The sequence below is a fragment of the Argiope bruennichi genome, chromosome 7 (assembly GCF_947563725.1).
Source record: "Argiope bruennichi chromosome 7, qqArgBrue1.1, whole genome shotgun sequence".
NCBI lineage: Eukaryota > Metazoa > Arthropoda > Arachnida > Araneae > Araneidae > Argiope > Argiope bruennichi.
In genome coordinates, this window is record NC_079157.1 from 78,991,208 (window position 1) to 79,135,386 (window position 144,179).

Sequence of the window (144,179 nt, forward strand, 5' to 3'; positions counted from 1 at the left end):
ACGAACATTAGATCAGTATGTACATAGGTTCTTATGTGGACACAGATTTCGAAACTGGAATCTTCGTAAACAAAAAAAATAAATAGGGAAGCTAGCATGTAACGAGACATATGGTGACTTGTCTTGTCTCTTGCTAGCTATCTTAAAAATTAATCCTGCATTTATATAAATATATAATTTTTCCGGTCTTTATGCATACATTGTGACATTAGATTCCATTACAAATATTACCTGCTTTTCAGGCCGTTATGAACTCATTTTTGTTGCATAAGATTGATGGCAACCTATATATATGAGATAAAAAGAGGAAGGGGCACTCGAATGAAGTGAACAATCTAGGCACAGATATTCTTGTGAAAATATATATTTTAAGACAATTTTATCGAAATTTTAACTACCTTTCTTATTAAGTGAAAAAATTTGAAATGAGCACAGATTTTGTCAATAAATTCAAAATAGTTATTGCTGGAGAGCAATCTTTAGATAATCTAAAAATGAAGGAAATTATCTTTCCAATCATGATAATATGAAGTAAAAGAGTGTATTAACAAGTTTCTGATTTATTCGCATTTCTGTTATAAAAAAGCGACTCTATACTTATTTGAATGAAAAACGGACAAAGAAACAAAACAGAGAAAGAAAGCTAAAACAGGCTAATTCCTAACATTGATCCGCTTCATTAAGGCAAGCTTCCGATAAGAAAATAGACAAAAGCGGCTTACTGTTGCCAGCAAATTTTCCGAATTATTATCTTGTTTTACAAAATTTTCATTACATTTTTTTAATACGTTGCCTGTAACTAGCCCCATCATTATCATCACCATAAAAAAACTTAATTCAATGTTAAAAAATCTTTTTATTCCTTCCATAAATTTTCATTCCTATGAAAATGCTTGGAATATCTAAATTTCATTCTTTAAAAGTTAATCGATATCGAAATATTTCATTCTTTTTTAAGTTGATAGATACATTCTCAGAAAAAGAAAGTTTTTGATAAATTCAAGAAACATAAAAGTAACAAAGATTAATTTATTATATAAAAAAAGCAAAGAAATAATTATTTAAAATATACGTTAAAAGCTTATTATAAAAATATAAACATTTTTTTCCTGCAGTTTGAGAAATTACTTTTAAAATTAATGCTTTTTCTTTATTATTATAACTTGAAGAAATTTTCTGAATAAATTATAATTTAAATTTCTGGGATCTCATAATTATGTTTTTCATTTCGAATTTTTTAAATAAAAAAATACGTACCTTATATGTAAATGATTAGTTCAAAGAATTACAGAGAAAAATTTAAGCACAGAATTACGTTTTTAGAAAATTTATTTATTCATTTATTTTATTCAAATTAATAAGATAATCACAAACGATTTATTTTTTCTATTTCTGTCATATGTTAAATAAAATACCGAAAACGATAAAATTAATTAATCTTTATTTAAATTTTTTTTTATTAAGCTGAAGATGGCATCATCACTATTTATAGAGATTGTGGAGAACGATTCGTCATTTGTCTGCGTTCGAAAAACGTAAGGAACCATTTATTTTTAGCTATGTTGTGAAGAATCAGAAAATAAGCTTCATTATTTTTAGTGTCTATGTACAATGTAAACGAAACATTATTGAGAAACTCAAAGCTAATTTAAAAGCAGAAAGGTTTCAAGAAACTGATTTCAAATTTTTTAGGAAAATTTCCTTTATTCCGGAGAAGTGTTCAATCAAGCAATAAAAGTTGATTTGATCTATTCAGAAACAGATAAATGTGTTCCATTTCACCTGAACTACGGTTGAATGATACTGAATTTTCTCTAGATTCTACAATCCTTGTATATTTACTCTTTTATGAGAAGAATTGAGTAAGACAAGCAGCAAATTATATTTATAAACAATGGATACTGAAGACTGCATCGATTTCGAAAATATGCAAGTTTTTAATGGAGATGAACTCCATCTTCGTCTGAATCTCCTGGATCAAAAGAATATATGCCATTCTGCCATCATGAATGGATATAAGATTCATGATGAAGAGAATACTCAAATGCGAAAATTCAAATCCAAGTACGAAAAAGACATTTACCGAGAAGATCTGGTTATATATGACAGTGAAATTCAACCATTGCAAAGTAAGTGCTTTTTTATTACCTTTTTATGTAACTATGCATATTTTAAGTCCAAATAAAAAATATGTCTATATAAGTCACGGAATATTCAATTTTTAATGAAATATTCCATTAATGAGGAAAAAAAATCATTCGGAATACTTTACAGGAAAGACGATTGGATATAGACTTATCAGTATTGGAAAGTAGTTATTCTTTGAATAGTAAGTACTCATTATAAAAATTTCGAAAATTTGTGTTAATTCTTTAGTCAAAAATTGCTCAAAAATTTTCTTCGATAATTTAGAATAAAATTGCTGCACAAAAACTGTTTTTATATGACTTCAAAATTCTAAAAATGAAGGTTTAAGTAATATCAATCTCATCTACGTATATCTTTTCTAATTTTAATAATTTCTTAAAATAATCTTAATATTATTAAAATATTGTACATTTTTAGTTACAAAATTTATTTTCCTGCAATTTGCTATGGTATTAAATAAATTCTTATTGTACAATTGTATTATTGTTATCTTATTGTATTATTGTTATTACAAATTTAAGAATAATTTGAAAAATAAAATGAAGTTGAAGAATAAGATATAAAATGATATTAAGTTACGATATTTCAGTTGCCCAAAATTACCATGTTTATAGCTGACTTATTACATTTATTTGAATTACTTGATGTTTTATGGATCAAGAAAAAATCATTCAAAACACTCTACAGAGCTTGCTGGATAGAGAATTACTAAATTTGGCACACATTTACTCATTAATATCGTTTAATTAGCAAGAGATTTTCAAAAATTTTGATTTCATTTTTATCATTGGGAAGATTTTCGACTAATGAACTGCTTAGGGTCGTTAAGCTGAATAAGGGTTTGCAAGCAGAACGATTAAAAAAAGTCATTTTTCTAATTACCAAATAAATAAATTTATATATATAAAATTAAATTGTTTTTAAGTTAATCAGTTATATATTTATAATAATATAAATAAAAATTCTATGAATCATAAGAAATTAGAATAACATTAATCTTTATCATGCATAATTTCTCAATTTCCTAAATCTTTCATTGTGTTTACTTAATTATTAGAATATTTATAACATTGGTCCTTCGATTTAGTAAACAAACGTGGATTTTTGTAAACAAACGTGGATTCCGAGTAATAAATAAATAAAAACAGACTGTTTCACAATTTCGTAATATATATAAAAAGATAAACTAAAATAAATCATTAATTTGTTAAAAGTATTTTGAAATGCTAAACGAAATTTAATATTTCGTTAAAAGAATCGACTCATAGTACGCAGTGCCTAGGGTCGCAAAATATTTAAATCCGCCACTGATTTTTAACAAAATTCTGGATATCAAAATAAAATTATAAAGGCGTGAGGCGATGATAACAATACTTTATGGAACTTAATCACTAGTTATAAAATTCCAAAGCCTTCTTTAAAAGTGAAAAATGTATTATAAAATTCTAATTTAATTTTTTCTCCTCTTTTCGTAACTTACGATTTCCTTTCAACGTCTGAATTATTTTATAAAAAAGGTTTTTTTTCCCCCTGTTTAGAATTATAACAAAAGTGTATTTTTGAGAACTTTTCACCTTTTGAAGAAACTTTCTCACTGAAAATTATAAAGCTAACCTGCGAAGTATATCAAATTCTATTTTTTTAAGACATTTGTTTTCTTTCGTTAATGAAATTGTCTATTCGAATTACCTGTAAATACATCTGGAAAACTGTTGAATTTCGCATTCAGATCTTTAGACTGGATATCTGTTATTTCCATTTGTAGATATTATGACGCCAAATGTATCTTATTGAGTTTTTAAATTTGAAAGTTCAATTTCAATTTTTGAAATTTTTATTATTTTCCTTTTTTTTAGCTTCTATGAATATAAATTGAATCGTAGTGAGTTATGAATTCAGCATTACTTTATTTCCGAAAAAAAATGAAATTTTTAAAATGATATTTAGCTAAACCATTTCTTCTCAGTATCGAATTTAAATATATAAATTAAAAGTTAGTAGTTTATTTTTTATTTGAAATGGATAGTGATTTCAAATATTATACTGTGAGTATCTGTAAACTATTGGCTAGATAAATTGCATTTAAGAAAAAAAAATCCGTTCTATATACAAATGAATATGTTCTTAATTATTCAGATTATTCTCATCAAAATGATAAAAATTTGGAATTATACAAAATCATTGTTTAGTAAAAATAATGGCCTGAACTTCGTTACTAAACTACTATTTAGAAATACTCTCAGTAACAAGTTTTTTTACCATTCAATTGATCTTTCATCACTTAAAGCAAACAAAAAGGTTTATTCTGAAATTTTTCTATTTGTATTATATTTTATTACAATAAAATATTATATTGTGGATCATAAATAAATGCATTTTCCGCAATACCATCTAAGCTATTGAAGAATTTGAACAAATTAATACTGTAATTTTAAAACCTCTTCAATATTTAAAAGCAAAAAAATTCCTATAGTTAAACTAACTTTTATCCTTATTTATATTGTAACTTTATAATGAACACAAAATATTGTTATACTTTGAGCTTTTCTTCGTCATTTTTATAATAAAATATTGTTTTTTTTTCATAATTATCTTTTCACATACAGAATTAGCAAGTGTCTGGGTCAATAAGAGAGACAGTGAGATTTCATTAATTTTCATTTAATACCAGCTGATATGCCTGACGATGGCGAAAATATTTTCATGTTTTTATTTATTGTTAACAATTTACTTTGTGTTTTTTTTCTGGTGAAACCTTCATTGATATCCTTTCTTTATAGTTTGGTATTTGTGAGCAAAATTTGTTTAAATCATAACAAGGTTACAGGCCTCTTGTATCAAATCACCTGTGGAGGGCTAAGTCATGCAAACGTCATATGCCAGATAATAAAAATATATTTTATATATACACTCAACTGAGATCCTACCTGCACATTTTATGTATTCATCATTTAAAAAATATTTACATAATCTTTTAATGTAAAACTATTGTTATATTATAACACAAAAGTCCTCTTATTATATGCAAATTTATTTTAAACTAAAAAGCGAATATCAAATGCATCAAACAATGTTTAAATCTCATAGTTTTTCGAAAAATTACAGACTTTACAAACGAATTTTAACAACGTGATTTTTCCCCATTAGTTAATAATTTTTAAAATGTAATGAAAATGGGATCAAGCAGTGCAATTTGGTGGAAAATACTTTAATACTTTAATGGGAATGACAATACTAGAAATTAAATAATCTTTTCTATTTATTTAAAAAATAATTTAAATTAATATATAAATTACTAAGTTAATTATCACGAAACCTGAAATTGCTAGACAGCATTCATCGTACACACACTATCCAATTTTCATATCATAGTAATCGTGAGATTTTGAAAAAATTATAATAAATAGTAATTGTAATTTTATAATAGACGAACTATTTATGTATTTCATTTTTATTTATATAAGTTAAGGAAGCCACTTTATATCTTTAGAAGATTTCCTTCAATTTTGATGAAAAAATTAAATTTTCATTAATTTAAAAAAATTAATTTCATAAAAATGTTGATAAGTGTCACAAAAACAAAATAAAAGCTAATTAAGTGCTTTTATAAATTTGTTAACTCTATAAAGTAAATTCCTTCGAAACATTTTAAATTGCGCTTTTTTTTGTTCATCGAAATAGTATCATTGTTAGCTACTAGAAGTACTACTTTTTAGCTCCAGGTAATATTCTCATATTTTTGCATTTATTCATGATATTTATCAGCTAATAATTTAAAGAAGCATAATCCATCAAAAGGAATTTCAGTCTTCTAGAGCTATCTTGCGGTGTTGTTAAATTTTGAGTTGACGAGCAGCCTCTGCTTCTGCTCCATGTACCGCGGAAAATTTTTATAATTTAATTAATTAAGCGTTTCTAAATAATTGAAAATGAGGTCTACCTCCTTCTTTTTAATGCAAATTAATGCTATATATCCTTTTCTTACTGTATAAAATCTCACTTTTTACTTTATTTAATTGAGGAAATGAAATATAATTTCATTCTATAAAGAGAACTTTTACTTTAACAAAATAATATTTATTACATTCAACGTGAAATCATTAAACTATACACATATTACTACTGCAATTCTGGTTATATAGATTAACCGACTTTGACGACCTGCTTTGCCTGGAATATTAATAATATTCAATTTCATTTAAGTCTAGACGTAATTTCCTGTCCACGATTCCATCAAACTATCAGATATTAAAACAATGCTATTTTTATAGTCTCACGTATATTCTTTTCATTATGCAAATGAACTTTTCTACTGGAAACCATGTTTTAGTACCATGACATCAGAAGCTTTTTAAAATGCAGTTGTCCTGCTCTTCTCTCTTTTTATATTTAGCGTTATTGCTAATTTACGTTTTATTTGTCTGGTGAACTATACACATATTAAACAGAATCCTTCTTCCTTAGCTTTCAACAATAGAAGAAAATCCAGCGATTAAATATTTTATGGAACAGGAAGACATCTTGAATTTCGGGCAACAATGTAATGTATTGTTGAAAATGAAATTTAAAAAAAAATATTTTTTCAAAAATTGCCGAAATTTAGGAAAAATTCGGTTGATTATTAAATAGGTATAATTAATAAAGACACTTTTTAAAATTTTGAAACAGCGTAGAATTCATTTTTGTGCAATAATATTCATGGACGTTATAAATGAAGAACGCTAAATTTTTTTCAAATATTTTATTAATTATTTTTTAAAAAAAATCACTTTCAGGGGTGCAGTCCCCTTTTCCAAAGTATATACTCCAAAGTGCCAAATATGGTATCTGTAAGCATGGTATGTGGAGCGCTAACATCCACAAATACACTTACATTCAATTTTATAATTAGTAGAGATTGAGGAAATAAAAAAGTTAATGGAAGTGAAATGTCAGAAAATTTATTAATAAATGCCTACATTGATCAAGACTTATTTCAAAAGGTTTGCTTTTGTATAGTAGCGTATTCAATTTTTTTTCTGAAAAATTCTTTTATAACACCTGCTGACTTTTAAACAGCGCAATTTAATACATTTACATTATACGTTCATAACTGCATTATGCAAGCATAGAACATTTAAAAGAGTTAAGCATCCAGGTTTTTGTTAGTAATTGTCTCAAATTAATCTGGGGAATTCAGGATTTGCTCACAGGTTTTACATCTCTAGGTCCGTTATAATTCACAAAATAAGTATTTTTGCTCCTATTAGAGATGAGTATTTTCCCGTCCTTGGCACAGAACGCACACATTTGTCACAATTTTATAATAAGGAAATTTATATCATGCATCTAATAAAAAAACTGAAAAGGATATTTTCGCAATTTTCAGCTTTTAGCAAATATAAAATCGCTGCGAAATTGCGATAATGCCTTTTAAGCTTTCATTTTGTGAATGAAAAGGAATTCATTTTGTTTTGCTATCATTCAAATTTCCTGCTTAGTTTGGTTTTTCAAAAAATATTATTCATTATTATACTTTATTGTAACTTGTATTGATTTTTTTCGATGATCAAAACTGATGTGGAGCAACCAATTTTGAAACACTTATTTAAAAATTCTTCCTAAATGAGAGAGAACGAATTCGCTTATTGTCACTTCACAAATGGTTGTATTATCTGGACTTTTAGCCTAAAAAGCTAAAAAGTCCTAAATTAATTAATCAAAATCAATGAATTCTTTTCTTTCTTTAATATTATACATTTATACATTGAGGTGACAAAAGTCATGGGATACCTCTTAACAACGTGTCCAAACTCCTTTTGCCGTCCACGTGTAGCATTTCGACATAGCATAGACTCTACAAATCGCTGCAGAATTGTCCCCTTTCGATGTCGGGAAATCTAGGTCTCCAAATCTTTCGCTGAAATTATCTAGAATGTTCTTAAAACAAATCTTGAACAGTTCAGGCTCGGTGATACAACTCATTGTCACCCATAAAATTTTATCGTTGTTTAGGGGCGTGAAATCTATGAATGGCTGGTTGTAAGTGGTCATCAAGTAGCTGGGCATAATGATTTTCAGTCAAAGATCGGTTCAATTAGACTAGAGGACCCAGTCCAATCCATGTAAAAACAACCTCCACCATCATGGAACAACCACCAGCTTGAATAGTGCCTTATTGATAACTCGGGTTCATGACTTTGCGGGGTCTGCGCCACACTAGAATCTCATCAACTCTTATCAACTGAAATCTGAAGCATCTGTTTTCCAATCGTCTAGGGTCCAACCGATATGGTCACGAGCCCAGGAGAGGAGTTGCAGACGAAGTCGTTCTATTAGTAAAGTCACTTGAATCGGTCTTCTGCTGTCATAGCCCATTAAAGTGAATTTTCGCCGCATTGTCCTAATAGATAAGCTCGTCGTACGTCCCGCATTAATTCCTGTTGTTATTTCATTGTTGTTGCTGTTACTTGTGTGTTAACACTGACTATTACGCACACGTCGATGGTCTCAATCATTAAGTGCAGGCGGCTGGCCACTGCTTTGTCTTTTGTGAGAGGTTATGCTTGAAATTACATATTATCGGCACAGTTTTGACATTATGGATCTCGAAATGTTCAATTCCTTAACGATTTACGAAATGGAATGTCCCATGCGTCTAGCTACAACTATCAAATGTCCATTCAGCGATGATCTTGGTTGATAGAATTATTTAAATTTCAGACAGCAGAAATCTCTTCTTGTGAAGATCTTTCCTCGATGAAGAATTAAAATGTGGAAATGCGTTTTCTGTTTAAAACTATGACAGCATAGTAATGCAAATGGGAAACATATTTCTAAGTTGTTATTCTTTGAGATTGAATATTTGAATCATCCTGGTTTGGAAATTTTATTACATATTAGATAGTTGCATAGAAGCGAATTTCGTAAAGTCATCATTATCTTATAACTTTATAAAGAAACAAATCAGCCCTTAATTGTAGTTTTGCACATTCAAAATGATTTAACAATGATTTAATAAAATATACAAATAAAGAGATTAAGCAAATAAATAAATAAAATAAAAATAAATATATTGATAAAATAAATAAACTAATATTCTTTCATTGCTTTATCATATCCTTATCTATACTTATAATAAAGCTCAATGTGTGTGTGTGTGTGTTGGCGCTCTACAGGCCAGACCATTCACCCTACAGCTACCAAATTTGGCACGTGTATACCTTGGAGGCCGGGAATGCGCACCTCGGGGTTATTTTTTCGAATTTTTAATTATAATTTTATTTATTTAAAAATTAAGCGAAATTTTGGCGTATTTCTGCTATAACTTCTGAAAATATTACCGCACAAAAAAGATTTTTACATGAAGTTAAAGATCAAAAATTTATCTTTTAAATGATACCAATGTTTTAACCTCAAAATTAAGTTTCTATTTTTAATGAATTTTTAAATGAATATTTTAACTATATTTTTCAACAATTTTTTTCGTACAAATTAAAAATAAAATTTAAGCTGCACGAGCACGTTTCGCATTCATGGGAAAAAAATTAGCTTTTTTCAAAGTGTTGCCATCACATTGATTAAAACTCCAATTAAAAATAAGTTAAATCTTTTTGGAAATGAAATCTGCAAAAATATAATTTTTGGCACTTGTCTGTAGGAAATAAAACAAATATGAAATATTATTTTTTCTAAAAAATAAATTCAAGAAAAATTATTTTATGATCTTTTGCACTCTCTATATTATTAATCCAATAAATCAGTTTTATTTGAAGGCAAGTTTTGTTTAATATGAACAGGATATCCATTCAAATCAGGGCCACACAGCTAATTTGTAAACCTTTAGTAATAGACACAGATCTGCTAAAATGGCCTAAATGGAAAATGATTATATTTTATGTAACTTGATTTAGTGAATGCTCTAATAAATAACGAATTTTTGATTTTACATAACGCTTCTGCTGTGGAAATCACGTTTAACAAAATGTTCTTGAAACACTTATATTTTAAATAAAAAGAGTTAATTTCCAATCAACTAAATCAATCACTTAAACTGACTGCTTTATGAAAATTTGAATATCACTATTCAATAGAAAAAAGGATAATTTTAGATTTTCCATCGATCGTTTCAAAGAAAATATGCCAATCAGCGCGCAGGTTTCTCAAGATTAATTGGCCTAAGATTATGAAAATGTTGAAATTTTCTAAATTTTTAACATTCAAAACTTCATAAATCAGTCTTAGTTGATCGCTGAAAATAGAAACATTCGTTCATTTATTTAAAATCTGGTGTGTACAGAATATTTCTCAGAATATGATACCTTACTGCATTAAATTTAGACTTCATAATTTTTGAAATATATTTATAGGCCGGAACAAAATATTATTATTGATTTCATTTCAATCCTTTTGAAAGCAAACTAGAAACTGAATTTTATGCTGAACTGAGAAATTTTTGTTGAATTATTCTAAAAGATATTACATAAATTATGAAAAATATTTTGTAGTTCACATAAGACTTAAATACCGAGCGATTCTGTTTGCAGTACTCATATTCAATAATAATAATAATTAATAAATAACAATAAAGATGATAAATAAAATAAAACTCTTGGTTACATTAAAAAATATCTTTATATTAATTGCAATTTCAGCATTTCCATTTTAAATTAAAATTGAAGTTTTACCGGAAATGACAACAGATTAGGAAAATATATATAGTAAACGATCTAAACAACAGTATAAGTTTGGTATGGCTATCAAAATTTGAAGATTAAAAATGTTTTGTTTGAGAAGCTATTAAGAGACCAGTTACTTAAAATATTTAATTGAAAATTGTAGCGAGCGGTAATACTGGCGAACCGGCTAGTATGATAATACAAGCAAATCATATCTTTATATGATAAGCGGGCTATTAGACTGAAAATATATTGGAGCATTGATAGAAATGATGAATTCTCCCAGCTTTGCGCTGTGAAAAAAATTCTTTAACACATATGTGAATTTACGTTTATGAAAATTAATGCACAGAATTTTTGTTCTCGAACATGTGTCTTTTTTATGAATAAAAGAATTCAAGTTGTATTATTTTATTCAAATAGGTTTATAAGAATTTTTGTATATTTATAAAGAAAACAAACACCTGCTTTTTTTAGTATTTGGAATACAACTTTTCTGCACAACTTAGAGCACTCTGTTATTCCAATGAATTTGAAGTGTAAAATGAATAATATCTAAATATGTTTTAACCTTTATTACTCAACTTACCTTTATTACTCAAATTTCATGGTTGATATTTTATTTTTAAATTAAAAAAACAACAGAGTGTTTCTAATTTTTGTCATCAGCAGTTTTTTCAATCATTTTAAAGATGTTTTTCTTTTATTCAAAATCTTCTTAAAGGCTGATTCCTTAAAGACTTTGAACACACGTAAGAATCATAGCAACAACGAATTAAATTGCGTATGACAGTAAATATTCCTAGAATAGGTATGTATTGTGCTTAAAATTGAAAATTTTATTGCTTTCTTTTACTACTGATATTAGAATTATTTAAATTGTAACGAAAAATCTAATAAAACAAAACTACAAAATTCTGGATCTTCTAAGATTTAGGTCGTCTGACTTGCACTAACAATCTGTAATCAAAACATACTGCGAAAGATATTTTTGCTTTTCAAATGACTATCTTTATCATATGGAGCAGAGTACTTATAAGATAAAAATGAGTTTATCAGAGTTTATTAAAAGATCAGATTTTATTTATTGGAGGCAATATTGTGGAAAAATTTTTAGTGCACTTAAATTTTAATTGTAAACCCATTTTAAATGGTTTATTTTTTTAAAAAAATATTTGTATTAATTTAAGACCTATTATTTATAAGGTCTAATAACCCTAAAAAAACAGTTATACTCTTAAATTGTCATGACAGGCGAGATCAATTAAGACAGAGTTAAGTCGAATTTGCTGAAATCAGATTCTAGTTCTACATAAAAATACTTTCGGATTTTAATCAATTTGAAGACATAACGTGGAAAACAGCTATTAGGAGAATAGCATGTCAAAGAAAAAAAATCTTTTATATTTATCTATAAAACATAAATATAAAATTACAAAATTACTATAAAAATGTTATACAAATTTGGATGTTGTTGACTTCATAAAAAGCAAATAAACGCGTCTCCTCGACTTTTTTCTCTAATCCAAATTTTCATTAAAGCAAGTTATTGGAATGCATTCTTCATTGTCTTCTATTTTCCCAAAAATTAGTACTGAATTGAATCTAACTTGCAACTGCTATTTGCTTTTCCATTTGATCTGGGTTTGATATGTCTTCTTCTATAGCAGCGATTTGATTCATTTTTATGATCGAATTTCAACATTTTGTTACGTGAATCCAGTATGTCATTATTATCAAACTCTAAAAGCAGTTATTTGACAAGATTGACACCTGCTAATATATGAAATGATGATATTGCTTCAGTTCAATTTCGAAAAAAAATGCGCATGTTTTTTTTTTTTTTTTTTTTTTTTTTTTTTTTTTTAATTTTGGTCCCGCCACTTATTTTAAAAGTTTGTGTAAGAAAAGAAAAAAACAATATGCATTTTGCAAAGAAATTTGCATTTTTCACCTTTTGGAACCAACATTTGACACGGAACTACAATTTTAATAATTGAATTACAAAACAAAGTTCATTTATATAAATTGTTGTGTTTTCGAGTTATGACAGTATAGACTGACAGACGATTTGGTAAACATTGTTTCGAAACTCGTTAAAAATCTGTATTTTAAATGCTAAATCTGTGTACTAAAACTTTACATATGGCACCTGCATCTAATGAAATTTTGGACTTGATTGTAGTATATTTTGATACTCATGTCGAAAACAACCCGTCTGTGAAGATTTTCATTTTCTCCGTGATTATCAAGCTTCATTCTGTCACAAAATTAATTTCAAACTGTTTGTTCTGCAAAACTTTTGTGCCAACATACACACCCTGAGGAGTCCATATTCCCTTCGGTGTAAGAGGCAGACTTGCCATCGGGCAAGGTGGCAACCTGTCTAGTTCGTCATTGCTTATACCTATTTAAGACAATTAGTGCAAATTACAGTGCTGGTTGCGTATCCTAATAGTTCCAGCAAAAGCAACTTATTTATCTTGAAAAGATATTTCACAATATACAAGAGATGGAATATCAGAATGTTAATTACGCCATTAAGGGATCAGTGAAAGACTCCAAACTTGCTCGCATGCTCACTAATAAAGGTGTTATCCCCTCTTTCCCCTACATGAAAATATGAACCTTAAGAAAGGCCATGAATGTAATATTTTGTTCCATTCAAAAGCGATTTCTACTTCTTAAAATTATGAAGAAAACCGAATATGTATTTTTGATTGCTTTCTTTCCCAACTGAAAGCTAAATATGACATAGAACTACAATTTTACTGGATCATTTAACAAATTTCATTTATATAGGTTTTGAGATTTTAAGTTATTATGTTTACATATATGCGAATGCATAGACCGGGAGACTTCCAACCGTGGAATAATTTGGTTCAAAATTTGGCTAAATATTTTTACAAAATCTTATATATATATATATATCATATTCTCTGAAACAGTGAGAGAATACACCATTTCTCTGAAAATTATCTCTAATCAGAAAACGGATTCGCATTCTGGTGCATATATATATATATATATATATATATAGTGCTCATTTGTAATGGAATGGACAGATATTCTTCTCTTGAATTCATTTTGTTAAAAATTTATTAGAAATCTACAAATTTGGTATAAAGACCACATAGCAAGGACATTTTGACAGCATTATATGCACTTGTCATTGAATTTTGAGAATTTCTAAAATTAAGACAGAAATAAATTGTTGCTATCATTTATGTTCTTCCATCCTAAAATGTTCTTTTTATATTTAAAAAGATTGTATATTTTTTGTGTTGGTTTCAATAAATAATTTTTTTGAGTATTTTGTATCCACTTCCAATTGTAATTTTTCTTTCTCACCAGAATGCGAATCCGTTTTCTGATTAGAGCTAATTTTCAGAGAAATGGTGTATTCTCTCACTGTTTCAGAGAATAATTAAGATACGATGGAAGAAATTCTGGAAGTTCTTTACTCCCCCGGAGACTGCAAGCCATTAATATTTTTATCTTTCTCATGTAATCACTATCTTCTAAGAAAAAAATATCTGCTGTTCTTTATTTATTTTTTTATCAAAACATATTTTAACGTGAAGAGGGACACATCTCCCACTCATTGATATCTCTATAACCTGTAAATACGATAATATAAACGAATGAAAAGAGAGCCTGAAAGTGTCGTAAAAATGAAGCGGAGGATAGGACTTGTGACGTCACCTCATCCTGCCAATCAGGAAAAGTATACAAGTATCGTTTGCGCCGGCGGATAAATGCTCTCGACTTCATTTCGTTTTTTATGTCAGAACGAAATCCTCTCTATTCTCCCTACAAAAGTTAAATTACTTTCAACCAGAGAAGCAGTCTGCTGAATGGTGTTGGACTTGGAAAACAGGTTTATGAGAAAGTGTGCGGCGATATGGTTCAGTAAAAGCTCTTTTTAAAATAAATAAATAAGCGAACTTAGCGATTTAAGAAGTTTTATTCCCAGGTGAGTGTTATTTGGCAGTTTCATAGCTGATCTATCTTATTTTCGAAGTAACCTTTTTTTATTTTTTTTTTCTGTAAATCGAATATTTTTGAACTTTTATTTTCAGATGTTTCGTAAAGCCAAATTATTTCAACAGTAGTATTTAGGCAGATATTATTCGTTATTTATTGCACTAAATTTTGATTTACTACTTAATTTTAACGACTAAATTTTATTAAATTATTAAGCTAGTAAATTATTAATCATGCATCAAGTAAATAAATGCAGGGTCCTCTGGTAAAATGTATTAGAATTTAAATCGTCTGTGCAAATTATGTGAATCACTTTTGCAGTTAGTTTTATCATTGAATTATCCTCGATCATTTTAATAGTAATAAAAAAAAGCTATCTAAAAGGTCTTCAGTAGTATGAATATTTTGATATTTCATTTTTGAAAAATATATTTTGTTTCTTTAAGTGAGAATTTTAAAACAAAGCCATTCTTATAATCAATATAAATAAAAGGAATATTCAGAGATTGTACACCATAATAATCCAACCCTTCAATATATTTTCTCCAAATTTTATTCACAAATACCATGAAGCCCAAAAACGATTTTAGTAAAGATTTTGTGAAAATTAATAAATAATTACCATTTAGTAATAAATAACTAATAGTACCATTTTTTTATGTAAAAATTATTTCCTTATATAGAAATGATTAATTTATCTATAGTATTTCCATTTCTATTGAATGACATCCAATTAAATCATTTTACTCATTTGCTTCCGATATTTGCCACTATGAAAAAGTATTATTATTTGAAAATAATTAACAACTTATAAAAAATTAAAAATTAGCTTCCGGAGGTTTTATAAATTGTTTGATATAAAATATATTCTTATTTTAGCCAAAAATAAAGTTACAAATGGTAAGAGAATTTAGTGAATTATGTTATTACTCTATTTAAAAATAATTTTGAATTAAAAATATTAAATGTATTTTTCAAAAGATATTACATATATTATGTACTTGTAATAAATGTATTAATTATGCATGCACTTTACACCCATTCTGAGGAATATTAATATTAAATATATTTTAATTCTCTCGCATTCAATGTTTATACGATCTTTTTATCAGAGAATATTCTCACTCTTGTCATATTATGATATATTTGTTTTGTTGAAAGTACATTAAATTTTGCACCCACCACTAGAGCGTGAAGACATTTTTAGCGAAGATTCCATGACATTCAATTAAGTAATTAATTTTTTATTAGTAAAAAGCGTAATTAAATTTTTTTTCGTCCAGAGGAACATAAATTATATATGATAATGATAAATAAAATTTTCCTTTTGTATTTGGACAGTCTCTAGTGAAATTGGATCCACTTCGACTTTGTATTTAAAACCCCTTTTTCAACTATTCGTTTCATTATTAGCTTTCATTGTTATTGTTTTCATTTTTCGATGTGTGCACTTTTTCTCATTAAAAAGCTTCCACATTAAAATTTCTCAATGAAAAAACCTAATAAAAATCAATTGCACAATTAGATTCTCATTGAAATGTATTAAATTATGCATAGCTTGAATATCCGTATACCATTTATGAAGACAATCTCTGATGCATTTTAAGTAAGAGTTAATCTGCAGCTTCTGAAGTTCAAATTTAGTATTTGATCAAGAATTATTATAAATTATTTTTATGAAAATATTTATGCAATTTAATTTCAATTCATGCTTTGATTCTCAGAGTGTCATGTGTTTTCGATATCCCTCCACTTAATGAAAGGTTGAGAAACTTTTATATTTTATTTACTTTTATTTTTGCATAAATTGCTACATGCGTAATGATAGTAAAGAATAACTGAAAAGATTTCTTATTCAAGAAGGTATTTGTGAACTTAAAACCGGTTTGGTAAAGCGAAAAATATTTCTCGTTTGAACAAAATTCTAAAATTAGATTCTATCAAAACTTATATAGTTATATTTATATCACGCAACTAAATCTATCGGGGAGAAATTTCATGTTAACTCTAATATTTTTTGATGTATTCATTTAAACTTACCTTTTTAATTACATTTTTAATTAACTATCTTTCATTTCTTAATTTATCAAGAAACATTCTGTCTTCAGTAAAAGGTAATTATAAAGAGGACAAAAAGCTTGCTAACATTTATACCTCTTTCGACAAATTTAATGTATTTTGAATTAAAAAGTAATTTTTATTTATTTTTTAAATTTTTTCTCCGTTTAACTTAGTTGTCTAATTTGTCAGCTTTTGCCAAATTAAGAAAAATTTCGTCAAATTTTTTTAAATACTTGTTTTAAATTATCGATTATTCATTTTAAACCTATGTTTATATATATATATATATATATATAACAACGCGAAAGTTTTTTTCAATATTAGTTTTGATTTCAGTTTATTTAATTAGACTATTTTTAATTCACTAATAATGAATAGTGGAAACCATGAAAATTGATGAAAATAAATATTAATGCTTTTCTCATTCAACAAAAGATGGTTTGATAATCATAAGTGAATTACTTCCACTGTGTCAATCTTTTTAAAAGTGAATTGAAGCATAGTCATCGCGATAATATTTATTAACTGAGGGTGAAGTCTGAACAATCATAACCGGTCAAGGCCCACTCCATCCCGTGAGAGGTACCTTCCTTCATTGGGATGTAGTTAACTCCATACTACTGTTCTTATTTACTTATAATTTCTCAACAACGTACTCACGGTACTTTCTCGGGGTGTAACATATATTGGTAAGAATATTTTTTGTAAGAATATTTGTGATTTCGACTTTGGGTCAAAGATAGAACATACTGCTGATATATTTAATTGTTCAGCTAAAAATGCATTATAAAGCAATGAATTTCGTTGTATCATGTTAGAATAAATATATTCTGAATATCTGAGTAATTTGGAAATCGAACTTAAAATTTTGGGCAAGAATTCTTTACAAATTGAGCAATTTCAAACAAACTGAAAGAATATAATTAGGAGAAAATTAATATACGTATGGTTTACAGTTTTCGATGTGTATGTTTAATTATGAAAATATTTAGGTCTTTTTAGAAATCTGAATTTATTTTGTAGGACAAGATGAAAATGTGATATCCAGAAGTCTTCTTGACTTAATTTTCTTCAAATCCTTTTTCATCCAAGAAGCAACCAATGACGTTAGACGGCGATAAATTTCAGGAGTTAATTCTTATTTTTCTCTTTGAAAATTTTAAAAGTGGGTTTTTCCCGATTGTGAAAGTAATGTAAAAGAAAAATATTGCTATCTCAAGTTTTGTAATATTGCATGAAGTGATGCAACTATTTTAAAAACTAGTATGACGATGACGAATATCTAAACATGCGTTTTGAGGAAGTTATATATTGAAAGGAAGTTGATTCATTTCCGAAACAAATTGCTGAGATTCATTTCGGAAAAATCATTTACTGAAATACTTATCTGATCAGCATTTCTTTTTTTTTTATATAAATATTTTCATCGGTATTCTATGCTTTAAATTAATTTAACTTTTCAAGTTTATTTTATCAATATTTGATTACCAAATGAATTTTAGCTGCTCTCATTTTTTTATGAAGAACAATAAAGGATCTATTTTTTTATCATAATTTAATTTAGAAATAAGTTTTATATCATTAAAAAATGAATGCGTAAACTAATTTTTTTCACTTTATTGAGTGTTTATTTTCAAGAAATCTCTTTTAAATTATAAATACAGATTGCTTTTTTCATATTAAGAAATGTTTAAGTCACATATAGTGTGTTAATGGATACTTCAGCATAATTTTATAAATAATTTATGGAGAGTAATTAAACTGCTCCTTTCCAATAACAAATTACATTAAAAATCTAATATTTGGCTCAGCAACGTATTTTTAAACTTCATATCTTAATAGATATTTAAACCATATTATTTTAGAAGCCTTACATCGTTCCTATCACAGTGCTATGCATTTTCCTAATTTTATATCTGTGTCTTTATACATTCAGTTATATCACAAAAAATAGCAAGAGTGACTAAAAATGGATAGGATCTTAAAAAAAAATCAATGGACACTTATAAAGTGAAACTTTAATTGTAAATGCAACAAATTTCAAAAAGTATATTGGAAGCCTATCTTAAATAGAAACCAATTCCACATGGAAAAGTAAACCATCACTTCATATTTTCATCATCTGCAATAGAAAAAAACATGGAGAAATATTAGTAGAAGCAATGAAAACGATTTGAGTTTTATCACAATAATAATATATATTGTAATAAAATATGCTTAAAATATTTTTAAAAAGTTTATTAAAAATAAGAAAAATTATGCAGCAAAATATTAGTATAATTGAGAAGATAATTTTTTAAATTTTAAGATGGATAAAAAAAAATCACTTCTGTGCTGTAAAATTTTTGAAAGTTGAAGCAAATAAACACCAAAATTTCGCTTAATTCTAAATTAAAATTTCTAAAAAATTACTCCAAGTATATACCTCCAAGTTTGTTGGCTAGGTCTAACACTAATAATAATAATAATAAATATATTCATATTTATTATTAGCAGGAATAGAGATGCTGAAAATTATTATTTTGTTCATTTATGTTTCTATTCAATTGATTAGAGCTTGGATAAAAGATATAATTTGATGATACCCATTGATTTGTTTGATAATGTCTTTTCTAAGTCATGGTCAAATGATCAGAAGAGTAATTATGCTAAATCCTCATTTTCCACCATTTAATATCATTTTAGAATGATGATAATCACAAGCAGAATCCGGTGATACACAAATCCGGTGATAACATAAGATCTTTGATAGAACTGATATTCAAATATCGATCTCTGCATCGAAATCCTGTTTGCTTTTGCCTTCTAGCCAAAAAGAAAAGTTTAATAAAACATACCATTGCAATTTGTGTTTTATTTATTATAATATACTTATAATTTTTAACTATGAGTTTTTCAATCAAATTATGTGCCTGGTATATATTAATTAGTATTTTAGGTTTTTAAAATACAAGTTTTTTTATTATACATTTATTATATATATTTGTAAAATATCTGATCAAAATTCCGAATAAATGTTTAAAATTCTTCAATCCATCCTGTCTATATTTGTAATGATTTCATTAAAAAAATAATCATTAAGCTCCGCTTTATTGTTTTCTGTTATCAGAAATTTTTACTTACAAATCACTTTAGGTTTCTGTTCAATGAGGAGCTTCAGTGAACGATATTAGTACTAAAATTCTGATTGATGATATATCACTGCCATTTTATTTTTTGGATTAAATTCGAATGTTTCGTGGTTTATTTTAGAAAAAAAAAAAAATGGCAGAGAGTCTTTCCACATTTTGGATTATCTCATTGCATATAAAACAGGTTGTTGTTTCGCATGGCACTTGCCACGGGCAACCCCGCTGTTCAAAGACAGCCGATTTAAGCCTAAGGGGGAGCGCCTCTTGTTTTTATCGTAGAGCCAACGCATCACTCATTCGCTTGCACAACTCCTTTTTACAGGAGGGCACATTCACACATCTCACAGACAGAACAGGAAGAACAACCATGCCCAAACCGGGACTCGAACCCGGGACGCTCAGGTCACGGGGAAAATGTGCTACCCCTATGCCAGGACGCCGGTGGCATAAAAAAAAAAAAAACAGGTCTTTGATTATCATTAAGGGAATGTTCTATGAAATAACTTGTTAGCAAAAAACACTTTCCTTTTTTGACCTTGAATGAACACTTTCCTTTTTTGACCATTAATCATGACTGAGAGGGCTGCTCTAACCAGAAACAAAAACAGCGGGAAGTGAGCAGTGCAAGTAGGCAGATCGCATCAAGCCTCTGTTACAGCTAAAAGACATACGTAAGATGCACGAAAAGTATAACATATCAAGCAGTTTATGTATTCAGTAAGGAATAATAAAAGTTTTTCGATAATGGCTAGAATATTTCGATGCGTGCGTTGACAAAATGTGCATTGTTTGCAACTCAAGGAGTCAGTAAAGGATTTCTAACGAGAAAAATTCTATGCAGTATTACATAATAGATATATCGCTAAAATCTGTCGACAATTTTTTATTTAGCATTCAGTTTTCTGAAATTGATGCCGTACCAGGTTTTGCAGATTTAAACTGATTAGCATAAATCATTTCCCGAGGGAAAATCGTACAGAAATGAGAACGAGAATAGCAATAATTTGATGCTATTCAATGCTCTCTTTATTAAAAAAGCTTAATACAGGAATAAAGGAAAGGGTATATCTTGGTTAATTTATTCTTAATATTTTTTAACGAGTAAAGATATTTTTCGTACGCTTTGCCAATTTCAAATAATATTAAAAACATTAGGTTGCAACATTTGGACTGTTGTAATTTTAATATCAAATTCATACTGTCATAATGATCATTTTTCAATAATTGCACGATACTCTACGATGAAGGATTGATTTAAATATCTGATGGAAATCAAGAAAAATATATCTCCAATTTTATTTTCAGTCATTTATCAATGCAGTTAAAGTACACTTGAGACTCATTAGAAATTTTTGAAATTTTTTCTGCTGAAATAATGGGAAAAGGAAGGAATATGCTAATTGGAAAGATGAATAATAAATTTGTGTTAATATTTCTGCCAGACACTATAGGCTTAAATAAGTTAATAAGTAAATTGGAATCATAACCTTATTTATAAGGCATTTAATTTTTATATAATAAAATGCTTAAGTTTTTTGTTTTGTATTATGTTTATAGTGACTTTGTAACCCTTTCTGATTGCTTCCTGCATCTCACAGCTCCACATTTTTTTTGTTGACAAATTTAAGACAAATATTTTTTTTTCTTTTTACAGCAATGATAAAATTATTTTTTAAAAAGGTTTTGAATATTTATTATTTTTTAGTCGTCATACTTTATTTCTTAAAAGTTGCCTTTGGCGGTCAGCTGGTTCGCCGAGAATACTGATTACATTAAATTTTTTCTTATATATACATAAATTCATGATCATGATCCCTTGAAATTATCAGACATTAAAGCCGTGCTATTTTAATTGTCTTACATATGCTTTGCTTATTGTGTGCATGAACCTTTTTAATGGAGATCATTCTCATGACATCATAGCACTATTAAAAACATAAATGCGTGGTTCATCTATATTCTAAATTTCACGATATTCTAATTTCAAATTTTTATTCCATCTCGAAATAAATCACATCTAGATATTAAACAAAACCAAAAATGGCAGCACATCGTACGTTTAGACAATTGATGAAAGAATGAAAACGACTTGAATTCCAGGGTACTAATTTTTATCTGCTTTTGGAAATTAGGTAGAAATTATTTTTAAAATTGCCAACATTCAGGAAAAATTTGAGTGATTATTAAACTAGTATCATTAAAAAGAGAATTTTTTTTTAATTTTGGAACAGCGTTAAATTAATTCTTGTGTGATAATATTTTTGAACGTTATTTTTAATTAATTAGCGTTCTAATAAAATTTCATAAAAATCGCTCTGAGATGCACATTCCCATTCTCCAAGGTATATATGTGCCAAATATTTTGGTTTACATTACTAATATTCCTGTTCTAAGGAGAGAAAAAAATTTAATTATATATTTTTTCTGAAATTTTTTATTTTAATTAATTTTATATAAAAATAAGGCATATAAAAACGCAAGATTCTAATAGAACTTTAGTTAAATATAAATTCTAATTACATTTATAATGTATTTTAACTTTCAAAGAACTTCCGAGAATTTATTTCCTGTGAAAGTATTGTATCTTAAATTATTTTGCATTATTGCCTAGTTACCGATGAAAAATAATATATATTTTTTATAACATTAATAAAACAATGCCGTTTTATTATATATTTTTTAGTCTTTAATGTATTATTTATAAAACAGCACTACGAGTATTATGAAATAATCTTTAAAAATTTAAAATTACTTAAACTAATTTCTAGATGGCACAATCTCCGTGAAATAGATTTTTAACTAAATTAATACATTAATTGGATTAAAAGCTCAAAAAGTGTTAAAATACACCTTATTATCGACCATTTGTACAAAATTTCAAAATTTTAGCTCATTCAGTAAATTTATTCATTAAAATTTCATTCTTAGAAATATAAATTGTACAAAATAAAGTAAAAGCGTTTAACCTACTGCATTTATACTTTTAGTGGTACTGCTGTTAAAAGTTTTAAAAACATTTTTTGTTATAGCATTTTTCCTCTGATGCCTGGTATTTCATAAGAACTTTTATGTCTGGGACTAGAGAAACCATAAAAATTGGTAAATCCCTCGATATAAAATTGGAATTATTAATATAGCTTTTAAAATTCTAAAATTTGATTCCATTTTGAAGTTGTATGAAAAATATTTTGCGGACTTTATTATTTTGAACTATTGTCAGAGGGCGAGAGCACCATCTGACCAATACCTCTTATTTAAAGTTCCGCGCCACAACAAGGAGGCATTTAGTGAAGATATGACCAGTAGAATGACGACCACAATTCTAAATTGTTAATAGACACGAATTATTATTATTTTTTTTCATTTGCTTGCACTTTTCAAGATGTGTTAGCATATGAATCAATTGCATTAAAAAAAATCTTCATTTATATAAAAATGAACTTGTAATTTTAGTACTTAAAAAATCATTTGTGACTCTGCATAGAACTGAAATTCAAAAGTTGAAGTACTTAAACTGAGATCGTTTTATAGTTGTTTAAATGATCTGCATATTCTCTAATTTGAGATTAAGGAAATTTATGATAAATGAAAGAAATTATTAGAATACGTTTTAAATACTTTGTTCTAAAGCTATATTTTGATGACTCTGGTTTATTTTTGAAGAAACATATCAGGTATAGGAAAATCTTAATGAAAAATTCTCTGTTATTTATTAATAATTAAAATTATTTTATTATCTTTTAGAAATATTTGAAGATGATATTTTGTAATTTTTTTTGTTTTTGGTTACATTTGTTTTTTAGAATTTTCTGGGGGAAATAAAATAGTTATTTCCTTTATAATTGTTTCATAAAAAATCTTTTGCAAGTCAATATTGTCAAATCTTCTGCAGTCTTTGCAAAGAATTGAGATATAATAGTAACATAAGTTTTGATTATTTTACAATTGTACTTTAAAAAGTCAATTATTTTTAATTTTTTGCTAAAATGTCTGACAATTAATAGTTATTTCTATTGTTAATTAAAAAACAGTCTATTTAATAAAGATGAATAGTTAAAGAAAATTAAACATTTTTTTTATATGATAAAGGAAAATAAACAAAGATCTTCATTATAACAATATTCAGACAATAGTCACAGTATGCATAATACTATAAAGAATGTTTTTTAATTTAAGAATTCATTTTCTGCATTTAGTTATATAATACATACGTAAGATTTTAGTTAACATGTTTTAATAAAACTTATACTAAAAATATCTATGCAAGATACAGTGTTTACACAAACTTTTCTCGAATCTTTCACAGATTTTTGGCGAATTTTAACTCATTTTTAGACATTATATATTTTTTTTAAAAAAGTTGTTTGAAAGCTGGAAAAAATTAATGCTATAAGAAAGGTTAAAAAAATTTTCGCATTTTTAAGAATTATTTCCAGACTTTTCTTGGATTTTTAAGTATTTATAAAGTTAATACTTAATTTTTTTGTATTTTCTACAAAGCAATTATTATGATAAGTTAGAAAACATTTTTATGATATTTCAATTTTAAAAATAGAAGAATTGTTTTACTTTCATGTGCGACTCATGAGTTTTAAATGACACGACTAAATTTATCATACCAGTAAAAAAAATCAGTAATGATTTTTTTTAAATATTACTCATTAAATTTGATGAACAACACGCACCTAATTATCCAACATCTGTGACCTATTTCGAACTTTCCTGTAGGAAAATTTTGTTAAACAACTGATAAAACAAATTCATCTTATAAAAACTTGTTCTGTTTATTTTCATCTTGTTTCAACGTGTAAACATCGATAACAAAGAATTTTTTTATATCATACTTATACTCATATCCGGTGTGAATAAGTCGGGATTCTCTATGATATACAAATATCATATTAATTAATTAAGTATTTTTAACTACATTAAAACATTAGAGATTTGCAAAGTGAAATTTCATCACCTTGAAAAGAGCATATTACTGCCATTTAATTTTGTGGCCAAAATATCTCAATTTGCTAGTAATTTGATATTCCAGATTCTCTCTGATTTATCTGAGGTTGGTTCCGAATACAAATGAACAGTAAGGACCTCAAAAAATGATCTTGTAAATAATTAAATCAGGAAAACGTATAATTTTAATGCATGAACTATTTATCCCTATTTAAATAATAAAACATGATTAATAACATATTAATATTAGTAAAAAAAGGAAAAGAGAATTAATATAGTTTTAATTTCTTTCCGTTATTTTCTTTCAACAATTTTACTATCCAATTTCAATTTAAATATTCATATTCTATATTCTTTACGGAAAGCAATATTAAGTTAAACAACTTTTTATGCCATTATGGATTTTAAACAGTATTTTAGTGTTTTAAGCTTTGAGAAATTATGCTTGGCAATAGAATTTATTGCTACTATTAATGAGATTATTCGGATTATTCAAACTAAGGAATTAGGATATTAATTTATCAATTATCCTTTCCATCAGAAAAGATTACATATTATATCGACAGGAAGTAAATAAAAACTCTTGAAAGGAACTTAAAAATGAATGTTTAGCATTATTCGCTGAAGGAATTATTCAAAAGACTAAAAATATAGCATATAATTTTACATGTTGAAAATGTGATAATATTTATTAGGTGGTATATTATCAGTAAACTATGACATGCACGATGATAAAAAAAATTCATTTAAAATACTCTAAATCTTTGGACTTAGAGCTATCAAATTTGGCAAGTAGTTACTTCTTGGATAATTAAATACTTACTTAAAGCGTTTTCAAAACTTTAATTGGATTTTAAATGAAAAAAGTTGAATAATATTATTATCTAAAAGCAATATTACACTATTCCGAAATTTAAAAAGTTAGATTTTTATTGATACCAATTTTATTTCAGTAAAATTTTTTCTTTTTAATTTTTATATATTGAAAAATATTTGTAAATATATTTTTAAATATATTTTACAACAACCCTTTTTATCATTCCAATATTTTATACTTACGCCCGTTGTAGCGATATTGAATACATATATTTGCGTACTCAGTATCTCTCGCATATAATTAAGAGTAAATTTTAAAAACAATGGTAGATGAATAAAATCTTAAACATTTTTATTCTATGATGTTTCAATCTGGCGATTCGAATCTCGTTTTATTACAAGTGTTGAATATATCATTATTTCTTCTGTGTCTAAAGCTTTTTTTATAGGCCTGGGAGAACAGAAAATAAATTTGATTAGATCTTTTAGTCTTTTAATAATTTCTAATCTTCGTATAAAATAACTATGAACGGGTGGCTCCCACGAACATGCCCTATTCAACAATTTTAAGAATAACGCTGAACAGTTTATTTTAAACATAGCAGTAGAAATTTAATTCCGTTTTCTAAAATATTGGAAATAAACCTTGGAATTTTGAACTCTTATATATTCTTGCTCTAGATGAATGTTATATCTTCTTATATGATCTTTTATATTCTTGCTTTTTCATTAGTAGAAAGATTTAGATATCAAAATGTGATAATTCTAAGTAATATAATTTCAAAATCGCTCAATAATGTTCATAATTAAATAATTTTTGCCATCCTTTACACGATGGAGGTTTGGTAACTACAAGTGGCTACTCTGACCCATCCGAAGGCTACTGGACTTGTTTGATGGAAAAAAAAAAGATTAGACAACACATTGTATTATATACGAATTTTTTTATTTAAGTGATAAGTTAGGAGATATTAAGAGTGAAAAGAATTGCAAAACTTTAAAATAACCACAAAAAGTGTGCGTAATTTCAAGTTTCAGTTGCAGTTTTACATAGTATTAAACATGCTCTTTGATATTTTATAGTTTGGATTTTCTTTTCATAATTAAGATTATTTAATTTACAACTTCGATCTTATAACTATTTTAAAATGGTTATTGCTTTGCTTATGACTAATTAATTTTTGAGAATAAAACTAATAATTATCTTAAAAATAAATATAAATAGATAGATAGATATAATAACAAACACAAATGCATTAAAAAGAAATATGAAAACAGAAAAAAGAATATATATATATATATATATATATATATATATATATATATATATATATGGGAGAAATTTTTCTCATCAGGAAAATAATGTGTTGTTGTCTAACTTTTTTTTTTTTTTACCAAACTCGTCCTTGTGTAAAAAATAATTTTTGTTTTTGTTATTTAATGAATATTACTGAGTGATACAAATTTGAAAGTTTTGAATAATGAAGTCTTTGAAAATATTTTGGATTGTTATATTATCATCCCTTTCAGCTATTTTAAAACGATTTCATAATTTAGTGCCTCAATTGGAAGATTACTGCTTTTTTTAATCGATTATAAAACAACTGCTGGAAAGGAAATTTTTTTGGATAATTGACTTGCAAATGTTAAAGGATGCCAGTTGTTGGAATTGCAGTATATGAAATTCGTTGATTATTTTCCCGATCTTACAATCATAATTAAATAAATGATATCGAAAATGGTACAGACTACATAAAATTAAAACACATTTGTGTAGTTTTATATTTTAGGTAAACAAAATTAAACAACATTTAAATATAGTTGATGTTGAATGTTGCACCTTTATTCGCATGCTCATAAAATTGCTGTGGAAATTGGCAAAAATTTAATTTTTAATATTTGACAAATTTTGAATGCAGATGCGACTATGTTTCCATAAAGTTACCTGAAATGAATTGATCTTTTAAATTCTTCTTGCTTGAATAAAACTTTGCCTTGAAATATTTCCACCCGTTAACTTTGATTAATCTTATCATTTTAAAAATGTGAAGACTAAAAACCAAAAATGATATCATTTGATCTTCATTATTCATTGATTTTGATAAACACTGATAAATGAAGAATGGATTGGGCAGAAACTTCAGTCAATTAAGAATAGGGGAGTAGACTGTACCAAGCGACGTTATTATTTATAGGCAATCAAATGAGGAAGTAGGCGGCAAATTGAAAAAGAAAATGGAGGATTCCAATGGATGTGAATTAGTCAACTTCAATAGGCTACATGAGATCGACAAGACCCATTCTGAAGGTAAGAGGCCAGTGTAGTTTTTACGGATGTAGAGTTAAAAAAAGAGCTATTACGAGTTTATTTTTAAGGCTTATTGCTGATATTTGTCAAAAATGTGGGTAACTGATAATAGGCACAGTAATAAATTATTTTTAAAGTCAATAACATTACAACAGACAGGCCATTTTGTATATGTAAAAGCAAGATGTCATTGATACAGTCAGATATATAGGTCATTCGATGCACTTAAGAATACGAGGGTTGAATTACGGTTAATGAATGCAATTTACTATTGGTTTTAGATAGCGATTTTTTAATTATTGGTATTCGACATAAGTGTCAAATAAAACCTGTGTACCATTTAATTATCTAAATTCTTTCATTCTTTGATATATTCATAGTAATAAGCCATTTTATTTGTTTCTGGTATGCTATGGAAAAAGTAGATGAATATAAATCGCATTTTAATATAAATAATTTAAAGAAGAAATAAAGAAGAAAACAATTTTTATGATATATAAATAATATATGTATATTTTTTCTCAATGTAAACAATTATAATCGATAGCACTGATTTTGCCAACTATTTTATCAACCATGTTTTAAAAAATAAGCATGTAAAAGACACAGCTGACTAATATTCTGGTCTTCTAATTGTAATCTAACTTCTGTACAAAATAATCACGGCATATAAAAAAACTCACTCAGATTCAATATTAGTTGGTCTAAGGATTTTTAGAGCATCGAAAACCATTTGAATTATTTATCCTTCATGTTTTTCCCAATTAAAAATGCTTCAATTTTTTCCGATTTTATTAATTTCTTTTTGTTTCAGAAGTTGATTTTTGTGTTCCATTTCTGTTTTTGCTTTGTTCAATAAGTTAAGTTTCATTACTCATGCACAATGTGATGCAGATGGTGAAGGTTTTGGTTCATACCGAATTTTCGGAATCGCCATTCTTTATCTTAGGGATAAAACTTAGTTTGATGCAAAATTGTGTAATTGTGGGCAAGAATGAATTTACTTTCAAATACTCAAATGACAGATTCTTTGCAATCAACGAAGCAAAATAACAAGAGGGAATTTTTATAGGTATGCAGAATCTCAAGCTCTTTATGAATACAAGTTTTGATACTGTGCTGCAACTGGAAGGAGAAAAAAAGCTTAAAATGCTTTTTACTGTACGTCAACGAATTTTTTCCAATGAATATGGAATTAAAGGACTATAAGAAATCTGATTGCACTATGTCTCTAAAATAGTATTTCGTGCGGAATCATTTAGAGTTCCTTCCTGAAACTTGTGGCAATGTCAGTGTTGAGAACGGCGAGAGTTTTTATCAAGATATGAAGGAATTAGGGAAATAGTCTAGTCGAATTGTGTTTTCCTGGGAAAAAATGCATAATAGCAATTCTATTGGTTTATTTTGTTGAGATAGCTCTCTGAAAGAGATCTATAAGTTTGCACTTGGCTATATTACTTGATAAGAAAATGAAAGTTTAACACAGATTTTTCGAGTTTAAAAAAAAACTATTAATGTCAAAGAAAATGTTTAAATTTTGAAAAAGATTGTAGATATTAAAAATATCACGAAGTATTTTCTTCTCGGTCAGAATTTGAAGACCGAAAAAAAGTTCTTATTCTAAAAAGGCTGCTTTATAATTTCAGTATGTATTATAATGTTCGATTTTCAAAGAAAGTGCAGAAAACTAAATCTGAATTTAACACTTTACCTCAATTATCAAGTTTGAATTCATTTCCAAAAACCATTGTACTCTCGAATTTTACTTTATTATGTTTTTTGAGAATGAGTCACAACAAAGTGAGACTTTTTTTTTAATTTAATTTTTGCCGCTTTTTTTAAAATTGGCCATTATGATGCTATTAGAATTCGTAGAGCAGCAATTTCAGACTATTTTTCTTTCCGAATTCTGACTGATAAAAAAGAACTTATAGGCATTTTTCGATTTTCCTATTTCTTTCAATAAAGTGGATTATTTCAAAATTTAATGCAAATATTACCTACAATATTCATTGGTTATTTTCTTCTTTACACCACATACTTAAAAGGATTTCCAAAAATGTCGTTCAAATTAAAAAAAAAAAGAAAAAAAAAAGAGGAAAATATTTTTTTTTTTAAATTAGCACTTTTTAAAAATGTACTTTAATTTATTATTATGTTTTATATTTCATTGTACAGGTATTTTTAATAGCAACAACTTTTAAATTAAACTTTTTTTCAGATTAATAACTTTTTATTTAAATGCGAAAAATCAGTGCTAAATTTTTATTCTCATGCACCCCTTTATTCGGATACCAGCACAGAGGTATCAATCAATAAAACAGCATAATGCATTTGTTTCTCATTTCTCAATGGTATTTTATCTCACAGCACAGGCTGCACACTCTTGGAGCCAAGCCTGCTACTGTTCGGTAATATTCAGTGACGGTTATGAGAAAATCCATAAGAGACAATTAAAACAATACATAACTGACAGCGAATAGGTATATGTACTTGTTAACATATAATTTTGCAATAAAGGCATTAAATAGTTAATATCCAGGAATGGTAACCAATATCAAATTTTTATTGTCATATTTGTATTTAAAAATCATAATTAGCAATTTGGTTCCTAAACACAAATATGACAATATGGCATTTTTAATCACGGATAAATCTTTTTCTGTTAATCGAAATTTCTTGCCCTGTATAATTAATCGAATTATCTGTGAAATTAATGTAGAATTAATGGCAACAATTTTAGGATCGAGATTTACTCGTAAACCTGTTTATCGGTATTGAAATTCCTACATAGAGTCACATTTCTTCAAGAGGTGAAACCAAATTCATATATGACGATGATGAGGGATTTGAGATAAATAATGGTGACATCTTACTAAAGTTACAATCAAAATTAAATGGAAATGAGTATTTTGAAAATGATTAATATTAAATTTAAATGGAATTTTTTAATTAAATCCACTTAGTAAATGGTATGTACATCAATGTACTCCCATAGAGTTTTCGGGTTGTTTTATTTTGGAATATCATGATTTTTTTTAGTTTTATTTTCTTCACTGAAACTTAAAATTTTGAGAAATTAAAATGGTTTTTTCATCAATATATAATAACGTTTTCAGTTTACAGAAAAATATTTATCAACAATTAACGAAAATCAGAATTTGAATTTTTTCCCTCTCATAGTTACAATAATGATCCTATGAATAAAAGATCAACAATAAATTTCTATCAGTTTCTCATGCAAAAAATTTTCCATATTTTTTTTTGTAGAATACATGTTTTATTTACGGAAATAAATAGTGTAATTATACAAACGAAAAATTTTATTCATCCTTTTTTTACCGCTCTTTAGTTTCAATGAATTAATGTTATATCGATTTATAAATATTAGGAGTTACCTTTCAAATAAAACTTTTCGATTAAAATAGAGAAAAAGAGAGAGCTGTTAAATATATGGAAATCTGCAAATTATAATTCCAAAATAGTTTTGTAACACAAAAATAAAAAGAAACACAAATTTGATTAAATTTATATCAACAAATATAACTGTGTAAGAAAACAATGCTGTTATAAAAATAAAGGTTTCATAGAATGTTTCACCCAAACTATATTCTTCGTTAACAACTTCCTTTTTCTTTCCTGTCAGTCGAGAAATATCATAAATATTTAGAGAGACGCTTCTCTTATTTCACAGATTGGGAACAAGAATCCAAACAATCGCTTAATAAGTTGCGAGGGCTGCCTTAAGGGGTTTTTCTGGGACAACTGACACTCGTATGCAATCTGATATCGACTGCGGAAAGGTTTATGCTCCCAAATCTTTCTTCATTAGTGGTATGTTGTAAGAAATCCTTGATAGAACAGAATCGATACCTTGAGGCACATATTAATCAGTATAAGGCTTTGGCCAGCCAACTAGTGTAGAACCGCTGTATCATAATTCACACATTGTTGATGACTGTAAGTAATTTTTTCGGGTTTGATTAGATATGATTTACGCATTGTAATTATCAGATTCATAAAAATAGCAAAAAGATAAAAAAAAAATCTTATTGTTTAAGACTCATTATAGTGAATGACATGATTGATATCTTTGATAAAAGTGTTATTGGAAGTATATTCTGAATTAGTGCTGATTTGTCGCCGTTCATTTCATAAAAAACAGGCCAATCGACACGGATCAGTTATTAATCAACGTATATTTTAAACGCGAGTAATAAGAAAGGTTTTAATTTGAAACCTTTCCAAGTACTATAAAAAGGTGTAAGTTCATTTAATTTTTATAGCTCATTTCATTACACTCATACTATAATGCATTTGAAAGTCAGAGAGATTGTGGCGTCTCTGATTATTTCCAAATTAATTAACAATATTATTTGAGTTTTTTATTGCATTTTATCAGTAACCAGTTCTGATATTTATATTAATAATGATTATTGCTTTCTCATTTCCTTTTAAAAGCTACGCATTAGGTAAGAAGCTTCTAAAAGTATTAAATATTATTTCTGATATGTCCTTAAATTATGTAAAAGTATATCTAATTTTTTTCTCAACTCATAAATGATGTTGCAATGTATTTTTCGTTTTTAAATTTTCCTAATTAATTAAAATTAACTTTCCTAAAATTTTGTAAGACTTTTATTCTTCAGCTCATAATGAATAGTTTTATATTTTGTATATATATATATTAAAATCTAATTTAAACTTAATAAATGTCCTAATTTATTCAGCCCATATTAACTTCATTCCAAAATATTCTCTTATTTCCTGATCCAATTCCACCTTTTTTTTTATTTAATTAATGCAATAGAAGCTCTGTAAAATTGCTGACATTGACAATTTCCCACTCTTAGAGTGAAGGGATAAAAATTTGCCGATCTAAAACATTCTTTTAAAAAATCCCTATAATTCCATCACCTAAATCGATACTTGTAAAGAAATCCCTATCAAAATCTCACAGTATATAATCATGGGGATACATTTTTTATTAGCTTTTCCTCTTTTCGCTCTTGTGTCGTTCTTTGTGCCTCGTCGCTGCTGGTTGTACATAAATTATGCCTCCCGGGATGTAATAAAAGGGAACTTAATAATTCCAAGTGTCTTCACTCTCTTCGGCCACGCTACTGCTATATATATATATATATATATATATATATATATATATATATATATATATATATATATATATATATATGTCTAAATTTGCGCTCTAGATATAAGAGAATTATAGCATACGCTTGATTACACTGCCTTGGAAAGTAAATTATTCATCATTTTATCACGGAAGATTAATACTTAACTGGTCTAATAAGCCGAGAAAAATCGCAGAAATCATAGAAAAAATTTTATTCATCTTCTTTTCAACAAATAAAATGATTACTCATATACATTAAGGGTTTGAGGGAATAATACTAAGGTAACAATCAAAATATGGATACCAAAGTAGTAACCATTATATTAAGATGTAATAATCGAAGTGCAATAATATCTTAGATTAATTTTTATTCATTTTCTTTGAAAAAATTGGTTGATTACTTTATAAATACAAAAGTTTAACTTATCTATGTATTAATATTCATAACGTATTTTAAAACAAATACAATTAAAAATTAACTTGAAGGATTGAAAAGGAAATGTAAAGAAAGAAAGAAAGAAATATCAAATTTTTTAAGAGCGTAAACATAATAGATTCAGAATGTAATCCTTAACAATAAACTTCGAAAATTAACTTCTTCAACTCTTAGCCAACAAAAACAGATAAATTATCTATAATCCGTTTGTCACGTTGTTTCTGTTGCTACAGAAAGTGCTCTTTGAATATCTCTGAACGGTTTAAGAAGACATTCTTCCAGCATCGATTTACTTATCTACGTACGTGAGTGAACTTCTATAACTTCTCCATTTAAAATAAAATCGTATCTGTTTTTAATAGAGATTGTTATAAAGCAAATTTAATACCTTCACTTATTTTCCAGATAGAGAATAGTAACAGAAAATAAGCAGCAACAAACAATAAACACTCTCTGAGAGAACTGAAATATTTCCTACCCATAAGGTTCTGAATTGTACCATATTTTTAATTCATAGAGAAATACATTTTAAAGACCTTAGACGGGAAGATGATTTTGATTTCTATTGCATTAATGCTAAGCAAAATGTTTAATAGGATTTATTCGTTGAACAGAGTATTCGACAAAAAAAAAGTTGCAACATTTAGATCTCTGGAGTTTAGAAAAATCATATTTAATAAAGAAAAGAAATAAAATTAAATTGAAGGATTTGGGAATTCGTGATTCAACTACTTTATTTGAAAAAAATTTGGGGATATCAGATAGAAAGACATAAATGTAAAGAAAAAATTCGAGCGATGTATGTATGAAATATACTTAAATATACGTCTTAAAATATAAAGGATGATGATATTCTTATTCAAATAATGTATATCAGTTTATTAAATTTTTTAATGTCACTTAAATGGATCAAATATTGGAATTATGCAATGAATTTTTATTTTGTGTAAAAAATAAAGATTATATCTACCAGAAAACAGTTAAAAATTTCAATTTAAATATTAAATTCTAAATAAAATTTGACGTTGAAAATCAAAATTAATAATCAAGTCGCACAATGTTTAATCATTAAATGCATCTACTGAAAAAATAAAATATAGCCTGACCTTTCTTGATTCAGTCCTTTTTTATCTTCATTTCGATATATAACGTCATTTTAAACAAATCAACTGTATTTATTTGTCCTCAACCGAACTCAATCATTTGCAATCTCATCAATCTCCGTTATCTCTTCGCGAATTCCATCATCGAATGGATATCTCACCTGCGCCAGGTTTGCCTTGCCGTTTTACGAGATATCTGAGAACGATATTTGACACCTGCAACTTTGATAAGCCCCATCCTCTCCAATGACATCTGCCTCACGTTTTTGCTTATCTCTCTTGCAGGATTGAAGGGCCAACTGCAATTCACAGACATGCAGTCCGATTCAGAAGAGAAAGTGTCCGAGATGCACGATGCTCTGGCTGCTCAACATGTTACCAACTATCAGTCCACAGAAATTAAGGCTGTTACACAAGGAGTACCCAAAGATAGGTAAGTACTTTCTCTTGATTGCAGATTCAAAAATAGGTTTTTCAAGTGATGGAGTATATATTCTAAATGGGAAGTAGAAGAAAGCTTCAACTATATACCAAAAGATGCAACTTATTAATTTGTAAATTCTTAAAATCCTGCTAATCTGAGTGTTCATGATCTTAGGCAAAATTTTGAAACAGAGCAGGAAAAGACTACAAAAGAAAAATATTTTCTAAAAAGATTTTTTTTTTAAATTATGAAAGACTCAGTGTGCATGTCTGTTGGTTTCAAGAATTGAATTCATTGACACTGAGTTACCAAGCTTAATGTAAATAAAATTTGGGATTTAAAAACTGCAATACGAAGCTTTTTTGATTATTAAAAATATACAATAATTAACCATATTTTAAAGAAAAAATATTTTAAAATTTAAATTAGAAATATATGTAGCATTTAGAAAGTATGCCCTTTTAGTCGTTATGCTGTTCTTTAGGGGTTTCTCTTCTATTCAGTGAAGTCATAAAAAACACTGAAATTGCTTTAGTAAAGAATTTGTAAACAGAGAAAGGCAGAAAAGCTTTTTAAAATGCATTTTGAAAACTTTTCTGCACACTTGATTGCATAAAATTTTACAGAGAAAAAAAGGAAAATTTAATTTAATTTTCTTAGCTGAGATACATATCATCACTTTGTCATTTCATTCAACAGATTGTACTAAAAAATTCAGTATCAATAATTAATATTCTTACAATCAATAATTAATATTTTTAATACAGGAAAAATGGAGTAAATCACTTGGTTTAAACAAAATACAGTACTTAACCAAATGCTTTCAATATAATCATGATGTCATTAGTGCGTATGCTCAAGGTGTGGGGTCTTTGTTAAAAGGAATGCCCATTTTTTGTAATGAAAATCAATCTGACTTAAAAATTAAATCTTACTTTAGATTAATTAGTAAAATCAAAACTTGGAAAAATAAAATCTATTATTTTAAATGAAATAATAATATTTTAAGGAACATTGAAACATCAAATAGAAAATGATTTACCTCTCTCCAAATTGTAACCTCATTACATTTGACTATCGCTTTTTCTCTTCTGCAATACATATTTTAAATTTTATATTTATAACATATAGAGAAACATCGTGATTCATCTTTTTTTTTAAAAATTTACTACCCAGTTTCGACTTTGGCGCGATTTGAATTAAGTACTTGTTAGTTGCTGCGGGTTTGTGTTCATAAACTTTTATCTTTCTTTGAAGCATCCAGGTGATTGTCGACTTTCTGTTAACAATATCGTTAAATATATGCTTAAAGAGACTAAATTAGAAATTAATAAATAAAAAATAGATAAACTTTCATAAATACAATAAATTATAATTAAATTACTTAATGTCGTAAGATTGAAATCTACTAGAATTTTTTTTTAAAAATTGAGTGAAAAATCATTTCTTAAACTTTGCCATCATAAATACAGATGTATTCTTAAAAGGGGGAACTCTTGAGTATCGTTAATTTTCCTTTCATTAAAAATGCTGACAAATTTGTTAAAAATTGTAGCAATTTTGATAAGCAATTAAAAGTTTTTACTAATGCAATAACAACAACAACAAAAAACATGATATATTTGTAAATATTCTGATTTTATTTGAAAATATATTAAAGATTTATTTGTTTTGATATCAATAAAATTTCTTGAAAAATTTACAATTTATTATAATTCAATTCCTTTTGAACTTTGAAAAAAATTAATTGTATATTTTTATGATTAACAAAAATAAGTAATTTATTTTTAACAAACCTTAACTTTTAAATAATATTATTTTAAATGCAATTTTGATAATAATTTAATTTAAAAACAAAAGAATACTTTCCGTTTTCTCGAAATTTCCAGCGAAAAGCGTTGTTTTTACCAAGTAATGTTTTCATTTTTAGCTAGAACGATACTGTCGGAATCACAGTAATGAAATATTTGACAGAAATATTTCATATTTCCAGTTATAAGAATTCCTTTTAGTCAAACAATTGAGCGATTTACCATCTGTGTCCACATAAACAAACAGCTGAGCAAACTAAACGCGCTTAAGCCATCATAGACTGTCAGTCACTTTAACAAAATGAATCAAAATTCAACTATGCAGATCGTTTTCACTGTATAAAGGAACGAATTTATAAACATGAATAAAATTTTGTTTTTCGATTATTTACCTTTATATTTTTTGTGTATTTTGTTTGATAGTTTTTAGTAGCTGATACTATTTTATTCATAAATATTGTAGATATTAAATTTTCAAAAGAGAAATTGATGATTTAAAGGGCTGTAGTTGTTGTTTATGTATTTAATATATGTCAGAAATTTCCAAAACAATCCTCAGAAATTTGAACTTTTGAAAATTGAAACTTTTCATCCAATTGATTTTGGAATCACATTATTTAATTTATAAAACTACTACCTCGAAATTTTTTTTATGATATTTTACGGTAGAATTTTACTGAAAAAGGAATGCGTCTAAATGCAACGATAGCAAATAAAAAAAATTTTAAGTCATATAATTTTTGTTTAAATAACTAAAAGATTTTTTTAATTATCATTTTATTTGTGTGCATTGTATTGCATATATAACCATTAGAATTAAATTTTACTTCAAATAAAAAATATCAAAAATTATCTTTAAAAAATGTGAAAATAATTGCAGTTGTAATAACAAATGAGGATATTTCAAGTGAAGAAGTTTACTCTTTATAAAAGAAACAATTTTAATATAACATTACTTAATATTTAATTTAATAATAATTTCATAACTTTGGGCTTTTTTTAAAGTAACTGCATTGTAAATTAATAAGAATGTTTTCACTTTAAAAAAAATGTTAAGTTTGCATAATAAGATTTAATTGATTCATTTCATTAATTAATATGAATTCAATTAATATGAAAGAAATTATTTTTCCGTCTGATTTCTAGTGGTACATTTAGGAATTAAAATTGAAATATCTCAACTTTAGCAGAGGAGGATGCAGAAGTTTTTGGATATCAATAAAAAAACAACAAATAAGAGAAGGGAATAAAACATTTAGGACTAAACTATGTCTTTGTATGCCGTAAGACTTTATTTTATATACAAAATTAAGGCTGATATTTTCAAAATTTTTTAATTAATTTCGTAGGAAATAAGAGGGAATATTAATGGAAATCGTTACTTAAAGCTTCTATAATTGTCAGCCGTCAGCATTAAATTTATTCTAAGTTTCAACCATATAATATTCTCACTCTCTCTCTCTCTCTCTCTATATATATATGGAGTATAATGCAATTTCTTTGATAATAAATAAAATGTAACACTGAATTTTAAACACTCCGTCTTGACTCAATTGTATTGAATATATTACGCTTAATGTTCATAATAGTGATTTTACTCAAAAGTTCAACGGTATATTGACTGTTTATCATTGACGATTTATTCGATATTTTTAAGAATTTACATAATTGCTTGATTAAAAAATACTTTCGGTTCGACGAAAAAATTAAATAAATTAGTTTATTTTTGTAATTCATTTTTTTTTGTGTGTAGCCTTACATATCAAATCTTCTATATCTATATCCATTCTTATATATATATTTTCCCCTGAACTTCAGTAATTATACAAATAGTCAAAGTCCTTTGTAATCTTCAGAATTCTTTTCAAAAACTAAGGAAGCTGTTTAAAATGTTACCGTACTTAGGGGAGAGTGTAGAAATTCCATTCCCTTGAGGAATTTTTATAATGGAAAATTTAGTAATGATTTCTTCACCAAACAATTTTCAATGGCCATTAAGTGCAATCATTAAAAGCGAATTGAGAGAATTTTTTTTTACCTACTTTTTTACTTTTTTTCCAAAATAATCAATGTATTAAGAAGTATATTTTCGTGATATGTGGCTTTGAGTTGAAATTTTATGAATTAGAGAATAACTATGCTGTTTCTTATGAATTATATAAACATAACACAATTTGATCTAAAATCAGCATATTTTACTAAAATAAGGAACAAATTATTAAAATCTTTTGCGTTGTAAAATGAATTCAACGAATTTAAAATTCGCATAGCTTTCTCCTCCGCAAGAATCTTTTTGAGTCTCTTTAGAGTAAATTGAATAACTAAACTCATTACTATTTTTAAAGATTAGATTCCTGCAACATTGAAAGCACAAACCTTTGTGATATCATAGTTTCCTGGAATTCTAAAGCGCAGAGCTCTTTCGTCCTTTTGTGTCCCAATACTTTCGCAAGCTTTTTTATTGCTGTTATTCGATTTATTCTCAACTGTAGATTCGACTTTTGATTAATTTGTCCTTTTCAAAAAATTCTTCTAAATTTTTTAAATAGTTTTTAACTTTATGCTTGTTTTTAAATCATCAAAATAATTTATGATTGTTGGTTTGAGCATTTTTTTAATGATGTGGACTCCTTACGAAAAATCCGTTTTAAATATATGGAGTGTAATTTCGCGGCATCTATAAAATTTACAAAATATCATTTAGGTGAAGATTTTTTCGTACAAAATAATATCACGTACCAATTTCCATATTTTTTCTACTTCCCACTCAGAATTTATTTATTCAGTAGATCTCATTTCGGGAAAGAATTCACTCAAAAATGATTTATTCTTATGATAAATGCCAGGTTTAATAATATTTGCAGATGTAAGTTGTTTTTTATAGTTTTGAAAAATAGTTTTACCTTAAAACTGGAGGCTTAAAATTATAAGGAAAATTATTTAGTTCAATACCCGCTAATATTGTAATAAAAACCAGAAATTGGAATATAAAGTGGCTTATACTGACACATATTTCTTTCACGATGCAGATAGGTGGCCCAAGACCATTGCCCGCGCTTTTTACTACCAGAAACAGCTACTCCCCGAATTGCCTATTCTGCAATTTTCTAACTCAAAGATTAATCATTATAAAAAATCAAATAAAAATTATATGGAAAGTTATTTTTTTCAATATCCGATAATATTGTAAAAAAACGAGAGATTAGAAGGTAAGGTGGCTTATACTTACACATACTGATAAGAGACGAAGTGATATTTCTATAAACTCAGATGAAAACAGAAAATAATTATTATTGAAATAAATATGAAAATTCAATTGTTATATATATATATATATATATAATTGCAAATAAAAGATAGTATGTTTTATAGGGTACCAGAATATTTATATAACTATTTGCCAAATAATGATAAAAATTTAGATACTGAGAACATCATAAGAGCAATTTTGGACCATGAACTAAACTGAAAAAAGAATGCTTTTTAAGATTAATTCAATAAAAAAATGCAAATTCCCTTTTTTTTAAAATTTTACTTAAGAACTTTCCTAGAAGAGAGAAAGTTTATATTTCTTTATATTGCTGCTTTTATTTGGAGCGTATCAATGATTAACATTTTCAGAGAAAAATCGAAGTTATTCTATATTTTTTACTTATTTAATTTTTTTGTATATCTATTACTTATTATTGTACTGACACATTACTTTAAAACGTCTCAAATGGCCTCAAAGCAATAAAATTGAAACTCAAAAGCTTCGCAGACGACATTTAACCTTTGTAAAAATTGCTTTTTAATCGAAGATTTAAAAAAGATCGATGTTACTCTAGTGGAAGTTAAGGTCAAATAGTACTGAAATCCACTCTCGTATTGTGAAATCCAAACGGCAGATTTTCCAATTAATTATACTTAGACGGAGTCTCAAGATTTACATAAGTCAGCTGCAAGCATATTGTTTTGTCCTTATTTCCCTTCTAAAATAAAGTAATTTTCTTCTTGTCTCAGACAGGGTGGACATTTTCCTTATGTATCTTTTCTGGATTTTCCGTTTGTCTCGCACTAGATAATAAAATTTTAACTTCTCAGTTCAAGTGACGAGATCTGTTTTTATATCCTGATACGCGAGAATAATTTTAATACTTTTTGCGGAGAAGCGAACAACGTAAATGTAACAATGACCTCATAAATGAAACAAAAAATAGCTTTTACCTCATCGAATGTTGTTGACGTTGTTTTGAGTATAGGCGTAACTTTTTTATAGATAATTTATTAAAACGATTAGATAAATATCTATTGAATTCAGTAATCAGACACCGTTGAAAAATTTACTTGATTCTATTGGAAGATCTTAAACCTTAATAAATTTGAAAATTAGCAGATAAAATAGAATTAAAAGTCCTATTAATAATCCTATTAAAACTATATAAACTTTTAAACTTTAATAGATTCGTAAATTAGTCATAAATTAATTAAATAAAATAATGCTACTTTGTTTTATTCTTCAAAAAAGTGCCAAATAACGAAAAAAATTAAGATGAAAATTATTCTTTTCATAAAAGAAGAATCTTTGACTATTAACTTCAGTAAACATTCGAAATATATTTCGGTTTTCCACTGCAAATAGAAACTTTACTTTTTATGCTTCGATATTTTCCCTACACCTGGTGATTCATGACTGCCTTAATTTAAAATGACAGTAAATGAAAATGTGACCCATATAAATAATAAAAAGAGGTTCATGAATCATGTTGTAATCATTCTTGCAATTTTTTCCCATTATAAATTAATTCGTATTTCACATAAGTAGATAAAAGTGATCTCAGAATATTGATCAAATCTAAATTCAGAAATTTTTATTTTCATAAAATAAATATATATTTGCAGCTTTTATAAAAATTTTATGTGTGAATTCCTATTTTTTGTTTAGAAAATTAAAACGAATATTCAGATTCAAATTTTTATTATTATATATTTTCATTATTTTTAAATAAAATTTATGTCTCACAATTAGCAACCAACATAGTGATATGTAAATTGTTTATCAGAATAAATTATAATCTAAAGCATTTTATAAAATACAAGCAATTAATAAGTTTTATTTAAAATATTTGGAGAAAAAATTTCTGTATGGATAATGCCAGAAACATTTTGTTTGAAAAGATTATATTATACTAGCCGCCTTTGGCGACCAGCCGGTTCACCAGTATTACCGCTCGCTACAATTTTCAATTAAATATTTTCAGTAACTTGTCTCTTAATAGCTTCTCAAACAAAACATTTTTAATCTTCAAATTTTGATAGTCATACCAAACTTATACTGTTGTTTAGATCGTTTACTATATATATTTTCCTAATTTGTTGTCATTTCCGGTAAAACTTCAACTTTAATTTAAAGTGGAAATGCTGAGATTTCAATTAATATAAAGATATTTTTTAATGAAATCAAGCGTTTTATTTTATTTATCATTTTTATTGTTATTTATTTATTATTATTATTATTGAATATGAGTACTGCAAACAGAATCGCTCGGTATTTAAATCTTATGTGAATTACAAAATAATTTTCATAATTTATGTAATATCACAAAGAATGATTCAACAAAAATTTCTCAGATTCAGCATAAAATTCAGTTTTTAGTTTTGCTTTCAAAAGGATTGAAATGAAATCCATAATAATATTTTGTTCCTGCCTATAAATATATTTCAAAAATTATGAAGTCTAAATTTAATGGAGTAAGGTATCATATTCTGAAAAATATTCTGGACACACCAAATTTTAAATAAATGAATGAATGTTTCTATTTTCAGCGATCAACTAAGACTGATTTATGAAGTTTTGAATTTTAAAAATTTAGAAAAACTCAACATTTTCATAATTTTAGTTCAATTAATCTTGAGAAACCTGCGCGCTGATTGGCGTATTTTCTTTGAAACGATCGATGAAAAATCTAAAATTATCCTTTTTTATTTGAATAGTGATATTCAAATTTTCATAAATCAGTCAGTTTAAGTGATTGATTTAGTTGATTGGAAATTAACTCTTTTTATTTAAAATATTAGTGTTTCAAGAACTTTTTGTTAAACGTGATTTCCACAGCAGAAGCTTTATGTAAAATCAAAAATTCGTTATTTATTATAGCATTTATTGAATCAAGTTACATAAAATGTAATCATTTTCCATTTAGACCATTTTAGAAGATTTGCGTCTATTACTAAAGGTTTGCAAATTAGCTGTGTGGCCCTGATTTGAATGGATATCCTGTTCATATTAAACAAAACTTGCCTTAAAATAAGACTGATTTATTGGATCAATAATATAGATAGTATAAAAGATCATAAAATAAATTTTCTTGAATTTACTTTTTAGAAAAAATAATATTTCATATTTGTTTCATTTCCTACAGACGCGTGCTGAAAATTATATTTTTGCAGATTTCATTTCCAAAAAGATTTAATGTATTTTTAATTGGAGTTTTAATCAATGTGATGGCAACACTTTGAATAAAGCTAATTTTTTTTCCATGAATACGAAATGTGCTCGTGCAGCTTAAATTTTATTTTTATATTGTACGAAAAAAATTGTTGAAAAATATAGTTAAATAAATTAATTAAAAATAGAAATTTAATTTTAAGGTTAAAACATTGGTATCAGTTAAAAGAGAAATTTTTGATCTTTAACTTGATGTAAAAATCTTTTTTGTGCGGTAATATTTTCGGAAGTTATAGCAGAAGCACGACAAAATTTCGCTTATTTTTCAAATAAATAAAATTTTAATTAAAAATTCTAAAAAATAACCCCCAGGTGCACATTCCCGGCCTCCAAGGTATACGCGTGCCAAATTTCATAGCTGTTGGTCGAACGATCTGGCCTGTAGAGCGCTAACACACACACACACACATTGAGCTTTATTATAAGTATAGATATAGATGAATCCTATTTCTGTCTCCAAAATTTATCTTGATTATATGATGCTCAAAAAAAAAAAAGCGATTTTCAAGATATTATCATTTTTTTTAAAGCTTGAAATATCATTGAGAAAATTTTTTTTTCTTCATTTCTTATAATAGCTGTGTAAAATTTTTCATACAACATTAAAATTTGGATAAATTTATAATAAATTAAAAATAAAATTCATTATTTCAGAAAAATGTATCTACTATTGAATTCTAAATGATTTACTATTTAAAAAATATTATTTATATCTAAAGAAATTTCAATTTGATTTGAAAAAGTGACTATTTAACGTAAAAAATTATTTAAAGTTCCTATTTTAAAACTGAAATTTGATACATCAGATATCATCTTATTAATGTAAATACAAAGATGAATCTCATGAAATCCTTTAATTTTGTTGATTATTTGCATAACGCTCTTTATTCAATAAGAACCTCTTCATTTGCATACAAGGCCATCTTCCGATCAGCGAGAAATGAACTTCAAAAGTTCCGCAGCACGTCAATTTTCACTCTTTAAAAGCAAGATCTATGGCACCAAAGCGAACAAAAGCATGGAGCCGAAATATTTCGTTGAGAAATCACCAAAACTGATTTCGAAGTGTTTCCAGGAACAAAAGATAGCCTATATCCTCTTCACCCAGCTACGTAGCACATTAATAATACTATGTGATGATGCCTTCTAGAATTACGTAAAAATTATTGATCACATCGAGTGATAACAAAACAGAAGCTCGTGCTTCATGATAAAAAAAAAAATCAAGAAGCCTCATCGTGAATGAATTGATTACGAAACTCACCAATTGATAAAAAGAAGTGCCTGTGTTTCCTAACAGAGAATAAAACAATAGACATCTTTACTAAGTACCCGATCACTCATCAAAGAACAAGTTCTGAAGTGATTTTCCTGAAAGTACTACTGAAGAGCTTTTCTTCGTTGTTTCGGAGACGGCATATCTAATGAGCTGCTAAAATCCACTTAAAATCAGCGACATGCAAGAAAATCCCTTGTATCTTCATAAAGAAAACCGCATTTACCAGGGAAAAAAAAAATTCGAGATGTTCTCACGTGTTTATAGCGATATTGTAAATTCAATCACCCTAGCTTACTTAAATATTGTGAAATTTTAATTCTTTTATTAAAGACCGGTATCTTTTGCAATAGCCCTTAAGGAGATAAATTATAGACTGAAGTAGAAGTTAATTGTTCTTCAAGGCTCGATATTATTTATAAACTGAGTGATGCTTTACAAGACATACATGATGAAAAAATCATTCAAAACTTTCGATAAGTCAAATAGTTTATTCTCGGGATACCAAATTTGGTACCAGGTTACTTCTTGGGTAGCAGATTCTCGTGATTAAAGAATTTCGCAAAATATTAATGCTGGATTACACATGGATAGAAAATTTAAGGACTTTTCTTTATACACTTCTTATTTTATCATATAAATTATTTTTAAACCACTTTAAAATTAAAAAAGAGCTTATCAATGTAACCTATGATATTGCTATGCAACAATATTCTTCAAATAAAATTTTCTTTAAAAAAATTTCTAATATACTTTTTAACGATGATTTTTATTGTTTTAGTTATTGCATATATAATGTAATGAATTTGAGACTATCCTGAGCATACTAGAGTTCAAAATATTTTATGTACTTAAAGTTGAAAATGATTTTACTCGAGAAGCAAACTCTCAAGCCAGAAACTAAAATGGTATGGAGATGTTACATATTTTTTTATTGGGGGAGGGGTTCCATAAAGTTTTCAAATGACTGAACAATCTATATCGTAAATAAACTACAAATATCCTAATTAAATCGCTTTTACATTACGAAGGCTAAATTTTTAGTATAAAGGTTTTTATTATGCACGCATTTTGCGACGTTATCGAAAATATTTTTTGTGTGCACAGTATCATTGTTATAAATAAGAGTAAATTTTTAAAAGTAATTTTAAGATAGATGAATTACGCATATAACATTATCATGCGAAAATGTCTTGAACTAGATGTTTGAATCGCTTAATTTTTAAAAAAATCAAATGGCATCTAACATGTAACGGAACGAATTCATGCGGAATTAATAAGCATAAATTTATGAATCATCATTAGTCACTGAAATAAAGACGATTTTTTATGAAGTCCACAGCCCATTCATCATGTATGTTGAAGATGAAAAGAGCTGATGACTGTTTTCTCGGGGATGCATGAAATTCGGGAAACAGTTTTCGAGGATCTTCGGAGATCAAATATAATCCTTATATTCCCAGCGTAAATTTTTCTGGCTCATCTCTACTAATAATTTGATTCCCGAAGTGTTGGTGTGCTGGCGTTCAACAGAATAACCGTTAGAGCTATAAAATTTGGCACAAATGAAATGGTACGAATGGCCTCGTAGCAACTTTTTTGAAACCTTAATTAATAAAAATATTAAGGAAAATTTTGATATCCTCCCCATGGCAGATATATTAAAGCACAAAAGCATCGAAAATATTAAAGCACAAAAATAAATTTTACACCATCTTAAAATCGAAAAAAATTATCTTTTGAGTGGTGCTTATTTAATCATCTATCTATTTTTAATTAATTTTTTTAAATGCTAAGTTTATTTTACATCATATTTTAATGTTGGAAAGAAATTCCTATCATTTCTATTGTTGCTACAAATATTTTATTCTAGATTTTTCTCCAACTACTGATAATGAAGGTAAGAAGATTTATGTTGTTTGTTTCTATTAAATATACTTTTAATATATTTATTGAAATTTTATTATATTTACAATTAAGATTTAACTTCGCAAGCCAGCAGTGAAGAAATATTTTTTAAATGCATTTATTTTAAAATTATTTTGGCAAAAAAAAAAAAAAAAAAAAAATCTGGATTAATTGAAGTTTAATTTCTTATTTTCAAATTCAAATTTTAGATGGAATGATGGAAAATTGGAGAGTTGCATATTATCAAAATTTGAACATTAAAAATACTTTGTTGATGATTAGCCTTTAAGCCATTAGTTTTAAATGAAAATTTTAACAAACATCATTCTCGGAGAACCAGTTGGCCGCCAAAGACGAATAATATTAAATCAAAATAAATGCATCTGCATTTCCATTTGATGTTATTTGTGAATTTACAAATTACGGATCGATTCAAGTGTTCGGCATCTTTTATCTTCATGTATTAAAACTATAAGGTTCGCTTTCAACGATGTTTGACGCAACCAATTTGAATATAAATTGACAAATCAGTGAAATAAGCCAATTATCGCCTTCTTTCTCTGTCGTTATCAAATTGGTTGTTGATAAGAAAAACCTTGAAAAAGGGAAATTTAATCTGATATATCAGTCTCTTGATTTTAATACTATGTTTTTTTTCTCTTCGGCTGCGTTAAAATTTATTGCTAACTAACACAGTTTTCGAATACTTCTCAGCTATTCCAAGTATTATAATACTGCTATTAATTTCAAGATATTAAGGGCTGATTGCAAATATGTCTTAATCGTCATTTCTTAAAATATAACCCATTCATCATTTTTTTAAAGATGAATGAGGTTTCTAGGCTTATGATCGTTTTTTCTCTATTACACTTTAAAAATAACAGATTTTACAATTATTTAAAGATATAATAATCATTACTTATGTTATCTTTAATAAAAAGAACCTTCTTTTTGAATATATAGATTAGAAACCTTATTTTTTTTTTTGGAGGGGGAGTTTTTTTCCTGGCAATAAAAGTAATCATAATACAAATAATCAAAATAAAAATAATCACAGACATTAATATTCACAATCGACTATATTTTATCTATCATTTTATCCTTTCCTCTTTAAATATTTGTACAAAAAAATAACATTTTTTATTTGTATAATTTTTTAAAAAGTAATTCTATTTTTTCTTTAGTTTTAATGAGCAAAAACATAAATGGTATATACCCTTTTTATCCCTTACAGGACGAACTTTTTAGGTATTTAATTATTTTTAGGAAATTAACTTTTTAGGAACGAGATTTTTATTTGTTTTGATTGAGAAAAACTAACTATATTTTAATATAGAAATGACAATTTCTCAAAATATACAAAAACAAAAATTTGATTGAATTTTAAGAAAAAAGTGAACATAAATTTCAGTCTAAAGATGAATTTCGACCGTAGATTTAATAAAAATCTATTGTAAATGTAAATTATTCACCCAAATGAAAAGAAAAACAGATGACAGATAGAAAAATACGAAAATTTACTGATTCCTTTCGGTAAGAAATTTTCAAATTATGTTTCACTACTCCGTAATAGGGATTTATTTTCTATTTATTTATGAAGCTATTACTGAAACAAATAAAAGTCACAAAAGTATGATAAAATTGCGACATCATGTAATCATCAGTGCATGTCAAAATTATGGTTCTCTTACAAGTTAAGGAAACATAATTAAAAAAAAATAAAAGCGAGTCTAAATTTTAAAACAAAAGGAACGGAAACTGAAATCGATTTAATGGTCCTATGTTAAGGTTTTCATAATTTTGAATAATAATGAAACTATATGCGTGTATGTAAGTGCTTTATTATACTGTTAAAAAATTATTTTGCTTATATTGTATTTAAATTTTAAGGAAATGTTTTGTCTGGACAGCCAAAATATACACAATCAGAATTTCCTGCATAAATTCATTAAAAAGAAAAATTTTTATTTGTTTTTTGTAGCGGCAATAGTTTTTGTCATTTTCAGTGCATATTTATTCTAATAAATAGCAAAATATAATTGTTTGATTTAATTTTTTAAAGTTATATCTCACGATTGATGCGATATTTTAAAGCAATTTATCCATTTATCAAACATATTTTATGTTAATATTAGAATGTAATTTATTAACTAATACATGCTTTATATCTTAGTTAATCTTATTTACCGATTTAATCGGTATAAATTACATCTTTCAAAATGGGTTTGTTATATTTTTCACCGAGATAAAAAAATAAAAAAAATAAAGTGTTGTACGATCTTTTCAATTTACTAAATCTAACTTTAATGTTTTATAAGTCGATCAGTTTTAATAAAAATTACTTTGTGTATTATCGCTTTAAGTTGCCATTAATTATTTAGTATGGCGATACAAAATTAAATGAATGGTGAAATTACATTAATGTTACTGAAGATGGTATTGAAGCTTTAAAATTTATCTACGCAATAAAGCATTGTGTAGTAAAACTCCTGCTGAAGTCATTTGATTAAAATTATGAGAATTTCATTACATAGCCTACGTTTCTAAAGTATACATTCTACACGTTCCTAAATGTCCAGAAACTATTATATAGAGCGTCCTTTCCTATCGTAGATCCCTAGGTAATTTCTAAACTGCTAGAGATAGACCTATGGTTTTCATTTGGAAAAATGTTTTTAATGAATGGAAGAATTAAATTTTATATTGTTTGAGCCAATAAATGTAATCCTGAAAAGTTTCAAATTCTAACTGTTCAATCTTTTCAAAATAACTTTTACGGTCTCCCGGTCTTGCCAGTCATATTTAATAAAAAAAAAAAAAAAAAAATCAACGCTGTAAAACATAAGGTAGAAAAAATTATCATTTTAAATTGACTGAGTTATAGTTGTTTAACCTAAATGGAGGTCATATACAAAGTTAATTTTAAAGTTCAATCTGAAAACGTAACACAACAGTGCATAGTTTCAGTTAGCATACAATTCCTTAAAACCTTGAATTTATCTACAAAATTTGTCTAAAATAGTGATTTTCAATGTTTTATAAGCCGATCAGTTTTAATTAAAAAAATTTTTTATTTAAAATGTTTCAATGTTAAGAATATTTTTCTATATTTGATTGATAGGATAGAAGGACCGTATAAAATTTAAGTTTCGTAACTTTTTGAAAAATATATATTTATATTAAACATCATGAAATATAATTTTTCCATTAATTAAAGCAGTTTTCAGCTGGAACTGTATGTATATCTCTAATAGATTAAAATTTAATTATTGAACCTCTATACAAGGTAACATTCTGTATGTTTTTGGAATTGATTTGATTTCATAAATTCGGAAAGGGCTTTGATAATTTTTCGATTAATTGGATGCAAGTAAACTGAGAATTTAATATTTATTTCCCGTAATTACTATTACATAATCTTTCTGTAGTTTGAGTTTTGCGAAATGTCTGACAACAAATGAATCCACTTTTGTTATTGAGTGATACGCAATGTTCATATACATATTTGAAATATTTGAGAATTTTACGCAATATTCATATAAGAAAATATTTTTGAATACCTATTTGAAATATTTCCGCTAATACTCAAAGAAATATTTATATATTAGAGAATGATATTCGTCTTCTTTATAACAAACAGTCAGTATGGCCTATTTTTATTCTTGAGAAAAAAATATTAAAAAATCAATTTTAAATTAAATTGCATGCAATGTTTCACGTAAAGGAATTCGGGTAACTGTGAATTTATTCGTCTCCCTTGTAACAATACGCAATTTTTCAGCATGACGTAATGCTTGTTTCAGTTTATTTTTCGTTGAGTAGATACCAAAACATTGACATATCTTTTTAATGACGACATTTTTATTTGTTATCGCTGTAATCTCAGAACTTTCGAGGGGAATCGTAAAATAAGGAAGTAAAAATAACCGATTAAGATATTTCTTTTTTACTTATTCAATTTTTGGTGAGCAATTTTTTAATGAAAAAAGAGTTTTAAAAAATAAAATCGAATTCAGGATTTTTTAAACAAGGTAAGTAAACGATATTTAAGCAATACATTTTTAAAATTTCTCTACACATATACCCTACAGACAGTTGTTGTTGTTTCTTATGGCACTTGCCCTGGACAAGCCCACTGTTCGAAGACAGCCGATTTAAGCCTGAGAGTTTAGCGCCTCTTGTTTTTGTAGCAGCGCCATCTAGGGCCAAGAGAACGACTTAGCTACACACACGTCACAACCCTTTTTACGGGACCGACTTCATTCACTCAACCACAGATCGTAATTTAGACCTGAATCAGAGAACGATCACCCCTGATCTAGTACCCCCAGTGGTATTACTCTCGACATGGAGGACTTTGTGACCACGACAGATTTAACGCTCGCCAGCCACCAAGCACGCGGGGAATCTTCGGCCGGCGGGGTTCGAACTCGCAACCTAAGGGACGCGAATCCGAGGCTCGACCAACCAGGCCTAGAGACAGTTCATATATCAATCAGACCACCTCAATATCATTAGGAGATACAGAAGAATTTTCTGCCGAACAAAACGTTTCGATGAAAACCAAAAACTTTCTTATAAAAACCTCGGCAATTATTATTGTAATAAAATTTTATTTTAAAAAATTCTTTATTTAAATAATACTATTTTGCTAGATCTATAATATTAAAAATAATATGAAAAATGCATTAGGATAGATTAAAAACAATAATTTTTTTCCAGTCGTTACTTTATAAAAATTGGTGAAAATTTATTATTTTTATTATTTTTTTAAAGCTTTAAAAATACTTTTTATCTATTTATTACAACATGTTCGATATTCAACTTTTTAAGGTAATATTTTTCTTTATTACAAATAATCAATATTTCCGGTCATAAATTTTCTCAAAATTTATTGAAAAAACAATGAAATTGATTAATAAGAAAATTTAACTTCCTAATCATCACCACGACCTTCGCACATTATCTTGTAGACGAATTACAAGAGATCGATGTATTGCTTAACAAAAGTTTATTTAGAATGGAAAAATTTGCTAAAACTTGCCAAAGAATTGCTGAAATTAAGTTTTCAAACGCCTGCGTCCTGGCCTAGGGGTAGCGCGTCTTCCCCGTGATCTAGGTATCCCGAGTTCGAGTCCTGGTTCGGGCAAAGCTGTTCTTAACCTTGTGTACCATCTGTGGGGTGTGTGAAAGAGCTCCCCAGTAACAAGGGGATGTGCAAGTGAGTATCATCTTTATATGGGCTAGAAGTCAGACTTCTGCTCAGGGATCTTTACCCTTAGGAGCTACTGCATTCCCTTTCCGGACACATAATCATCAAGTTTTAAAACCATATTATTATTTGTTAATAATAAATGAATAAAAGGTGGATAAAATCATGCTATGTTTAAGTTAAATTAATTTGTTATTATTAGTAAATTTTCACTCAACATTTTTATCCTTCTTCTCAATAGGTGACACTTGGAAATCTAAGTATATCCGTTTATAATGTTGCAGATCCGAAGAAAACTATTACCATTTCCAAAGTCTAGATTTGGAAAAGGTGACGTTTAATGCCTTTCATCAGGAATCGCCAACTTTCATATTTTATAAACAAGGGAGTGCTTCCCTCTAAAACTTTTTTCTCACATAATAATGGTGAATATTTTTTGTTTAACACGCGCTTTTTCCCAACTGATTGAAATCAAAATTTGATACAGAAAACTGCAATTGCAATCACTAAATAACATATCAAATTTGATATATTTAAATCCGCTTTTTATGAGTTATCGCATTTACACGTGTCTGAAAGTAAAGACAGACGAGCGCTCAACCCCCTTGTTGAATTTAGCTCAAAATTTGATAGGTGCCTACAACGCAGACATTAAATCTGTGTACCGAATTTTACCTATTTACCTGTCTTTATTTTTTAGTTATCATGTTAATTTATATTAGAACAAGTAGACAGACATCTTCTGAATAGACTTTGTTCAAACTTCGATGGAAATCTACTAATCATTTCGTGTAAAAGAATATAAATCAAATTTCCTCCTTCTAGTTCAAAACGTTTTTGAATTATCTTTGTCATAGACAAACATTTTCTAAAAATGTGTTTTTCGAACTCATTTCAAGGATGCCTGAAGTATATAGATTTGTCAAAATCCCGATTTCGAATTTTTTGATGCTTATAATATTTTCCCTATACTTCATATACTAAAAAGTAAAAAAGCATCCGCATAATCAACAAGTCAATCAACAATTTTCGTTGATGCTGTTGATCGAATGTGTACAATAATTTCTTTGTTTGAATGTGTACGCAATTTCCATTAATTATTTATTATTCCATTAATTCTTAATTATATACATATATAATATAATCTTTTATTCCATTAACTGTTTGATTATTCAAGCGATATTGGTTATGGGAATGGGAATGGGAATTATCCAATTCACCACCTGAACTACAGCGTTTGATAATGATAGACTGACATAACATGTTTACTAGGTTTAGAGTTTATGGAGATGAACAAAACACAATTGACGGGGAAAAATCGGCAAGGACATTAAGCACATGATATATAAGCACACAAAATGTACTTGAAAAATGGGGTGAGTTAGCTAAAAAAGCTTTTTTTCATTACACGTTCAAAACATGGAAAAATACAAAGCAGATTATGATGACATAATCATTTTTGAATCTGGTAGAAAAATAATAATCTAGCTGAACTCGCAATAAAAGTTGGAAGATAGATAATAAAGTGAAGCAATCTTTTATTTACTGATAATGGTAAAAAAATTATATTAGTTTACTATTATTACAATTTTTATATATACAGTGCATGACAAAAGTCGTATATCTGAAAAATGCATTTTTCGATAACGAATGTCTATTCTATAAAAAAATGTAATCTGTAAATTTTCCATGAAACCCCTTATACTGGATTTATTCGGAAACCTATAAATATATACGTTTGGTATCATTTTTTGCCCTCAACTTAGCTGTAATCCATTTATGAAATTCTAATGAAATATTAATGATAAAATAAAATGTTCAAATTATAGAACTAGATTAATCTTTGTGTATGTCATCCGTAAATGACAACACAATTTCAGTAGATACATTTTGCCTCATTTTTATTATTTTTAGTTGAATGATTCATCCCAATATCATTTTGTTTTCAAACATATATTAATGCATTTCATCTCCGAATTGAGAAGATCTTTAATTAATAGGCTTAATGTCAATTTTAGATGCGTATCAGAATATCATCACATTTATTTTTTCTCTTTAATACATAACTTTTTTTCATTTAACAAATTATTACTGAAGTGGCGAAATAGTCGATTCCCATGGTCGAAAAAATAGACACAAACAGAAAGAGATTATTTCTCACCAAATTTTATTTCGGAAATTTTAATAAAATAAGAATTAAAAGAAACTTTTTTAATTTCTCAAGGCTAAAGAGTATGTGAATATCTTAACTGTACAGTCTTTTTTTTAACAAAAAGAATTAATTCCATCTAAGAATTTGAAAATTATTAAAAGCTCATATGTGTGATTCTAGCTTTTCCTGCATATTCCAATGCACACACGATTCGAAAGTTTTTTTTTTTCTCAACTCTTCTGCAGAGATGCATATGGCGGAAGACGAGACCTTGACTGTGAGACGGTAAGACGTACCGCTTACGCTCATGTATCTTTTTATGTGTTTTATGATAGTAATGTTTTGTCCACACACACACAATATATATATATATATATATATATATATATATATATATATATATATATATATATATATATATATATATATATATATATATATATATATAAAAGAATCTTACATATTTTTGAATGTTATGCCGTAGGATAACTTCTTATTAATTTAAATATAATCTTATCTTAATTTATATATATATATATATATATATAAGTTTAATTTTGGTAAATACGTAGCCGAAAAGATGATATTCTGGGAATCTAGCATCGATTTTTTTCCATAGGAGCCATAATTTGTAAAGGCTGGGACTGGGAGGCGTAAAACAAAAGTGCCAGCAACTTTTTAGGGTTTGTGTTAGAAATAATTGCATAAAAAGTGGAATTCGGATCAGGAAATATGAGAAAACAAACACACACACACACACACACACACACACACACACACACACACACACACACACACACACACACACACACACACACACACACACACACACACACACATATATATACTTGAATTTGGAACTATTAATTTGCCATTCAGACTCTCTAAACAGAGTTTCATGACTGAAAAAATATTTTGATGGTTATATTACGAGAAAGTATTCTGCTTAATAAAAAAATTTAATCTCGCGACTGTCTCATTCGCAGTATTTAAAATCTCAACAATTAGCTAAGGATTATGAAAGGCGATTAGATTATTTGACAAGCAACGAAGTAGAATATAATGTTCTATTACATACAGATGCATAAAGTGAATGAGTCGACATTGTTTTATTGAAAAAAATTCCATATTCTGAATTCTGAAGGGAAAAAAAATCATTTATACTAAGAGTTCTCAAAGACAAAACAGGAATGCACATTTGATTCTTCTTCTCTGTGATTATTCTGAATCAATGAAAATTCCCTTAAACCATAAGCGTAACATAACATGATGTGTTTTTATTAGAAATAAAATTGAAAAGTTACATAATGATTCATACACATATTAGCCTTGAGATTTTAAAGCTATTCCTTTTGAAATTTTCTAGGTAAATATTTGTTAGGAGAAAATAGAATTGTATATGGAATAACCTTTCCAACGTATGAGAAAAGGAAAAAAAACATTATTTGCTTTGTCGATAAGTTAAGAAATCTAACCTTCGAGCGTTTCTATTTTCAGGTCAATAATTATGTCACAGGTATTTTATTTTCTGATTTCGAATCTTTGCTATATTAATCAGATGAACTTTACTATGTATAAAAGTGAAATGCCGTGTAAACATTAATACTTTTAAAAATAATTGTTTCAAAACACACTTAAAAAAAGTTAAAATTTATTTTTCTTGATTATTTAATGAATTATAATATTGTACAATGATTTTTCACCGGGTATATAAAAACGGAAGGTATGCAATGTTATCGGGAGAACGACTTGTGCTTTTGTCATATTTACGCACAGTTTTTATTTTATGACTATGAAGTTTTATGTCTGTGTTTTATCATCTATTTTGGATTATCTTAGATTTTGGGTTCCATCGAGACTTGGGGCTAAGTTAACTAGCATGAATATAACTAATGGCAAACAATATTTTGTAAATTTAGATAATTAATTTTTATTTGTCTGCTCAAAAATAAAAAAGAAATGTCGGCTTGCAGTATTATTTTTATGATATAAAAAGAATTAATAGTATTAAAATCTTATATCTGTGTCTTATCTTAATGACATCTTTTAATTGTGACGATCAATTGATTCGTCTGCAAAACTGATTGAGTTTGATTTCAATAAAATCTTGAGTGGATAATTTGATATTCATGTTCTGTCAACAAGGAATTTTAAATCTAAAACTGAGAAAATAATTTAAACTGTGTTAGTTAAATTGCCTTGCACTTATTCTGTTCTTTGGATGGATCTTCTTGAGGATTCCAACTCTGCATGGAAATTGAAACTTCTCTCATTACTTAGCAATTGGTTGCATGATGACTTAACGCAGTTCACATTTTTATTTCTCATTCACTATTGATTCTAACATTAAACTGTTGCGGCGCAACTGAGTATTGTGTGAATTCACCCAACAGCGTGTTAATTCTTTCTATCACGTCGGTACTTAAAAATATCATTTAAATCATGCTGAGATCTGAAAAATATGACTATTTTTTCTAAGGATATTCTAAAGAACATGAAAAGTGCAGTTCCGATAGCAAGCAATAGACGTCAGCTAAAGACAATAATTAAAAAATTTAATCATTAATTAAATTATTTTAACTAATTAAAAAAATTTCCTTCTGACTTAGTCTTATTCTGCAGAAAAATTTCTCTAATAATTCAAAAATAAAATTGAAAAATTGATGGTAAAATACGATATGGTAAATAAAGGGTTAACTAAATTTGAAATTTGCAAATAAAAAATTCGCAGATATTATCATTAAGCATGTGTGTATGTATATTAATATCTTAACGGATTTTATTTCTATATTATACAAAAAGAATAAAAGGAAATCAGCAAAAACTTTTATTACGACATTGCCAAAGAAATTGAAAATATAATTTTCAATCCCTGTCTTTTAACAATAGAAGAAAAACGAATGATTAAATATTAGATGGAATAGTGAAAACGAGTTGAATTTCTTATAATGAAAGTCTTCCTGAAAATTAGGCAAAAACATAGTTATTACTTTTTTTTTTAATTCAAGGAAAGATTGGGCTACAGGTAAATTGATACAATTTAAAAAGATATTAAATTTTTTTGAAAGTATAAAAATAATTTTTGAGCAATAAAATTTTCGTGAACTATGATAGAAATATTATCTTAATTTTTAATTATTTAAAATTAAAAAAAAAATATCTCGGTTTATCCTATAGAGAACTGACACACGCAAGCACGCACACACACACATGCTGTCTTTATTATGTCTATATTATATATATTATTACTTACGATGTTGTCTTTATTATAGTTTTAAATTTTGTTTCCAGTTTTTATTGAAGTAAATATAATATTTTAGTCAATTAAATATTATTTTCTGCTTTGGGTATTTTAGCTATCTGCTTGGATTGAATATATAATTTGTCATTTGTATCATTTGTTCATATTCCTTTTTATCCCGAATAAGTGCAGAAATGTTATAGAAATGATCAAATTTCTAATTTTTTCTCTATTTTATTGTCCTAATCCTAATTAAAATTATTATAACCTTTCTTATAAGTAACTGCTTTCTTACCTAATTTGTACAATATATCATAGATTGCATGTTTTATAAAGTAACAGAAAAAAAAGAAAAAGAAATCATCCAGAAGATATTTATTAAAAAAAAAAGGAAAACTTGAAAAGTATGCAATAACCTAAATTATTATTTAAGTTATTTATTTTTCCATTCAAATGTACTTCTCTGAAAAGCTTTAAAGTTGAGCACATTTAAAGTTTAGCACAAATTCAAAATATTACTACTTTCAATTTGAAATTTAAAAAAATAAATAAATCTGAACTTGCATTTTAAAAATCTGTTCCGATAAAATTTTACGGAAATCATCATGACTTCAGCACTTGTACAGTAATTTTTACTTTCTCCTCATCATGTTCTGTAATAAGCTTTTTATCTATAAAGATTAAAGATTTGTCTATCATTGCAATTTGTTAAAAAAAAAAAAAATTCTTTTCTTTTACAACTATACATCTATTCAAATGTAGTTCTTTATCGAAACTCAGGATTTTAAGTAATATTTATTATTCTATCGCTTTGAAATTTTTATGGATTTTTAGTCTTTATTATTTTGCTTATGCGATATATATATATATATATATATATATATATATATATATATATATATATATATATATATATATATATATATATATATATATATATATATATATTTAAATTGGAAATCACTTTTTTTTCTTTTTTGCCATTTGTGTTTTCAAATTCAGATTGCAGTTCTTAACAGCTAACAAATGGCGTGTCAGGAATAGTTTTATTTATTCTAACAGTTTACTTGTGCATCCGCTTTCTTTCTTTTCTTTACACGACTTTCATGTCCTTGGAGTGTGTTGACTATATGTAAGATATTACGATCTTTTCTTTCAATGTTGTTTATTTCGACTGCTTTTCGCTGAAATACTGGGTATTAAACTAATCATGCTTGTAAAAATTTATCGTTGTTGCAGAATACAATTGGAAACATAAAAGATTTGAAAGTTTTACACAAAAATACATATATATGAGCAAGATTTAAAAAATAATAATGTGAAAGTAGTCGTTTTGAATAAAATGTCTATGACAATCAACTTTAACAGCAAAAAACGTAACAGGATAGACAATTCGTAAAAATCAATGTGCCCCTACATACAGCTCTTGAAAATTCTTGTACAAGTTACTTTACTTTTAAAGTGCTCATAACATTTTATCATTAGTGAAGTAGTGGGCGAAGTTCTTATTTTGTCCGCATGGTTGCAGCCTTCTGCAAGTTTTGACACAATCCACCAAGTTTTACGATATTCTACCAGTGTTTAGTGAAGCTATTCTAATATCCTGCAAAGTGCACTATATTTCGCGTTTTACATAAATTCAACAGATGCAAGGATATAAAATATGGGTTCAAGTAATCCAACTTAAGAGCTACTTGAACCTTATAATAATTATTTTTATGTGTTATTAAATGTAAAAATATTTGATAATTTATCATAAACTGGAAACATATCACTATAGTAGATTAAGGGAAAATCGGGATTAGCATATTTTTATGCTGATTTTTTTAAAGAAATGCATCCGGAATTTGGAAAAAGCATCAAGTAACTTTGATTTATGGTATTTTAAACATTATTTTTAGAGAATCTAGATAGACTAGAGTGCAGTAAAAAATTTCATAACGTTGGGAAAAGGTACCAGGGCCTTTTGCATTGAATATAAGTAATATGTATATTTCAGGTAAAATTCCTTACTTCAGACAAAACATTTGCGTAGAGTGATAACCACATTTTCAGATTAAAAAAAAAAGATTATGGCGTTATGATAATAAAATTAAAACAAGGATGAATTATTTTCTCAGAATTTTTATAATAAATAAAAATGACACCGGCTCCTGAAAGAAATATGATGTTTACGAACGTAATGAAGAGTTATTAATAACCCAAAACTGGTTTTAATGTTACTATTCAGAATTTTCATGTCAAAGATATGCATTTATATCTCCAAAAAATTAATTAAAGTGGTGTTGACATTTCGGAGAAAATAGACTAAGAAGAGGTCATAAACAGTCATTACATCATCAAGGTAGTAATTAACCGTAACAAGGCCGTGACGCAATTTTAATTCATTTCTTTTATGTAATGATGATCTATATTTAAATGTCGCATGGCTTAACACTGAGAAGATCAATCAGTGGATGAAATTCCTTTCCTGCAAGTATTGTTAAAACGGAAATAAAATACGGGTTCATTTAAATATTTTTTTTTTCGGCCGGTAAAATAAATTTAACAAAAATAAAGTTCTTAAATACGCACTTTATTTGGTGTACTAAAAAATAGAACTTTTTTTAATACTTTTTGATTTTTAATTTATAATTCATTATTATATATATTAATGAATCTTAAAAACATTTTTTTCTCAAATTCGCAACCAGATGGTGCCAGTGAACAGGAAACAAAATTTATTCTAATTAATCGATTAACAGATATTTGATGTTTGAAAAATGTTTAAATAATTCATTTGCACCGAGAACGTACTAGTATACAAAATTTTAAACTCCAACGTATAAAGAAGTGAATGAAAAATCAATTACAGAATTTAATTTTAAAGATATGAAATAATCCAAGTTAGAAATATGATCACAAATGATAGCAGTTTCGGAAGAAAACCGATTACAGTTGATAAAATGTCACAAACAATGGTTTGTACAGATAAACAGTAAACATTTGTATGCCTTTGCTGTCGACAGTTTACTTAAATTAAATTCGCTTCACTTTTTGAAGTTTCATGGATGGATGGATGTAAGTTTAATGGCGCAAGAGCCAAACTGCCCCAGAAGTATGTTAAAATCTTAGAAAATTGAAGTTTCATGAAGCTTTTTTTAAGACAGATCTTTTCATTTTGATCTAATAACAGTACACCTTGAATAAATTTACATTTTATACAAGGTGCATCATACCAACAAAAGAGACAACGGATGTAACTTGCACTAAGCCTACGCATATTGCGGATCTTTAGGAAATCGGGTTTCGAATAATCCATCGCACGTCGGTCTCAAAGCTGAGATATACTCACAACATATTTTGATAACAGCTAATAAGATTAAAGCGAGGAAGCAACCGAAATTAAGATATTGAAATGATTAAAAAATGTTCTGTTCCTTTCAAAATGCTATGGTAGCTACATATTTAGTGACTCGTTAAAAGTTTGCAAAACTTGGGTATATTTTAAACGGATAGCATTACTGATTTGAAATTTCAGATTGTTTCTCTCTGATTTCCCACGAGATTAGAGAAAATAAATTGTTTCAATTTGTCATTAAAAAATCCCAGAAGATTTTTTTATTGACAAATTCAAGGTTTTATTAACAAATTCATGGTATATATATATATATTTGTTAAGAATATTTAAACAATGTTGCCAGAAAGATGATAACCTCGCGCATTATATTTTAATTATTAATGTAACTATTACTATTATATTTAATTATTAATACTATTACTTTAATGTAAGTAATAGTAATAACTTTAATGTTTCATTTGATTTAATAAAGAATTTTATAAAAGTTTATATAATATGAGATGCATTTTTCTGTATATACAATCTTGTACATATTGTTATATGGATTAAAATAATTTTGGAGGTTATATAGATTAAAATAATTTTAAAATGTCTTAGAGGTACTATCTTTATTAGACTCTTTGCCGGAGAATAGCCTTCATTATTTAAACGGTTAGCTCCAAGCAATAAAAATAGGTTAGCGTTAAATTTCCTCTGTATCAGATAGCTAGAGATTGCTTTCCCCTGAAGCTTTTCACAAGCTTCTTTCATTGAAAATAAATGCATTGAATGGAAAGTTATCTGTTTAACCTTTTGAGTTAGACTGCCTTGCAAGTAAAGAAACCAATCTTAAAATAGAACATGATTTAAAAAAAAGAAGTTAGTACTTACAGTTAAGTCAAAATAAATTCTAAATAAGACAAAAACTTTTTTCATGTCATGAAAATATAGACAAGATTTTTATTAAATAAGGTGCTGTTTAAGTCAATTTTAATAAAATGGCATGCTTTATATTTTTCATAAGGATATATAAAATTTGTATGAAGATCATTTGGTAAGATTATGTCAAAAACAAAATTTCTCTCTTTTATTATGCATCTGCTCAACAAGAGAATAATTTAACATTATTATATTCAATACTTGTTAAGATTAACTACTAATAGTGTTTAATAAGTATTGTATGATGAAATTCAAGCCTATGTATTTTGATTTTGTATTTCTTTCAAACATTCACTGAAGGAATTATTAAGAGTACCCATGCTGAAAAAAAATTGGTATTATTTAGAATTAGTGATGAAAACGAAAGCATCTTTCGATGCAATGATGAAACAGATCTGATAACGAAGTTATCCTTTTTTAGAGAAATTGTTCATAAAAATAAGATTAAAGGAATTTGTAAAATTCTCTGACTCATATATTTTATAATATAATAATCTGCAATTAATTTAAGATCTGAGAAAAAATTAGTAGGATTTATAGCAGAAAAATTCTGCCCTGTATTTTAGAATTAAACAATAATTAAAAATAACAAATCAAAGCATTATGCACAATAATTTGTAAAGATTGATTCTTGAATAAATAATTCCCAAAACTTGTTGTATTGTTTTCTAACAGTAACAACCTATTTGCGCCTTTTCTTATTTGCAGCAAGATTTCTTTTACGCATATCTGTGTCTAGTTTTGGAGGAACGCCAGATTTATTTGGGATTAATTTCGTAATTTTTGAACAGATGAAATACCTGAGCCTGCAATTCCCTTTGCAAAAACTTTCTCGCCACATTAGCGGGTAGACTTGACCCAAGGGATTTAACGTGCACCAGATACGCTTATAAGGTTTTTTTTTTTTTTTTTTTTTTTTTTTTTTTTTGTGGAATTTGGTTTTGAGCCTGGAACCCTACGACTCAGACGCCGAGACCTAAACACAATGCCTCCATTAGCTGACGATTACTTTAGAAATGTTTCACTAAGGTATAACACGGTTGTGCAGTTTTTGAAATAGGTACATTTTTCATTAAAGATAGATAAAATTGTGATTTAAACCATTTCGCACAGTATATTACTTTCACATTTTAGAATTCGATATATGTACAAGGCGATAAAAAAGATAATTTGCTATGAAATAGAATATTCGCGTTTCCATCAGATTTATTGCTTAAGATATGAATAAAATTTTTTTATATTATTAGATAAAAATTAGCAATTACTTATTTTATATTTAAAGTGAAGGGCTATAAAGTGTAAAAAAAATTGTAAACAAATCATAATTTGCAAAATGTTCTCAAGTTAGCAAATATATATAGTCAGGTTAATAAACATATAACATAACAAACATGATACGTGCTCAGATTGAATAATATGAAATAAAAGATTATTATTACGAACATAAATTATGTATTTAATTGTTTTTTGATTTCATGAAATATTTATGAATATTAGAAAGAAACATTTATGTTCATGATAATTCATAATTATTTTTAAATTTTTTATAAAATACAAAAGTAATAATATTTGCTATAAGAAAAAGAAAAGATATATCGTCTTTTTTCATTCTCATATTCCAGCTATCCTCCCTGCTTAGACTTATATAGCTCCTCCAGTAAATGCACCCAGTTTCTGTAATCTGTTTTACTCAACTGGGTCAGCTAAATAATATACGTCCATTAAAAAGGCGAAGTAATCGATTTATAAAACGAGATATATCCCGTTGTAGCCTTTAATAAGGATATATCGCATGTACAAATAACTGATCAAAAGAGGTATTTTAAAAGAAATTATGAGCTCTTGAATGTGCGAAAAAATTTCATATAATTTATTTGACATTTCCCTGTCATTTTTTTTGCTATTCTTCATAATGATCATTCGTTCGTCGTAAATCAAAATTCTAAGCAGTGTATTGCCTCTTTATTTTGACTTTAAAAAATCAGATAACTTTTCTATAATTTATTCAGAAGAATTCTTAAAACGTTTCAAAAATTATTTAAACAAGTTTGATCTGTTAAATTTCATTTTTATTATGCAAATATTTTTTTTTTGTTTTCCGTCAATTTTACTGTTTAAAATTTTAAAAAAGTGGGGGTTTTTTCTCTCCATTTTCTTACATTTGAATAATAACAAAATGGTTAGATTCTGACTATTCATTTGTAAAATTTTAATGCTTATAATTTAGTAGTTCTTCACAGCATTTATTTATCGATGTTAGATATCACTTACATTTGATTCTCAAAATTCGCAAATCTATGTAGTGGAAGATTTTCAATTAGTCAGACTAATCAATTGCCTAGGACTTCTTGACTAATGGGGAGCCGTAAACAGATTCATCAAAAAATGCTATGGCCCTATTTTTCAAAAAAATTTCTTTGTAAAAAATATAAATTATAAATTTCAAAAATAGGAATTTTTTGAATTATAAATTATAAGAATAATACCAGAACTTTATCAGTCTCTTTCATTCTATTCACTTAACACTGTACTTAATACACAGTATCATCCGGTTAAATAATATTGGGTACAAAACGGATGCCACTCATTGATGAGACATAATAAATATATAAAATACATACATTTTACAAATAAAATAAAATAAAGAATTAAGTAAATATAAGTAATTTGCATATTAATTAGGTAAAAAAATGTGTTAAAATGTGAAGATAGATCTATCAAAAAGAGGGATCTCATAATATACAATGCCTAGAGCTACAAAATGCCACAATCCACCTCTGAATTATTTCACTATTGGTCTCGAGAATTATGAAAAACAAACCACAAGAATTACTTTCATGAAACCATCGTGCAAGAAAATACAATGTTTTCTGAATTTGCGGTAGTGAAAAACATTTTAGTATTACAATTTTCATATATTGACTTCTTTTTGAATTTTGGAAAAACAACTTATTAAATTCTATTTACTCGCTGTTCGAAACGAATTGATTTGCTTTATATGTCAATCAAGAAATATTTATTGTTTGACTGGTTTATATTAATTATCTTTTGATGGAGAATGGGATATTATTTATGCATGATAAGTATTACGAAATGAACTAATATAAATTTCCATTCCTCTTTCAGATATCACATAGTGAGAATAACCATGTATCTCTTTGGAATAACATCTCTTTTACCTTGGAATTTTTTCATTCAAGCAAATGACGTAAGTAATTACACTACTATTCTGTTTAAATTATTTAATTTAATAAATAACTAAATATTTTTGACTAAACAGATTCTATATAATTAAAATCTTCTATTCATGTGCAAGCAATTATTTTACAAACCTAATTATAACCTTTTGATGATTGACCTTGAAACTACAGTTGTTAATAGAAATAAATAAAGATGCTGATAATATTTATTTTTAGATTAAGGGAAATCTTATATGAGGACTTAACGAAGAAAGAGAAAAATACTTTTCTTTCAAGTGAAAATTAGTACTATCAAATTAGTACTATCTTTCCCCATCAGCAATTATTCTACGTTTTACTCATTAGTTGACTGACAAAGACATGCGATTAGTCAAACAATCATAGTGAAGAAAGTTTTATTCAAAGGCTAGGATAAAAAAATTCTTTACTGATGTAACAGTTGTATCAATGTACAAACAAAAATTCTAAAGGTACAATAGCTATACTTCCCATAAAGTAAATGCTATAGTTAAAGGAAAAGACAAATTATATTTTACATAATTTTAACTTTAATTAAATGTTTTCTACTTCATTTGTTTTAAATTGATTATGTTTATAATATAGTAAAAGTGGAAAATAGGATTGTTCTCTTTCACTCTGATATTTGGGAAATCTTTTTCTCAGTATTGGATGTACAGATTCCGGAACGTCAGTGTTCCTTTCGATCCCGCAGCTGAAGACAAGACGAAGCTTCAAGCCATCTTCTCTAGTTACCTCGCTATCGCCAGCAAGGTCCCTTACGTCATCTTTCTGCTGGTCAATGCATATGTCAGTAACAAGTAAGAAACATTCTTCAAATTTTTAACTTTTTCTTTTTACAATATCAATACGTAAAACTGCAAAACAAGTTTGTTTCTGGAAAAGCAGACTTTTTTGAAAGCTCAATTTCACTGACGATAAATAATAATATCCAAGGATGATTACGGTTTTTTTGTTTGTTGATTGATAAAGAAAAGCCTCATTTACTTCCTTTTTTGGCACTTTTAAGTACTTTTAGACATAAGAAAATTTCAATTTTCGCAAATGATTGCCTAAAATTTCCCCTCTGCTTATTTGATTTCTTCAAAACAGAATAAAATTCATGTTATTACATTGCAAAGGTCACAGTAAAAACTGTTTATTATTTATTAAATTTCATACTTGTTGAACTGAATAAAACTCTTAAAATATAATTTAAAATGCTAAAATTCTCTATATTAATATGAGATTACGTGAGTTTTTCTTTCTCGTATACGATGCATTCAAAGAGTATTGTTATAGTAAAAAAAAACTCGAACTCGAGATTTTGAAAAATCTCTTTGCTTTAGACCTCCGGAAAATACATTTTTATGTTATGTTTGTCTATCTCTCTATGAATATGATAATATCAAAACGCTTTAAATTAGACAAATTAAATTTGATGACGCAAAATTTAACTTAAACACCTAACACAAAAATTGTAGATTCCTCTAAAATTTTGAACGAAATCCATTAAGAAGAAATCTGTCTGTTTTGCTTTCAGGATATAAACTAATAACTACAGAAACAAAAATTATATATATAAAATTAGGTACACAGATTTAACATCTAAAATGTAGATACGTATCAAATTTGGAATTAAATCCATCCTCACATTGACCATTTGTCATACTATGTTTTCAAATGCTAGTAAATGCGATGAATCAGAAATGCATTGACTTACATTTATAGCATTTGGTACGTGATTTTGTGATTACAATTGTAATACTGGGTCAAATTTGGTCTTATTCAGTCAGAAAAAAGACATTCGAAATACACAGTCGGTTTTCTGGTACTTGCATATTAACCACGTACCACCAATTAATAGCCAAAGTTCGCTCTGTAATTTCATAATTATTGGTATTCAACTGCATAAGGCTAATAATACATAAGTGCATTTATTAGAAAATAAGCGAGAAAGTTTTGTGGAGACCATTCCTGCTGGTTTCATTTAAATCAATAGCTTTTATATCTAACAATAATTTTTCCAAATCGTTCGAACAAATATGTATCAGTTGTCTGCTTGAGTACTTCAAGAGGAATTTAAGAATATATTCAAAGCCTATGTTTCGTGAAATAAAAAAATATGAACTCCATTCCTTTGAAATACCATCGCAAAAGCGTCTTTTTCTGAATCAACTTGTTAATTCTCTAATTATGTGATGCATCAAATTTCGTGTAACAGCAAAAGCTGTTCTTTCTTCATTACTATGAATATTTGATCTCAAGAATTTAATCTAACTAAATCGTGGATTATTGAGATTAGAAACAACACATGAGCTTTTAAGATCCCCTTTCCCCTGTTTTTGCCAAATTATCATTACTTGACGTGACAATAAATACAGTAGGTAATACAATATACTTTATCGACGTTATTTCTAAAATGTTGAAGATACCTTCTGAATCTACAACGGTGCATAAGAGAGTGTTTCTTTTATTAAGCATTTGGATATAGAGAAAAAAATTACAATCATGTTATGGTGTGATTCTCTATTATTGACTCATGTTTCAATACTCAAATATCAGTTCTTAACTGAGAAGAGAAGAAGAGTAAATTTCGCTGCATGGAAACAAAGTATGCAAATAAATACATTTTCATATTTCAATGAAACCCTAAATACTTTCTACAGTATAATAATCTTTGCATAACAATGGCTGAGCAGCATAAATTGTTTTGATTCTATAAGACACGTGGAACTTCAATGTATTATGTCCGAACTACATTCTGCTTTATATCACCTGCATCCTTTTACTGTATTTTTTTCTTGTCTTAAATCGAAAGCGTTCGGTGACTCAGGAAAAAGAGGACCTGATACTTTTCTTTCCTTTTTTTTGTCCTGTCCAGGTAAAAAAACTCAAATTCACGATCATGTTCGCCCATTGTGTCCGCGGAACAAAGGCTCGTAAAGTTACAGTTTGTGTCCACTGTGCGACAAAGTTGTTGCACCGTGGAAAGCCAGGATGGCATTTAGTGTCTAGTGATGCAGCCGGCACGGAGAATGAAAATGGGAAAAGTAATTTTAATGAGGATCATAAAAATCTTAAGAATAGGAAATTTGCCAAATATTTTTTCGACTAAATTCTGGTACGCAGACTCTTGCATCAACTAGGATTATCACTGTTGTAATTACTTGATAGTTTTTCTTTATACTTCAGCTAATATTGTAAAATATTTGTGAGAGAACTTTGTATTTAATATACAAAAAAGTAAAATGAATAATCGCTTAGAAAACGTACGTGAATCTAAACCATAATTCCCACATTCTAAAAGCAGATATTCACCTAATAGTTGCCGAAGTAAAAACCTTCATAACCTTCATATGATAGCAAATAACGATACCTAGTAAGGCCATTGAACTTTATAAATTAAATCATGCCTTTATACATAAAAAATATAAGTTATTTGCTATCATTAACTTACTAAAAAATATAATCGAAATAGAATAGAAATGGCAATAGATTAAGCAATTGCTATTTATAATTTTTTTTATCTTTTATCTGAGATAAATTTAAAAATATTTTGGAAATTATTTCTTCATATGTCTATCTAACTGCAGGTGTGTAAACCATATTTGCAGACGTCCATGTGTAATACCATTAAATGATGCGCTATTCATTATAAATGATTTATGAACTTTTCATTTAAAAGAAAACATGCAGAAAGTAAATGTGATTATACGTAAAAACCCATCCATTTCAATAGTGATAATAATTTTTATATTCAACTCCCTTTCATGGTTAAAACTACTACTATACATAAAACAATCGGATAGAATGGAGTCGTTTTTTCAAAACTATAATGCGTTTCAACAACAAATTATCGAAACCGTCTCCAGGAATAGCAATACTATTTTGAAACATTTATAGACAATGTTTACGTTGAAGATCTTATTTTAACTGAACAATATTTCGCAACCGAAATTATCTTAATACCCTCAATACGTCCTTATAGTAATAACTCAGTAAGCTATTTGTGGAGAGAGATTATATTCAACTATATCTTTGAAAACTGTTAGATTTTGAATTAAAAAAAAAGATATTAATTTATTAAGAAAGAATTCAAGTTTTATGCCGAGTTTTATTATCGTTATTACTTCAAAGTCATAATATACAGTAACATTATTTTAAACACTTAAATAATATCAAAGTTTATATCCTTTTGAATGATAGTTAAGTCTCTAGTAGGATTTCATTTGAATTAAAACTATTCATTCAACATTCAATTTGAATAATATTTAATGTTACAATTTTATTCTTAATTTACCGATAATAATTAGCAACACTCAATGTATCTTTGTCTTCTATTCAAAGCTAGGATAAGAACTTTTCAATAGCTAAATATGAAAACAAACTATGCTGAAAATTGTATTTATTTAAAGTCCACGCACTATTTAAGACGTGCTATAAATTTTTTTTATATTTGAACAATCACTGCTATTGAAAATGTGTATTTACGATGATGCGATTTGATATGCCACCATCAGAAATAATAAAAGTTAAGCAAACTGAAAGCTATCTGCCTTTTGTATTCTTTATTCTCGTTTTTGAATACAAAAGCTTTGGTATTGTATTTCAGAAAATTTATCGGTAATTGTGAAATAATTCTGAATTATTTTTATAGCATTGTGGAATAGAATACGAAAAACATCAATTGAGTCTTTCGAACAATACTAATTTCTTCGTCTGGTGCTATTGGTTAAGAATTTGTTTTGTGAGTGTGCTGCTATCTTAAAATCATTTTGTTCATATACATGAATGATTGAAAATACAGCTCAGTCACTAAGAAAATTTCACGATTTTTTTAGCATATTTCCATTGTTTGTATTCGCAATAGAGAAAATATGCCCAAAAGAAGAATATTTGACAAAAAAATGTAAAATTCTTATATTTTGTACTACGCAAAGTCATAGTTTAATTATAATAGTGATGTTTCTGCACCTTTTACGGCAATACTACCACAGCTATTGTATCGAAATTGATAAAATGAGATTCTTTTGGATTGAAAAAAAAAATGAACAAGAAAAAAAAATTTCTTTTATTTTTAATTTTTAAAAAAATGTATTTTGCTTAAGCAAACAATACTATTAACTAAGAAAAAAATTATAGAGAGATATTTGTATACCTGTTTCATATTTAAGCTGCGTAAAGTTTTTTTTTTTTCATTATTAAATTGTAGATTCTTAGGGTAATTAAATGAAAGTAAAGAAGCATAGTTTAAAAACCAACAAAGACTAAATTTATTGTAATTTTCGCTCTCAACAAATAACCTGCCTCTCCATACACTGTCTAATTTATGGTGCCTGTTTCATTTCACTTACTGTGTGTTCCCGGTATCAGAAATGATTAAATTGTATTACATTGATTGCTATTAACAGCGCAAGGGAAATGAGGAAGAATAGCGTTTTTCAAAGTAAATTTAGAGACAGCGACTTAACAGTGATTAGAAAAGTCATCCTTTACAAAGTTTGCAATCTCCCATCGGAGGCTCCTCAAATGTAAGAATGAGACACTTCCCTATGGTGATTGTTTCTCAGCACCAACACCAGTGTGTACAAAAGGGTTTTGGGTCGGATATCCCTTAATCAATGACGGAACGTACTTTTCACGGGAAATATTGTACCGTGGCCGAAGATGGCCTTTAGGACTTGATCTCTGTTCCCGCCAATGCTCCAGCAGCGGTCCGGTCATTCAGATTTATCCGTGTGCTAGTCAACTTGTGATTACTACGTTTGTAATATGTTTATCTGAAAAAAAAAATCATATGATGATTTATAAATAGAATTTCACCCATTTAAGCCATTATTACAGATTTTTTTTAAAAAATTTAAAACCACTATATAAGACAAAAAGATCAGTGAATAATTTTGAACGCATACTTCTTCTCTTCACTGAATCTGAAAGAAACACAACAAGGAATCTGAAGGTCATATATTATTATTGATAACACTGTATAAAATGCTTGTTTTATAAATTACATTGTTTACTACTTCAACTCTGCGTTTACAGGCTCGCTTATAGGAAAACTTTTCCAGATATTCGAGGAACATTTGGAGTTTTTAAAATATATATTCCCTAGCTATTTATTACAGTAGTTTTAAATATAAAACCGACATTTAAAAATTCTCAAAGAAATGCAACTTCATTCTTCTCAATAAAATAAATAATTAAATTTATAAAATATAATATTTATTTATTTAAAATTAATAGTTGTCTATTTTTTTATAATGAAGTATATTTTTATGAAAAATTGTAAGAACTGTTTTTAAAAAAATTGTATAAGTTTTTAAAAGAATTTTGGCATAGAAATAATCTATTGAAGAATATCAAGAACTTATTATAAGTCTAGCAAAATATTATATTTACAAATAATTATTAGATAACAATAATCAGAAAAAAAAAATCTATTATTTGTCAATGTTCTTTGAGATTCATTTCTTGAATGAAAATCTCAATTAATATGATTTTAATATTATTTTACAATGTTGATTTCAAAATATCTATTTTTCTATAACAAGTTTCTCTCTTATTCTTGTACCCAACTCATTTTAGAGCATATGATTGTTTATATTGTATGAGCGAATGATCCGTAAATAAATTAGACGGCTGAATTTCGAAATAAATCTTAGTTTAAACTTTAAATAAAACTGAAATTCCAAATATTTGGTACGCTACGGAAATCTAAACTACCGAATAAATTTTTTTTGAATTTTGTCCATAAGTATTATTAAGTATAACGAAGATTTTTATTAAAGTTTTCGTGACAATTAATTAAAAATATTTCATATTTTATTAATTAAAAACATTCTATTACATTTGTTCATTTTGCCTTCAGCCATTTGTCCTTGGATGATGAAGTCCATCTTTTCTGCTGACGGAGAAGCTTAAAAGTAACGTAATAAAAAGTGAACCGCATAAATAATTTTTTCGCTATAGAAATCTAACTATTCAGATTGCTTGTCGTGTTTCTTTCAGAATCAATGAAGAAAAAAGGTGTGCATTCAAAATTATTCACCAATTTTCTTCCAATTTTGCTCAGAAATACTACGAAATATCTACATAAAGTGAAATGCAATATATATATATGTGTGTGTGTGTGTGTGTGTGCGTGCGTGCACGCGCTGCAGAAATTCAAAGACGATGATGAATGAGTCTTTAGGGTTGAACTGAAAGTAAAAACTGAACGACAATAACTCTGATTCTATCGGTAAGGCAGGCAATGGTGAATTAAGGTATTTTACGACCCTATGCAGTGCATGTTATAATGCACCTGTTTTAATAAGATGGCCAGTTTCGTTTCAAATTTTGGCATATTTCTAACATGTTAATGATTTATTTTAGGTTAATATTTTTAATTTATTAAGTTTTTAAATATGTATTTTCTTTCATTTATATATTTCGATATTCCTGACTGCCTGATATTCTTGCTTTCATACAATACTATCAAAGCAAATAGTTGCTTTTTATAAATATTCTAATAACTATGTGGACATAATAAGAAACTGACCAATTATACTTGATGAAATATTAATATTAACTCAATAATTTTTGTTCATAATATCTGTATATTTTACTAACTTATATATTTAATAACTAGGAAAATAAAATTTCTTAATCGACCTATTTGCGGTCCCTACTTTTCCTAACGGTCTTTGACAATTACCTAGTTTGCCAAGTTGAAAATATGCCACTGAAGGCAAGTCCCCAACTCTGAATTTAAAAATAGTTTGGTATTCTGACGAGTATTTATCTTTATTCAAGAATGAGAAAACTTCAGCGCTCTGTATAATTGAATATTAAATCGAAATTATTTAACAGGTATTTTGTAAATTTGATTTACAAATATTACGAAACGCAAGACAGGTTTTATTGACAATTTTCGTGACAATTAATAAATTAATTTGTTTTTATTAATTTCCGAAGAAGTTAATATGTTTTGATTCTCCATTTGTTCTGAAACAACATTCTTAAGAGAGTGTTATTTTTTTAAAAGCAGATTTTCTTATTAGCCCATAAATTATTATTTTGCTCTATACTTATTCTGATATTAACAAAAGTTTCATCCGATGGAAAGATTTTGCATATTATGATGTTTTATAAACGCAGGTTTTACTTTAAGGATATTAAATGAATTTTCTTCAGAAGCAACGTCGGATATTTCAGTTAACTTACTATATTAGTGAAAACTTTCTTAATTTTTAAAATTGAAAACTCAAAAATAACTGCAAGAAGAAGCAAAGGTATGCCTATTTTGTTGAGCTTCATAAATGAATCTCCATTTCCCCTTACCGATAACATGATACCAAAACATTTCTACATATTTTGCAATATGAATTGTAAAATTATTTTTCCTGCAGTAGTAATATTCCAGCATGAAAGCTGCTAAAACACTTCCGTTGTAAATTCATTTTTAATTAATTTATAAATGTCCGATGTAAGTATACTTTAAAAATTGAAATATTATCATAAATTAGATCTATAATTTAAAACATATTATTACAATAGTATATGGATTTTATTATTAAAGTTAGTTGCTAAGCTAATTTATTTCCTTTAAAAGGAATTATTATAATATTTTGAAGAATTTACTGCATGGATATTAATGCGATTTCATATAAATCCATCATGTTAAAAAAAAATCTTTGACAACTAATTTGTTCGTTACGCTGTTGGTTACATCTTGTTTTAGCTTTCTCGTCTTTAAAATTTGATTTTAATTATAAAACATGTATAAAAGCAAGAACAAAAAAATTAAGGTCCGTATAAAATTTTTTCTTAATATCGGCTAATTTTCATTCAAATGGATCACCTTAAGAAATTTCTGCTTTCTTATATTATGAGAATAATAAGGTCCAGTTTGAAAGTTATCCCAGTTTGGTCTATTTACATCAAAATAGCTCTTCAAGAAATAATGAATTAATAGTAATAGCGTAAAAAGATAATAGCAGAAAAGTTTTAATTTTAGTTAACTAAAAAAGTTCTCTCTGTGGCAAATTTCTAATTAAAAAAAAAACTTCGACTACCTTCATTTGTGTTATCAGATATTAAATGAAAACTGAAGACAGTGAAAAGAATTCTCTCTCTAAAGGTTTAAAATCTACAAAATTTATCTGAAAAAAAAAACTCTTTACAGTTTTAAAATAGCTTCGTATTCTTCTGGCGCGAGGCAATAGTTTCTGCGCTAAATCATAACTTATGTATAATCTGATCTTCTTAATGCATATTATGATATTGAATGAGTCTCAAAGATATTCCTTGCATACTAACACTCATATATTTCCTTTTATTTAAATATAGCTATAAAAGTTTAAGCTTATTCACTCAGAATAAAATAATATTCCTTTTCTCAAGTTCAGACCTATATAAAAAATGTATGCAGTCTTAAGATTACTCTTCCAGAATAAAATAATATAAAATCTTTTTTTAACAATTTCAGCCCTATATAAAAATATTTGCATTTGTTGTATGCACGTTTAAGCAATATTGAAAATATAAACAATGGAATTGACTATCTAAAAAGGTAAAAAAAAAAAAAAGATATTGGGTATTTTTGAGTGACGCTTTTTTTATTCAGCTTACATCTTCAGTGAATGACTTGAAGCTGTTTTTGTCAAGCTGTCACGTTTTGAACTAAATCATTTAAATAACAACAAAGCACATCATAAAATTATAAGAGCAATGAAAATGGACGCACGATTGCAGAGCGAACGCATAAAAATAAATTTTTCTCCTAGAAGCTGAGAACAAAGTCATTACCATCTTTTATGTGCTTATTTACTTTTATCTTTTTTATTCGCTGTGAAGGTACGAATAAATATATTATAAAACTCTTCAAGATTGCATTTTTATGTAGAATTATTGAGAAGGAATGTTTTCTTATTCTAAAGATAAAAAAGTTCTTTAAGAATTAACTTTTTTTATTTCTTACACATCTTACGCGAATTAAATAACTATAGAATGTTCTAATTTTAAAATATGTATGATATATTGGAAACTTTTTAAACAGAATTGAACTGCAGAAACATTACAATAAAATTCCATGCATGAAAATTGGATTCATAAAAATAAAATAAATAAATACTTTCTTCAAGAGCATTCATAATTGCCTTTCTTCCAATTCCATCAAGTAGCATAACATTTTATTGAGCGTTTCCCTTTTGCATCGAAATAACTTTTATTTTTATAAAAAGTACAAAATGTGAAATTTCATGGCGAATCTATCAATAACAGTCCTTAACAATATTGAATACAGCTTTGATTTTTACAATAATACAATGCGTTATGTATTATAAAGTTATTCAAACTTTCAGAAAAAGGCATGAGAAAAGAATATTTTTTTCATATCAAAGTACTAGATCGGAATTCTTTTTCGAAATTGTCGTGACACTAACAAATAGATATTACACAAGATAAAAGTATTAACAAGTAGAAAAAATTATATAGCATTGTTGTTATAAAAAAAAGAATCATTTGGAAATAAGGAAGATTTCTAAATAGAAGGATAAAATTTAAACTTTAATTTGTATTTGTTAAAAAAATACTCTTTAAGAACAAAATGTAACATATATTCTATTATTTAAATCCTTGAGACGTAAAGGAATTTTTAAAGATATTTTTTACTATTTGAAAGTTTTTAAATCTAGTTCGGAAGAGAATAAATTATGGGGTCCAATTTCAATCTTAGGTACCCCATTCTGAGACTATATAAATACACACTGATATGTCTAAGGATGTATTTTAAATAAATGGCTTCAATGCAGAAATACAGGAATAATTTTAAATAATAAGTCTAATTAAAGCTTTAAAAAAAATTCAAAATTTTGAAGCTAAGAATAACTTGAAAAGACTAATTTATCCTAAATAAATAAAATTCCCCGCGTTATAACTCCTTTTTATTTGCGTTTCTTATGAAATCGAAATTAAGATTTGAAAACAGAAATATTTGCATTACAGAAGAAGTTGAAATTACTTATTTTAAATCTATTATCAAAAAGTATAGGAATAAAACTTTTACACCTTAGTTTCAACAATAGAAAAAAGGTGATATAAAATAATTGATGAAACAAAGAAAATGTTTTCAGTTTATGACTTTTATGGCTTTAGCACAAAATATTACTAACATATTCAGCCGCCTTTATTTCTATTGTGCAGTAAGCTGCGTCAAGTTAGATAATAAAATGACACATATTAATAAAGAGTATATAAACTACCTACGCTTCTTGTTATTTTCGATCTTTTGAAAACAAGTCGATAAGAAAGCATTTTTTTTTTTTTTTATGTTGCTACATTAAATTGCACATATTTTTAAAAATCCTGCTTTCCAGTTCATTCGAAATTCTTCATGCGTTCCCATGAGGAAGTGAAAGACAATCATAATAATTTACGCGATTCTCCTTTGGACATTTCATTATATAATAAATATTTTTATCCTTATTTTATTATCTTCGGATATTGTGTGATATAATAATTGGACCTCAAAAGCGTGGAGAACAAGACACACATCAAAGATTTGATTGAAATTAAATGAAATCAATATTCCTCGTGAACCAGTTTTTTTTTTCTGAGAAAAGTTAGACTCTGTAACTAAAAGCAAAATTATCGGATAGTTACATATAAATAGAAATGATATTTATAAAAAGTTAATATTTTTAACATCCACCTAAGATGGATGTTAAAATATGATGTAGTAGCTAAAGATTTTCTTCAATTTTTCTCACATTTAAATATTTTATACATTATAAATAGGTATGAAAATGTTTTAATTTCAAACAATGGTACATCAACTAATTGCATAGTAAATACAAATATGATATTTAGTAGGTATCAGAGCGAATTCGCAAATTGTACAGACTAACTCTATGGCAAAGGATGCCGACATGCTCTGATTGGTTTAAGCCTTGGCATCTTTTTGGCAATGTTTTGCACTCATAATAGTGTAATTATTCCTTATTTGGCTCAAAGCTTGTGGCTGTCATTAGTTTTATGGAAGATACGAGTAATTTTCACCATGATCTAATTTTTATTAATATAATTGTATTCTCTAAATATTTGCGTTTAATGAAACATTAATTAAAACCAAATAAATTATTATCTAGATTGTTAGATTGTTAATAACTATATCAATCTAAATATCTTAATAAATATAGCACATTTGCATATAGGCATCTTATGGCAATAATTTTAATATGAAATTAAAAAATACATCTCTTGTGTTATTTTATTTTACATGCATATTCAATAAGAATTATAATGATTTCTATATCGTTTAATGTCATATAAATATCTTAATAAATATAATATATCTGCATGTAGATATTTTATGGCAATAATTTTAATATGAAATTAAAAAATACATCTCTCGTGTTATTTTATTTTACATGCGTATTCAATAAGAACTATAATGATTTCTATATCGTTTAATGTCATATAAATATATTAATAAATATAATATATCTGCATATAGATATTTTATATCAATAATTTTAACATGAAAATTGAATAAAAAAATTGGTCGAACATTTTCCGTAAAATAAAAGCTTGATTTTCAAATCTTATTTTTATAGTCCTTCACAGAAAAATTGCGACATGTGCTAATTCTTTATTTATAAGATCAGAAGGTAAAATCCTAGATGGCCCCACCACTTGGCGACTTATTTGAAATCTAGCCAAGTTGACTACTAATTGAATATTTGTTATTATTATTATTTTTCAATTAAAAAATGATACTTGAAGGCCAGAAATAATAATAAATAAAATTTGGCGATAATTCAAAAAGACGCCAAGAGGTGGGCTGTGCTAGGATCCACCCGATCAGAAATACGAAAACTAGCTATATTCTCATCAATCTCGATTATTTCATACTTGCCCTTCTCTAGAAGATTTAATTTCATCATTTTGAAAAAGAGCAGACAGGAAAGTACGCAGAAACTAAAAACAATACACAAGATTGCAGCAGCTACAGATTATAAAAGTCTGTGCAAAAGAAATCGACCAATCAAAGCTTGTCAGTATCCTTTGCCATAGAGTTAGTTTGTACAATTTGCGAACTCGCGGTATCAGACTATAATAATCACTTGCACGATGCACGATAAGTAATAATCTTAATTTAAATAAAAGTTATTGTGGTTATACATTTATGTATGCTCCATATCTCTAAAACAAGTGGGTTAAATTCAACTAAATTTTGCACTTTTATTATATAAAACATGAAAAAGAATACTGTCAGTTTTACAAAGTGCAAAAAATTAATTAATTAACAATTTCAAAATTTCATTTTTTTTGGTTTGTTTTTCGCTTTTATTAAAAATTTCTTTTATTTTAATCCTTTTAATAATTATTGATCTTAAACTAGTGATTTTAACATGCTTAAAACTAATCTTAAATAAATCAGCCAAACGAAAACAATCTTTTTTTATACTTCAGCATTTGAGAACAAAATTTGTATTATTAATATGGTAAATATTAATAACTTATAAACAAAATTAGCTATGGGTAATTTATAAAATCTTCTGGTTCTATTGATATTCTAATTTTTAAGTAAAAGAACAGAAACAAAAATTTTAGACAATGAAAGAATTTTGTATATTATAATATTTTATACAAAAGTAATAATTTTTTACGTTAAAAAAGAATATAAAAGAAAGTATATGGAAGAATTTTAATCTCGAGCAACAATACTTGACGTATTAACTAGGCATATTATATATATATATATATATATATATATATATATATATATATATATATATATATATATATATATATATATAATGATATTTTAAACTCTAATTTCAATTAATTTCCAAGATTTTATCTTAATTTAGCCCATAGTAACTTCATTCTAAAAATATTCTCTTATTTCGTGATCCAATTCCACTTTCTCTACTTAATTAATTCAAGATAAGCCTTATAAAACTGCTGAATCGGCTAAACGCCGATACTTTCACACGCTCGGCATAAAGGGGTAAAAAATGTCCAGTAAGCACATTCTTTTTTTAAAAAAGATCCCTGTGTTTCCCTTACATGTGATTGACATGCGTCAGAAATCCCTATCTGAATCTTATTAATATATTAGCACTGTGAAGAAATATTTTCCCTATCAAAATCTAAGGTTATATAAGGCGAGGGATAATTTATTTAGGCCTTTTTCCCCACTTCTGCTTTTGCAACGCGTTGTGGCGGACGCGCAATATCCGCGTCTTTGCTTGTAAATAATTATGCTTTCCAGATGGATTAAAAAGAATTTAAAAAGTCTCTTCACTGTCTTCAAACTGCATTCTGCTTCACATAAAGTAATGCTTATATATATATATATATATATATATATATATATATATATCAGAAATTTATAAAACAGGGATTATTATTGGGTTGCAAAAGGAACAATTAGTTTTATTATCTCAAGAATCAAGTTCTTAAAACATTTTTTTTTTTTTTTTTTTTGTAATTTTCTAGCTCCTTTTTAGATGTTGTTAGTTGTGCATATCAAATTAGTTATGCAAGATAATTTTTATCATTTAAAATAAATCTTTTTCCTTTGTGTTATCGATTAATTATGAAGAGAGATTATAATCAATTTTTTCCGTAAATTTATTGCATTTTCACAGTTAATAAGTTTGGGACAAAATAAATTTACCAGTAAGAATTATAGTAAATAACAGTAATAATTTTTAATTTGTAAAATAAAATTTTTTTTAAATATATTTACATATTTTTTCTTTCAGATTACAGCCTTCAAAAAGAATCCAGTGGCCTTTGATGGCTATGATTATTCTATTTCTTTTCACCACTGCCATCGTCTTCGTTGATACTGACAATAGTAAGCAATCACTAAAATAATTATTTTTACTTCAGTATAATAATAGCAATCACTTGAAATTCATTGTTTCCTAACTTTACTCGTTCTACCTGGGTTTTCTGTACACCATACTTCTTCAATTTGTAGAATTGGTGAATGTTTAAAACTTTTCTTAAGAAACAATTTACTGGAAATTACGAACAAGGTCACATTGAATGACCGCTTGGTTGATCACATTATGCTTTACAAAAGTAAGAAAAATCGGAAGTGAAAAAACAAGCGAACAAGTAGAAAAGTTGATTTTGACCAGATTTCTTTTTCGTGCACTGATATTAGAATATTTAAGTACAAAATGACATGCAGCCAAGCGAAGATATATTATTTTATATGAATGGGTACGAATTTCTTAATCAAATTTGCCATTTTCTCTAAACCAAAATTAGATGCTCGACTTAAAAAAAAAAAAAAGTAATTCATTATTTACTTTTTTCGAAAAGTACGATATGAGCAAAAATAAATTTATTGAGCTTATATTACCTATTATGGCGACATACAAATTTCCATCATTGGAACTATATGATGTGGGTTAAAAATCAGCTGCAAAATACATGGCCTTTATAAAGAGCCTTTTATTTTTCACTTTATTTTAATAAGCATAAGTAGATTGTTTTTCTAATTCCAGTTCGCTTCCACCTTTCTTTATTACCTCCTCAATTAATATGAACGCGAAGCTAACAGAAATTAATAATAATAAGCATCGAATTATTGAATTTTTAGCTTCAAAAATTGAAAATGACTGGAATTATTAAGTTAATATTCATAATATATAAGCTTCAATATGTCAAATAGCTATTATATTGTTATAGGAATTAATATATCCCTAATAGAATATATCATCCTATTAGGAAGTTAAATAAATTCGAAGGTTAAGGTGCTTATGGATGCCTGCGTAACACAACAAAATTTATACGAGAAAAAAGAAAATAGAAAAGGAGAATTTGTCGTTTTTAAGCAGGAAATATGGCACTGCACATAAAAAACAATAGAAGAGATCATTTAAAAAAAATTTTTAGCAAGAAGTATGAATATATATTACTTCGAAGTTAGTCTTTTTCTTTTTTTACCACTTCTAAAATATAAAGGCAGTTATTCTTATTTTTATTTAAAAAATTTTCTCCATTAATTCGCATTATAATTCATTAACTCGTTCTTAATTTTCATAGAAAATAAAATATATATTAATAGCAACGATTTACTGTTTAATATACAGTCATATCTCGTTTAACGAGCACCTTCCATAAAGAGTGTTTCGCGTAAACAGCAAAATAAAATGTGATAATAAGAAATAGGTGACGAAGAAATAATGTAATTCAACATATAGGACTGATCTGTATCTCGGATATTAGTCAATACTGAGTGCTTGTTTGAAGATAATCTTTATTTCTGCATGCCAGAACCTTCTGCCGGGGAGCGATGTCGAAAGCGACTCCGAGAGGTTTCAGCAAGCAACTGTGAAACTTTAATCTCAGAGATTATACTTCTAGGCATTATAGGACTAAAGATGGATAGCAACATGTATGAGCTGGTAGAAGAGCTAACCAGAACTATCGAAGAGCTTATCAAGCTGCATTCTGCGTCACAGCAAAAAGTTGCCGATGAGATTTGATCAGGAGAGGAGGAAAATAACCGCAGCAGAACAATAACCTTTTAGTGAATCAAAAGAGATAGTAAAAGCAAGAGAAATTATGCATCGTACGTCAAGAAGCATCTTTCTAATACGGCAGTAATACTGTGTCTCATTTTCGCCAAATTTTGAAGCTTAGCTAAAGATAAAAGTCTTTGGGCAATTCTCTTGTTTGAAAAAAACAAACAAAAAAAAAACATGCGCTATGTATAAAAAAAAATTACATAAATATAAATTTAAGTATTGTTTTCGGAATTTACCGCTTTTTTTTTTCTATTTTATATGAATTCCTAAGGGAAAATGTTGTTTCGCATAATGAATAAGAGTCGGGAACGAATTATGATCGTTAAATGAAATTCCATTGTATAACATTCTTTATCTTAAATTAATTATGTGAAACGTTATTGCGCTGTTTAAAAAAGATTTGTTTTCGCTTGTTTTATTGATATTACAAGTGCCAACTTTGTATATGATTCGGCTGTAAATATTTTTCTCATATTGTTTCATGTTTTCTTCTGAAATAAAGCGCCGTTATATTTTATTGAGTTTATTGAACTTTTCCCCATATACCCATCATACGGATTTCCATAACATTACTTATCCCATTACATTGATATCGTAAAATTAGCTCTGGCAAAATTTCTGCAAAATGCCGAGACAAGCTGCGAGTATTATTTCTTCGAAACGAAATACAAACACGAGTAAATTGCTCTTTAAAAGTTTCTATAAGATACAACAGCCTTCTTATTCTAATTGTGTTTTTTTGATGTAGCACCGAATTTTCATTTACAAGCAGTTGTTTCATTTATAATTACAAAACCTGTATAGTAAAGACGAAAAGGTATTTTTGTTAAAAATATGACATAATTAATTCAATGAAAATGTTTATCCCAAAAAAGTATGATTTTAAATACCACTAATTATTTATAGAGACGCATTATGAAATGTAAGCCACTAAATTTTTTAACTGCTTTTAGGTCAGACAACCTTTTTTGCAGTAACCATCGCGACAGTTGTTGCGATAAATGGTAAGTTTCTTTTTTCCTTCACTTAATGTACGGTTAATTTTCAATCATTTCTTCATATTTAATTTTTTTGTTCAACGATTATTCAATTTACTTTCAGCAATGTGCGGTTTTGTTCAGGGTGGAGGTACGGGTATAGCAGGAAGTCTCCCAAAGAGATACATGGGATATAACGTAAACGGCATGGTAAGCATAGAAACATAAACATAGTCCTTCAGTTTTGTCATGTTCATCTCTTTTAATGTTTTTAAGTTTGTACACCTTATTTTGATTCAATCAAAAATACTTTCTAACCACTTCAATCAAAACCACAGAGATATATAATGCCACTTCGAGATTTATTTTCATAAAGAAAATCCATTTGCTGATGAAAAATCCTCCTCGAGGCGCAATAATCTTTGCATGGTTGCAATAGATAATCACAACTATTTATAATTGTCCTACTACTACAAAAGAAAAGACAAAAATTATGTACTGATTAGTTTTTTTCGATGAAAACTGTATAGGAAATGGTAGTAATAAAGTTTTATATTTCGAACTAGATTTTTCATGTAGCCAAAACAGTTCAGACGAATCAGTTGGAAAACCATTGAGGGAAAAAAATGAAATCACATCCATTTTCGACGTATGACTCCAAGTTAACAAACGTAGATTGTAGATTAATACAAAGAGACTGATTAAAAGTCTTAAATATTGAAAATATTCCTTTGGGTAAAATCGATTGGTAATGTTTAATGACTCACTATATTTAAATGATAAAAGGTAAAAATAATAGCAGAAAGAGTATATAGAAAAATAATAGTACTATAAATAGATTGCTATAATTATATTGATTTGATAAGAGGCTCCTGTTTTTAGGCGTGACATTAATATTACCTATTTTTTTTTAATTTAAGAATAACGAATTGATGAATTAGCATGATAAAATTAGACTTTCAGTACTCATACGAACAATGAAAAAGGTCCATAAAACTAGAAGCTGATATCAGTGGGAATGCAATAACATTCAATTTTAAGCTGTACTTAAATTCAATTTTAACTATTTACATCTTAATAAGCAATATCTATTTATTACTTAGTGTAAGTGAAAATAAATCTCTGACTTTAGATTCTAATAACATTTGCTATCCTTTCATGAATACAATCAAGCTTATTAGTACAGCGTTTTCTTCGAAATTCAAACGCATCTTTTTCAGTTGTATAAAACTATGGTGTGTGTGTGTGTGTATTATATATATATATTATTTTAATGAAGGAAATTTTGAATTCTGTTTGTATTTTAAAAATTCTGTAAACCGAAAAAGAAAGAGCAGCAGTATTTCCTTTCTTTTTCTTTTACTGAATGCAATGGATTTGATGTAAACATTTATAACTAACAAAATGGGAATAATTTGATTTTTTTTTTTTTTTTTTTTTTTTTTGCTTTTATTTAATTTTTTTAAATTGTGAATTAATGAGAACTGACGAAACTAAGTATTCTCTTCTTCAAACTGATATAAAAATTCTTAAACTTCTAATAAGAAAAATAAGAGCTGTATTTCTTTTCTTTCAATATCTGATTAAATTATAATGGTATCAATTTCTTAGAATTGATAAAAGTTGTAAGATTCGTAAATTTTATTGTGATTTTTCTTGTTTTCATCCTCATAAAAATTCTCATGCTTTTGGTAATAGGAAGATGACTGGAAACAACGAAGCAAAAAAGAGTCTTGCATGCTTAATTTGGAAAGGGAAATATAAATAATAGAATTAATTACAAATTATATAATAATGATAAATATAATACAATTACTTACAAATTATATAATAAATATAACTATTCACAAATTTTGAAATAATATATATTTATTAAATATATAGTATTGTTTTTAATTTACTTTTGTAGGCTTTAGGAGGCATCCTTGCATCTATAGCTCAGATTCTATCCTTGGTGGGCAACACAAAACCAGCCGACAGCGCCTTCTTCTATTTCACGACGGCCACTGTCTTTCTATGTATAACCTTCGTATTTTTCCGTCTCACTCTCAGAAGTGTAAGTATTTAAACTATCCATTTAGGCACTATTCCAATATTTCTTTAGTTTTTAAAAAGAATTTCATAATTTTTTAAGATGATTTTAATTGGAATTTTCAATGAAGAGTTCCCCTATGATGTTCAGTTTCTCAGCTCAAATTAAAAGTAGAGATTCCTCCAAACTGAACTGATCATTACCATCATTCAAAAAATTTCAAATGAAGAGTAATTATTATCAGGAGTTATTTTTTGTATGTTTTTTTTTCTTACAATAAGCAAAAATATAAAAACTTTCAATATAAAAATGAGTAATAATAATATAAGAGAATAAATATATGAAAAGTAATGAGCTAGAGACCATTTTGTAATTATATTTTTAAAAAACTATTATTTTTAATACTTACGATTACGATTATAAATTATTTAACAAAATAACCATTGAAAAAGTATCTTGGTTTTATATTAAATGCTATAAATTGTCTCGATCATTTATCTACAGTAAATACATATCATTTAAAGAAAGAATAGATTTAATTTTTAGAAAAATTAACTTCTAAGGAATTACATTTTGAAAGCAATAACACAGTGAAAGTGGAAGGAATCTGGGCCATAATATAATTTTTTCACTTCTATTCGTTATTATTGGCTCTGAAAAGCTAACTGGCATTCGCGACATGATATAATTTTTCTCTTCTTGGAGATATTTCATTTTTAAGAAATGTACCATAGAATTATTAGGTTTTTTTTTTTTTTTGTTTGTTTCCATTTCGCAAATGACTAGATACGACACACTCTTACTCTAATTATTTCTTGAGCCGCTGTTTAAAAGTTAACTTGTAGCAAATTTAAGAGTTTCCTAAATAGAAGATGTAGAATTGGAATTCGTTGTAGAAAAGAAATTTACCTTTGTTGTTGTTGTGTTTATAATGGCACTTGCCATGGATAAACTCACTGACGAAGTCAGCGATTTTATTTATTTTAGCGAAAGAGCGTTTCTTGTTTTAGTAGCGCCAACCGTACGTTTTAGCTACTCACGTATCACATTCGCTTGCACAACCCCTTTTTACATGGGGGGGGGGCACATTTACACATCTCACAGATAGAACAGATGAAGAACAAACATGTCTGAACCATGACGCCCAGAACACCGGGAAGACGCGCTACCCGTATGCCAGGACGCCGGCAGTTTACTTTTAATAGAAAGAATTAGAAACCCCATTTTATGAATAAAAATTTAACTGCCACGTTATCATTTAACTATTGCAATGGTTCCTGGAGAATTTTTTTAGAGTGCATTTATATATATACACACAAGGTGTCCCAAAAACCTTGAACACGGATTTTTATTCCTTAAATATTGATTATAGACGCCGGTTTTGAGACACCTTGTGTATATATATATATATAAACGCACTCTAAAAAAATTCTACAGGAACCATTGCAGTAGTTAAATGATAACGTGGCAGTTTAATTTTTATTCATAAAATGGGGTTTCTAATTCTTTCTATTAAAAGTAAACTGCCGGCGTCCTGGCATACAGGTAGCGCGTCTTCCCTGTGATCTGGGCGCCCTGGTTCGAGTCCCGGTTCGGGCATGGTTGTTCTTCATCTGTGTTCTATCTGTGAGGTGTGTGAATGTGCCCCCCTGTAAAACGGGGTTGTGCAAGCGAATGTGCGAGTTTCATCTTCGAAGCTAATGCAACCCTTTCCGTGGTAACGCGGACACGACATCATTATTGATTATAGACATATACTGTAAATTACAAAGTTGCGTAAAAAAAGGTGCAAAATGTTATGAAATCGATTAAAATGTTCAGGGGATTAAACTTAAAAAAATACAAAATTTAAATTTTTATAAGGACCCCGTACAAAAAATTTCCAATGAATAAAATGTGCTCCATCCTTTAATAAAGTCATGTGCAAAATGTCAGAATTATTCATGAAAACTCTCAAAGATATGTTAAAACAAAGTTGGTGCAGGGTCAATCACAAATTAACATGCAAATGTTTACAGCTTCAGTACAGATGACGCGACGCAGAAATGCCTCCTAAGGAAATAAAATATGCTTGATATCTTTAGTTTTAAATACAAATTTTAAAATCTATGCTTCCTGAAAAATACTTTGAAATTTTATATCATGAATTACAGAATATAACTTAAAAATAGCACAGTCAATGAACTTGTAAAAAAACTTATGAAATCTTTCCTTTAAGTAATATTTCCTTTATGTAATCTTTCCTTTAAGTTATTATTTCTACACATTTTTCATACTTTTGAACCAATAAATAGCAAAATTATTATTTATTTATTCAATCATTACTTTCTTTGTTAATTTGTGTACGACCCCTAAAACACGAACATCCGACTTGATTTTACCTTTTTGCGAACTCATATCCAGGTATCGAAAAGTGGTTTAAGTCAGCATTTATGTAGTTTCATATCTTTGAAACTTTTTGCGATAAATTGCTGAAATTTTGTACATGGCTTTATTAGAGGATGTGGAACATTTTACTCATTGGGAATTTTTTTTTTTGTACGGGGTCCGTGTAAAAATTTAAATTCTGTATTTTTTAAAGTTTAATCCCCTGAACATTTTAATTGATTTCATAAAATTGTGCACCTTTTTTTACGCAACTTTGTAATTTACAGTATATGTCTATGATCAATATTTAAAGAATAAAAGCTGCGGTCAAGACATGTGATTTTGAGACACCCTGTATGTATATTATTTAAATTATAATAATTATTATTCAAAGTTACGAGATTCATCCTTATACTGCTTTTAAATGCTGATGTAATTAAATTAAATTCTTGATGGTTTTAGATTTCATTAAGTATTATAATTTACTATATTACACAATATAATTTTATACTAAATGCTAAAGAGTAACGCTGAACCCAATAATAATCATCTATATAAACAAAAATTATTTCCCTATATTGCTTAATGTTTTATTTATTTATTTTTCATTTTAGGAACTATATCATTACTACATGTCCAAACAAACATGTGAGTACCTTTATGAAATAATCAAGAATCTATGTACTTTTTTTTTTAAATTTTGATTCAGTATTAGGTTTAAAAAATAACCAAAAATTCTTACAAGGAAAAAAAAATGTGCCTACATGGATTTCGATGAAACTTTTAGAGTGGAAGTGAATGCCATGCTCTTTGTATCCATCTGATAATCGTAAAAATCTATTGCAAAGTAAATCTATAATTAGATGGTAATCATCGAATTGAAATTTGTTTCAGAAGAAGCCTTCCATCTATTAAGTAATATTAAAATTAAATAAGAATAATCGTTTTTATTAATTTTTATTTCCGTTTATCAGAAATATATCTGAATACAAGACAGTTGATTGGGAAAGCAGGAGATCAATTTACAATGCATAATTATTTTATCTAAATATGGAAACCATGAGATGATTAAATATCAACAATAAAACAAAATGTTGCAATAATTTAAAACATGAATATTAAGAAAATGTTACAGAATATTTAAAAAATTATTCAAATTATAACAAACAATTTCATCGTAAAATCGTGACATGCGTAATGGATATAGAAAATACCATGGGTTTTCAGAATCAAAAAATTCATTCAAACATTTGTAACCTTAATGTTTTGAATCCCTTCTCGTAAACATCTTGTCAAATGCTTATTATTTGCATTAATTTAAAATATCAACTACATTTTAAAGAGTAAGGATAAGATGAACATCGCATTGCTTAATGGAAATATCTGGCAATTCTTATTTCTTGTATTAAAAAACAGAGAGAGAAAGACTGCAAGCCAGAATGATGCTTTGTCGCATTCCAACTCTAACACTTCCTCAGAATAAGTATGAGTACTTTATAGTAGCAAGCAAAATTTCATAAATCAGAATAAATTTTAAAAATATTTTTTTCAAAATAAACAAATTAATTAAATTAAATTAAATAATAAAATAAAAAAGGATTGCCACTGTGATAAAAAATTTGTTGCATTAAGTTATACATATATCAGTTACTCAAGGTAGGGATCATTTAGATAAAATGTCATGTTTACACTAGAGCAAAGCTCCTGAAAACAAAGAGATATTTCTTCTTAGTGACAGGCAAATGATCCTACGGAGCGCCAGTAAACGATTTATATCCAACTTGAGTCATTTAAATCACTAGTTTAGCTTTTATAGGAATTTATAACTTTCTTGATGCGAAAAACGTAACCAAAATACGAGTAAACTTTAACCAAAGTTTATTGCAATTGTAAGCTCCAGCAAATTAGTTTCGATAAAAAAAATTGCTAAGTAATAAAGAAATAATACAATGAATAAAATATCGTAAGACTTCTATACTAATACGAGTTATGTGACTATTGAAATTTGAAGCCTAAAAATATTTTGCTGAAGAAGCTATTAAGAGACCAAAGTACAAAAATATCTATTGAAAATTTTAGAGAGTGTTATTCCGGAGAGCTAGCTGGTTGCTAAAGGCTACTAGTTAATAAAATAAAGACAGAAAGACATTCATGCTTGAAACACTATCATGCTGTGATATTTCAGAGAATCTAATTTTTTTCGAATCTCTAATCCACAGCGAACGAATTCATTTTTCTAGCCCCCCCCCCTTCTCTCCATACAAGGGCTTCAACATTAAAACATCAATGGAGCTATTGTATTCATATTTTCTATATTCAATTTTTTTTCAATTCAAAATAAAAAGTAATTATTAATAAATATATTTCATTTCTTTCCTTTTTTTTTTTATTTCTTTTGCAGCGATGATAAGAAAGAAAGACCAACCAAAGGAAAATATACATAGAGTCTCAAATTGGGAAATTTTTAAACAAGTAAATATTCCATTTTTGATTTCTTACCAAAATCATATTTTAAATTACTTCTTCAACTAAAATCAAAATAAATAAATTATTTTTGATTAAATGAACTGAAATTTTTTCCATGAAACTATGTCAAAATGAAATATTTAGGCAGTAGCTATATATTCACTACTCGTTCAGCGCACCGAAAAAGCTCGAAATTTTGCAACTCAGAGTTGATTTTTTTAAATGAATTCGCCATAGTTGTTTAATATCTATATTAAAAAATAGTAGAAATGTAACTTATTACGTTTCAATTGTTATAATACCGTTGTAATTGTCAATGTTGTAGCTAATACCATTTATTTAGCAGAATTTTACTAAATAGAACAAAATGCTCTACAGTATCGCTACAATATATTCACGATATAGTAAAGCATTTAGAATATTAAATCACTTTGTAAACATAAGATACAATAACTTTTTATAAATAAGTTTTAGACTTATGAATAGAGTTATATCATGTCTTTGAGAACAAAACACCACTCTTTGAACTAGATGAGTGAAATTTGGTATTTGTTTTTTTAACACTAAATTTGTAGATTTCTATCAAATTATGAACAAAATGCACTCAAGAGTTAATGTGTCTGTCCGGTTGTTTAAATATAAGTTAATACTATAGCTACAAAGAGCTAGACAAGTAAGATTTAGTATTCGGATTTAACATCAAAAAATGTAAATAAATACCAAATTTGGAACCAAATCTGTCAAGGGGTTGACCATCCGTTGATTTATACGCTCATAAGCATGTAATAATTAAAAATCTCAGTGCCTTAATATGAAATTCGGCATGTGATTTTGTAACTACAACTGTGAATTTTAGTTTCAATCCCTCGGAAAAAAGACGTCCAAAATACATATATGATTTTCTGGTCTTGTGTATTAACCACGTCCCAGTGATTAATCGCCAAAGATCGCACGCTAATAGAATCTTTTGTAACTATTGTTCGCCAATTTTATACGGTTAATAATATGCAAGTGTATTTATCATAGAGTATGTGAGAAAGGTTCGAAGTGACCACTCCCGCTGGTTCAACTATGAATTTCATATTAAAGAATATTTAATACTTTTAAAACATTTAAAGAGTTTTTTTCTTTTTCTTTCTTTGAGTCTGAAAGAACTTAACACCTTTAATACCTTTTATTTGTGTTGAGCCCCCATTTACTAAAATCTAAACGAGAGATGATCGAAGATTTTGATAGAATGAGCTCAAAATAGTGTGAGTAATAATAGTCTAGTAATGAGTGCTGCGTTAGCACTGCGTGCACATCGAATAGGGTCTTGTTAGAAAAATTGCAATTGACGAGGGAGGGGGGGGGGCAGAAACAACTTTCTCTCTCCCATGGAAGCTGTCGACGTCAATCAACTGCTGGTTCTGAAATATATTGCATATATAATTAGAAATAGTGTGCATTTCGTTTTGAATCTAAATGAAATAAAAAGTAAGGAAAGGTTGTAAAATGACGATACAGTACACTCCCGATTATCCGCAGAATTGGGTGGCGCGGCCGCCGCGGATAACAAAAATCGCGGATAATCCGAAATAAAGTTAAAAACGGGTATAGCAAAAGAGAAAACAGTCATTCCAACTTTGAAAAATCGTTTTATGTACAATAAAACGTAAAATAAACAGCAGGAAAGGTTTAACTAACGCTTAATATTTTAGTATATCACTCAAAACTAACCTAAAATGCATTTTGTTAATGAAAACAGAAAAGTGCTTTGTACTTACGAGAGGCGTCAAGGATACACAGAAAAATGAATACATATGTACTGTTTTAATACTGTAATGTATTATGTAATTACAAAAGCATAACTGTAAAACTACACCTTTTTGAAAAAATCAGCAAAAAAAAAACCTTTGTGTGGCAGGCGCGGATAATCGGGAATCTACTGTACTTAATTAGTTTATAAAAAAAGATGAAAATTAGGTTTAATACGATCGATCAGATGAATCAGTTCTTATTGCAGCTTTGAAAATCAGATACACAATTTTTTTAATTAATCAAAACATACATTTATGCTGAATTTATAACAGGAGATTTTTTTATTTTAAATTTCGAAAGATGAAATTTCGCTTCAATTTCTAAAAAGAAAAAACTCCTAAATAGAGTAAAATTTATTTACTAAAAATTTTTTTTCTCTCTCTAAATAGATATGGGTATATGCCCTCTCTATCGTGTTTGTCTTCTGGGTGACTCTTGCAGCACTGCCAGCTGTAGTCGTGCTGGTTCTTTCAACATCGACAGAACATACCATTTGGACAGGTAATAATTTCTTTATCTTCTTAGTTACAAATTTATACATAGCTGAATCTCTGCATCGCTATTATTTTAAATAATATTAATCCTTAAATATTATGCTCATCACATTGAAATTATTCAAGATATCTTCATTATTCTTTAAATATTAAAAATAATTACATATAAAAATGTTTAATAGTGGAAATCGGCAGCCATACATTAGAAACATATTTGATGATAAAATATCAAAAGCATAGATGTTCCTTCCATTAAAAAGTATTTCATTTTGCAAAAAAAATTTAATCGAGCTTTTTTTTTTTTTTTTTACTGTCGCCAATTGCATAGGATTTTCAGAATTGATTCTACTCTAATGTATTCGTTCAAATGATGCGACTTTATGGCGTAGGGAACATAAAACTGTACATTCCATTCAAACTTTCTATATTCGAAGAAATTTCTTATTGAAGTTTAAAACAGAAAAGGGGTTGATTTAAAATCATTTGAAGCAATATAAACGTTATCTATACTTATAAGTCACCTAGCGGAAAACAAGGTAAAACAATAACAACAAAAACCTCTTTCTGCAAAACCTTTTAAGTTCTGATAAACACCGTTTTAAGATTCTGGAGTTCTATGAAATTTATTTACTTGTTTGTTTATTTCCTTATCCAAGTACCCATTTAAAGACGAACAATTTACATCTGTATTATTATAGTTTCATAAAAAAAATTATAAACGTATAACTGCTTCCAAAATAATTCACGTTTTTGTTTAAGATAGGATAATTACCTTTTTTTCTATGTTGTCTTAAATGAATGAATTTATTAAAAAATTTTTAAAGTTTCTGTAAGCATATATATCTTGACGATAAGTTTTAGAAAAACTTTCTTCTCAAACATATTTATGTATTCAAAGTGATCAAAAAAATATCCTACCAATCTTGGTGGTTGGCAAATAAGAAATAAAAAAACGTATAAAAGACTTAAAATAATCTCAGTATTATGCAGACTGTTTATAAAATGCAGTATTAATAGCAAGCAAAATAAAACAAACAAAAGCTTGTCCAAAATTATATACCTTCCAAAATATATTCATATAAAATAAAATAATTACAATAAATTTTTGCTATAATAAAATTATGCATTTAAATGCGATACTTTTCTTTTATATTTTGTTGCAACTCAGCACTTACTCTCTTTCTGATCCACTTTTTTTTCAACTAATTGTTGTAGTTTATAATATAATGAGAATTTGCAACATGATTGCATCCACGGACTTTTACACTTAATATCCGGCATCTCATAGTTAAACTAATCACATTACTTTCCAATATATTGAAACTCAAAGTATGAATCGAGTTCTTGATGCTTAACATATCGTTTTCATATAAATTTAAACTTTGGATAATTTCCTACAACGTCAAATAACACTCGCATTAAACTTACGATTTTTTTTTTAATGTATTCTATTTCTAGTTGTTTTTTTAGAGTTAAACTGACGCGGCAAATTGTAAAATGATTCTACAAAACATAAATCTCTTTATATTGTAAACAGTAGATTCTGTCAAATATCTTTAAGCAGGAAAATTTATTTTGAAATTAGAATGATATTCGCACCTTATATTATCGATCGTACTTTATAAAAGCCCATTATATATATATATATATACCAAACACATATAAAGGATTTAAATAAACATTTTGTCTCCAAAAGAATTTTCTTTTGCTTGTTTTCTGAATGAAAAATCTATCTGCAATCATCAAAAAGCAAAATAACCAATACAATTTTCCCCATGCAAACAAGAACATTTTATTTTAATTTTTTTTTCATGATCTTTTTAGAATTTCTTGTGATATATTATTATATTGCAGGTCGTCTGTTCCTGCCAATGGCTTGTTTCTTACTGTTCAACGCAGCTGATTTTGTCAGTCGACTTGTAGCTATACGAATACCTATAGTAAGTTTAGTTTTAAAAAAGTATAAGAATCTTTAAAATTCTGTGCTAAATTAATAAATATTATATATATATATATTTATTTATATATATATATATATTCAGTTTATTTGCGTGGGTTTTTTTTTCCAAATATTTTTAAAAATATTTTCCGTTCACTTGATTTAACATTTCATTTTAACTTTTGAGTTGTGCGAATTTTTCTATTTTCACCCTTCACAGTCCACACCAGCATAAAATAAAATGCTAACTGAGCTAAAATTTAGGGAATTCTTCTGTCTGAAAAATTATATGAGGACATTCCTTTTTGCCAATTCTTGCTTTCTGCCTTCTTATTTGGAAATACATTACTATTTTCCACTAATTAAACCTAAAAACTTTCACCAGAATATAAAAATTGAACATTTTCTATAGTAATTATAGAGAAATAAAATCATTTCAAAAAGAATAGAATAAATTATCTGAAAGAACCCATCGCCTGCTTCCTTTAGGAAGAAAATGTACGATATATAAATAGATAGATACTGAAATTTACCACATATGTATATATTCGTAAAATGGAGCCTTCATATTTTTCATCTCGATTAAAAGGCTAAAAATTAATTCTCAACATTGAAATAATAATGATTATTGTGATGCTGAATATTGTATTGTATTGATATTGTAGCTTTGATAATTATTTCAAAGCTACAATAATTTGCATAAACATCTAATGCTGAAGTGAGTGCTCAGTAGACTATCGCATGTAGCTAGCTTTATTAAGTGATAATGCTTTAAAAGGAATTGTGCCGGCACGAGTTTAAATAATACTAATCCTCGAAGGAAACGCAAGAGAGATTATGTACAATTCAAAGAAAATTTGAACGAGGTGGAATGTAGCTTTGTGAAAGGGAAGTTGTCCCTTTAGAAAAATCGCAGAAAGAAAAGCTGTTAGCATGAATGGTTTAATGATGATCTAAAAGCCAAAATATCAAAATCTGGAAAGTTCTGAGCGAGCAAAAAAAAAGGGGGGGGGGAATTGTTGAATTTAGAGGATAGTGGATCATATTCGAAAGCGTCAGTTTATTAAATTCGAACTATCCTGTTCTGCAATTACATCCCCAAAAATTAGAAGTTATCTTTTGAAATGTGATGTACATTTTTGAAATCCTGTAATGCGAAGATCGACAGGATAATGTATTTATCAGCATCCTCAAAACTGTCTTAAGAAGTTTTGTAAGACATTCGATTAGACGTTCAACCTGAGCAATTCAATTATCTGCTCATGTGCAGAACTTTAATTTATCTCGATGTTGCATTGGCAATAAGGCTCTATAAAAGGTTTTGTAGAATATATGTTAACATAGATAATATGGTCCAAATATTATAAATTAAGGAGGAATTTCGAACGAAAGCATGACATCGCTCATTATTATCCCAATGATGTTGAATGCTGAAAAAATCCATTGAAGTATATGAATGGATAATCAAAGGCTTGTTTCAGCATGGATGTGCTAACCCCAGTACACTATTGCAATCTGACTTGCTTTTAGAGATATCATTCTACCATAGTCTCCAAGAAATGTTAAATAAGTCGGTATTCTTAGATAAATTTAAAGTTTTTTTGTTGTTATAGTATTAATAAATGATTTAAAGGAAATCACATTTTCTACATTAGAAACATAATAAATCGATAGAAAATAAATTAGAAGAGATCAATAATTTAGAAAACTATCTTCATTTTGTTCCTAAAAAAAATGAAAAAGTGTTTTTTTTTATTTTTTGTTTTAAAGGAATGTATGCAATAATTTTACTTTTATAAGTACATTTTTAATTAATAAAAGTCAGAAATTGCATAAATTAAAGAATTTTAACAATCAGTGACTAATTGATTAGTGATATAGAGTATAAGTATTCATATATTCTATAAGTATTCAGATTAATTAGGCATCCAAAAAGAATTTAATTTGAAACAAAATTCTTGTCAGTGAGAGAGGTATTATTAGCAGAAAAATAGTTTTCTTTGATTTCCATATCTTTGATGACTACAATATGCAATTCCTTCTTAATGCTGGAATGTTTTTTTCATTGATGTTTTTGTAATGGACATAATAACGGAATGTGGATAAACTGAATACTAATTGTTAAATTTGTAACAAAATTTCTATTTCAAATTATTTATATCACAAATATATCAATTTCATTTTTATTCAGCTGATGTAAATCTTTTAATAACGCTGTTGGTTCGTGAGTACTCACAAAGAGAAAAATAAGCAATTAATTGCAATTTAAAAATTTAATTTAAAACAGATATAGTAATTATTTATATGCAATATATTTTCAAGTATTTTCAAAATTTGACAATATTCTTTTTTTTTTTTAATCAATAAATGAAAATTTTTGAATGGAAAAATAATTTAACCCAAACTTACAATGAGAACTAATTGCACATAAATAAAAGCATCATAGTAAATGATTAGTTCCCATTTCACATATCATGCTCAGAACATTAACAATTTTCTACAAGAATAATTTTTCAGTAGTGTTTTAATTATTCACTCATTCTATTTTAACAAAGCAATATGACTTAAAAAAAGCAACTTATATTCTGCTGCCCATCTTTATTTTTTAGACAGATCTTCACGACAGATATTCTTATCTATACAAAATGAAACAAAATTGTGCATCAATAATTTTTTATAACACAGTCATTTTTTTTCAATCACAAATTTTGTGAAAAAACTGTTGGTAATATCATGTTGAAAGAGAAATCTGCAGTGAAATATTTCAAATAATGTACTAACTTATCTTTTTCAGCCATCAAAATTCAAGTACATCACATTACTACTCACCATACTACGTTTCGTATTTTTACCTCTCCTCATGCTATGCAATGCTCATCCACGTTCTCATCTACCCGTCATTTTTGACAGTGATGTAGATTTCATTGTCATCATAGTTTTCTTTGCATTGACAGGAGGTTACTTGTGCACAATAGCCCTCACACAAGGACCTAAGTAAGTCATATAAATCTATATAATCATATCTCAATACACTCAGGTAGCAATGCTTAAATTGATTTCCAATTTCTTGACCTTCTTAAATACAACTTTATTTCAATTTTCCAGTAAAAATAACAGATTAGAATGAACTTCATAAATTACTACTATAAAACATCAAGCATCAAAATATTGTTGATCAGAGTGTAATTTAAATCAGTATCTTACATGTAATTATAACTATAGATGAAATATTAAGTTAATTTTTATAAGAGCAAAAATTTAATATTATTTTATTATTTCCTTTGGAAGGCATTAAATTTACTTTAAACCTGAAAATCAGTAATTTTTTTAAAGCATGAAATTCATATACTTGTTTTTAAAAATATATCTCATGTTTAATTAATTTCTTTGGAGAAACTTTACAAGAAGCTCCCACTAATTTTATAGGCTTTCAGTGTCTTTAAAATAATACTTTTTTTAAATAAAAAAGATAACCTCAGAGGAAAATATGAAATATTTTGAGTAAAAGAAACAAAAATTACCAAAGGGGGAAAAAAAATTAAATGCTTATTTTAGAAAATCATTAGCTTATGAAGAAACATTGAAATTTTATTTCTATGTCTGCTTTAAATACATTCAAATGGATGTTATAAACATAACAAAAATAAAGATTTTTCAACATTGAATATATTTTAATAGATGGTGCTAACTCTAATTCAATTCTTTCCAATAGGCAAGTGAAAGAAGAGCATCATGAAGCTGCAGGATCTCAACTGGCACTTTTCTTAGGTATTGGTCTCATGTTGGGATCAGTATCTTCTTATGGTCTTGTAGTGTTATTATAGTTAAAAAATTTACTCAGAGGTCCAGATTTTGTGATGCTGCTAATCAACTCATGAGGATATTTAAAGGTGAAAAAGGCCTGAAGAACAACAACAAAATAATGCTCATGAGTATATAGCAGGAATACCCAAAAAGTTAAAACATGAAATGAGATCATATTATGTGATTTTACAGAACAAACAATATAATTTCGCTGCATCATTTCAAGAGCATTAAAATCACAATTTTGAGATTTAGAAGCTTACAAGAATGCATATCAGAACTATGAAATATGCTTTTGTTCATACAAGGGACATATAGCCATGCCTTCTGTGAACTTAAAATAAACAATTCAATTTATAAAGGAATATGGTAGCTGATATTTCTACTGAGCTGAATTCTCTGTGTTATATTGTGGAAATTGCATGAATATCTAAATACTGATTCTAGTTAGCATTCAATCTATACTAATATACATTGAATTTGCAATTTGAAAATGATTATTTCATAAATCCCAGCATGTTTATCATTAAAAAAAAACCAGTGAATATTCAGCATGAGTAAAAATTCTATATTCCAACTTCATCAACAGTCATGCTTTACATGCTAAGTCATATATATAAATATTTTAATAATTAATATATTGATAATAATTTAATTATTATTGTTTATTTTATGATCTTAAACAAATTATTTGTGTTATTTAAATATACTATGCATTAGCATACATCAGTTGTAAATTCATCCATGGCAATAAAATTAAATAAATGGGAAAATATTCTCAAATCAATGAATTTAGAAAGTTTTATTTATTTATTATTATTATTATTTGCATTCTATTTTCAATCTTTATTTTTTTTCAAATATATTATGAAACATAGGCCTTCTTGGAGAAAGGGCAGGAAGTAACACTTTTTTAAAAAAATTGTTCTTTATTTTTAATTTACTTGTTGCCATGATTTAATTTACAATCTGAAGAAATCTATTAACTACTTAGTGTTTCGTATTTCTTTTTATTTCATCACATTATTCATATTGCTAGATGTGGTCTCTTTATCTCCCTTAATACTCTTTGAGTTATCACCAAATCCTATTTGAAGAGATAAGAATCAAAATATCATGCCTTCATTATCAATTATGTTAATTATTTTAAAATAAATTATATATATTTTTGGATTTTATTGAAATAGAATTATCAAGTTTCATTTCAAACAATGAACACTTTTCAATTTATCAATAACAAATCTTCCAGTTAAAAACTATTTTTTCCGAACAAAATTGTCTCATCTATTAAATCTTTATTTATTGTAAAATCATGTCTTTTCTGAGTCAAATTTTAACTTTTACTGCATAAATTACTTGTTAATTGCATTTGATTTGTAACATATTCTTTCATATTAAAGATTTTAATATTTATCTATCATAATTTCAGATGCAAAAATGAAAAAAAAGTAGATTCAGACCTATTTTGTAAAGAAATGTATTTTTATCTTTTGATCATGAGCAAAAATATTTTTCATTAAAATTTATATCAACATCAGTTTGACTATTGAAATGTTAAAATTCAAAAATACTGATTCAGAAATATGTAATGATCAATGCAATTAATTGGTTATTATTAATACTAAACAAATATATATACAATGAAACCTCATTATATATATATCATGAAACCTTATTTCCATTGTGTATTAATCTTTTTAAAAAAAATCGCTGATGACTGGTGTTATAAAAATTAAGATACTATAAAAAGTATATTAAAAAATACTAAACAATCCACATGAATTGATATATTAATAACAAAATATAATATATAGAGAGTTTTAATAAATAAATATTTTCAACATAATAATAAATAAAAATTATATATAAATAATATAATTTTCACAGTAATATATAGACACTTAATTGTTATAAAAAAATAATACAAATAAACATATATAAATTTTACAAACTTACACAAGATACAAAATCTTTTTAAAAATCAAGTTTGCTGGGTTGACCACTGCATCCAAACGAACCTGGTTCTCCTTGAGCTTCTTCAAAATCAGGAGGTAAATGCAATCGCTGTTTTAAAAGAAAAATTTATTCTAGTAAACAGATGAAATGTTGATATCCATTGAAATAAACTAATGCTTCTATGTATTTCTTTTCATCTGATAGAAGTATATAAAACCAAAAATTTGAAAATGGAATATTAAAAAAAAATAATAATAATAAACAAAATATAATTTAAAAATTTTATTAATTACATATTTTGTAACACTTCCTTAATACAAACAATACTAAAGCCCCCCCCCCCCAATATGATACTTAAAAAGAATTTTTTTCTTTATTACATTGGCAAGTTCAAATTTCTATATACGAAAAGATTTCAAGTTATGCACAAATGATAAACAATAAGAGAGGCGTGTTAATTTTATTCAGTAATCTATTTTATGTCTTACAAGAGAACAAGGAAGAAGATGTAGTAACATAACATAATTTGCACTTATATATCAAAAGAAATGTTAAACTAGGCCAGCAACATTGAAGAGTGTTTCTCACCATGGCCTGAACTTTTAATTCATTATTTCCATGCATATGTGTTCTAGCACATGTTTGATGGCTTTTTCCCCCTTTGTTTTGTTCAACTGAGTTTCAAGTTTATATGTCATTTCATTTTTGTAGTTTCTAAGAGGACCTGTATCTGGCAAAATGCGTTCGGAATATACTATAACACTTGTTGACAATGTTGTAGCCATAAGCAGAAATGCTTGCTTTGTTTTTTAATTTTTATTTTTTACTAACGTTTTTTTTTAAATACTAAACATTTTTATTATCCAAACATACTAATCCTCATATTAAGACTAATGGAATCATCATTCATAATAATAGATATATAAGCAGTTTCAAAATTCAAAGCAAATTCCTATGTAAAACTCTTTTTAATGCACAATTTACCTAGCCTACAGTAATGATAATGAATTTTTAAATAATAGTATAAAAATTTAGGGAACTCAAAAAAGCCATACAAAAAACTCCACACTAGGCGCAAATAACATCCCAGCAGTTTGGTTAAAAAAACTTGATGATACAGCTCTCCACAAAATCTTTGATATCTTTCAAAGGCAATTACATTTCGCTTCACTGCCAAAGAATTGGAAGCATGCTGTTATTGTTCCACTTCCAAAACCAAACAAAGATAAAACATCTTAAAACCCAATAGTTCTTACTTCAATTTTTTGCAAAAAATTTGAATGTATCTTAATATCAGCCCAATAAATTATTCAATATTTGACTCATGGTTTAAAAAAATCGATCTAAACTAATACGGTTTTTATACCACTCAGAGAAGCCCAAATAGCAAAACACAAATTTTAATAATTTTGGAGGTACATAAGAGCAAAAACTTTTTTTTATTGGGGTTACCTTTGATCTCAAAAATGCCTATGATTCTTACAGATGATCTAATATATAAATGTCTCCAACTTGGCATCACAGGCAACATAACTAAACGGCTACACAACTTTCTCCAACAAAGAACATTTCAGATTAGATACTATTTCACACATAAGACATCTTCATAAAACAGGACAGAGTTCTTTCAACAGTATTTTTTGTCATTTTCATGAATGATTTTTTTTAAAACTTTAGACGCAAATGTTGAATATTCCATTTTTGTTGACGTTTTTTTTTTTTTTTTGGTTTATTACTCTTATTCCTTAATGAATTATTGCAAAACTAAATTAGAAAATGCAATAGAGAGTATTTATAAATGGCGCTCTCCTTGGAAGATTTCTATTAAAGCAAAAAAAAAAAAAAAAAAGAAAAAAAAAAGAAAAGAAAAGAAAGTTATTATTGATTGATAATAAAAAAAAAAAAAAAAAAAAAATGTTCAACCTTACTTTCATACAAAACCTATGCTGGAATTTCACTTACATGGAATGAATAGATCAAATATCCTGAAATTCCATTTGCTAAAACTATCAAAATGGCAGAATTAAAAAAATAATAATAAATAAATAAAACCTCTTAGAAATAAGCCAATTAAAAAAATAAAAGGTTTTCAAACTTCTGGTTCCAAAAGCCACAGCTCCCCTCCTCCCCAAAAAAGCAATCCTACACAACATAATACCAAGACTATTATGTTGTGTCCCATCATTAACAAGTTCTCTGAAACACACTTCACATTTTGTAATAAAATTAAAAAAAAAAAAAAAAAGCTTTAAGAACAGCACTAGAAATATTCATCGGAATTTCTATCCTATTAAAACTTCCAGGACTAAAAATACTTTCTGAAAAAATTAAATATCACACAATTAAATTCATGAAACAATTTGATAATTTTTCCCTTTCACTTTTAATCCACACTTCTGATGAACAGAATATCCAGTTAACTGAAAAAGATGAGGAAATTTAAAATCTTTGCTCTAAGGAGTACTAATAAAAATATCGATTTTAGAAATCTTTCTGAATGAGTGCTGATTACTTATTTATTTTCTGAATGCTTGATTACTAATGATTCCAGACAAATTTCTAGGGTGAAGGCTTGTAAAAAATTGTTTACTTGTCATCAGTTATTAATCATATAAATATTTTATTTTCTGAGATACTGAATTACTTTTTATAATACCACTAATTGGCTTCAAAATATTTTATAATTTAAAAGGAACTATGAAATAATTTCGTGTTTATCAACAGTTTTATTTAACACAATTAATAATTAGAGATCTGTAATTTTATTTTGAGCTATTGTTTATCAGGTTTTTTTCCCCCTATCTTTGAGTAAAATATGATAAGAAGAGTATTTGCGTGCCTAATAATTATAACATCTTTGAGTGGGGCAGTCTTTTCATTTGGCAATTTAGACACTCTTATGTGCTATTTTTTATGTATGATCAAATATTTATCTTGGTATTTTAACATGTTAATGTTTACAAATTTATAAAATGTGATATAAAAATAATTCAAAGCATTGAAGGCAGATCATCTATAGTTACATAGGCAGATGTATGAAGTAATTGAAGCCAAGAATGGATATTTTGGAATTTAAATTAGATTTTTAATGAAATAAAATTAATAATTTTTAAAAAATTTTACTCAATAACTTTGGGGCATATTATTCCACTTAACTATTCTATATCACTTTAAAATTCAAATATTATAAAACACCATAAATTTTTAATGGCATGACAATTTATTAAATAATACACCAAAAGTTTTATAATTTACCAGTAAACTTTGTGTTTTCTTAGTGATTAAACTGCATATCAAATTTTATTCATCTAGTTCTTCCTATTTTTGTAGTTATAATGTACTAGCTATTACCCGCGACTTCGTTCACGTGGAAATTTTGATGTGTATGTATGAGAACTGACGGTCTGATCAGCAGTCAGAAGTGCCTGTCTAAAATCCCCTGGGAGCAAATTGAAAACGCCGCCCATCACCGCCTGGTTACGGCGGATCTCCTGCAGGCTGTGGTTGAACGCCTCTAATGCATGCTTGTGGGCCATTGTGCACTCGTCCCATACTATTAACTTGCACTGCTGCAAAAGGACTCCCCGGCCGCTGTTTTTGGTGACGTTGCATGTTGGAGTATCTTCGCTTGCAAGATTAAGCGGCAATTTGAAAACGGAATGTGTAGGCAGGCCACCGTTAAGCAAAGTTACAGCAATGCCCGAGAAAGCTACAGCCAAAGCTATATTTGCGGTCCTTGCGGAGTTGGCTAGCAGGAGATTCAGCACAAACATCTTACCCGTATCCCCTGGTGCGTCAAGAAAGAATAATCCCTCTTCTCCACTATTTACTCAGTTCAGAATCGTTTCGTAGACTTGATGCTACTTGGGAAGTAATCGTAGTGTCATTTCCTTGACATGCGCTTCTAAAACCGCGGTGTCGTGGTTTAGCTCCTTCTCAACTTCGCCTGATAATTCCCATCTTCGCTGCGGTGGGGGTAGGTCGAAATCAGAGAGACATTTTCCAGATATGGAAATCATTTTATCCTCAATCAATACCAAAGCTTCGTTAATGATTAGGTCATTTGAGTACCATCCACCCTATGCACGATATCTTCTGATAAAGCGTCCTTGTATTTATCCCACAGCTGGAGGGTGTTTGATAATTCGCAAGTGCTCACTAAAATTGCAAACAGGTCTTCTAGCTACTTTTATAGCCCGAGCTTTATTACTCCTCTTCGAAGGATTAGATTTGCGTTTTCTGGGCATTTCGAAAAACTATCAAATAATAACAAAACAAAAAACCTAACCTAAAAAAGGATGCATTTAAAACTATACGCATATACGAAAAATATATAACTAACATAAATACAATTTAATTACAAAAACATTCAACGAACCTAAAAACAATTTATTTACATAGTATACCTGAAATAAAACAAAATAGCAAATCAACTCCGTGTTTCATTAAAATCAAGTCAAGTCTATTTTATTTATCGATCGAGATTGAGACAGCTACAACAATATAAAACACATACTTTTTTAGCTTTTAATTAAAATGAAAACACAGTTGTCAATAATCAGAACACACTGCACATGCGTGAATTTTCAACGCCAGTTGGGGTAACGCAATGCAGATTAGAATTTTTCAATTTTCTTTATTCATGTTTCATTTTAATTTAAAAGCACTTCAGAATGAATCCAAAAGATCGATGAATTAACAATGTATAATTTCAAATGCATCAAACACTAAGAAAATAAATAGAATAATTTGAAATATTCGGTCGAAAACATGTTAAGCCTAACCTGATTAGCGTGGGAGAAAAAAATGAAAGCCTTATTCATTTTTGGCGGGATTTGGCTTCAGATTTTTGGCGAGAAAGTTAGTTTTTAATCAATAAAAAATTAACCACTCAATTAACCTGAATAAATAGTGCGTGAATTGCGTGAATTTTCCACGCCAGTTAGGGTAACGCAATGCAGATTAGAATTTTTTTATTTCCTCTATGGATCGATTAATTAACAATTTTTAATTTTAAACGCATCAAACATTAAGAAAATGAACAGAATCATTTGAAATAATCGATCGAAAATATCGTAAGCCTAGCCTCTTTAGCGTAGAAAAGAAAAACAACTGAAGCCCTACTCATTTGGCAATGGGAAAATGAAGAGTTTTAGCGGGAAAGTTAGTTTTTAATTAATAAAAAATTAACCACTCAATTAACCGGAACAAATTGTAGCCTATGTCCTATTCCAGACTATAATCTATCTCTGTGCTAAATTTCCTCCAATTCCGTTCAGCTGTTCTGACGTGATTGACTAACAAACATCCAACTATCTATCCATCCAAACTTTTACATTTATAATAGTAGTATAGATATAGAAAGAGAGACAGAAATAATTTTGTAAGTGATTTTTTTAATTCATTGCATTTGGGGAGAGAATGAAATAAGATATAAAATGAAGAGAGTCCTTAAACTCTTTGAAAGTTTTTAAAAAGTTCAATAGTCGAAAAATTTGGCAAAGTTAAATTTTTTGGCTAATGCAATTTTTTTTTTTTTTTTTTCTAAATTTGGTATGTGAAGAAATAATATATCACTTTCTTCTCAAGTTTCTTTTTAAAAAAATGAAAAATAAACTCTTTGAGCTTCTTTTCCTCTGTACTTCTGAGCATATTCAACAATAACAACAAATTGTTGTGTCCCTACAGAAATTATCTACAAACAGATTGAGAACATTTATACATATGATAACCACTGATAGATATATCCAGTCAGATATTGGAACCTTATATATCCTCTATGAAAACAAATTAAATCAACATTTGACATTCTGTGTTTTTTCTTTTCCGTATGAAATAATAAAAAAAATTGTGCATCTGCTTTCTAAGTCTATAGTTTGATATAATATTTGCATGAAAAAAAGATATATCAAAAAGATAATTATTCAAAAAAAATCAACTCTATTTCATTATATGTATTCAATTAAATATATAGCGTTTTTTTATAGAAAACATAACATTTCCTTCTTGATATAAATGATTCTTAGTTAAATTGTAGATCAGAAGAAAGTAAGAAACAATTTCTTAATAAATAAAACTTGTGTGCATTTTAAATAAACATACTTTTGGAATCTTTTTTTAAAGAATAGTATATTGTAAAAATAACTTATTGTAAAAGAAAAATATTTTTTAAAAAATCATCCAACATAATATTTGCATTGCATCTATGAATAATTTCCTATATTTTTTAATAAATAGCAAATGTTACATTAAATTTTTCAAATTACAGAGAAAACACCTTCTAATTCTCGTCATTCTGAAACTTCTTTATAAAAACAAAAAGATAATTGAATATTAGGAAAAACATATTTTACTCATTTGAGAGTAAAAGGGCAATGTTTGAATATTAATATTTCGGTGTAAAATAAGCTACCAGATATATTATTAAAACGAACAAATCAATCCATTTCACTCCTTGTTTGCAGAAAAAGTGATGTAACTCATCTTTACTAGCCAAATAAATAAAATATTCTGCTAACAATGCTTGTAACAAAAAAAAATCAATCAATACATTTTCTTTAAAATCTTAACTTAAAAATCAAAGAACATGTAAAACTAAAGAAAGAAAACTTAGATTTAATATATTTTATTAAAACACTCTTATATGAAATATTTCTAAAGCAAATAATAGATTTACAAGGAATATTTGACTTCTTTTAAATTACTTTTTTCCTTTAATCTTGCATTTTTTGCAAACATTATTTTTACCCTGCAAATGCAATATATCTGCAAACATATAATCTGAAAATGGATATTCATCAATCTATAAAAGTGTGCATATTTCCTCGTCCCAGTTCAATAAATCACCTTTCAGTCAAAACAGTCTGAAGTTCGTAACTTAGAAATGATAATATCAAAGCAAAAATGCTTCAACCTGATTAAAACCGACACCCTTCCCTTCCCCATGCAATCCTCCAATTCATTAAATAATGGGTAGAAACATAAATCACCACGAAAACCTTTCTACCATTGTGTTTTGTTTATCAAGGTCAACTACTCTTTTTTTACCGAACAAAACTGCAACCCTTCCAAGTGACATTCTTTCTCACTCTTCCTGTGAACAAACCGCAATTATTTTTATATCTTAAAGAATATGACATATGTAAATCAGGATTAAAATGGTCAACTGAATATTTATTACAATACTTTTCTAAATTACATTAATGTTTTTCTGGTAATTTTAGCCTTTTTTTCCAAAGAGATGGTAAAAATCAGAAATGTAAAACTGCTTTAAACTAAGTTACTTTAGAGTTTTTTAATAATCACATAGAACACAAAGAAAAAGCACAGTTTTATTTCTTTATACGGATGGTGATTAAACATAATATCAAAAAAAAAAAATGAATGATGAAATGACAACCTACTATTCTCGGTTTACATGTATAGTTTTTTAATTTTATTTTTTGAAAATTAATTAGTAAAAATTATATCAGTTTGTTGTTTTCATGTTTTCCACTTTTTTAATTTACCATCAGAAGCATGTTAAAAATGCGACTCAAGCCAATTGTATTTTTATCTTGTAAAATTAACATTGATATTACATAAGAACCTCAGAGATTTTAAATTTATTAAACTAATCATTCCTCATTTTTGATTGAAATTTCTTTTTCAAATGAGCTTATGCTATATTTACTAATATTTTTTGCCATGTAATATGTGGATTGTTTTCAATTATTTTTTTCTTCAATAAAATAAGACAACATTATTTGGGTTGTTTGTTATTTATTACATGATTATTTTGTAATACTAAATATATGTATTTAATTTTGTTAGAATTTGTAAAAAATTTCGGAAATTGATTTTCACTCTTAAAATAACTTACATAAAATTAAATTAGAGTAGCCAAACCTGATATATGAGTGATTAAAGCTAGTATAAATGCAGAGTAAAATTGATTAAAAGTTGTCCAAATTGGAATAAAATATTTTAAAACTCATAAATTGCAGTTTAAAATCTACTGATATATATTATAATTAATGGAAAGTGAAAATTAATAATCAATAATAGAACTTAATATAATATGAAATTCATTCACTGAAAAATTTCAAATTTGTTCTTTAGGTAGCCAAAAATAAGTATTTACCTTATATATGAACTTTTAGAAATCATTTCTGGTGGAATAGAATTTTTAAAAAATAATTTGATGGATATCATACTGAAGTGTAAATGTAATTTAATTAATCTGAAATATGGTAATAATGCATCTGAATTTCACTAGCACACAACAAGCAGAGATGAATTTTTTTGTTTTTATATAAGAAGGGAGAAAATAAAGGAAAAAATATTTATTTCAGATAACAATTTATTATGGTATATTATCCCAAGACTGAAATTTGGCCGAGGAAAGTCAATATAATAAATGCAGTTGCTTTGTTGACATTCGTATCATGACGTCACGAAGAAAGATGACGTCATTCCACCGCGCCATAGTTTCAAGTCGCAGGCATCAACAGAGACGCCGTTACTGTCTATGTGAATGGCCATGTTAAAAAAGTTGACATCTGTGTCTATGAGAGTGAGATCTCTGGATCTCCTTCTCTGTGGTGATATGCAACAGAGTAGCAAGGTCTACAAAGTTGTTCGAGAGCGGAATAGGAGGTTCACAAGGTCGTTCGCATACCAGAATAGATGAGTCCGCACAGCGGAAGAATCACTCAGTCGTTCGCGAACAAAAGTCATTTACAGAAAACGGCGACCTGGATCAGTCCGTTCACTTAGATGATCCGTTCGTTTAATTCCGTTCATTCGCGTAAAATCATTCTCTAAGAGTACATTCAAATTCAAGAAGCATTCAACTGATTGTCGTGCGATTACGACATCTCAAGATTTTTTATTCTATTAGTATAATTTCCGAAGCCTATATTTGTAATAAGATTTTTTTAAGAAGGTTATTATCATTACAAATAGAGAGCTCATGGAAATCGATGTTACAATTTTAGTTTTGATAATATTGCACAATCCATAAAAAAAGACTTTCAAAATAATAATGATGCATTTCTGTATCAATAATAACAAAAATAAATCGGTGGTAGAAAATCTGTTTGAAACAACAAAATTAATAAGTAAACAGAATGCTGTTTAAAAACTAATAAAATTTATTGAAACCAAATTAAAACTTACTTCAATAATAAAGTCTTTCCTTTTCATTTTGAAAGCAAGGTCAGAAATTCGTGTTGGATAGATAAAAGTATTTAAAACTGGAAGTTTCAGTATTTGTAGTAACCCTAAAATGAAAAAAAAAAAAAAAATGAAATTTGCCATTGAGGATCTTAATTTATTATGAAGAGATTCTAAATATTTACATTTGTTTTCAGTTTTTAGTCGAGAAAATTTCCTCAACCGAGCTGAAAATCTGAAGTACAAACGGAACTTTAAATAAAATCCAATTAATGTTTCTTTGATAATTTTACATAGCTGCATTATAGATATAAAATGTTTAGTAATAAGGAAAACAAAACATAGGGAAAATAAATCTAAACCACTATATAACAAAAACACATGCAGAGAAGCAAAAGCTACTGTGCTTTATTTTTTTTTTAATTAAGTATTTTTGAAATGCAAATTTTATTTCAGTAAAGATATATTTTCAAAAACATTTTCTAAGCCATCTTTACAACAATTTTTATTGAATTTATGAGATTTCTATAGACTGGAACATTGCATCAATAAACATAGAAACAATTTAAAAACTAGGACAGTAGATAATGATAAATTGTACTCAGAAACTGAATACAGAGAATTAATTTTTATTTATCATGACATATTGCAATATAATTCATTATTAATATGTAAATGGAAGAAAATAAATCAAATTTTACTCACAGAGTTGTTCCTTACCCTTTAGTAGAATTTTAATTTTTTCATCTTACTATTTTTATAGAAATATTCTTGACATACTATGGAAAAAATTCAGCTTTCTTTATATTATTTATATAAAAAAGATTTCTCATTATAGTTCATAAACCACTTTAAACAGAGGTTAAAATTTTTAAATTTCTTCAGCTTCTTCCATTTCTGTGTTATACAGCAATTGCACTCCTTCTGGCATTATATATAATCATGAAGAAAATACGTTTTAAAAAAATTAGCTTATTTTAAAAAATGAAATAAAGAATATATACTACTAACTGAAAAAATTTCAAAAATATTTTGAAATTCATCCAGTCATTCAGAAAAAAAAAATGTTTAGCTAAATACTTATATTGAATGGTAAATAAAAAAAAAGTACCTTTATATTGGATGTAGTGATTTAAATAGCAGGATATATATATATATATATATATATATATATATATATATATATATATATATATATATATATATATTAGTTTTATATGACAACAAACTCAAAAATGGAGCATTACATACAAATAGCTTAATGCTTCTACAATGTATATATATATTTAAATATACTCATTTTCTAGACAGAATATACTACAAAATTAACAAGTTAAAAATTTTACTATTGAAATCACATAGTAGTACTACAAAAAACTAATCAATGATAATTTTATTTTACAATCAATTTGTACTTTATACAAAATTAAAATACTAACCATTATATTCTTTGAATAGAGGGTTAGATTTTTTATCTGGACCAATAAAAGATTCTAAGCTTATCACTGTATCACAGATTTGTCGAATCCTGCTCATAAAAACTTGATTCTGAAGATGAAAGAAATTTAATTTACATGAATGAAATCTGATATCAGAAACAGGAAAGTGGACATTAATTCAAAAAGTTTAAAAAAATAAATGAGAAAATTTTCATGATAATTAAAGTGTTAATAATTGAGAGAAAAAAGATAAGAAGGAAGGAATGTATTAGACACAGTAATGGAGTCAATGCATGACTGCAATCAATAAATCCTGCACTACAGTAAGAATATTTATCATGTAATAACAGATCATAGAGAAAAAAAATTTAATAGTTTATTTTGGGAAGATTTTCTATTTTTCTAAAAAAGAAGCAAGATGAAAATAATTTTTCATTAAATATATATACAAGATATTTGCTTAATACATAATATTTGCATAAAATCTTTTTTTTTCCCCCACACCATTAGTATCAGATTTAAAAAATATGGATACATATATAAAGATTAATTTTGCATTGCATGTTGAATATTAAACTATTTCTAGCAAGATATACTTTATTCATATTTGATAAGAATTTGGAATCGTAACAACATACATTGAAAATTTTGTGAATACTCCATATAATATGTATTCTATATCAAATACATATTACTTTTAATTACAATCTTTTATTCACTGTCAATTCATAACTTGATATTGCTGATTTAACACACTGAAATTCAGTGCTTATTTATTTAAAACTAAACAAGCGTAACAAAAGGAAGTAAGAATTAATTAATGGATATGAAAGAAAAGATTAGGTAGTAATCCTTTTGGTTTCTCTTATAAATGTTTATTACATTAAGAATGCATATATATTTCCTCTACAACTTGACAACCATACAACAGTAAATGCATAAATGATATAAGTTGCCTCAATATTACCCTATATTTTCACAGTGTAAATTTTGAAAAAATGTAATGATCATATTGTACATTTTGTTATAATATATTTATAAAATGAAATTTAAGAGAGGAAATAAAACTTCCTAAAAAAACTGTTGATTGTTTAATTTCTAGAATTTCATTGTATGCTGCAAAACTCTCTACACAATTATGCAATTAATACATTATTGAATGGCAACTCAGTCTAAAATGATAATAGAATTATCATTTAACTTCTTCTACTGAACTTTTATTCTATCATGAACTTCATAAACTGTGGACCTATATACCAATTTTGCATTCACAAAATTTTTTTGTCATCATGCAATTCAGAATTTATTCATTAAATTTGAAGGGTTTGTTCGGCAAACATGAATGTTAGCACCAAATTTCTTTCTTTTTTTTATTTTTTATTTTAGTATAACAACTAATAATACAGAACATACTTCAAAGTTGGCAAAAGAATTACTTGTTTCATTGTATGATGTATTTGATGTACAAATGATGTATTTGATGTTCATTTCATTGTATGATGTATGCAAGATGATGTATTTGACACACTTTGACTTTAAATTACTGAAAAAGAGCATGCAATTCTGTAAGAATTATTTATTTACAGAAAAAAAGAACGATTTAATAATAATTTAATATATTTCATTAAAATGTCTAAATTGTATAATAATATTATGTAAAATGATTCACTAATTTGAATTCTATATGCATAAAGAGATTAATAACAATCCATATTTTAGGTCTGGACAGTTACAGCATTTCCTGCAAATTTTTCAAAAAATTAGTTATGTTTTTTTGAGTGTGTGCATCATCTATTGGTATATTTCAATATTGAGATTTCAGTCATTTTATGGTATCAAATATAAAAACTCTCTTCCCAAGCACATCTTATAATCATAATTTTGTTGTAAAAACTTATAAATTTAAAAAAATATCAACTCATGTAAAAAGAGTGTTTTCTTAATAATAGAGAAAAAATTCAATTTGCTATATATAATGACATACAGATATTGAAAATAGTGCTACTGGAGATACAGAACTAAGAAGTAAATTTCTAATTACAAGGGGGGGGGGAATGACACCATCCAATATTTTTCTTATTCTTCTCCTAAATGGTTTCCTTAGAATCTATCACTTCACTTTATTGATTTTTTAATTATTATGTAAAATTCTTTCCTTATTTCTTATTACAATTCAATTTAGAGAAAAATAATTGTTAATAAAACATAAATACATTTTAGAGAAAATTTTTACATTAATTTTTTACATAGAATAAATAGTTGTATACATATTAAAACTCGCTTTTTAATAATGCTATCATTTAGAGTAAAAATATTAGGTACATATAAAAAAATGCTTTTAAAAATATTTTGATATGACAATTAACCACTATTTTGGTTTATAAAAAAAATGTTCAACTGAAAATGAGGTTTCAAACAAAATTAAAAACTTTGACTTCAATAAATAGTGTTTCTTTTAATAGACTTACTTGAATAAAATAAGATGGTAGAGTAACAATTGCTACAGCAAATGAAGTCCTCAGTAATCCTTTTAACAAATATAAAAATCTAATGATGTTCAGGTGATTATTTTCAGAACCAAAATCCCATAACGGTGAACCAAAGGAAGGGAGAGCTATTCTCATAATACTATCACAATTTTTAGAAGATGTTCTGAATCCATGAGAAGTTATTTCAAAAGTAATTCTTTGCAACAGATGAGAGAAAGGAAATGAAATGAAGCCATTTTCAGAATATTCTTCGCATCTTTCAGGAGGATCACAAGTGGTTATGGAACAATTTTGTAATATTTCTTCTGGCAGAGTTCTGGATAGGTCATACCCATGGTTATGAGAATATACTTTGACACCAGACTACAAAAACCAGGTACAAAAAAATATTAAACATGTAAAAAAAAAAAAACTTCATATTATACATAACTTATTAATTGTAATATACTAAACATATAAAAAAAAATACTTTATATTATATGTAATTTATTAGTTGCAAGACAGAAAAAAATATGCATGTATTTCACTGCAATTGTTACAATTGATTAATTTTTGTAACATAATAAAAATTAAATTAAATTAACCAATATTTTTTATTTGTTCTTAAAAAAACAAAGGGATGACTTTTTGTTTTATCATCCATTTTTAACATGAATTAAGACATACAAATTTAAGTGTTTTCATGAAGCTTAAATTTTTGGGCTTTAAACAAAATTTGTAATAAATTACAAAATAAATATTAGAATCGAGGAATAACTAGAATAGAAACTTAGAAATTTTTATCAGGCATCAATTAAAAAAAAATCTTTTTAAATCTGTAGATATACAACAGAATACAAATTATCCAAATTACTTTATATTATAATGTACTTAAATCTTTAAATACAGTTTTCTAATACAAATACAAGCAAATACTCCATTGCATCTACATTTATCTTCGAATAGTAGAAGATTTTTTCTGTTACACGAGAACTCCCAAACTGTAGATACTCAAACACAAGCAATTTTACAAACAATTGTAATATAAAGTAAAATTGTTGGAAAATTAATAAATAATTTGCTGAACAAATCCTCTGCTAAATTTAAACATAACAATGGAAACTATAATTGAAATGAAAAATAAAAACTATGCAGAAAGATAAAGTGAATAAAAACAAAGAAATCTTCAAGAATGAAATGTATAAAGAAAAATGCAAAAAGCATAATGAAAATTGCTGCACCAGAATTAAATTGATAACAAAGATATTTAAATTTCACTTATAAAAAATACTAAGAAGAGAGTTATCCAAGAAAATATATCCATTTTCTGTAATAAAGAAGTCTATTATTTTAAAACAAAAAGCCATGATGCAAGGTAATTTATTTTTTTTTAAAAGCAAAATAAAATAAAATGATGATTTAAGTTATTGAAAGATTATATATATTTCCACAATATAAATCATCATCATGGGCAAAATAATTTACGACCTTCATCAAACTACAAAATCATAAAATGTTTTTCACAAGAAAGAATTAAATATTTCTGTAAATATTATTACAAATTGGTAAAACATATCCCTAACATTCCAATCTTGCCGACAAAAGGAATCTTTTAGAAGAATCCATTATATCTGAACATTATATCAACCAAGACCAGTTTTTCCTTGAAGCTTGAAGAAAGTTCTGGAACTTTCCCAAGATTACATCACTTTCTGTGGAAAGACTACAAAAAAAAAAGAAAAAAAAAAAAAGAAAGAAAGAAAGAAAAAAGAAAAAAAAAGCAAGCACTCAAGATGAGGAGAGTGGAGTATTAGACGGCAAGCAAGCTGCAGAGCTAGTGATTAAATGCGCTGTGTTTTACGATTGATTGGCGATATTTGTTGATATTGATATTTCTCTTGCTTTATGCTACTTTAGAGTTTTCCTGGTAGACTTCCTTGAAATAAAGAATTTTATTTTTATAAGATCCTGCTTATTGGATTGCCTCCAAATACACCCACAAGGAAAATTTTGTAACAATATCTTACTTTGAGCAAAATGATCAAAAATAAAAGCATTATGATAATTCCAATTAAAAACTATTTCTGAAGCAATCTAAACAATCTGAGAAATGGTAGGTAAATAAACTACAGATCAATATTAGCACTCACATATATTAAAAAAAGAAAAAATTTTATTTTAAAAAATGTGAATACCTTAATACATAAAATATGCATTGTAGAAAAACATTTCAATAAACATTTTGAACTTGCTTAATTATGTGCTTCTTACAATATTTTTCTATCCCAATATTCTTTTCTTAATGTGTGAATTTTAATATAACTGCTTTACTAAAAAAATTAATTTTTAAATAATATCTGCCAATTTATTGATACAACTCAAAATCTGATTATAAATTATATTTCTACTAATGTTTAGAGTATAGAATAATAGAAAATATATTTACTGTAAAAGTAGACTGTTGATTCTGATATCTCCATGCTATTTTAAGTTCATCTTTTTCAGCAGAATCACGAATGGTGGATTCCTTATTTACGTCAGGCACTTTTATAGCAGGCAGTTCCTTAAAGAAATATATATTTTTAAAAAATATGATTGCACAACAATTTAATCATGCAAGTTATTTCAACATTTCATATATATAAATCTTTAAAAACTTATAAACCATTTATATTTCACTGCAATCTCCAAATTTAATAAATAGAGAAACTTTTAGGAAATAATTTATTTAAATACTTCAAAGATGACAAATAATAAATATAACCTAATACAATACAATCAAGCTATGCCTAGTTACAAAATACTAAAGAAAAAATAAATCTATCAACATAGTGTGAATTTATAAACTTAAATATATAAAAAGAAAAAAGAACTTTCCTTTAATGTCACAAAATTTTAATTTTGTTTAATTATTTGCTATTAATTTTAGTTTACTATATATCTTAATTTATTTATTTTAATTTTAAACTACAAAACACAGTCAGAATGCATTTTATCAATTAACATGGTTGTTTTACGTGAAATCTAATATGAAGGAAGTTAAAGATTTTTTTTACATTAAAAAATCTGATAATTCAATATAGAACTGAAATACTATTACAAGTAAAATAGTTGTAACTTATAATGATTATGCAATATAACAATCAATCAGTTGTACTAATGAAAACAGCATGGAACAGAATTCTTGCATCCAAATACATAGAAAACCTGCTCATTTTTAGTATTCAGCAATTTACTAGCAATGATTCATTTCGATGTTTATGTGAGAGAAACAAAGACCACAAGAGTCAATTTTCTTTTGGCCATTATTTCCACTGAACTCCCTTTTTCTCTATACACTTCAACACTTGGCTTCCACTCAATATGCCCTCAGCTTTCATTAGAAAATAAGCCAGTTTCAGGTAGAACAAACTTTGCAAATTAAGCATGGGAACAGATCGATCAATTTTCAAAAATTGTAGGAAACTGTGGGGAAAACTAGAGTTTAATTTAAAACATCTCCCAACTATTGCTAAATTCATTATTGAAATGTAGAAATGATATTGAACCTGCAAGGATTATAATTTGAAGGGTGGGGAGATGTGGAAAGAAAGAGAATATAGAAGATGTGTTAAAGGAATGGTTTTGCAAAGGGGGGGGGGATGTTTAAGTAAGTCATTATTTCATTAGAAGGCCGAAGACTTAGCAAAAAAGGAATGGGGAATATCATTTTAACTTTTGAGAGCTAATTTTACAGGTAGATGACAAGAGAGAATATTACTTTTATGAAACCATTAGGTAATTTTGATTGAAACATAGTTAAAAGAAAAATGGCCTAATTTGATCACTGAATTCATTATTAATTTAAATATCGAAGTAATTTTCTAACATATCACATTTATGATCAATTGTATGCAGTAAAAAGAGGACTTAATTACAGAACCATAAATGAGTGCATATATTTTGAAAGCTGAAAAAAATAAAAGAAGTTTAAACATATAGGATGCTTGTAATTGTTTTATGCAGTGTGCATATGACAGAAGAGAAAACAAAATTATTATTATCAGTGAAAATGAAACACCAAAATATTTTAAAAATTATTTTAATAATTTTTAATTAATGAAATAATTTTAATTTAATTTAATAAATTTTAATGCATTTTTAATAAATTTAATTAATTTATAACCAAAAAAATTACTTATTTACCAAAAAAAATCAAATTCAAAGTAAGTACCAATGCATGGATGGCTCAAAAAATTCCACAGGTTGGTTTTATCAGGTAGAACTAATAGTTAAAGAACATTTAATTGCTTGCAAACAAATGGAATATCCATGTGGTTGATCAAAATTTAAGCTTTTGAAACTGCTTTTTTTTTCTGTCGGTCAATACAGTATCTTCCTTATACAACCACATAACTGGGCAATTACCCATATTCTGAAATCATAATACAAAACTGAATAGAGAAGAAATATCAGCAATGACAGAAACAGGGTTGGTAGAGATCAGTATTCTCAGTGTCAATGAAATTGTTAAGAAAATATATTAAATTTGTTAAATCCCTTGCATATTACATAAAAGGCTAGTATGAAGTCCCTGATGTTGTAATACGGAACTGCTTTCATTTTAGAGGTTTCATCAGAAGTTAACAGAAAGATTATCATAATAATACTGAAAAAAAAAAATTTAGCCTTTCTATGGAAATCTAAGAGAAATGGAGTTAGAAGATAGTTAAGAAACTACAGAGGAAACAGTCTGTCAAGCATGGATGAACAGATCAGATAACAATATATAACATGAGGGAAATGATGATGAAGAGCAAGAAGTGAAAACACTACAAGTCCAAGAAACTTTGCAAGCTCTTTGTAATTTAAGAAAATCAGTCCAATACAATATTGCACCTTTTGAAAGAGCTTTATTCATATAAATAGCATATCTAAGTATCATAATCAGCAGATGATACTAGGAAGTAAATGAAAAATCAGTTACAAAATTCAATTTTCATAAACATGAAATGCTTATTAAAGTTAAATAAAATTGCAAAACAGTAAGCAAAATTACAAGATTTTACTTAATTTTTAACCAATTAAATTGTCCATGAAAATTGAAAAAATGGTTCCAATGCAAGTCATTAGCATTCCAACTATATCTCTACTAAATATGGTAGAGCAAGGTTCAATGATTTGTTCTATAGAATATTAATAAACATATCAATAATGATTATCATCATCAATTAAGATAATTATAATTTTTATGTTTGCAACAGAGAGTAACTTAAAAGATACAAGACTGCATAGACAACTGATCCTTAATTTAAATATAAAAAAAAATTTCTAACATACCTCATTTATGATGAATTATATCAGACAAGTAAAATAATGATAATTATAATAAACATATTTTGTACAATACTTTACTAAAACATATAATTATAAACTTCATTAAGTCATGGAATGATAAAATGTACATTCATTTACCTTTAGAATATTTTCAGATGGTTTATCACCACTTGAAAGAAATAGTTTATGATTATTGGCTACACCTTCAGCTAAGAAATACCTCACTAATACATCGGAATAAGTATTAAAATGGTCTTCTTCTAAAAAAAAATATGGAAAAAATTAAGGATCTATCACAGCTATGTTATAATTAATTAAAACTTCTATACATTTTCAGATTTCTAGAAAAACTCAATTTGCAGCTGTATGTGTATACATTCTTACTGAATATTAGCTCTTAAAATGTATCATTTAAAAATCAAAATTAGTGTTTATATCTGATACATACCTACATATGAATCACAGTTTATACAATTATCTTGCATTTTGAAACCATGAAGCTTCAATATGTAATCAAAATGAAATCAACTTTTGCAAGATTATTTATCAAATTAATTTCCATTTTTATTTCTCAGTTATGATAATTTATTATTCCCTTAAACCAGTTCATTGGCTATATATCTATTCTTTCAAATATGCTGGTTATAACTGGTTATAAACAATAGTATATATATATATATATATGTTTAATATTTCTCAATATCTTCATATAAACATAATTTATATTTGTTTTTTCATTAGTTAGCAATTAAAAAAGAAATAAAATCTCAGTACACATGAGAAAAATTCAAATTCTATTAAGCAGAAATCATGACTGTACTAAAACAAAAATAAAAGATTTAAAAAAAAATCCATAATTAGATGCTCAGAACTTTTGATTACTCAAGACAGCTTTTGATAATTTCAAAAAAATTTCCTTCAGCTAAAATGAATTCTAAAATTTATCAATAGGTAATAAATAATTTGATAACATGATGAGAACAAATTATCACTAGCATTAATATAATATATAAACATAATTATATCATTTAGTTTATTAGCATAAGGTATTTTACAATATCCCCATCATTTTATTTGATATTCTGACAATATCTAAGATGTGAATGCATATAGAAATTTTGTAGGGCATTTTGTGCTAAAGGGGAGAATTTTGCACTACTGTGCTAATACGGGGGCATTTGGTGCTAATAGGGAAACATTTTGAACTATTGTGACAATATCTACAATTTTAACATACAGTTGATTTTGATTTTCTTAGAATACAGACATCATATTTCTATACATAGAAAGAATTTTAAGATCTACAATAATAATTCTGCCATACTAAATAAGGAACCAGTTAAAAACAGGAAAGCATAGCAACAAAAAAACATTTGAAATGGGTTAAACAACCAACATTTAACTTACCTATCAAACAAATTGTACCAACAGCTAGTCCTCCACCTAAAATATACACATATTTAAACCATTAATATATTTCTAAAATAAAGTATAGTATAAACTACTTCCTTCTAACGATAAGCTCAAAATAAGAAATCAGTAAACATACCAATGAAAAAATCTAAAGTTGATGAACCAGTCGATGTCAAAAGTTGAGCATTTTGTGCTGAAACTCTAGTTCCTCTAACATTTAAACTATCTGCTCCTTTTTTTCGAAAACTCGTTACATTACCTGCTTGTGAACTCATGTTCTTTATATTATAAGTCAAAATAAAGCGCAATATTTTAGTTAACAAAATAAAATAAGATAAAATAGATAAATGCCACAACAATTCCAATGTAGATATAAAATTACTAGAAAACTGAAGGAATAAAGGAAAAAGGATCAGATGAAAATTACTATGATACAGAACTTTCTGTTTTGTTTACATTTACCACGTGCTTACGGTGATTGCATTTAGAATTACAGCAACCCTATCCCTACATCCATTTCTTTATGATTTTGCCAAATTGTAACCATTTTGTTTTTGTTTTTTATGAAAAAAACTATAAGTTTATCTTGAAATTGTTATTTTTAAACAAGGTTATTATAGACCAGAATTTAAAAAAAAATTTAACTCTCAAAATTTTAGCAGCAACTAATAATTTATTAATGATAACGAAGCAAATATGGCAGCCAGGTCCTAACTTTCAAAGTAAGAGAAATTTACGAATAATAATATAATAGATATGAAATAGACATTTCATCCGGAGTATAGTAACAAGATAAAGCTTAAGCTTCTTTTTTTAAAAAAAAAAAATATTATTTAAAAAATTTATCGCAACTACACCAATGATAGCATGTAAACTCGGATTAAAAACAGCAGGAGTAGTCTCCCCAAAACTTTCTCGCATACTCTTTAATAAATGTGTCGCCAGAGAACGCCTTGCTGGGCATTGGTGTACAATAGGTACAAAATATTAACTTTCGGCATGAGGAGAAGTGCTCTCAAAGTTTGGCTTTGATAATTAATTTTGTTTGTCTCAGTTCTTTGTATTTTTCAGAACATTTAGTAAGCTTTTCTGTTTTAATTTCTTGTATTTATATGTATTTATTCAAGAGCTGCAAAGTCTGCACGTCGTGAAACTGAGTAACTCAACATTTATTATTTTTGACTCGCCTCCTGAAAATGACGCTACAATAATGCAGGCTTCAGCAAACATTAAAATACATCCTACTTCAAACGAAAACTTCTTTGAGAGTGGAAAATCCCCTAACGAACTCATTATTCGTATTGGCCAAAAGCAATATGAAGAAATATACATAATTGTGTCCAACAGAGATGCTGCATCTAAAATCTCTCGCTTGAACCCATTCCTTATCCAAGCCTACATTAAACAGCACATAAATCGGCACAGCAATATTTCAAATTTACAAGGCAAGGAAAGATAATTTTCACGACATCGGATTCCGTGGGCGCTGCCGAAATTTTAAGCTTAGATAAAATTCTTCATATCCCCGTTTCGACCAGTGTCATTTAAGGAAATGTGACTGACAGATTCTTAATATAGTTCTTTTCTACAGTTAGATAAATAAGATATCGCCTTCAAAAATGTTTTGGGTAAAATAACTGGGAAAAAAACCAACCTGCGAGTTTCTCTTCAAGCACTGAAACACTTCAATATCCCTTAATTTTATTGACCCCATTTTGTTGAGGCATTTTTGAGTCTCTTTCCTTTATCACTATTCCGTGTTGTGGGAACTGTCCGACTTATTGTACCTCTTCTTTACGCTGGAACTGTAGAATCTCGAATATGGACTAAATCGCCTCAACGGAACTGCTTTGTAACTGTTAGCTGACTGAGACTGTTTGTTTGTTTGTTTGTGTGTGCGTGTGCGTGTGCGTGCGTGCTCTTGTGTTTATGGATATAAATTTTTTGCTCTCTTCATCTGGAAACAAGGGATAACAGCCTTTGATGCTATAAATCCCAATCTCCTACTTCTTTCAAGTTCAAGTTCGTCGTAAATTTAGAATTTTTACTGAATCTAACGTCTCACCTTTGGCGATTAATCCCTGGTATGGACTATATTGTTTCAGAAAATTAATTTTTGCTTTAGACACGTTTTTCTCAAACGATTGAAACCAAACTGCACTTGTAGTGACAAAATTCCATAGCATATTTGATATATCTAAGCCATTGCGTTTTTGAATTATTTAGTTTACAGGCACACTGACAGACAGGCAACCTTTTGTTCAAAATTTGATAAATTTCTACAATAAAGGTGTTAAATCTATGTACCGAATTTTATCTATCTAGCTCTCTTTGTTTTGTAGTTATTGTGGTAAATTACATACGAACAGTAGGACAAACGAACGTTCTCTGAACAAATTTTGCACAAAATTTGACAGAAATCTGCAAATTTGGTGTAAAGACCGAATACCAAATTTCAACCGTCTAGATCAAAGTGTTTTTAACTTATCCTTGTCACAGACAGACGCACATTTTTCGAATTCAGGAAGATCTGAAACGTGAAGATTCGTCAAACTCTCGAGCCCTTATTTTTTGGCGATTATGATACTTTCTCACCACTACATAAAGGAAAAAGTAAATATTTTTTGAGATTTTTCTAAGGCCGATTTGACATGGACCTTGTAATTTTAATTTGTTGTCAGATAATGAAAACAAAACCTACATAGATAACCCAACTTCAAAGCCAAACCAGTGGGGAAAACGTTTGATGATAGTCCTTTTTGGTATGCGTGGCAAAGCTTGAAGTGAAACTCCCTAAAACTTCCTCTCAATAAAGATGTCGTTCCGATAACACTTTGCATAGCATTGGTGTACAATAGTTACGAAATATTAAACTTTGGCGTGAATTTAGCTGTTTTACTAATCTATCGTGACACCCTTAGGGTGTTATTTGATGAGTAATCCCTGGCGTGCGGTTAATAATATCTGAAAATCAAATTTGCTTTTTAGATGCGTTTTCCCCACCCGATTGAAACAAAAATTTGACATTTGTATTTTTGCATATCAAAATCCTATATCAAATTTGATGTATTTAAATAATTCGTTTTTCAGTTATCATGTTTACATGCTTCTAAAAGTACTGACCGACAGATAATCAACTCCATGTTGGACTTGGCTCAAAATTTGATGGATGGACTATGGATGTTAATTCTACTTATCGAATTTCAGCTATGTAGATAGATCTCTTTGTTTTCGTCAAAATCACGAGTTCAAATTTTTTGACGATTACTATATTTTCTCTATACTACATATATGGGAAAATAAAAATCATCCATTATTTTCAATAATTCATTTCTATTCTAAGATCATGTACATGGGTGCATACAGGATGTTTCTGAACTCCACGTACAGACTTAAAGGGAAGGTAGAAAACATCAATAGGAATCAGAATCACATAGGAAAACAGGATCACAAATATGTAGGTGAGGTCTGTAAGCAAGCTTTCGAGGTCAGCATTCACAGATTTCTCATTGTAGCTAACATCTAAATAAGATTATCATGAATCGTTTCTTTCCTAATACCACACATGTATTGCACAATATTGTATGATATTAAACAATATTTATAATATTTTATAGTATTGTTGAATAATAAATGATATATTATACTATCTAAATTCACAATATGATATATTGTGAATTATTATGATATAATTCACAAAATGATATATTATACTATCGCACAATATTATACAATATTGTGCAACAGGATGTGCTGCCTGTGCCTAACGCCAGGTAACGTGAAACTCCATGATACTGAAAGTATTTGACAATCCATGCAATATTCGTGCATGAATGTCGATGTATGGAATTTCGCACACCTCCTCTGATACTTCCAAATATTTTGTGTGTGTGTGTCATTAAGTGCTGAAGATTGCTTTCTGTATTGTGACCTTACTTTGTTTCTTTATTATTTGAGGGCCGACTTCTGGGATTCTGCTTTCATATGTTATTCTGATTCCCACTGATCGTTTCTACCTTTCCTCCTATTTTGTACATGGAGTTCAGAAGTAACATTCATAGATAAATCAAATAGCTTTTATATATATAACTTCTAAATATATTCTAAGATTTGAAAAGGCGGATTACCAGTTATACAACAATTTAGAGCACACGATGCCATAAAACAAACAGGAAAAAATATGAAATTACTGTTTTGACAAATATACTTAACTTCTGAAAGAATGAATCATATTTAATACATTCAAGAAATAGTTTTAGCACTTTTTTTTCGTTTACATTTGTATAAAGGAGGATAATCGAGATGATGATTTTTGGAATTATGTCTATCGGCCTCGAGTTTAGTTTTGTTATATTAACGTCCCGTTGTAAAGCAATACAAGGGCTATTTTGGGACGGACCTCGTCATTTTGAACCGCGGTCAGATGACGTGGACGGCACCTGAGCTGGCACCCCCATCTCCACACCACACCAGCGGGAAGACGTTTGGCATGACGGATTTATAGTGCAACAGACCCCCTTACACGACGGTTCTTCGGTGGAATCGGGTATCGAACCTGAAACCCTACGGTTTACAAGCCGAGACCTTACCACCAGGCCACCGCGGCCCTGAATATTTGTTCGCTTCGAACTGAAGACCTGCAAAGCTAAGTGCCACACTCTGCCGATCCAGCCACCAAGCCTCCTATTTGCCTCGAACACGACAGCTTAAAAATGCTTACAGCTGGATAAATAGAATTTGGTATACAAAATGTATAATTTTTTTTTCAAATTTTGAACAAAAATCCATACAAAAGAAATTGGTTTGTATGTTAGAGTTCAAAGGAATACTATAATTACGAAATGCAAACAGCTAGACTGATAAAATTTCGAAACGTTTTTTATCATTTAAAGCAACGACCCGAATACTTAGAATCAAATTCGCCAAAGGGTTGATCTTCTCTCGATCTATTTATTAACCTGCTTGTGAATACGATAACTCAAAAGCACAATGGTTTCAATAATGAAACTTCGTATGAGATCTTATTATTAAAACTGATGTTCTGTGTCAAATTTTGGTTTTAATCAATTGACAAAAAAATGGTCAAAACTGCAAACTAACTTTTCTTTACAATATTACAAAGCATACAAAGAGCACATACGGAACTCAGAAAACAAAATTCTGAGCACTCGTGGAATTCATTGCCTAGCCCAAAGTCCATGAATTTTATTCTAGGATAAGAGGAATAACATCTTTATTAGGAAGTATGCAAGACAATTTCAGGGAGACTATTTTTGTGTATGTGTGTTGTCTGCAATGAAGAATGGTCGAGAAGACAAGCAAAATATTTAAGCCAGTTAGTTATTGCAAATTTTCTTCATTAATTACGATAAATGGATCTCGATAATAATTTATAAATTAAATTTTTGATGTCATATCATGTAAAAAAATAAAAGCAAATAACTTCTATAAAAATTGTATAAAATAAATCATATGAAAAGATTGTAATTATCTTTTCAAGTTATTGGAATTTCTCATGTTTCAATTTCTATACATTTTCATCTTTGAAAATTTTTTTAAATTTCATTCTGGTTTTTTTTAAAGATATTTGGTAAAAAGAATATTAGTATTTTTTTATTTTTTTTCTCGTATATGAATTATAGAGAAAGCATTGTAATACTCAAATAATTCGAACTCGAAATTTTGACGAATCTCAGAGATCCCAAGTCCGACAAACTTATTTTCAGGATAATATCTGTCTGTGAATATGACAAGACGGATGAAATATTGTATGTGGTCTTTACACCAAATTCGTAGATTTCTATCAAATTTTGACCGAAATCCATTCGGAGATTTGTTTATCCGAATATAAATTAATGGCAATGAAGCAGGAAATTTAACCCATAGAAAAATTGTGAAAAAAGTTCAAAGCCTAAGTCCTTCTACAGTAAATTTGAGGAATAGTGTAGTAGAATAAGACTATTTATGAAAAAAAAAAAAATGAAAAATTTTGATGCAATAAAAATCTTATTTTTCTGGAGGTTATGAGAAGTAAACATAGTATTAGAACACTTTTGTGAATACTATGAAGAAATGCGGTATAATAAAAATTAATAAAAATGCAGAGTAAATAATTAAGATTTTAATTCATTAATGGTTATAAAATATTCTAACAATACTATTTTTTTCGATACTATGAAATCAAATCAGTTCTTTTATTCGTAAAAATGCACACACATACACACACACGCAAAAAAAGATACAATAAGTTTAATATCAGAACAAGAAATAAATTCACCCTATATAAAAATTATACAAACATATAAATATTGTTTTTTTTTTCAGGAATTAAATCTTTCTCCCTAATTTTGAGAAATAATTTTACAATTCAATGTAATAAAAATGTTTTAATAAGTTTAAACATTTTAAAAAAATTCAAGAGACGGACACATTTAATTTGTAACAACTAGAACCTTATCAAAGTAAAAATTACAAACATTTGTTTTTTACGTAAGTTTTATGCAATGTTATATTAAACAATTGAAAAACGATTACAATTCCCACACAGATTTGCTGCGTTTTGAAATTACAAGGTAATTTCAATTTTTCTCAAAAATTGAAAAAAAGAAGGTTCTGTTCTTCTCACAAAGCGAAAATTCGACGTAATAAGCAACCGGTGTCCTGACACTGCTTTTGGGTGGCTGAGAATTAATTAACATTCCAACTGGTTTGAAAATCTGCAGAAGGGGAAGGCAGTATCTTTGACTAATTTGGGACACTTAAAAAATAGTAAACAATGTAGGAAATGGAGAAATTCCATTTTAAAAGAATCGCATTTCAGTGTAATGTATAAAGATATTACGTCATCCATCCTTAAAAATTAGATTTAAAACATACATTTTAGAAAAAAAAGTTTGTATTTTTTTTTCAAAATACCTTTTTAAGAATACAAAAAGCCTATAAAAGGAATATAAAATTAGTTATGCTTAGAATAATCCATTAATCTAATGATTCTTCCTAATTGTTTAGAAGAAATGAATGGTTTCTTTTACAACAATCTATGAGATCACATCCATAAAAGAATGTATAGTAAAAAAAAAAAAATTCAAAATATATTTAACTAAAAAGAATAATAGATCTCGCTGTTGTATAATATATGGAAAATAATCAACTTTAAAACGAATTCTTTTCACTTTAATTATATAAAATTGATCATTCTCAGATTAATGTACCATGAAGCCTCATGATAAACACTAGACAATGCTTCGTTATCAAAAAGAACAGATTTTGAGATAGAATTATTAGAAATTGCAATTTCAAATTCATGTAAAATGAATCTCAATTCCTCATTATTGATATTTTTACCTTGAAATACTAAAAATTGTATTGAAAAAAATATTATTCATAATGCTTAAAAATTGCTACACGATCGATCATTTTTAGGTAAATGTACCAAAAAGACATCGAAGGAATCAGTCGATTTCAATTTTATATACGATATTACTGCAAAAATGTTAAAATTGGCAATAGATAAATATGTTGTAAGTTGAGGAAGAATAAAAAGAGTCGTGGATTTTTTTCAACTTAAAACCACAAAGGAACAACTCCCCGTATTGGCATTACGCGATCAAAACTTAAGCGGAGACGGCTATGCCTGAGCCGACATCTCTGAAAGAAGAGAAGGGGCATTGGCTGATCTCCGACTCTCGAGGGGGGGGGGGAGGAAATCCCAGAAACACAAAACATTCTCTTTTTGTACCCACAGGATCCCATATCCTTAACGGGAATAAAGGGAAAAGGAGAAATCTGTGAATGGGTTGAAAAGTTAACGGACCGGTTATTCTTGGAAGTATCGTATCATTGAATCGCAACTCCCTGAAATTTAAATTAATCACAGGAAAGTGTGAAGTCACCACTCCGCTTAATGGTAGCGACCTTGACTTTCCGATATTCGCATTTGATAATGCACTATCCAATAAAGATTATTTCTAATTACCTGTGACATGACTTTCTGACGGCCTTCATTCTATTCACTCTGCTGGTGCCATCTATTGGTAGAATATAGAACTAAAGTAAACATTTTAAAGAAATGACATTTATTTTTAATTCACCTTTTTCAGAAAATGCTTTACTCCAATAAATAAATTAAATAAATAGTTTAGAAGAAAATTAGATTTAAAAAGTAAGCTGAAATAGATAAATTAATTCAATCACGCTTTAATTAAATAAATAAATTAAGTATTAATTATAGTTAATAAATTTTATACTTAATGTCAATTAATAATTTTTAATTAATAATATGATTGAAATAACAGATATTTAGAACAAATATTTAAAAATAACAATAGCAAAATTATTTGTTATTCAAAAAATCGTGGATTATGCATCTCTATTACTAAATGCCAGAGAATAATAGCCAAGGATCACACGTCATGGATCCAGTAAAAATGCTAAATTAACTAAGATGCTAGAGATCAAAATTTCGTAGCTATTATTCTTCAATGCCATGCAAGGCATTTATGGTCTACAATTTTAAGCTAGAGGAAGAGAGATAACACCTTTATGAGAGAGTATGCGATAAAGATTTGGGAAGACCATTCCAATTGTTTTTACCTCTTCAAATTTACTAATAATATGCAAAGTATTCATATTATTGATTTGTGTAGAAGTACCGCTGAACCCAGGTAGCACAGCCTAACATCGCACAATAATGTACGATATTATATTATGTTATTTAATATTGAACAATATTATACAATATAGTGAATATTGTTTAATATTATACAACATTGTGCAATATTTGTGTGCTACAAGGGAATCAAAATGAATATTGAATTTGCAATTTTCCATAAAAAAGTATCTACTATCCATTCTCCACTTCTTTTTAAAAAATTTTATCTATGGTTACGAAATTTTTACTACTATAAATACCGCCAATAAATCGTAATGACACAGCGCGTTTACTTGCTAGTTCAGCAGCTGTGTAATCCTCCAGTTTCTTTACGTGTCGGCGACTCCGACTCCTCTCTCACACACACAACTTTTTACGATCCACACAACATCTTCCACACGATTTCAGAGTCTGCCTGTTTTTTATAGTTCCGGGAGGCGGGGCTAGAGTCTTCCAGACCAATCAGGACGTACCTGGCTGTACCTCGGGTCTTAGTGGATGGATCGTGAAAGTTCTCGAACTTTCAAGTAGTATACATTTAGTCGCCAAACTCGCCAAATTCATCGCCAAGTCGCCAAATGGTTGCCAAGCTCTCAGGTTATTTACGCAGCAGCTGCTCAGCACAGATCTTACAACGGTCTTTTTCACGATGACACTATTCATGCCGGGTAGCAAAATTACAGATTTGTAACACTACAAAAATAAAAAAGTTTTTTCCCCTCCAAATATAGACAAGATATGAATTTAAAATAAGGACATGGCAAAATAAATGCCCAATGAGATTTCACATAATAAATTAAAACATAACTTCTCAATTTCCAAGTAAAAAACTTTTTTCCCCCTTCAAACATAGAGACTATTTCTTCTTTTATACAAAGAGAAATGATAGAAACAGTAATAAAAGAATAAATGCTTTAATAAAATTTAAAAGATAAATTAATTTCAGAAAGTGAGAAAATGATTTGATTTGATTTAGTGGAGTTTTATGGCGCAAAAACAAAGTGAGAAAAGGAACTAAATCAGACAAATAAAAATGAAAAGCCTATTTTAATAGGCCGTGGAATATGTACATTTATCCACCATTTCCTTATGTGTAAAAATAGTAATTAATCTGCAGCGGCCAAACAGGCGATAAATGACTGTTTGTTTCGCCAGTTGCGATAAGCATCAATCATACCTACGGAGATGAACTTTGCTCTCCAACGAATACGAGTGACTCACTTCCTGCCTTCGCGGGCTGGCTCCGAACTTCTGCCTCGTGCTGGTCGATGGAATTACGGCCAATGTATCATGATCTATATTTGTTAATTCAATTTGTAATTAAAATTTATTTTTGTTATTTACATGGCTGGCAGTTTTTATTAAGTAAAAATGTTTTTATACTTCAATTTAAAGTAAATTTGGGAATGCGTGTTAAACCACGCACCAAAAAAAAAAAAAAAAAAAGAATATTTCTTTGACAATTTTTCATAAGAAACACCAATTAATCATTGTCCAAGCATGCAAAAATTAATATTTTTAACCTCAGTAAATATTCTGTGAATTATTTTTATTCGAAATTATTTGAATCATAAATATAAAATCATCATTTCCCATCAGCTACAATTATGTAGAGAAATTTGAGTTTAGAATAGCAAAATCTTCCATCTTAATTAAACATCAGAATAAAAGAGATTAGGTTGATGAGCATAACTTGACGTTTTTGACTCTCAAATAGTAAAAATTTGGGAGTTATTAATATTTGAATAAATTTTTTTATTAAGAGAAGTCATTTAAGTAATAGGAAAATAAGATGGAAAAGTAAAATTTTGGAATAATTTTACAGAATGGTGTCTTATTTTAAAAATTTTATCAGGCCACTCAAATCGAAAAAAGGAAAGGATGGATTTCAATTTATATGCAATGCTCAATTACAAAATTCCATGATGTTAAACCTATTTATTTCTAAAAAATGAAAAAATAAATAAAACAACAATTTTAATAAAATATATATTTATGCATGTCTTGGGAAATAAAATTAAAAACAATGTTTCTTTTTACAAAGGAAAACTACAGTAAAGACAGGGAGGGGTGTAAATAAAAAATGCTTTAACAAAGGAAATGAAGGTTTATGAATAGTTATTTGATGTCTCACTCAAATTTCCACTTTATTATGTTTTGAATGACACGAAAAACATTTGGTATTGTAAATATATAATAAAATGTTTAAATTGATCAAATGAATAAAGACTTAAAAACCAAAATTGTCAGGAATGTGGAGTTATAAGTAAAAATGTTGACTCAAAAATGTAATTATTTTTTTTAAATGACCCATTTTCCTGAGACTAAAATATGAAGAAAGACCAGTTATGTATATAAATAACCAGAGTATTTTTAATTCACTGACATATATAACATTATATAGTTATAATGTGATTCAATTTTATTCATTAAATATAAAGAACTTTAATAATTTTATACTGGAATTTTTATGTAAAAAATTAGAAAAACCTCATCATGGCATAAGTTCAAAAATTATATAGTACAAGTTTTATTAAATATTATTTTAATGGTTTTTGCTTATTTCGATTTAAATCCATTTTTAAAACAAGTATGGCAACTCTTTCATGAAACACAAGATCAACTCGCATCGGAGAAACAAATTAGTAAAGACAGCCTTTCCCAGAAAAGCAAGCTTCAATCTTCTAGATATGTTATAAGAGATTGAGAAAATTTTTGTTCTTACTAAGAACATTTGGCAACCTGCGGAACTTATGAAAAAAAAATAAAGCACTTGAGGACAAACTTTTTATCTTACATGAAGCTCTAAGATGACACTAGAAGTATGAGCTTTGGCAATTCCCCACCTTTTCTCTGATTTTGACAGTTAGCTCACTAGATATACTTCATTGCTATGAAATTGATTTTGCTAGTAAATTTTGCAAGTTAGAATCTTCTCTTAAAAAAATTTTTTTTAATGTAGAATGAATGCATTGTTTATGTTATTTTATCATCTTAAATATTATAGAATATCCAAATATTATTATATCTCTATGTTGTCAAGTCACTTGTTTTGCAAGATTACAAGGCCTGGAAGTTTAGGAAGTTTGACTTTGTGCACTCTGTTTTAAACATAGATGACAGGTCCCTTTTTATCAATGTTAACACAAATATTGATAGAAAATAAAATATATCAGAAACACATACACGGAAGAACTTGGGTGAAATAGTTTCCCTCTTGCAATGTTGTAAAAAAGTTAACAAATACTTTATCATCAGCCACAGTAGATTCCTTATCTTTTTTTCTTAAATTACTGATTTAGTTTAACTTTTTCCCAATAGAGGATTTAAATGCACTGCAATTCTGTTTTATAACAAAAGGGTAACAAGATCTTCAAAATGTTATGAGACCATGGAATTAAAAGATTTTTAGTACAAAGGCATTAATATCATTAATAAAATTTATAAAAAATAGAAGTCAAGTCAGATAAAAATGTAAATAAATCTTACTCCTTTTAAATTAGATAATATAAAATCAATTAACAAAGTTTTAGTGATAAAATAAGTAGCTTTAAAAATGAAGTACTTTTATATTTAATGACAGGCATGTATTTAATTTTCCTATGATCTTTTCTAAACTTTATTAGATCTCATGTTGTCTGGCTATACTGTTAATTATTAGAGAGAAGGATTGAAGGTCAAATACCGTATTTGTTGCCAAATTACAACTAGAAACTTTATGAAATACATTTTTTAGTATTCTTATTATTCCCTCTGCAAGCTTAAATATACAGTAATGAAAATAAATAAATATTTAAAAAAAAAAACACTTCATCATACTTAGGCAATGGTTCTTAAACTACTACATGGTGAAATTCATAGAGATTTTTTTTTTTTTTAAAAATGCAAGTTTTATGAATTCCAACATCACAAAATGGCTATCTATATTTGATTTATGATTCTAATTTAAACACAATATTTTGTTCACCTTTTCTTTCCTATTACACAAAGTAATGAAAAAAGTCAAAATATTTAAATACAATATTTTTTAGTTATTTAGCTCTAATAGTTTTATATAATACTAGTTACTTCAGGTGACCAGCTGATTTGCCAGTGATTATGATTATATTTGTTTTCAGATAAATTGTGTAACTATAAACTCAAAATCATGTTTCCACCAAAATGTGTCAATTTAAGCAAAGTTATTTTAATTATCTTACTAAAATTCTGCTCATAAAGCATATGAACTTTTCTAATGAAGGCAGTGCCAAAACATCATAGTGCCATTAAAAATATAAATATCAGATTATCTATTGTTTAAATTTTGTGATATTGTAAATTCACTTTTTTATTAACTTCTAAACTACACATATATTAAACAAAATCCTTCTCCTTTAGCTTTCAACAATGAAATCTATTGTTGGAAATTAAGTAGAATTTTTTTAACTTGACAAAATTTAGGAAAAATCGCATGATTATCGTATGGTTATATATACAAGCTATCCCTGAATTCATGGGCCAAACTTTAAAGGTAAGTAAAATACATACAAAGAAGCATTTTTTGTATAGCAATATGGGGCCGGAAATGAAAAGTGTAGGAGGAAAAAGTAAGTACAAACAAGGCAGAAAAAATGCAGTATCCATAAGGCTCCAATCGACTCTAATGAGGACCTCATTGAAAAATCTTCAGTTGCTGCTGCAACTGTTTGTGAAATACTAGGCATTCTCGAAAGTGTATGCCAACTGCTTGCTAAATGCTATCACGTCTATATTGATGTCGGAACATTTGTGCACTTATTGTAATGTTATGTAAGTAAAAAGCTTTCATTTCATTTCTTCAACATTCTTGTTTCTTCCACCAAAACTTTTCATTTCTGCCCCCACATTGCTATATAAAAAATGCTTCTTTGTAAATATTTTTTATACTTTTACGGTTTGGCCCAGGAATTCAAGGACACCCTATAAATATAAACATACAAAAGGATGAACATTTTTGATCTACCAAAATAAGCAAATATTTTCCACAACAATAAAGTTTATAATATTTCACTTACAATCTTTATAATCAATATTTTATTTAATAAAGCTTTCTTTTGTAACTGTACATATGAATATTTCAAATGTATTTGATTTCAAATATTCTACACTGAATAAATTACTAATAAATAATTTAAATAAATTATTTCACTGAATAAATTATTTAAAATATTTACACTGACAAGATAATTCTACACTGAAGAAAATAATTCTTTAAGTATCACTCTGAACTTTTGCACAGTGTAATATTAAATACACATTTGATAAAAGTATTCTGGTAGAAATGATGCATCAATAAGATGAATATAAACATTGAATTTTATAATTTGCACCAGAGATATCCTTATAACTAGAATAATATGAGTAACAGTAAACGAGTAAGATTTTAGTCCTTGAATTACTACTTTTAAGAAAGAAAAATTATAATACATTTAGTAAATGCAAATTTTAATTTACTTTATATACATATGTATATATACAGGCAAGTAAATATTTTTTTAATTATAAATACAATGACAATAAAACTTTTAAAGAATAAAAAGAAGAATTTTTCTATTAACATGACAAGCAAAATGCAGAAATCTTAGAAACCAAACATGTATTTTATGTCAATTTTACAAATGAAGATGGCTCAATTTATATATGACTGCAACAATAAAATATAAAATCAGTTATTCATGATCACTTTAAGTTTTTTTGTTTGTTTGTTTAATTTATCCATATAGGTTGATAATTAATTCAAAAGGATTCCATACCAGTTTTATTCCAACTTCCTCAGGGAAGGCTTTTCTATAAGGCATTGCATGTCCCAATCTTTCTACATACCCCCCCCCCCCCGTAAATGAATGTATGCTCCTTCTGATAAATTCTTTGCCATGAAGATTGGAATGACTATGAGTTTCCATTTAAAAGTCAGTTAGTACTTTGGTTCAGTATTTATGCTGAGTAACAGCTTCTGTTAAATTAATAAAAAAGATCTACACAATGTAACAGGCATTTACTTCTAATAATAAAAAAATATATGGCAAGGAAAATGAAAAACACTGAAAAATAACAATAAATTCTAAATTTAATCCCAATTAAAGAAAATTATCTTGAAAATACACTCTTGCAAATTTAAGGAAATCCTAGATTTTTAAATCCAATCTTTAGGTCAAAAAGAAAAAAAAAAAATAATAAATCTGTCTTTTGTCATTTACCTTTAACCTCAAAGTACAACCAACTATTACTAATACAAAAATTTCAACTCTTATCTATAAAAATTAGAATAATTTTTTAAAATTTTAGATATTTCAAAAATAATAATTAAAAAACCCATTAAAATACTAATGCAATTTTGAAGAGGGAAGATAAAATCAGTAAATAAATTCCTGCACATAAAAATCTCAACATATTAAAGTTATTCTTTCCATCTCATTAATTATAATATTTGAATACAATTCATGCTGAGCATACAGAAAGAATTAAGACAATCCATCATAGTACAGTTAAATAACTCTGATTTAAATTGAATTTGAAATAAATTTGACAAGGATTGCAGGTAAAATTAAAGGATCTGCTAAAAGTTTGCAATATATTGACTGCTTAAGTTATTTCTAATTATAGCTTGTACTTCACTTACAAAACTCATCCATAAAATCATTTACTCACATAAGTATTTTTGGAAAGAAAAAAAAAATATTTTACATAAAATATTCATATAATATAAATGTATTAATCTCATTGCAAATACTTTTTTGGAATACATTTTTTCCTGCGTGTATTATAAATGGGGGTATCTTTATTTGTATGAATTATAGAAGGTTTTTCAATTTTCTGAATAACAGGTGTCTTTTCACATTTATCTACTACATCCAGTTTTTGAATTTTCTGAACAACAGGTGTCTTTCCACATTTATCAACTACATCCAGTTTTTCAATTTTCTGAACAACAGGTGTCTTTTCACATTTATCAACTACATCCAGTTTTTCAATTTTCTGAACAACAGGTGTGTTTTCACATTCATCAACTACTTCCAGCTTTTCAATTATTTGAATAACAGGAATTTTTCCAACACTATTATCTGCAAAAGACTTATCACTTTCTGGCGATGAAAAAGTCTCAACATTTTCTGGTGATATGAAAGCTTTTTTAATTCTATGAACCTTAGAATAATGTCTATTTAAACCTAGCAATAAATGAAATGTTTTGCTACAAAATTTGCATTCATAAGGTTTATCATTAGTATGCACATTATAATGATCCTCTAAATGATGTTTACGTTTAAAAATTTTGTTACAAAATCTACAAGTTCTTTCTGAATTTTGATGTGTATAGTAATGTCTACGTAGATATCTCTTATTGCGAAACGAAGCACTACAGATCTCACAAACATAAGGTTTTTCATTTGAGTGACTTAAATAATGCTCACTCAAAGAAGATTTCACTTGATATGATTTACCACATATTTCACATGAAAATGGCTTTTCTTTAGTATGAGTGAGTTCATGTCGAAGTAAAATAGATTTCTTTAGAAATGCCTTTTTACAAACAGAACATATATGTTTCTTTTCCATTATGTGAGTATGGCGATGTGCAAGTAAACTGCCTTCTTTTACAAATGATTTTTCACATATATTGCACACATAGGGTTTCACAACTGAATGCAAGAGATAATGAATATTTAGATCACTCCTAAGACGAAAAAATTTGTAGCAAACATCACACACATGGTATTTTTTCTTCCAACTGAAAATTTTTTGAGGACTAACTTTCGTGTTTGATAATGATTTGAAGATATCCTGAACTTTAACATAACATGGTTTCACTATCACAGAATCATAGTTTGTTATGTTGAGGTTCTCTTCTAGTAGTGATTTATCACTAATCTCAGAAGCATATGATCTGACTTGCTTATAGTCATGTTTTAAAACATTTGATTTTTCTGGTGATGATATCATATCATTTGTAACAGAATAATCTGAATCTGTTTGATTATCATCATATGCCATAGAATCGAAATCCATTTCTAATGATGATGATGATCTACTAAATGTGTTAGAGGCATCAGATTCCATTTTTGATGAAGATGATCTACTAATCATAGTAGAAGCAGGGCATTCCAAACCTATTGTATCATGTTTTGAAGAACCAGATTCTACTTCCGGTAATGGCAAATAAAATGACTGAAATTTCTCTTCAGTTGATGGTGATTTATCACAGACATTAAGGGTACTTTTCTTGATTTCATAATTTTGCAATACTTTAGACACAAGATCTGCAGAGGGTTTATTTATATCATTAGCAATATTAGAAGCTACCTCTGTAATTTTTTGTTTTGCATCTGAATTTTCTGTGATTATTGCATCTGAATTTTCTGTGATTAATATTTCTTTAGGTGTATCAAATGTTAGCTTAGAGATTTTTTCACTTACTACATCTGAGTTTGATTCTAACAATCGTTTTTCAGATACATTAAAAGTCAGTTCTCTTACTCCATCTGAATTTATTTCTGACAATTTATTTTTAAGTATATCAGAAGCTATCTCTATGATTTCTTGCCTGGGGGCATTCGAATGTGTCACTGATAATGATTTTTCACACGCTGTATCCGCTCCAGACAATGAAGCTTCACAAGCACTATTTGTAGTTGATTCTGCTTCTACAATTACTAATCTTGGTAAATCAAACTGATTTTCAAATGCTGCTTCCTTATTATCAACAGAATCCTCTTGCTCAAGATCATCCGAGCTTATGTCTGAAAAAGTTTCAAGTGGTTCGCAGTCTAAAGAAATTTTTTCTTCTGCGGAACAACAATGTTCAAGTAAAGATGACAGTGAAGAAAAGCTTTCGTTGCAATAAAAACAAACAATAAAACTATCACTATCGATGTCTTGGCAACAATTTCGTGTAGTTGCACTCATTATTTACAGTAAAAATTGGACTTAAATATGTCTTGAGTTAGTTTGAAGATTATTTGCATGTGATTTGAAACACACACTTTCCTGAAAAAACTAATATAATTAGATTGAAATATTTTGTAAAATAATTTACACATGTGCAATTTTGGAGCCACAGGGAAATCATTTTCTAATTCCACAGCCCGTATTAATGGAATATTGAGCAGACTAGTTTTCTATTCAGGAAAAGTGTTTTGTTTCTTTCAAGATTCTTGTATCAGCCACCGTAAAGAACGTTATGATTTCACGATTACGAACGTAAACAATGACCAACGTTCAAGAGAGACCACCCGTTCAAAGATCCGAACCTAGAAAGAAGCTGAAATGTCAATCAGATTCGAACTCGACCAGAATTGGTAAACTATCGTCCAAATCCAACACTCCTTGATATTTAGGCCAAATTCAAAACATCAAAAAAATTAGACAAATCTATACATCACAAAAAAAAAAAAGAAACACAATCATATGAAACAGTTAAAAAAACTCAAATTTTCGACAAACACAGATATTGGATTTGGATTTTATTGCAGGGTTGCCAGATCTAAATCATAGGCTGAAGCCAAATTGTAGAAGAAAAAAGCCCCCCCCCCCCAAAAAAAGCCAAATATTTTATAAAACAACAAAAAAAGAGCCAAACAATATATAAAATAACAAAAAGAAGGCAAAATAATATGTTGAAATTTTTAATATGTAAAACCGTATAAAAAGCATTTTATCACATTTATTACATAAACAGTTTGTGGGATGTTTTAGTGGAGAAGGTTGCAAATTGGGATAGTTAAGTTACATCCACACATAAAGAATGAGCGACGACTTTTTTATATAAAAATAAACATCTTTTAATTTTTAACGCTAACACATCGACAGACAACATATTTTGTGAAAGACCGGAAATTGATCTTTTTAATTCTCACAGCTTGCGCGCTTTATCGACAGGTGCAGTAGCAACAGGTTTAAGTTGATCCATCAAGGTCCGTAAATTTATTAGGAACTCATGAGGCTCGACGTTAATTGAAGGGGATTCAAAAAATTCTGATGGTAGTTTAAGGGTTGAGCCATAAACTAGTTCGGCCGATGTGCACTGTAGATCTTCTTTTAATGCGGTTCGGAGTCCGAGCAAAACCAAAGGAATTGATTCGGTCCATTTCGTAGATGCATGACATCGGAGGCTTTGTTTAAGAGATCGATGGAATAGCTCGACTATTCCATTGCTTTTTGGGTGGTATGGGGTCGTTCGGATCTTTTGGACACCCAAGAGTTTGCTGAGCAAAGAAAACAAGTTGCTTTGGAATTGTCGTCCTTGATCTGTCGTGATTATTGAAGGCAAACCGAAGCGTGAGATCCAATGAGTTATGAATGCACGCGCAACAGTTTCAGCAGAAATATCAGGAATGGGAATTGCCTCAGGCCATCGTGTGAAACGATCTATGCAGGTAAGTAGGTATCCGCAATTGTTTGAAGGTGGAAGAGGTCCTACGAGATCTAGATGAACATGATCGAATCTGGCTGCAGGTAATTGAGAAGATTTAAGAGGACTATTGGTGTGTCTAGCTATTTTAGATTTTTGGCAATCTAGACATGAACGGGTGAAATTTGAAATGTCCTTTTGCATGGACGGCCAAAAGAATCTCTCTGAAATCAAATGTTTAGTGGCACGGATACCTGGGTGGGAAATATTGTGCAAAGATAGAAAAACTTTCTTTCGGAAAATTTCTGGGACGTAAGGTCTAATTTTGTTTTGCTTGACATCACAGTAAAGTTTAGATGAATTGCGGTCGGTTGAGAGAGGTTTTAAACAAAGTGACAGTTCATTCTTTGCCAAAATAGTCTGAAGTTCTTCATCAGATGCTTGTGCTTCCGCCATGGCAGAAAAGTCTATTTTTGGTAACTGTATTTCATTAATACGAGATAAGGTATCAGCTACAACGTTTTTTGAGCCCGATACGTGCCTGATGTCGGTGCTGAATTGTGCAATGAAATCAAGGTATCTTAGTTGTCTTGGAGAAGAAGAGTCAGATTTTTTGGTGAAAGCAAAAGTAAGAGGTCGATGATCTGTAAATATTATGAAATTTTGACCTTCCAACAAGTGTCGAAAATGTTTGATAGTTGCATATATCGCCAAAAGTTCCCTATCATACGTACTGTATTTACGTTCTGAGGGCGTAAGTTTTCGGGAATAAAATGCTAGAGGTTGTTGACCATTAGACGTAGTTGTATGGAGGACAGATCCGATGGCTGAGTCTGAAGCATCAACCATGATAGATAATTGCTGGTTAGGTGAATGGAAGTTCAAAGTAGCTGCATTTGCAATATCAGATTTGCATTTTTCGAAAGCTTCTGTAGTGAGGTCAGTCCAAGGAACAAGTCGCTTATCATTCTTTTTAGAGTTTTTTAAAAGTTCGTGTAGGCTAGCTTGAGTCTGAGCGGCATGAGGCAAAAATCGACGGTAAAAATTGAGCATGGCCAAGAAACGCTTTAGCTCAGATATATTTTGAGATTTGGGAAAATCAGAAATGGCTTGAACTTTTTCCGGTAAAGGTTTCACGCCTTCAGATGTAATTAGACAACCTAGAAACTTTACCGATTGCTTCCCAAGGACGCATTTTGAAGGGTTTAGTTTCAATCCGTGCTGAGATAATCGTTCAAATACTGTTTTTAAATGTTGTTTGTGCTGTTCTACATTATTTGATGCAATCAGTATGTCATCAAAATAAGGAATGCAGAAATCTAAATTTGACAAAACTTGATGTATATAACGTTGAAAGGTTTGTCCCGCGTTTCTTAAACCAAAGGGCATATAAACATATTCAAAAAGACCAAATGGGGTTGTGATTGCTGTTTTTGGAATGTCCGCTGGGTTAATAGGAATTTGATGATAAGCTCGGATCAAATCCAGGGTGGAGAAAATGGTTTTATTGAAAAACATTTGAGTGCAATCTTGAATATGAGGAACTGGGTATCTATCAGGAACGGTAATTGAATTTAAACGACGGTAGTCGCCACACGGTCTCCATTCTCCATTAGACTTTTTCACCATGTGTAGAGGACTTGCCCATGGGCTACTAGAAGGACGGATAATACCTTGAGACATTAAAAATTCAAATTCCTGACGTGCAATTTTTAGCAACTCGGGAGATAAGCGACGAGGTCTCGAAAATACTGGTTGACCAGTTGTTTCAATAAAGTGATGTATTTTAGTTGATACTTTGCTTTTTGTTGGTTGAGATGGATTAGTGAGGTCTTGGAATTGCGATAAAATGTCATAGAATTCTGAATCACCAAGCAAAATGGATATACCAGAAGTTAATGAATCTGTGTTTGTATATTTGCCTTGAGTGGTTAATTTAGTTATGCCATCAATCAAACAACCACTTTTAACATCAACCAAAAGATTATAGTGTTTTAAAAAATCAACACCTATAATTGGTTGGTTCACATTTGCAATTATGAAAGACCAAGTAAAATTTCGCCGTAAATTTAAGTCTAGCGTAAGGCGTTTTTTACCAAAAGTAGCTATTTTTGTGCCATTAGCAGCTAAGAGGAGTAATTCATTAGGGGAATCAGCTTTAGGAGCATAATTGTTTGGTAAAACAGATACGTCTGCGCCTGTATCCACTAAAAATTTCCATTTACTAACTTTATCGGCCAGCATAATTCTATTAATTTTGCGATCGTGGCCAAGGCCAGTGGACGATCGCCGATTTAGTTTCCCGAATTCTTGAAAGAGCAAGGCAAACTACATTTTTTTGCTTTTGTGCCAAAATTTGTATGATAAAAGCAAATGCCATCAGCAGGTTCTTTATATTTTTTTAAGCGATCACGAGAGCAACTACGACTGTTTTTAAAAGGTCGATTTCTATTTCTGCTTTGAGAGCGTGATTGGCGCATTGTTGTAGTAAGCTCGCCAACTAAAGTCGTCAAATGGGCGACTTGTTTTTCAAGTTGGGCTATTTGATTATTCGAAGATTGAGGAGAAACGGAATTAATGTTTGAATGGCCAGCCAAATCATTTATTTTATCTGCAACTGATGCTAAACCAGCTAAATCTTCATTCAAAGCAGTTAAAATAGTTTGTGTGCTGTTTGGCAGTCTTCCGAGCCAAAGAGATTTTAAGAGTGGCTCGCCAACAGTATCGCCCGCCAATGTTTTCATACGAGCTAATAACTGAGATGGTCGTTGGTCGCCAAGTTCTAGGCCTTGTAGCAGCGTACGTATTTTCGAAGCTTCACTTTCAGAATGCAACTCAATTAAACGTTTTTTTAATGTTGGATATTTATCAGTATCAGGAGGTTTCAATATTATATCGCTTACACAATTCAAAATATCAGAATCAACGGCAGAAATAACATGATTAAATTTTGTATCGTCAGCAGTAATTCCCGCCAAGGCGAATTGCGCCTCAAGTTGAACAAACCATAATGCAGGGTTAGCTTTCCAGAAAGGCAGAAGTTTGACGCCAACACGAGAAACTGTTGCGTCGTTGTTGGCGGAATTTGGAGTATCTCCTGGCATGTTTTATTCAAGAAATCAAAGGCACGTTATAAATATAATTTCACAAAACTGCTTTGAAATACGAAAATACAAATAATATACTGATAATCAGAGAAAATAATATGAAAATGCTAATCCAAATTATATAACAGAAGTTCCGATGGAAATTATTTAGGCTGTGAAAATAGAAACAATATTCAACGATACGCTTACCGCCATTAGGAAGAAATGCGCTATGGCGCCATTTAATGCATAAAGAAAACTGGGAAAGTTATCCTTTCACTTTTCGAGTCACCAAATGTGGGATGTTTTAGTGGAGAAGGTTGCAAATTGGGATAGTTAAGTTACATCCACACATAAAGAATGAGCGACGACTTTTTTTATATAAAAATAAACATCTTTTAATTTTTAACGCTAACACATCGACAGACAACAGATTTTGTGAAAGACCGGAAATTGATCTTTTTAATTCGCACAGCTTGCGCGCTTGATCGTAGATAACTGCTTCGTACTTCCGGTGCGCAGTTAGGAAAATAGTTTTTCGAATACAGTCATTTTGATGGAAGCAGGATCGCCACAAGTTCATCATCTGATAAATTTTCCTCTTCACTGGTGCTAGAAGTTGAGGGATTTGTGGCATATAGGGCATCAGATCTAAAGTTTTTGATCATTGCATCAGATGGCAGAAAGTCCTTACAACATTTATTTGATAATAAGAATTCCGTTCTTATTCTAATAATAGCTTCCAAAAGAGAGAGTTTCATTCTATTTCTTGCCTTTGTCTTCACACAGGTTAGAAGAGAGAACACCCTTTCTACAGTGGCATTACTAATTGGTGTTATCAAGCAATTTAGAGCAAAATGTGAAAGTTCCTTAAAGTGAGGATGCTGCAGCACACCCTGCCAAAATTGCTCACTATCAAGGGGTAATTCTTTGTTGAAAACTTCTTCTCGCCAGTCAACAAAAGGTAGTTTTCGATATTGATCTTCAATTACTGATAGTTTTTCTCCTGTCAAGTGTTGAAATGGTAGTTCGGAAAATGTTGCTCTTGTTACTTGGTTCAAAACTACAGACGGGCTAAGTTTAGAGAGGTCTTTGAAAAGAGTCCTTACTGAAAGAAGTCTTTTCTCAACTTGCATGAGGGCTTCATCAAGCACAGCGAGACATCTTTCTTTTACAGCAAAGATTTCTAGTTTGTATTCTGGTTGGTTGTGATGTTGTTGTAGGACTGAATTACATTCAGTAATAAGTTTAGCTCCAAAATCAACATTATTTATATCTTTTCTGTGGTTGTTTACATTATAAATTCTGCTTCGAAGACTTCTATAATGCAAAAATAGTTCATCATTTAATTCTTGCGGATCAGCTTTGTTTTTTTGAAATAGGCTATTTAACCTCTCGAATTCTTGTACTAGGGGTGTGGCAAAATGGAAATATAACTGATTCCTATGATCGACCAACATTTCTCTTATCATTCTCAATTTATATTTTGTATCAAATTTGGTTTCAGCTTCTTCTGCTGAAATGAAATATACTTTCAGTTCCACCCAGTTCATAAGAATATTTAACATAACTTTGCCACGCACAAGCCAGCGAGTTGGAGAGAGCTTTTTGAATGGAAGGGGTGCCTGAACAGTTTCCTGTGAATCTGAAGTTGTATTCATAACTTGAAACAAGTCTTTATAGGCTTCTCTTCGAATACTGCGGTGGCTAAACCAACTGGGAATTTCCACAAGCAGAAATCCAATATTAGAAGGCAGCTTTGAAACTGCATGTTGTATGCATAAAGCCAGAGAATGGCAAATACACCTAAGTTGTACGCAATAGGGGGAAACTGTTTTTAATTTTGACCATACAGAATTATTGCATCTCACCATGTTTGCTGCACCATCTGACGCAAATCCAATGCAGTTTTCTAACGTCTGACCACAACTCTTAATTTCTTCATTGATAACATTAAAAATGTTTTCCCCGGTGGCTTCTTGTACAGGAATCAGACCCAATAGCTGTGTTGAAATTTCTTTTCTTCTGTCGCTCCAAAATCTCACCAAAATACACAAGTATTTTTGGACTGAGATATTTATCGACTCATCGATAATTAAGGCATATTTTTTCTCTTGAAGGTCTTTAATCAGATCAGATTTCAATGCTGGTGAAATGACGTTTTTAATCAAGGAGATGCACTTTGTTCTATGTAATTTTAATTCTCCAACTGGACTTCCAATACCATGTTGAACAATGATTTCTCCTAAATGGTCGATAGTCCTTATAGCACTGTGGCACGTCGATGATACAGCAATTTTCAAATGGGCTATTTTTACAGCCTCATCCACTTTGCGATTAGATGTTGAAGTTTTTACAACAGAAATAGTTTTCTGCGTGTTCGCTGGCGTATTTTTCTTATGCTTATCAGATGATTTGTGATGAGATAAATTGGATAATTTCGGCAAAATATTGCATCGACATAATTTACAATATGCATTCTCCGAACCATCACTTACTTTTTTTAACCACACAAAATTCTTCTCCCAACTCTCATTATATTTTCGGTTACTCTCGTAAATAGCTTTCCACTTTTTGGACGACATAATAAATAAAATAATAATCACACGTGGTCAGCAGATGAGCAGATCAGCAGAAGTAAATTCACGTTATCATAAGCGCGCGCAAAGCAGCAATGATCGAAAAGTTCGAAGAAGACAAAGCTCCACGAAAGAACAGAAATAGTCGCTTCTCTTCATTTCTTTCAGATCTCATTGCTCATGGTATATTAGCTGATTGCTGATTGACCGACAAGAAATAAAAACCATGGAGACATAATTTATGAAGAAAACCATTGAGTGACAAAACACACTCTAACTAAAAAAATGTTTAAAATACTTCTAAATGACTGAAAAAAGCTAAAAAGCCAATCAATTTCTTTGAAGCCAAACACGTTTGAAAAAAGCCAGATTTTTGAGATTTGGCTTAAAATAAGCCAAACTGGCAACCCTGTTTTATTGGCACAATAGCCGTGATATTAACTGTATTTATTTACCAAACTATATTTATTTTAGGATTAAAAATATTATTTCAGCTTTAAAAAACAATGTAAAAATATGAAAAAGACATAGATTACTTAAATATGGGGATAGAAACCTACTGATTTCAAAAAAGCAAAAAGATCAGCATGTGGTATTCTATCAAGTGAAGTTGTTAAAATGTGAAATGTG

The 144,179-nt window shown here is 27.9% G+C and overlaps 2 protein-coding genes across 4 annotated transcripts; one reads left to right on the forward strand and one right to left on the reverse strand.

The window, feature by feature from the left end:
• Nucleotides 1-1,870: 1,870 nt before the first annotated feature.
• Nucleotides 1,871-98,296, forward strand: LOC129974902 (equilibrative nucleoside transporter 1-like). Of its 3 annotated transcripts, none has more exons than XM_056087686.1 (14): nucleotides 1,871-2,129; nucleotides 35,023-35,170; nucleotides 64,633-64,714; nucleotides 65,370-65,524; nucleotides 79,463-79,557; nucleotides 82,198-82,248; nucleotides 82,346-82,431; nucleotides 84,131-84,277; nucleotides 87,235-87,268; nucleotides 89,022-89,092; nucleotides 91,276-91,387; nucleotides 93,235-93,320; nucleotides 96,114-96,313; nucleotides 97,032-98,296. In XM_056087686.1, exons 1-14 carry the CDS (start codon nucleotides 1,895-1,897, stop codon nucleotides 97,141-97,143), a joined length of 1,614 nt encoding a protein of 537 aa, XP_055943661.1. In that variant the 5' UTR covers nucleotides 1,871-1,894; the 3' UTR covers nucleotides 97,144-98,296. The 3 variants fall into 3 exon arrangements, with proteins under 3 accessions (XP_055943661.1, XP_055943663.1, XP_055943662.1); XM_056087688.1 differs by lacking the exon at nucleotides 1,871-2,129 and adding an exon at nucleotides 14,559-14,781; XM_056087687.1 differs by lacking the exon at nucleotides 1,871-2,129 and adding an exon at nucleotides 27,929-28,064.
• On the reverse strand, nucleotides 97,116-119,502 carry LOC129974903 (elongator complex protein 4-like). The gene is made up of 9 exons (XM_056087689.1): nucleotides 119,008-119,502; nucleotides 118,866-118,901; nucleotides 117,597-117,718; nucleotides 114,589-114,705; nucleotides 112,143-112,526; nucleotides 109,675-109,783; nucleotides 108,239-108,342; nucleotides 99,080-99,187; nucleotides 97,116-97,220 (listed from the first exon to the last, which is right to left on the reverse strand). Exons 1-8 carry the CDS (start codon nucleotides 119,144-119,146, stop codon nucleotides 99,098-99,100), a joined length of 1,101 nt encoding a protein of 366 aa, XP_055943664.1. The 5' UTR covers nucleotides 119,147-119,502; the 3' UTR covers nucleotides 97,116-97,220; nucleotides 99,080-99,097.
• Nucleotides 119,503-144,179: the final 24,677 nt, after the last annotated feature.

Excerpts from the sequence above, each read along its gene's own strand:
- LOC129974903 (XM_056087689.1), bottom strand. The coding sequence starts at position 119,146 with ATGAGTTCACAAGCAGGTAATGTAACGAGTTTTCGAAAAAAAGGAGCA. Across the intron at positions 118,902-119,007 it reads AACTTTAGATTTTTTCATTG|GTGGAGGACTAGCTGTTGGT; the intron begins GTATGTTTACTG and ends TGTATATTTTAG. Across the intron at positions 117,719-118,865 it reads TGGTACAATTTGTTTGATAG|AAGAAGACCATTTTAATACT; the intron begins GTAAGTTAAATG and ends ATTTTTTTTTAG.
- LOC129974902 (XM_056087686.1), top strand. The coding sequence starts at position 1,895 with ATGGATACTGAAGACTGCATCGATTTCGAAAATATGCAAGTTTTTAAT. Across the intron at positions 79,558-82,197 it reads CTTCGTTGATACTGACAATA|GTCAGACAACCTTTTTTGCA; the intron begins GTAAGCAATCAC and ends AACTGCTTTTAG. Across the intron at positions 87,269-89,021 it reads CTACATGTCCAAACAAACAT|CGATGATAAGAAAGAAAGAC; the intron begins GTGAGTACCTTT and ends TTTCTTTTGCAG.